General features: G+C 48.3%; 5 protein-coding genes across 16 annotated transcripts; 1 reads left to right on the top strand and 4 right to left on the bottom strand.

Moving 5' to 3' along the window:
* Window positions 1-432: 432 nt before the first annotated feature.
* Window positions 433-41,713, bottom strand: LOC131756077 (protein diaphanous homolog 1). Its single transcript, XM_067031803.1, has 18 exons — window positions 41,476-41,713; window positions 15,717-15,743; window positions 14,355-14,510; window positions 11,632-11,733; window positions 11,163-11,293; window positions 10,882-10,968; window positions 9,976-10,039; window positions 8,644-8,783; window positions 7,318-7,426; window positions 6,752-6,862; window positions 6,314-6,432; window positions 5,523-5,639; window positions 4,779-4,894; window positions 4,185-4,249; window positions 3,320-3,499; window positions 1,722-2,203; window positions 1,400-1,651; window positions 433-521 (listed from the first exon to the last, which is right to left on the bottom strand). Exons 1-17 carry the CDS (start codon window positions 41,590-41,592, stop codon window positions 1,456-1,458), a joined length of 2,319 nt encoding a protein of 772 aa, XP_066887904.1. The 5' UTR covers window positions 41,593-41,713; the 3' UTR covers window positions 433-521; window positions 1,400-1,455.
* Window positions 41,714-43,545: 1,832 nt separating this feature from the next.
* HDAC3 (histone deacetylase 3) lies at window positions 43,546-56,313 on the bottom strand. 4 transcript variants are annotated; one of them, XM_067031809.1, is made up of 15 exons: window positions 55,926-56,313; window positions 55,255-55,337; window positions 53,776-53,918; window positions 51,515-51,596; window positions 51,327-51,383; window positions 51,150-51,205; window positions 50,627-50,760; window positions 50,038-50,118; window positions 49,593-49,666; window positions 49,373-49,437; window positions 48,079-48,168; window positions 47,895-47,953; window positions 47,557-47,636; window positions 47,087-47,244; window positions 43,546-44,193 (listed from the first exon to the last, which is right to left on the bottom strand). In XM_067031809.1, exons 2-15 carry the CDS (start codon window positions 55,321-55,323, stop codon window positions 44,124-44,126), a joined length of 1,218 nt encoding a protein of 405 aa, XP_066887910.1. In that variant the 5' UTR covers window positions 55,324-55,337; window positions 55,926-56,313; the 3' UTR covers window positions 43,546-44,123. The 4 variants fall into 4 exon arrangements, with proteins under 4 accessions (XP_066887910.1, XP_058917157.1, XP_066887912.1 ...); XM_059061174.2 differs by lacking the exon at window positions 55,926-56,313 and adding an exon at window positions 55,445-55,582; XM_067031811.1 differs by lacking the exon at window positions 51,327-51,383.
* RELL2 (RELT like 2) lies at window positions 55,645-59,832 on the top strand. Of its 4 annotated transcripts, XM_067031813.1 has the most exons (8): window positions 55,645-56,495; window positions 56,684-56,818; window positions 56,922-57,161; window positions 57,546-57,611; window positions 57,707-57,773; window positions 58,217-58,402; window positions 58,670-59,045; window positions 59,162-59,832. In XM_067031813.1, exons 3-8 carry the CDS (start codon window positions 56,978-56,980, stop codon window positions 59,192-59,194), a joined length of 912 nt encoding a protein of 303 aa, XP_066887914.1. In that variant the 5' UTR covers window positions 55,645-56,495; window positions 56,684-56,818; window positions 56,922-56,977; the 3' UTR covers window positions 59,195-59,832. The 4 variants fall into 4 exon arrangements, with proteins under 4 accessions (XP_066887914.1, XP_066887913.1, XP_066887915.1 ...); XM_067031812.1 differs by lacking the exon at window positions 56,684-56,818 and having other exon boundaries at window positions 55,669-56,495; XM_067031814.1 differs by lacking the exon at window positions 56,684-56,818 and having other exon boundaries at window positions 55,686-56,510.
* Window positions 58,052-69,491, bottom strand: FCHSD1 (FCH and double SH3 domains 1). Of its 3 annotated transcripts, none has more exons than XM_059061055.2 (20): window positions 69,399-69,491; window positions 69,068-69,165; window positions 68,430-68,475; window positions 68,006-68,073; window positions 67,545-67,680; window positions 67,323-67,459; window positions 67,161-67,224; window positions 66,192-66,320; window positions 65,630-65,752; window positions 65,362-65,457; window positions 64,806-64,931; window positions 64,296-64,400; window positions 63,939-64,100; window positions 63,043-63,171; window positions 62,882-62,965; window positions 62,597-62,714; window positions 62,279-62,499; window positions 61,448-61,535; window positions 60,486-60,541; window positions 58,052-60,347 (listed from the first exon to the last, which is right to left on the bottom strand). In XM_059061055.2, exons 1-20 carry the CDS (start codon window positions 69,417-69,419, stop codon window positions 60,282-60,284), a joined length of 2,073 nt encoding a protein of 690 aa, XP_058917038.1. In that variant the 5' UTR covers window positions 69,420-69,491; the 3' UTR covers window positions 58,052-60,281. The 3 variants fall into 3 exon arrangements, with proteins under 3 accessions (XP_058917038.1, XP_066887909.1, XP_058917037.1); XM_067031808.1 differs by having other exon boundaries at window positions 67,545-67,686; window positions 69,399-69,465; XM_059061054.2 differs by having other exon boundaries at window positions 67,545-67,701; window positions 69,399-69,465.
* Window positions 69,492-71,142: 1,651 nt separating this feature from the next.
* Window positions 71,143-95,874, bottom strand: ARAP3 (ArfGAP with RhoGAP domain, ankyrin repeat and PH domain 3). 4 transcript variants are annotated; one of them, XM_067031807.1, is made up of 33 exons: window positions 95,780-95,874; window positions 93,581-94,092; window positions 93,408-93,469; window positions 93,191-93,302; window positions 89,171-89,371; window positions 88,956-89,025; window positions 88,567-88,687; window positions 88,293-88,477; window positions 88,107-88,213; window positions 87,676-87,875; window positions 87,492-87,577; window positions 87,148-87,330; window positions 86,868-87,003; window positions 86,131-86,247; window positions 85,542-85,689; window positions 85,331-85,433; window positions 83,258-83,477; window positions 82,498-82,561; window positions 82,088-82,251; window positions 79,073-79,285; window positions 78,697-78,802; window positions 77,468-77,615; window positions 77,010-77,078; window positions 76,252-76,326; window positions 76,039-76,153; window positions 74,304-74,432; window positions 74,091-74,224; window positions 73,771-73,853; window positions 73,639-73,674; window positions 73,440-73,503; window positions 73,202-73,339; window positions 72,961-72,999; window positions 71,143-72,186 (listed from the first exon to the last, which is right to left on the bottom strand). In XM_067031807.1, exons 2-33 carry the CDS (start codon window positions 93,871-93,873, stop codon window positions 71,701-71,703), a joined length of 4,407 nt encoding a protein of 1,468 aa, XP_066887908.1. In that variant the 5' UTR covers window positions 93,874-94,092; window positions 95,780-95,874; the 3' UTR covers window positions 71,143-71,700. The 4 variants fall into 4 exon arrangements, with proteins under 4 accessions (XP_066887908.1, XP_066887906.1, XP_058917034.2 ...); XM_067031805.1 differs by having other exon boundaries at window positions 93,581-94,124; window positions 95,780-95,873; XM_059061051.2 differs by lacking the exon at window positions 95,780-95,874 and adding an exon at window positions 94,978-95,043.
* Between the last annotated feature and the right edge of the window lie 43,487 nt (window positions 95,875-139,361).

A 139,361-nucleotide genomic window follows, 5' to 3' on the forward strand; every position in this document is an offset into this window, starting at 1 on the left:
TGTTTAGCCACCTCACCTACTAAAGACTCTGCTCAGCTCTCATCAATTACCTATGTAGGTCTAAAGATGGCACCTTAAACGCAGTGCCAGAATCCATTCAAGAGTATCATCAAAATGATACTCTCAGCCCAGCTTGAGCTCTGTCACATTAATCTCATATCCCCACAAGTTACACTTGTGTAAAATACCTACATGCAAAAAAACTGGGGGGAAAAATACGTACATGCAACAGTTCTCTTTGCCAACTCCAGCATCCCCAGAATACAAAACCAGCTTATTTTCTTCTGAATAGGAACTCCCAGCTCTCTTCAACCCTCACCCAGGGAAGGGAAAGAAATGGGAGACCCCCTTAACAAATGTTCTAAGTCCTACACTGGCCCTTTGCATGAAAGAGGAAAGGACTCACTCTTGGTTTGAGCAGAAAAGGTAAGGGTAAGTTTGGCGAAAAGTTCATTGTTCTCATATCGGTCCTCCTTCACCTTTGTCCAGAAGCAGTCTTGGGAAAGGTCCTCAGCGACAAACTGTGGATACAGGCAGGTGTTAAGAGTTACTAAACTGAGCTCTGTACTTTCCATCCTAGAAAACTGATTAAGATGCAAAAGAAGCAGCTGGCTGGTTATTGTCAACATCATACTAGAATAAGACTAACCTGAGACACAGAGAACAGCTATGCTCTTTGTGGTGGGACCAGGAGACGATGATTCAAGGTTATGTGTTTATTGGTGATTATTCAACAACTAGAATCAGTTATGCTACTTATCCTCCTTCTAACCCCAAATCCTCTACTTTTAGAAGCATTAAGGCTTTATTTCACATCTTCCCTTGCTCTACATTACACTTTTCCCCTTAGGGTGGTGAACTGTACCAAATTTGTTCATTTTATGAACAAATCCCTAAGCTCCTTTATTTTAACTTGGTTTCCAGAAGCAAAAGGCTGATGCAGAATCACAGTGCTCTCAAACACATACTGTGCCATGCAAACATATCCTATGTAACTTATTTACCGGGGTGGGGGGGTGGGGGGAGTGGTAGGGAGTTGTATCCATAAATCCATGACTTTTGGATCAGCAAAATTATCTACCTTGCAGATTGGTGAAATGACTATCAAACTGTGTGGTATACCAGGGCACTCATCCTCAGAGAAAAGGGCAAAAACATTATCTTAAGGATAAGTTTAGGTTTTGTAGCAGAGTATAGGGCTCGAAGAACTCTCCCAAGTGATATCCAGCATATAGAATATGCCTATTATCTGCTGAATAAACATACATATGAGTGGAACTTAAAGACAGACAGATGTGAGCCGTAAGAAAGGGAAGCCCAACCATGCACAAAACACAAAGTAGGAAACTGAAGTGGTCTCTTAAAATCTACTGATGAAGAGATGGACAGAAATCCTTACCTTGGACCAGTTTGGCCTCCGGAGCTGTACCTCTGGCTTGTAAAGTTTCTTTGGGGTTAATCCAAATGGTAGAACTGGGGCTGCAGGAACTCCAAAAGGGAGAGGTGGAGGAATACCAGGGCCTCCAGGAAATGGAGGGGGTGGAGGGATTCCACCAGGAAGAGGGGGAGGGGGAGGTAGCATTCCTGGTCCTCCAGGCAAGGGAGGAGGAGGTGGGGGGATGCCAACACCCCCAGGCATAGGGGGAGGTGGAGGGATGCAGGCACCCCCAGGCAGAGGAGGGGGTGGGGGGATGGAGGCACCCCCAAGTAGAGGAGGGGGTGGGGGGATGGAGGCAACCCCAGGCAGAGGAGGGGGTGGGGGGATGGAGGCACCCCCAGGCAGAGGAGGGGGTGGGGGGATGGAGGCACCCCCAGGCAGAGGAGGGGGTGGGGGGATGGAGGCACCCCCAGGCAGAGGAGGGGGTGGGGGGATGGAGGCACCCCCAGGCAAAGGGGGAGGTGGAGGGATGAAGGCACCCCCAGGCAGAGGAGGGGGTGGGGGGATGTAGGCACCCCCAGGCAGAGGAGGAGGAGGAGGTGGTGGAGGAGGAACGGCCCCACCCCCAGGAAGAGGGAGTGCGGAGGCTATGCTAACCTCTCCTGGTAAAGGGGGTGAGGGGGGACTGACAGGCCCAGAGTCACCAGGTAAAGGAGGGGCAGGGGGAAAAGTAGCACTGCTAGGAGGGGCTGCAGCAGTAACTGCAGTGGAGAGTGAAGCCACTTCTTTCTTGGCATCTTCCAGTTCCTTGGACAGCTTGGCAACCTACAGAAATAACACCAATGGGAGTACTTCTCACTCCACTTCAGGGACCACTGGGGCTGGAAAGGACCTAAGAAATTACTTAATCCAAACTTCTCACTTTACACATGAAGCGAGTGAAAGGAGTCAGACAGTTGAAAGGCTCCACCTAAAGTCACATAGCTATTTAGTGACAGAGACAAAACTAGAATTCAGGTCTTCATGTTCCTAGTTTAGTATGCTTTGCATTAAGAAGGCAACTTCAAAGTTTATGTTAAACTCTCTCTTTGATTAGAAAATGCAAAGATCGGGAATTCCCTGGTGGCGAAGTGGTTAAGAATCTGCCTGCCAACGCAGGGGACACTGGTTCAATCCCTGGTCTGGGAAGATCCCACATGCCGTGGAGCTACCGAGCCTGAGCTCTAGAGCCTGCGAGCCACAACTACTGAGCCTGCGTGCCACAGCTACTGAAGCCCGCGTGCCTAGAGCCCGTGCTCTGCAACAAGAGAAGCCACTGCAATGAGAAGCCTGCACACAGCAACGAAGAGTAGCCCCTGCTCACTGCAACTAGAGAAAGCCCACACGCAGCAACAAAGACCCAACGCAGCCAAAAATAAAATTAATTTTTTAAAAAAGAAAGAAAATGCAAAGATCAAGTAAATCAAATAGTCTAGGTACGCAATTAACATATGTGCTATACAGGTAATTATATAACCACATAGGTGATCGAGTTATCAAGTATCACAGATCATATAAATATCTATAACTGCAGAGAGAGTGTGTGGGCATAAATCTGTCCCGAGATGACTAAAATAAGAGAAAAATAGCAAATATGAGAACAGTTTATTTAGTATTTACTCCTAAATTTATTAGAAGGCTATTATCTTTATTTCTGGGTAGTACTGTGACTCATTTATTCTGTGTTGTTCTATATTTTCCAAATTTTCCATCTTATGTATTACTTACTCCCAAAACAAAACAGCTTATGATTTTAAAAATATGCGCCATCTAACTAGATTACCTATTAGTATCTGAACCCTCCCTGGGAGTAAGATGACAGAGTCCTGCTCCAACACAAGCTCACTCTGACGCTGCTGATGGCAGTTACAGGTCACTCTGCCTTCCCTGTTCAGATATTACCTCTCCTGTGAGCTGAGACACTTCTGCTTCCAGGTTCTGTTTCTCTGTGGCAATTTTTTCCTTTTCAGAATCCAATGCATCCTTTTCTCCCTGAAGATCCTGGAGCTTCTGCTCAAAGTCACTTTCCATCTTTTTCATTTCCACCTGTAGCTCATGTCGGGCTGTTAACTCTGAGTCCAGCTAGAGGAGAAAGGAATCAGGCTCCCAGTAAGCTCTCCATCTCGGCAAAGGCCAGGTGTTATTCCCCATAATTTACTGTTTTGTGCTAATCCTTGATCTGTTGAGCTCACTGACCCAAGGGATGCCTGGAAAAAAGGCCACCATGATTTCGACCTTAAAATCAAGGTTAAAGGAGGGGGAAGCCAGGGATTACTTCCATACTCTATCTATACTTGGAGTTATTTTTTAAAATAGCAACAACTAAGATTTTAAAGACATTTAACCAGGACAGCTAAGGTGCACAATCCCAGTAATCTCAAGGATCAAAAACCTATCAACAATAGGAGTCCTTAATCAAAGAGAAAGAGAGAATTCAGACATATTCCAGTTCCTCTTGTTCTATGGATAAAAGGCCTGGTCGCCAAGCAAACCCAAGTGCTGTCAATGTTATATGAGAGTGTCGCCTGTCTTTTCTCCTGCTCAGGGGCCCAAGAACTGTGCAAACTCACGACTGACTAGCTCCTCATGATCACATCCATACCACTTTCTCCACTGAGTAACCTACAGCAGAAAGGTTTCCCCTAGGAACTGCTACTGTGTGCTGAACACTGAATATATCACAGGTAACTGTTTCACATGTCAGAAAAATCAAAATCCTTAGACAAAGAAAGATATACTCCAATTATTTTTCATCTCTCATACATACCTTTTTTTCCATCTCTGTAGCTTTGGCTTCAGATTTCTCCACCTTTGTTTTATCAATCATTTGATCTAAAAAGAAGGCGAATAGTCAGGAAGTCAAGTTCCCAGTTCTCGTATTCCCCTCTCACTGCCTAAACCCTTCCACATAACCAAAGGGCAGTCTTTGTTCTTTTTGTTTATTTTTCTTATCCTTCTTAATGTTCTGTACTAGACAAAGAAATGGAACTTTCAGTTAAGTTCAGCATATAATTTCTGAGTGCCTGTTATGCAGTAAGGCCACCATGCTGGGTGGCACAGAGAATGCCTATAAGTAATACTTATGAATCTCTAGGACCAGCAGGAGTAGCAAACAATAGCCGAAGTCCCTTCAAAAGGTGGGGTGGTGTATGAGACAGGATAAATTTTTAGAATTGTGTAGAAATAGACTAAAGGCCTGTATATTCCTAGCACAGATATTGGTTATATCACCTAACAAAGGGTGAAAATGGAAATACCGGGGGCTAGAAAAGTATCTTCTCTGAAATTTTCACTGAAAGAAAGATGCAAAATGAAAGACAGAAGCAATGTTTTATGGAACCAGACAGACAAATATGCTTACCAATCAGTCCCTCAATATCAATCTGAAGGTGCCGGCACTTGAAGTCAGGATCAGCCCCATTCTTGTGCAGAACTATCTGAGAAATACATTCTTCAATCAACTTATAGTACTGCGGTCTACCGAAGAAACAAAAGAAGGTTATTAAAAGAAAACCAAAATATAATTTTGGTATTCAGGATCAAGAAAGGTAACTGCTTTGACAGCAGAAGGACCTGAGGATAAATGTTCTGGAAAAGACCTTTTCATAAAATTAACAGAGTATTGCTGCCATGCTAAGAAATCCCCCTCTTCCACATCAGCTACCCCATCTACTTCAGATTGTCAAAACTTCTTGCCATCTGCCTCTGAGTGCAAATCCTTTTCCATCTAAAATTCCAGCTTGATCCTGCCTGTGATGGATAGTACTATTGTTGAATCTCTACTCTACTGCTTGAATCTCATGTTCCAACATGAATCAACTTTAAATTGCTGCCTTCCTTTGTTATCATCTTCACTCCACCCCACCACCCTATTCCAAAAGAAGGAGGCAGTTCACCTTATACACTCTCATCTCTTCCATAGAGATGCCTTTCAGTTGGATTAAAGGGACAACTGGCAACTCCCTTTATGTCTGAAACTAAAAATGAACTCTAATCCATGTCTTTGTCTTTTCCTTTTCTCTCTACAGACAATCTTTGAATTTAAGAAGTTTGCACTCTCCACTTAGGCTCAAATTCAAAACTTCCCACAAGTATACCATCTTACCTGGCCTCATAGTCATTTCGGACTAAGAGTAGGTGCTGCAGGATGGACAGGAAGTGTTGCTCTGCCTTTGAATCCTTCACTGTGTTTAAGAGAATCTGGAAGACTTCACTGAAGTCAGTGGAAAAGGAGAAGAGGCTAAGGAAAGCATATATTTAGAAACTATGTTTGACAGGTAGCTTGCCCAACTCTCGGGAGAAGTAGCAAGATGCCACTTCTATTCTAACAGCTGTTCCTCCTGTAAACCCTGGCCTAAACTTTAAGCTCTATAAACTTTCTTTGGCCAGGGGACCAGTGAGTCAGGGGGTACTATACACAGAGACAGAAAACTCCTAGTACTTGGCTTGAAAATCGAGCAGTAGACAGACACAAAAAGGTAACTAACTGCCTCAAAGTCACTTGTGGCAAGTATCAATAGGTAACCAAATTATTTCCCGTCAGTCTCATGGAAACATACAAGAAAGCAAATTACAACCTCACTCCCTGACTTGTCTATGTTCTCCAAAAACCAGCTCTACATCTTAATAAGCTAAGCTATCATGTTCTAGGAGGTCTATACTAATTTTGATTGGTGCTTCCATGTTGAGCAACCCTCAGATCACCTTTCCCAACTTCTCTGGTCCACACTGAGGTAAATATATCCAATGGCAATCAAAAGGCACCTGCCTAATCTACAAAGAAGACAGGGCTAACGCCCTCGTGTAAGTCATCATCTCCACACCATTCCTTACAGAGATCTACAACTGAATGCAACTGAATGTCTTGTGTCTTCAACCCAATCAGTAAAAGGATATTCCATCTCCATTCGAATGTCATCCAGCCGTCCCTTCAGGTCATAGGAATCTTCTTCTCCTTGTTCATCAAACACATTTAGTTGCACTCTCATATCATCATTTTCAATCTCTCGAAGGTCCTGTCAACAGCAAAAGTAGAGGCCAGGGAACCCAAAAGTGTCCTATGCTGGTTAAAAACCCAAATATTTCAACCTGGTTTTTTGGGTTTTTTTAATTTTTTAAATTTTGGCGTGCTGCATGGCTTGCAGGATCTCAGTTCCCCAACCAGGAATTGAACCTGGCCCACGGCAGTGAAAGTACTGAATCCTAACCACTAGACCACCAGGGCACTCCCTCAACCTGGTTTTTAAACTGAAAACCAAGTCTTCCCAGGGATGATGGGGTTATAAGAGCAGGAAGGAACCAGCCCAGCCTCTCTAATGAAGTGTTGCATCTCACCTGCAACACTTGATGCAGCCCCAAGCGCATCAGTTCGCTTCGGATGTGAACTCGGAAGTCAAGTTCTTCAGCTGGTGTGATGAGAGCGTTGATCAGCTGTAGGCATCCCACCTAAGAAAATTCAGCAGCTGTGTCAATGTTAACTCCTAGAAATCAAGATTCCATTCTCTTTACATGCATTCTGAGGCCCCCAAATATAACCTAGAAGATTCAGTACAAAAACTACAACAATGACTTCCTTATATATAGCAATACAACTTGGTTTAAACACAGGTCTGGAAAGTTCAGAGGTCTAAAGGATTCCAGGGATTCCACGGTATAATTTGTTCTACGCCTTGATTTTTCTAGCTTGTAAATAAATACCATGCCTTTTTTCCATCTCATAATGAGAAAAACAGTTCTGTCTCTGCCTTCTTGGAGAGAAGGGTAATCATTTTCCCTTCAGAAAGAACTTTGAAATATATATCATTGGTAACCACTCCATGTGTTCTCTTAAAAGGTCAAATGAACTTAAGTCTTTCTATCCTGAATTCTACTTTTGGGCTAAGTTTCATAGGTATACATACCTTGAGAGCAATGGAGGTCCCACTTTTTAATCCATCCAGCAGTGGCTGAAAACGTTCCACCTCATCCATTTCAGCTCTTTCTGTCATCGCCTCCAAAACTCTTTCATTCCTGGCAGAGAGTAAGGAAAGGGAGAGAACTGGTTGCGTGCTCTGACACAGACAGGTACACAACAGGTATATTATACAGAGGAACAGATCAGTTAGGAAACAGACATTATCAATGTTCTGGATTTCTCACATTATTCTTCTCATCACCTGGAGCAGAGGCCAGATCAACAGGAAACTAAGGACCATCTCTTCAGAAAAGTGCACTCCCTAAAATCCGTCCCAGACTCCTACCTATATTTACCAAATTAAGACCCCTGTTCCATGTCATATAAATTGGTACAACTTTTGGAGGGGCATTTAACAGTACCAATTTTTTAATGCACATAACATTGGCCTACTTCTAGAAAATCTATCCAACATAAACACATAAACATGAAATAATATATGTACAAAGAATATATGCATAAGAATTGATAATAAAATTTTTAATCATCTGGAGCAGGGGTCAGAATGTGCTAAAAAAAAATTCTACCTAAAAGTCTAGCAATGAAGGAATCATTAAATTATGGGACATACAGAGTATGAAATGCTAAACAGCCACTAAAGATAATAAGATAGATCTAGAAGTACTGCCAGAGAAGAATGTCCAAGAGCTACTGTTAAATAAAAAGAAACAAGTTGAAAAGAATGGTGGTATGATTTAGCTTTTGTTAAACCAAACCCCTCCACAAAAATAAAAATCTATCCTATACATGAGATTGGTTTTATAGGCATAAGCCATCTTTCCTTAATTCTAAGAAACCATCTTTTGGAGTGGCAGGCGTGTTAGAATTTAGTAAATATTTGTCTGTGCTAGAAAATGATCTATGAGACTGTACCACACCATTAACAGTGGTTACCTCTGCAGAATAGGGTTTGCCAAAGGGATGACGTTGTTAAATTGTACTTCATATACTTTTACGTTGTTTGAATTTTAAAAATAATGTTGTGTTACTTCTAAATTTTAAAAAAATGTAAAAGGAAACCCTTGTCCTAGACAATACAGACATTAATGGATCTAGGAGATCCTGCTGTACCTTTGATAACCAGTGGTACATGCAGAACAGCTTCCATCTCTTAACAATCTTTCTTAAATATTAAGATACACAGTGTTCATGTAAGAAATATAGTCTTACCTAGTATTTAAGACTAAGTAGACACCGAAGCAACTTAATATTCCTCTAGACTAAGGAAGACGATTAAAAAAAATAGGGAAGAGAAATAATTCCAGTTACATACATGTCTTCTGGCTGTGGTAGGATACAAAGAGCAGAAAGCAGCTTAGCTGCATCAATCATCATGTTGGGAACAGCAGGATCCATGGCTCTGACCAGCAGCAGAATTCCTTCTTCTGTCTCCAACATGGTCTTGATTCCAAACTGGTAGGACAAAAAGAGAAAAGGGAGGCTTAAAGATGAGAGCAGCTAACCAAGGACAAGTTTATAGGTTCTTATGGATTGAATGGTGCTCCTCCCAAAATTCGTATGTTTAAGTCCTAACCCCCATTACCTCAGAATGTAACCTTATTTGGAAATAGTGTTATTGGCAGGTGTAATTAGATTACCATGAGGTCAGACTAGAGTAGGGTGGGCCCTTAATCCCATATAACGGTTATCTTTATAAAAAGGGGAAATTTGGACACAGACGTGCACACAGGGAGAATGCCATGTGAACACAAAAGCAGAGATTGGGGTGATGCATCTACAAGCCAAGGAATGTCAAAGATTGCCAGCAAGACACCAGAAGCTAGGAGAGAGGCATGGGACATACCCTCTCTCACAGCCTTCAGAAGGAACCAATCCTATCAACACCTTATCTTGGACTTATCGCCTCTAGAGCTGTGAGATAAATGAACTTCTGTTGTTTGAGACACCCAGTTTGTAGTACTTTGTTATAGCAACCCTAGCAAACTAATATAGGGTAGAACACTTTTTCCAATATAGCTAAACAGAAATGAGCATACCAAAATAATTTTCTAGCAGACACAACAGAATTCTATGTCTTCGAAGAATAAAAACTTTGATTCTTATACTTCTTTTCAATGCTCCCCCTAAGCCAGTGGAATAATTATAACAAAATTAAACAGTGAGGAAGACAGATTTGCACTCAGGAACAAAGAACTGTAGGTTCCCTAAGTTTAAATATTAAACAGACAAAAAAAGAAAAAGAAAAAGAGAGAGAGAGAGAGAAAGAGAGAAAGAGGGAAAGAAAAAGAAAGGAAGGAAGAAAAGACTGTACAGTAGGAAAAAACTGGGGAAAAAACAACAACAAATAAGCAGAAAATAAAGTAAACCTTCCAAAAATAATAACTACAGGTCAGGAAATTTAAGAATTAGCAAAAGAAAGTATAAACAGAAGAAGAAAATTAAGCCTATCCTCTGAAACAGACATTACAACTGAGGGAAAAGATCCATAAAAGTATGTGTATGTGGTGATCAAAAAGTTACGATACTAAAAGGGAAAGCTAGAAGCCTTGAACCTCATATTCCTAGGTCCTTTTTTGAGTTTGCCAACAGTAGAGAAAAAACAGTGCTCACGATGGGGGTTGAATGAGAATGGGAAATATCTTACCTTGTTGTTCATAAAAGCTTTCAAGCAGCGGATGATCTCATGTTTGTTACGGCTATCGTAGCTTCTGCATGTAGAAGACATAATCAGTGAAGTCCCTTCATTCTATACCCCTCCTCATTTGACTTTTCAATCTTGTAAACAAGGGTCTTAGGAACACTCCCAGCTAGTAGCTCAGTAAATTCTAGCACATAGTACTCTACCTTAAAACACTGGCAAAAAGAGGTAGCTGAAGAAAGAACCATTGGTTAATCCTCTCATAAACCAAGAATTCAGTATTACATTAAAATCTTCCCTTTAACTCCCTGTAGGCTCCTAAGGGCTAAATTCTATCAGGATAACATCCCACCTATTACTGCTTGCCTCACTGCATCAGGTTTCAAGTCTGTATGTTCAGGAGGTAGAGGTCCTGTGTTTTGTTTTGGAAAGATCCCAGGAAGTAGAGAAATCATTTTGGGTCAGGCTGGCTTCAAGGTAGCCTAACCTAAGACAGTGCAAGGTAACCCCAGAATTATTCCAATCCTGAAGACTATCATAAAGCTAGTCCCAAACTGATCAAGTGTATTATAAGACTTCCAAATGAGATATGACGCAGACCAGATAACAGGAGAGCTTTAGACTAAATCAGACCCTATTTCCAGACTGGATAAGAACATGTGCTGGGAGACTCACAATCTTATGTGGTATATATCTTGTGTTATTCACCATGAAATTTAAGTTCCTCCTTTCCCCACACCTATAATCATCATTCATTCTCTGGTCACCCCTATAATAAACCCCATCCTCAGCTAACAGCATAATATCCTAGTCCATAACTTTCCATTTAACTGCCATTTTCTCCTTTAGAGCAAACTGCCAAGTCCTCTACTACCCTCCACCTAGAAGATGCCAAGACTCGGAAGTCCTCACCCAGCAGTCTCCTCTTTCTCATCATGAAGTCGTTTAAGGATGTCCAACAAGGAAGCCAGGCCCTCAGCACCAAATGTTTGCACCCAACTGTAAGGAAGAGACAAAGACGATGCAATATCAAATCAAATCAATAAATATCCACCAAAATAAAGTTTATCCTGGCAACTCTTTACTCCCAATCCAAAACATTCTCATAATTCCCTGACTCCTTTGATCTCTAATCCCCACCAGTGAGCTCCAATATTGGGCTCTCACTCCTGTTACTACCTCAGAATCCTCACCTGACAGGGTTGTTGTTGAGGGAGACACGAAGGGACTCCAGGCAGCTGAGCAGAGGCATATCCCGCAAGCCTGACCTCAGCTCCTGAATGTACATCATGGCTGACCTAGAGCTCTCCTTTTGACTCATGCCCTGGAAAGGAGCATATAGACACTGGACTCAGTCATAAATTGGACCAGAATTAGTTAATACAGTTTAAACAATATGAGGGCAAACACCCATTATACATACCACCAAACTATGTGAGACTCAGAATTTCCTTCCCATTACCCATACATACTTCATGAAGATCGAATCAGGCAAAAGTACGTAAGAAAAGTAACTCAAATGAGAGTAAAAAATGAGTAGGTTTATATAAAAGAATGAAATAGAACTGATGTGGACATGAAATGTTCTATAAAAGTAGCAAAACAAACGTCCAAGATAAGGGCACAGTCTCCCATGTCGTGGGTACCTGCCCCAGGACTCACAGCCTTGGAGGTGTGCAAGTACTGGGACACCATCTCTCTCTTGATGATAATGTCCTTCTCCCTCAAAGGTTGCTGTTTTTCCTCGTTCAGGTTCATATCCAACTAGAAATGGGAGGAAAAAAGGGGGAAAAATTGCCTTGAATTCCTTACAAGTTATCAGTGTTTAATATTTAGTATACTCAGTAAACAGATGAACACACTAAATGCTTATTGAATAAATAAATTTTCCTGATCCTTAGAGACTTAAGCTATTATAGATGATGGGAATTCCTTAGGGATAAATATGGTTAACATTTTATTATAAATCCCAATAGATATTTTTATACACATATACTAAATTTTTTCCTAACAAAAGTGGACTCTCAATATAGAGGGAAAACTTATTTTGCATTATTGAAAGAAAAGCAAACATAGTATTTTCTGCACTTACGATGGACCTTAATAATCTAATCTCTTCAGACTGAAGCACTGGATGACTGGCATCATGCAAACACCAGCAAAATCTGCACCACTCTAGGGTCTAAACACCCATTACCCCTGGTTAACTAAGTCCCTGTACAAACTCCTTTCCCATGAAGAAAGAAGTGGAAACTGTGACAAATTCCCTGAACAGACATAACCTGGAGTGTGTTATTGGGGGAAAGGCTCTGCTTGACCCTGTTACATATATGACCATGTGTCTGAGCCTCCTATTTCTGTGAGCACAAGTTTAACCCTAACAAGTCCAGAATATTATTTGAAATGGGGGAAATATAGGAGAAAAAAAAGGATATATTCAATTTCTTCCCCATGTGTGTGTTTGTATATGTGTGTGATGTGTGAAGGAATCACCACCACCAAATTGTCACAGTAATAATTTGACTTCTTTCTGACTCAATTCCTGGTGCTTTCTTCTTTTACAGATAAACTGAACAAAGAAGTTGCAAAATACTGGCCCTCAGGTTGAATCAGACCCAAAGATAAAGTATGTTTTGTCTGGCTAGCTCAACATTTTAAATTTGAGAGACTTCATATAAAAATATGAATTTATAGCACCAAGGGATGCAATCAGCAAATTTAAGATTATGGAAAACTCTACAGGTCAAACAGTTTCTTCAACAAATTTTTTATAACAAGAGCAAGGGTTAAAGAGAGGGAGGAAAACCTATAGTTCAAATGAAACATTAAGTAGACTATCACAATGGACCTTACCTGGAATTGTGATTTGAACAAACACGTTTGTTTGTTTGTTTGTTTGTTTTTGCGGTACATGGGCCTCTCACTGTTGTGGCCTCTCCCGTTGCGGAGCACAGGCTCCGGATACGCAGGCTCAGGGGCCATGGCTCACGGGCCCAGCCGCTCTGCAGCATGTGGGATCTTCCCGGACCGGGGCACGAACCTGCATCCCCTGCATCTAATTGGCAGGCGGACTCTCAACCACTGCGCCACCAGGGAAGCCCTTTTTTTGTTTTTGTTTTTTTTTTCCTAAAGACATTTGAATTTGCAATCCAAGGCCAAGACACTGTCTTGATAGATCATACTCTTAGACTCTTAACACACCTGGATTATTATGAGACAAACTGAAAGCTTCAATGAAAAGTAATAATATTAGTACTGGTTGAGTGGTGACTACCACAGGTACCAGGCCTCAGTTTTAAGGGTTTTAAGAGCATGCTTTTAATTAAGTTAGGCCTGCCACTAATCTCTAATTGAATCTGAAATCATAAATCCAAGTTAATATATAGGTCTTATGAAACCTTATAAGCATGTACTCAAAACTTTCCAAGACTTAGCACTAGTGGACATTCACTCAGTGTCCTCCCCACTCAATGGCCCTCACTGAAGACAGCAAAGTCAGTCACATCCATGCACAGCTCATTATTGAACTGACCTCAGCCCCAACCTTTAAAGGTCTTCTAGTGATTGTAACATCAGAATTCTCTTTCCAGATTCACCACTAAGTAGAAGATCTCGGGCAAACGATGCCTTTCCATTCCTCAGCTTCTTCTTTCCCTCCCTCCCTTCCTCCCTTCCTTTTATTTATTTTTGGCCATGTTGGGTCTTCATTGCTGCACGCGGGCTCTCTCTAGTTGTGGCGAGCGGCAGTTACTCTTCATTGTGGTGCGCAGGCTTCTAATTGCGGTGGCTTCTCTTGTTGTGGAGCACGGGCTCTAGGCTCACGGGCTTCAGTAGTTGTGGCACGTGGGCTCAGTAGTTGTGGCTCACGGGCTCTAGAGCGCAGGATCAGAAGTTGTGGCGCACAGGTTTAGTTGCTTGGCAGCATGTGGGATCTTCCCAGACCAGGGATCGAACCCGTGTCCCCTGCATTGGGATTCCCTGCGCCACCAGGGAAGTCACTCAGCTTCTTCTTGGTATAGATTTTGTTGTGAATGTTTTAAAATTTTATCTACTCTGGCTAACCCAAAGGTGGTCATCACACTACCACAAGAGCTGGCCCACTCATTTTATGTCTTTGTGGCTAAAGTGCTGCTGGGCTGAAGGACATTAACAAGGTGGTCAGTGATCAGATATTTACAAGACTAATTCATAGATTCCAATCTTACGGACTGGCGCTTGTACATGTAGTCCCTTCATTAATGGGACTGCTATTAAGAAGTTCTCTGTTAAGCCTGGAATTTTTTGTAATTAAAGGATAGTTAAGGGGGACTGTACACAAAAAAGGGCCCATCGTGCTCATAAAAGCATTTTCAAGAAGACGCAGTGCTTTGGGGTGGGAAACTTACCAGCATCTGTTCAAAGAGTACTAGAACTTGCTCATCTGAAACATCCTGCAATGACTGTGCTGTGGGATCATCCCCATATGATGCAGAAGAATTTCTATGAGCAGAATTCGGCTTTTCTTTCTCCTTCTTAATTCTCATGCTGGTAAATCTCTCCAGCTGAGAAAGAAAAAAAAGTATTAGCAGTGATCCATTTTCATTTACACAACAAAGCACACATCAAATAGCCTCTAGCCTCTCCGGGCCTCTCACTGTTGCACTGTTGTGGCCTCTCCCGTTGCAGAGCACAGGCTCCGGATGCGCAGGCTCAGCGGCCATGGCTCACGGGCCCAGCCGCTCCACAGCATGTGGGATCTTCCTGGACCGGGGCACGAACCCGCGTTCCCTGCATCGGCAGGCGGACTCTCAACCACTGCGCCACCAGGGAAGCCCCACCTCTAACCTCTTATTCGTGCATGGCTCCTCTGGTTTGTGGCCAGTTCAAGACTCTTCTGACATGAAAGAGAAACCAGTCTTCCTTCTGCCTAATTTACTACACGGACTCTGTACTCTCTCTCACCTTCATCCAAAGATAAGAGGAATGAAGTATTAAGAATTGGAAACTCTCTAAAAAGAGAAAACTGTTCTTTAGCTCCCCTGCCATTTCTAAGCCCTCTAGCAGCACAGAACTGAAAGCACCTCATGTGCAGAGTGCTCAGTAAAATGCCTTTTGTTTCCCTCTAGCTATCCAATAATAAATATGGCCAGGCCCTCAGAAGATCTCTCCCTTCAAGAGGTAAGTGTGACCATAGATTTTAATAGATATAAGTCATATACAAGAAACAAGGAAATGCCTTTAAAACCAGGAACCATTCCTTTTTCTTTCTTCTGTACACTCCATAGCACTTGTGTTATGTAAGCAGCAAAAGTTCAGTACATATTCTCCAAAATCCCCTTTGCAAAGAATATAATCTACTTCAGGGGTATATATGTCATCTCTCTGTCAACGAAATGCTTATGAACCACGCCTCAAACCGCAAGGACAAGTGTTCAATTCAAAAAGAGCTGCCGATATCGGCACTACCTGATTGAAAATAACAGTAAATATCTGCAAGCATTCTGGGGCTTCAAATGATAACAGTGGCATCCAGACAGCAAGTCAGCTTGGAGTTTAAAGAACATGCCTAACCTTGGAAGCCAATGAACGTGCCAGGGAAATGCATGCAATGGGTCAAACAGAGCAAAGAGTTAGGAAAAAGCTTTGGGATGATCTGAGAATAGAACCCATATCACGTTTATAAGTTACAGAAAGTCAAAGTTATTGCAACTGGTAAATATCTTAGTGTAGGAAATGAGCCATGCACATGCTGAACAAAATTTCCTTACCTCATCTGCCATGAGCCGCTTCAGAGTCTAGGAACAGGAAAAACGAGGGAGAAGAAAGGGAAGAGAGATCAGTGAAATGCCAGGAAACCTCCCAAATACCAGATGGGTTGGGGAAAAAAAGAGGAGAAAGTAAGTTGAAAGGATCTAGGCTCCTTCCCACATGCTAGATTTCTGCCAGACTATTCCTTAGCACATTCCCTTAGGTAAAGGGCAGGAGTTTTAAGGTCACTAAAATATAATAACCCTTTGGGGAAAAAAAGGTGGAGAACTGAAAAAACTCTAAATGGGATGACTGATAAACCTATGAAATGTGTTCAACTGCATTAGTAAACAAGGAAATGCAAACTAGAACCACAACGAGGTATCATTTCACACTCAAGACTGGCAAAAATTTTCATGTGTGTCTGTCTAGTCACAGAGCAGCGGGAGCTCTCACACACTGTTGGTGTGAATGTAAATTGCTATGGCCACTTTGGAAAACAGTATGGCATGATCTAGTAAAGTTAAAATATGCATATATATTACAACTCAACGTATCAGTTCCTATAAATCTACCCTTCAGAAGCTTGCACATATGTAGCAGGTTGTGTATAAGAAGAATGTTCATAGCAACACTGTAATATCTATCAATAAAACAGAGAACAATCCAAATAGCTATCAAGAATAGAATGGATAAACTCGTATAATGGTAGAGTGGAAAACAATTACACAAAGAAAGTGAATGAACTTATAGCTACTCACAAACATAAAAGTGAATGTATTATTTCTTTACACTGAGATTAAAAACATGCAAGACTAAATTATATTACTTAGGATGTACAATTATAAAGGGAATGATTACCACAAATGGCAAAACAGTGGTTACCTGAAGTGGGTGGAAGAGTAATGACTGCAGAAGGGGACAAGGGCCTTCAGGGGTGCTTGCAATAATATTCTATTTCTTGATATGGATGATGGTTACATGGATGTTCTGTTTATAATTATTCTGTATGTTTTATATTCTCTTCCGTACATGTGCTACACTTTACTGCCAAAAATCTGAACAAGCAGGTATAGGAAAGCAGGAATTCTTCATTCTAATACTTAGTTTTAAACCATATCTATTTTTGCTAATGTCCTTAGAAGAGTATAGTAAATGCCTCTTGATGAACCTTCCTCAACTAATGAAAAACTATTTCTGACACTGCCACAAAGCTACCTTACCAACCTTTTAACAGATGAGAAAAATCTATGTCCTTATGTTCATGTGCCCCATGTCAGAGTTTGGTTAAATCCAGTGTGAACTGTGAATCTTAACTTTGCCCTCCACGGTCCAGAGGAGGTCAACCTTCTACTGATGGAATGCTAATCACTCACCCAAAACCATACGATCCTTGCTCAGTGTCAATGGAATCTAAAGTTACTTTGTGTGTGCTGTTTACACAAAGTAAAGGCAGAAGGGCAGCAAAGGCAGAAGGATGATGAAGCAGAGACAGCAACACCCAAGGAGACTCAGTTCCTTTTGTCACCAACCTAAGTCACCTGACACACAGAGGTGAAACAAGCCACAAAAAGGATGAATGTTTATAGTTAGGTTGCCATTGCCAAGGTTTAACTTATTTGCCCTAGAGCAAGTGCTTCCAAAACCTTGTCCTCCAAACTCATTCCCTCAGAACCAATCAACAACCCAAACAATTCTGGGATGGATATAACGTAGGTAACAGAACATGGGTCTAATGAATCAATCTCAGCTGCAGGTTAAGTTAAAGAACAACAAACCAACAACTTGTTCTTTATGTCTGAAGACTCTTATTTCTCTTCCCTCCATCCCCACTACTGAAGTTCACGTCACTATGATCTCCTGTTTGATTTCCTGTAATAGCCTCCTAACTGATCTCCTTGCCTTCAATCCCATCTGCCCAACACAAAATCCATTCTATATACTATATCCAAGAGTAATTGCTCTAAAATGCCAAGCTGTCCATGTTATTTCCCATTTAAAACCCTGAAGTAGTTCCCTACTGCCCTCAGGTTAAGATCCAAATTCCCTAGCATAGCATATGACACTTCTGGCTTCTCTCCCTTGACTCATCTCTCAACAAACCCTCCATTTCAAACTCTGTCTTCTGGGCATCCTAACTAGTTGCAGGTCCACAAATAGATCTTGCTGTCTCACAACCCCAGACCTTCTCTAGGCTGCTGCTTCCCTCAGACTAGATTGTGCTTTCAAGGCTAGCTCCAACAGGCCCTACAGGATGATACCTCCTCTAATTGGATGGGTACCTCTCCTTGTGTGTATATAGAAATAGGTACTTGCCTGTCTCACAGCACTAGAATTGGATTACAATTGTCTTTTGATTGCCTCCTCTAGCCATTTCCAGACTAAGTTCCTTCACGATAGAGCCTAAGGCTTAGTCATTATATCTCCTACGAACAAATACCATAATCTGGGGCTGCTCTCCTAAAATACCAATCCCTGCAAAAGCCCTCAAATCTATTCCACCCCGTCTCTGCATTAGTGAAGAAACTGAAGCCCAGACAGGTGGAGTAAATCATAAGGTCACATGAATAGGGGCAAGCTGGGTATGGAACTCTGGTCTCCAGATTCCAAACCCCTAAATCTTTGCATTCCCCAGATTCTTGTCTTGTTCCCATTTAATTCTCACTAACTGTTGCCTTTACATACAAAAGTAAACCTCTCTTTTCTTAAGAAGGAAGAAACCAGTCTCCCTTGCTTTCCTTGGTGCATCATTAGAAACAGATTTATTCCTTAAAAGAATTATCCATGCTTTAGTGCTCAACTTGAGTAAGGACAGCAAAAATCATCTATGCATTTCCTCAACTACTCCAACAGAGGGCAGCATCTACCAGCAAAGTGAATCACAGTACTACAGGCAAAATTCTGTTTCAGAACCCAACAGAACACCCAAACAGCAAGCTCAATTCCATTACTGAAATGGAACCTGCTGCTACAGTATACTGAGGGTGTATTAATTTACTTATTTAATACTATGTGTGCTTTCCTTACAGATCTTGAACATACAGTTTACAAACAGCTTTGTTACGTTTTTTTTTTTTAACTGTATCATTAACTGTTTTGTGGATTCTCTGAGATATGCAACAAGAGGTTCCTAGCTCATGAAAAGTAAGAAAGACTAAAAATAGTGGAGACCTTGAAGATAAATGCTACTGGAGCTATATTTATGCCTTATGCCCCAAAGGTTCAAGCTTTTTAACATAGTCTCTAATGATCCCACCTACTTCTTTCTAAATGCTTCTACACTCACCTTTCTCCTTGTTTGCTATCAATTATTTTCTGCGCCCAAACTATAAACCCTTACTTATCTTCACTAAATACTTCATCTTCCTGTCCCTCCTACTGAGTCTTCCACTAAAACTATACTAAAACCTTTAACTACAAATATAGATACTGAAGGAAGCATAAATACGGAATGAAATTTTTTAGCATATCAAAATCTGCTCATGAATACAGATTAATAGGAACTTCCAGATAAAAGACAGTAGACTGAATCAAATTTCCCCGCTTTTTGAAACCCTTCTACATCTACAGAAAAGGAATTTTTAGAAAGAAAAAAATGATAGAGGGAAGGAGCCTACAAGGTTGGGAAGAACAAGAAAAGCCTAACTGCAATCAACTTTTGAAGCTGGGACTAAGACCCAGTAGACCTAAGAAAAGGGAATCCTAAACCTGCCGGAGGAAAAGCTAATGACCAATCCAAATTGTACTTAAGGATCCTCAACAGGCTCAGGAATTAGCAGCACCAGGTACCTATAGAAATGGGCAGTTGAAGGGACGGGGAGGCCCAAAAATAAGATTGGTTTGAAAGCTGTTTAAGAAGCAGTCGGACTGGTAGATCCTCCGTTACCCCCCAACACCCTTCCCCCCATGCCATAGGGAGACTACCCTCCCTTACTCCAGCAGAAGTCTGGAAATTTATTCTTAGAAGAGGGTAAAACACAGATCTCTGGATCAGGGGATGCCAGGCACAGTTGTGGGCAGAGATCCTATACCAAAAAGAAGAGTAAGTTAATCTATGCATACTATAAACTGAATCACCCAGCACCTTCCCCCTTCTAGTTTCTCAGGACCCCAGCACCCCAAAACCCTTACCTTTGAGGCAGAAGGTTAGAAGAGCCTTCTCTGGGGAATTGAAAAACAACATTAAGCTACTGACATAGTCCAAGCAGATGAACCGTGCCATCCAATATGGTAGCTACCAGACACAGATAACTATTAAGCACTTCTAATGTGCCTAGTGCAACTGAAAAAGGAATTTTTCATTTTATTTAATTTTATCCAAATTTAAAATTAAAAGCTAATATTTTATTGTTATTGTTAAACTTAAGTATCTATATGTTTGGAACATGCTAGGTATGTGGATCTACCTTTCACTTGTAAATTTTTTCAAATCTAAATACACATCAAGTATCTTCATGAAAATTTAGCATCCAAATTGAGATGTGCTATAAATGTAAAATAAAAACTGAAGTTCAATAACTTCATATACAAAACAGAAGGTAAAACATCACATTAATAATTGTTGTATCTATTACATGTTAAAATAATGTTTTCGATATACTGGATTTAAAAGTTTATTATTAAAGTTAATTTCACATGTTTCTTTTCACTTTTTTCTTTCTGTCTTTTTCTGTGGCTACTAGAAAATTTAAAATTACATATGTGATTCACATTATATTTCTATTGGACAGGGCTAGCCTACAATAAACTGCACAGCTAACAAACCCTACCCATGCATCCAGAGTTTCCAAGTCCAGAGTTTTTTAGCCCCTCATTTTTAAACATTAACAGACAACCAAGGATTATTAAACACATGAGGAAAAATCCTAATAAGAGAGGGGGAAAAAGCAACTCATTATACAGAGACTATGCAAGAAAAAGAAAGATTAGGAAAAAAAATTAATATCCACAAGGGAGAACATAATGCCATTTTTTAAAATTGTTTTTTTAAAGTTGTGGCCATTCTGCGTGGCATGTGGAATCTTAGTTCCCCTGACCAGGGATCAAGCCCACTCCCCCTGCAGTGGAAGTGCGGAGTCTTAACCACGGGACCTCCAGGCAAGTCCCTATAATGCCATTTTAAAAAGAAACATTCAGAGGAAAAAGAACCCTGAGAAATTGAACACATGAGAACAGAAACTCAAGATAAAACTCAATAGAAGGGCTGGAAGATAAGAATTAATTTGAGGATATCTCCCAAAATTAGAGCAAAAGACAAAGATGGAAAAATAAGAGAGTAAAGATAAGAAAATTAGATCAGTTTGGGAGGTCCAATATCCAAATAACAGGAGAACAGAGGAGGAAGATATCAAAGAAATAATTCAAGAATATTTCCCAGTACTGAATGTAAGTTGGTGCAGCCACTCTGGAAAACAGTACGGAGGTTCCTCAAAAGACTAAAAATAGAGTTGCCATATGATCCAGCAATCCCACTCCTGGGCATATATCCAGAAAAAAACTATAATTTAAAAAGATACATGCAACCCTATGTTCATAGCAGCACTATTCACAATAGCCAAGATATGGAAACAACCTAAATGTCCATCAACAGATGAGTGGATAAAGAAGATGTGGTTCATATATACAATGGAATACTATGCAGCCATAAGAAAGAAAGAAATAATGCCATTTGCAGCAACGTGGATGTACTGAGAGATTATCATACTAAGTGAAGTAATTCAGAAAGAGAAAGACAAATACCATATGATATCACTTATATGTGGCATCTAAAATATGGCACAGGGCTTCCCTGGTGGTGCAGTGGTTAGGAATCCTCCTGCCAATGCAGGGGACACACAGGTTTGATCCCTGGTCCGGGAAGATCCCGCATGCCGTGGAGCAACTAAGCCCGTGCACCACAACTACTGAGCCTGCACTCTAGAGCCCAAGAGCCACAACTACTAAGCCTGAGCGCCTAGGACCGTGCTCTGCAACAAGAGAAGCCACCACAATGAGAAGCCCACACACAGCAACAAAGACATGACACAGCCAAAAATAAATAAATAAAATAATAATTTTTTTAATTAAAAAAATAAATAAATAAAATATGGCACAAATGAACCTATCTTGAAATAGAAACAAATTCACAGACATAGGGAACAGACTTGTGGTTGCCAAGGAGGGGGCTGGGGGAGCGATGGATTGGGAGGCTGGGGTTAGCAGATTCAAACTATTATATATAAAACGGATAAACAACAAGGCCTTACCATATAGCGCAGGGAACTATATTCAATATCCTGTGATAGGGACTTCCCTGGTGGCACAGTGGTTAGGAATCCACCTGCCAATTCAGGGGACACAGGTTCGAGCCCTGGTCTGGGAAGATCCCACTTGCCGTGGAGCAACTAAGCCTATGCACCACAACTACTGAGCCTGCACTCTAGACCCCGCGAGCCACAACTACTGAGCCCACGTGCCACAACTACTGAAGCCCATGCACCTAGAGCCCATGCTCCGCAACAAGAGAAGCCACTGCCATGAGAAGCCTGTGCACTGCAAGGAAGAGTAGTCCCCGCTCACCACAACTAGAGAAAGCCTGAGTGCAGCAACGACGACCCAACACAGCCAAAAAAATCCTGTGATAAACCGTAAAGGAAAAGAATATAAAAAAGAATGTATACATATGTATATCTGAATCACTTTGGGGTATAGCAGAAACTAACAACATTGTAAATCAACCATAGGTCAATTTTTAAAAAGTTTTTCCAGTACTGAAGGATAAGTTCCCATCACAAAAGACAGAAACAGATCACCACACAAAGGCGTATCATGGTGAAATTCCAAAACACTGGGAAAACAAAGAAAATCCTACAGTTTGAAAGAAGGGGGAACTTCCCTGGCGGTCCAGTGGTTAAGACTCTGCAATTTCACTGCTGGGGGAGCAGGTTCAATCCCTGGTCAGGGAACTAAGATCCCGCATGTCATGCAGTGCGGCTGGGGCAAGCGGGGGCGGGGAAGAAGGGAGGAAAACTGGTCATATACAAAGGAATCAGAGAAGCTTTGAATTTTTTAAACTACATACGAAAAGCTAAACAATGAAAAAAGGCCCTTTTAAAATCTGAAAAAAAAAAAAAAAACTTCTAACTTAGAATTCTATACCCAACCAAATTACTCATCAAATGTGACTTCAAAATAGATATTTTCAGACATTGAAGCTTTCAAAAAATTTATCACCGTGCACCTTAGGAAGCAATTGTAGGATACGCTCCACCAAAATGAGGGAGCACACCAAGAAAGTGAAAGACCTGAAATACAGGAAACAGGAGATCTAACACATGAAAGAGGTAAAAGAAATCCCTAGGACAAAGATTCCAGGATCTTTGTAGTGATCCCCTACATTCCTCATGGCTTAACCCACAGATACCCTCAGAAGCAGCCCTTGTAAACACACAGAGAATCTAAAGTCAGACTATGACTCCAACACTTGGGAGCCTCCTCCTCAGGGTGGCAATATCATCATTTAAACATAGTCTAGATTTTTGCTTGTTACTCAATTTTTATAATAATCTTTCAGTTATATGCAAACAATTATAGATAGAAGCACAAAATATTTTTAAAGGGACAGAAAAACATTTATTCTATAGGAATTTTTTATTCAATAGAATTAGATGGGTAAAAAAATTTCTGAAGGTCATTAGCTGGTACAGGAAAAGAGCTTAACAAAACTGTATTTATTAAAATAAGGTTCATTTCCTCTAAAAGATTCTCAGTATTACCAAATCTTACTTAAATTAACACAAATTGCTCAAAGGTACACTGCATCAAAAGTAATAGCATCAGAATAAATATACTTGGCCAGGCACTGCTCTGCATTAAGACCATCAATCAACATAAAAATGAAAAGCTGTCCCTTCGCTCTCCTTCCAGAGTGTAATTCAAAGCTCTGATTCAGTCACCACATCCTAATGTAATATGTGGTAAGATAAATCTTTTGGTTACCATCTACAGGAAATAAGAAACTTCCTAGAGACTTTACAGTTTGGTTTCTCTAAGAAACCAAAATTTAAAGTCAAGATCCCAAGGTATGCCCTATGAGGCCAAGCTAATTAAAATAAATTTATGACCGAATGAGTCTGAAACATACTCTGATCAATTATTATAATAAATGCAAATGAAATCTAAAACTCCTTTTCCATAGCTGGATTTGTTGTTGTGGTGGTAGCTGCATCTATTAGCACTTCAGCTTTTTAAAAGTGGGCTGATCGGACTAGACTTGGCAGTCTTTTTGGTCAGAGGTTCCCTCTGTTTGCCTAGTAACAGAATTGGTCTTATTATAAATTCAAGGATATAAGAAAATTCATCCAAGGCACTGATTCACTTCTACCCAATTCCCTGAATCTTTAACTTTTCCATCTAGTCACAAAAAGGGCACAGAATTCTCAGACAATTAAGGACAGTCTCTTGGAACAGGATACTCATGTAGCCTAACAAAAGGTAATTAGGTAGTGTCCTTAGCAGAAGAGAGGTTAGGAGAGATCTAATAAGAGAATATGATTAACCATTACTCTGATCACAGAGTACTTTACATAGCAAAAAGTGTTTCTAATTCCTACCAATGTGCTTCACAGGAATAGTTAATCATGGACTTTTACCTCATGAACCACGTGGCTAGCATACGGGTAATATAAACCAGTAAGAGCAAGCCCATATTTCAGTACTTTCTAAAGATTTTGTTCAGGCTAACTTATAGGGGACAACTATATCTGAGCTCTTGGCTAAGGGAGAACACCACAGGTGAATGCCACTTGGCCCCTGCTCTGTGATGATTCTAGGAGGCCCAGGTTTTTCTCATAACACCTATAATCACAATGCAATTCACTGCCTCAATATACTCAATTCCCACCTCTCCCTCTTCTGACATCCACACTTGCTCATGGGCTAATTCAGCGTGAGGGAAATATTTAGTGTAGTAGGTAGAATTCCAGGATGCCCCCCAAGATTCCCAGCCTGACGTACATACGCTGTATAATCACCAGGACTGTAAATATTATAGGATATCACTCTTGTGACTAGGTTATATTATTTAGCACAACTGACTTTTAAGAAAGGGAAATTATCCATGTGAGTCTGACCCAATCACACAAGCCCTTTACATATAGGGTAAGAGGTCAGAAACACAAGGATCCAACATACCATTTCTGGCTTGAGCATAAAAGAAGCCAAATGGTAGGGATTACAGGCAACATCTAGGAGCTGAGAGCCAGCAAACAGGGACCTCAGTGCTACAACTGCAAGAGGCTGAATTCTTCCAACTTGAATGCGCTTGGAAGGTTTTCCTCCAGCACCTACAGATGAGAAAAGACCCAGTTGACTCCTTGATTTCAGCCCTGTGATACTCTGAGAACCCAGCCAAACTATCCTTGCTGGACTTCTGACCAACAGAACTGTGAGCTAATAAGTGGGTTTTATTTTAAGCTATTGAGTTTGTCATGTAAAAGTAGGCAACTAATACATTAAGGAAACTGACAAAATTTATCTAGAACTTTAGCTAAAGGAAAAAGATCACGAGTCCTAATTTTTATTTATGGCATGCGAAACAACTACAAGTATGATTCTGAGCAAATCACGCTAATTCTTCATGCTTCAGTTCCCCTATTTATTAAAAAACAAGACAAAACCAGACACACACCTCTTGGGACCACTAAGATCATAAAATGGAGTGAGAGAGCATTCTATAAAAGCAACTGTGCTCTTATTACTACAGAAAAACTTCTCGTAAAATATACACGTGTACTATTGACACGGTACTCCTACAACATGGCATAAGGAAAAAGTTATTCCTCATCTATAAATTGTATACTTAGCCATAGCCAATCATTTCACAAAAAGATCTAAAGCACTCAGCAAAGCCAGGTTCTAAATATTTTATATCAGATCCTTCTTCAGACCGTTATTGTAGCTGTTTCTGTGGACCAGATTTAAGTTGCTTGGGGGCAAGACTCCATGCTTTGTTCATTTGACATGTCCAATATTTAATAAATATTTTAAAAATTATCATCACTTTAGGTTTAAGAACATCATCCCAAGCACAGTATATTCATTTATTCATTATTTATGCAAATTGAACAAGCTAAAGAAAAATTTCAAGTTAAGGTATATGACAGTACAGTACGATTGTTATAGACAGCTCAGACCAAGCCTTCAAGAATAATGTCTTTCCCTATGAATGAGGCCAGGGGACCCTGAGTGGTGCTTCAGCCCACATGACATATTTGTTAGTTGTCCTTGGGGAAAATATCCAATTGTGGGACACATGTCACCTAGGGAGTCTTCCACCACCTGTGAAAAGCAATAAGCCTTCAGTAAAGACATAGGCTACCTATGGGTAAAATGGGAAATAAGTCTCACTGCAGCCAACAAGTTTCCTTTCAAGTCCTAATATACCTACCCAGGAAGGAAGAGGTAAGGTATCTGTCATTCAGAATCAAAAAGAACAAAGAGCAGGGTCTGGCTCTGATTCATTTTTTTAATTCTAGCACAGGACTGACATTCAGTTTCTTAGGATAGTGAGGCAACAGAGGGTCATAACATGGAAGTGAATTCAGTTACCAACAAGCCCTATTCCAGCTTTGCCACAAGATTTGCTACATTTCCACTAAAGGACAGTAAAGGCAGGGTAAGCTTTTTATTGGGGGGGGGGGGTTGTGCTGGGTCTTCGTTGCTGTGCGTGGGGGCTACTCTGTTGCGGTGTGCAGGCTTCTCACTGCGGTGGCTTCTCTTGTTGCGGAGCATGGGCTCTAGGCGTGTGGGCTCAGTAGTTGTGGCTTGTGGGCTCTAGAGTGTGGGCTCAGTAGTTGTGGAGCACAGGCTAAGTTGCCCTGTGGCATGTGGGATCTTGCCGGACCAGGGATCGAACCCGTGTCCCCTGCATTGGCAGGAGGATTCTTAACCACTGAACCACCAGAGAATTCCCAAGCTCTTCTTTTTATCCACCACAGTTTCAGCCTTCCTAATCTTTAGGACTATGTTGTCTCACAGGGCTTGTGTGAAGAATAAATAATAAAATAGATGTAAAGCACTTCCTTTTGCAAAGTGTTTTGTAAAAGGTAAGTAATATATGATGATGGAACCAATGAAAACTCCCTTCAATTCCCACTCCTTATAGAGAAGTCAATTAGAACTAGAGAGAAGGAAATAATGAATACATTCAAACGTAGGAAACTTTCCCTTCCATTTAAAAATAATGGCCCAAGGATGGCATGGAATGAGTCAATACCTCATATACCATTTACAGAGAAACAAACTAGATTCTGACATCACTACTTATTAGTGCCAACAGCCTCAACGGGAGTTGTGTAGAACTGGAGTACCCACTTCAAAAAAGAAAATCAAAGAAAAAAGGTATATCAGAGGAAAGGAAGTCTAAAACAAGAGCACAAAATGACTAGAAATCGAAAAATATGAACTCTAAAGCTAATTTACCATTATAAAGTTAAATGCACTTAAGGGAAAGAAAACTGAAATTATCTAGCAACCCGCAGAAATGAGATGGCACACTCATTTCTCCATGACTGCTAAGGAAAAAGTGCTAATGGAGCAAGTTAGACTCTAGCAGCTCATCCACTTAGTTCCACACTGCCTCAGCAGCCCCACAGCTAAACTCAGTATTGGAGAGTTAAATTTGTGACAACTCATACAAGAGACAACAAAGGAAACACAGTAGAGGAGAGTCCAAGAGCTTTTATTCCTAATTAAAAGATGTCTTTCAATCTACTCCTGCCTTCCAGAATCAGTATCTTTATCCTGATACAACCCAGGGAGTCCAGAAAGATTCCAGGCAGTGGCCCATGTGAAGCACAGGTTAGAAATGCCATATAGGGGACTTCCCTGGTGGTCTAGTGGTTAAGAATCTGCCTTCTAAAGCAGGGGGCGTAGGTTCGATCTCTGGTTGAGGAACTAAGATCCCACATGCCGTGGGGCAACTAAGCCCATATGCCACAACTACAGAGCCCGTGTGCTGCAACTACAGAGCCCACATGCTCTGGAGCCCGTGCGCCACAAATAGAGAGAAGCCCGCCTGCCGCAACGAAAGATCTGCGTGCTGCAACTAAGACCCGACATAGCCAAAAATAAATAAATATATATATTTTAAAGGCCATGTAAAGAACATTATTAGGTAATTGTACTCCATTCCCTGTTTCAATAATTATAAACTTGAAGCAATTTGCTTATAAATTCAAAGCAACAAACTCAATTTCCCTCACGACCGTCTAAAACTGTTTAGAGTCTGCTTTCCAATAAACCACATTTCCCGACTATAATTAAAATGAGGGGAAAAAACTATCTTAATATTTGAATTCAATCCTCTGAGAGACAGGTCTAGTACGTTCGAACAGTTCTCTAATAGTCCAAGAAGGCAAGTCTCTTGGGGAAAAGGAGAAGGCAACTTTTTGCCTCCAGCTTAGCTCATCCTGAAGCCTGGGACTGGCAGAGCCTGCATCCTAGATAGCTGATAGCCTAGAGGAAGAAGGACAGTCCACTCAGGTTTCACTATTCCAGCTCAACAGAACAGGTGGAAACCAGGCTGGGAACATTGCATTCTTCCTCTATGTCCATGCAAACAAACTGCCAGCCCCCTGCACTACAAAGCACTCAATGACCGGGAAAACAAGCTGCCACTAGAGAAAGTGCTCATTCTAGAAGTCCTAGTTTCCTATCAAGTACCTCATGGTGTGGCAGACATGCCCCTCTCCTTTGCTGTCAGGAAGGAGGTGCACACACATTCTGTCATCTGGTGAGAGGGCAGAGTAAGCAAAGCTTCCTCCCTTTCAAACATCCAAAGGTTCTAATAAAACTTTCAAATAAATATATAGAAAACAATAAATAACGTTAACCTACTTTTCCAAAGTTTTGACATACTTCTCAAGCTCCAAATACTGTTACTTGTTCTTTACTTTCTTATTAGGCCTCTCTCTTCACTGCCTTAGCTTAGAGAAGCTAAGAAAAAAGGGGTGTTGTTCATTCATTTGGAAAGAGTCAATGACTCAGGAATGCTGTTTCCCAATCTCCGTAGCAACTGTCTTCTCCTCCCATGTTGTGATGTGAGTAGCAGGACATCTACTCTTTCTCAAGGGTGAGCACATGAATGACACACCCAAAGGCCTGACAGACAGGAAGTTCCTGCAGCTGATATTGCTTCTACATAGAGGCATCAAGGATGAGGCCACCTTGTTTTAAATCCCATTCTCAAACCCTTCATTTCTAAATGATGGTTACACTTCTTCTACCTTCACATCATTCCTGAATATAAGAAGTAATCATGACCTACTGATAACAGCTTAACTGATCCAAAAATTATACTACTACTCAAAAAGCCAGACTTGGGCTTCCCTGGTGGCGCAGTGGTTGAGAGTCCACCTGCTGATGCAGGGGACACGGGGTCGTGCCCCGGTCCGGGAAGATCCCACGTGCCGCGGAGCAGCTGGGCCCGTGAGCCATGGCCGCTGAGCCTGCGCGTCCGGAGCCTGTGCTCCGCAACGGGAGAGGCCAAAACAGTGAGAGGCCCGCGTGCCGCAAAAAAAAAAAAAAAAAAAAAGATTTTATTTTGAGAAAATCTGGGGAAGGGAAGGGGAAGACAGCATGACGTGAAATCTCATTACTCCTCTATAACCAGAAATATAAGCAAGAGTTAAAACAAGAAACTTCCAATACTTCTAGCAACCATACTTGTGTGGAACTATGTTCTAATGCAAACACATTACAGAATTTACAGAATTTCATGCCAAAGTACTTAGGCTCCAAAGAGACTTCCACGTACCATATATTTTTCTCTTTGGTTCTAACTATTGAAAAGTAACTAAAATTTCTGGAAAACCAGTTAGGATATTGTTTTACCCTATTTTTATACACATCTACATTTTCTTAGAAAAATGTGTATTACTTTTTTAATACAAATACATTTCCAGGGAATTACCTGGTAGTCCAGTGGTTAGGATTCCATGCTTTCACTGAGGGCTGGGGTTCTACCCCTGGTCGGGGAACTAAGATCCCACAAGCCGTGCGGTACAGCCAAAGCAAAATAAAACAAAATTTCCATTTCAAACAAAAGTACCAATTTTCAAAGATTAGAAAACTGAAAAATGTTTATGACACATTGTTTTAAAAGCAGAAAATGTGTAGCAACTGTAATTGCAATGTTGTAAAAATATCTGTGCATAGAGATAACTAGAATATTCAAATACTAAGTGAAATAAAAATAAAAAATAAAAATTGGGGGTTCTTAGATTTTGCTATTTTGAAAATGTATGTATGTCTTTTCAAAAAGAGTATAAAAAATTATTTTAAAAGAGTATAAAAATTAGCACAGCATCAAAAAGCAAAATATCATCCAATTCATCCAATCATCGAAATGCCCACCAGCATTTACTCTTTTCCAGTAGTACTTTGCTTAAGGCAACACTCTGGCAGGACACAGTTACAAAATTTAGGGATGACAATGCAATGTGAGAAAGAATAATGAACAGTTAGTGGAGTCTAAAAGCTAGCTTACCTAATTACATGACCTTGAGCAACTTAATACCTCTAGGCCTCAGTGGCCTTCTCATGTTAAGATGAGGAGGCTGAGTCAGATCATTTCTAGGGTCTCTTCAGGGACCCTTAAAGACAGTGCTTAGTTACTACTGCTCTTTTTGAGGGCAGCCCAATGCCTGCTGCTTGCTTGATAGGACATATCCTACAGAGACTTCTCACCACTTCTTCTTGTGGTTTCAATCACAGGAAACAGACGTCACCCATGGGCCTAGAAGTAAGTAACGAACAAGCCCTAGCGGATACAAAGAGCTGCCAACTAAGGCCAACTCCCATCTTTTAAAAATACCAGAATCAAGAAATCACTAGAAACCTCTATGCCTGGGGAGCCTGACACACATCTTTCACAAAAACTAACAAAACTAAAAATGTCTCTTTAGGCCCCATGAAAGCATGATGAAATAATTTTAGAAGAGTCCTTAAAACTACTTTGCTTCTACGGCCAAATGAAGGAAGCAAAGGAACTCCATAGCTATGGACAGAAATATGTGACTTTGAGAAAAAAGTAAGGCAATCCTACTGCCAGCAGCATTTTTTGTGGAGATCCAGACATATCCTGAGGACCTGAAGACTCATCTTGGTCTCCTTTATTTAATATTGTGTGTAAACCTTTCTGTAGCCATGAAAGACTGTGGTACTGATTCAAATAATATAGGAACTTAGCAATTATTCACTTTAAATGTATGTTACCGATCCCTAGAGCAGTGGGTCAAATACTGCTCTCATTTATAATGATAAAAGTTGGCAGCCCTGTACTATGTAAAATAATGCAGATTTTAAATCTGATAGACATGTTCCTTCATTAAATATTGATACAAGACAAAACCTAAGACACTATCTCTAGAGAAAAATAAAAATCTTTTCTCAACAGAGTTCTTCTGGTCTGGTATAGTCATGTCAGTGGTTCTCTTTGCCTCACAGTTACCTTGGTGAGAGGACTAATGTTTTCAAAACTGTCAATCTCCTGCATTAGACCACAGAAATAGAGAACCTTGAAAGTAATCCCAAGAGTCACAAGACTCATAGTAAAACTAAAATACATAACAGGTTATTGCTAATGTGAGTTAAACACCACCACTCTTAGATACCTTACAAGCTAGATGGGAGATAAGACCCACCCTCCTCAAGAGATCTCGATTTCATTCTGTCTCTTTCTCTGTCTCTTTATATATACATATACATATATACATATATATATATATATATATATACACACACTATATATATATATAGTGCATTCACGGAAGACTAAAGAACACTTCAAATAAGCATGCAATCAAAACCAATACTGCACTGTGCTAAATAAAGTATGTTTAGAAGAAAATGACAGGTCCCAGAGATAGGCTCAGATTATTCCCACAATTTTCCACCTGAGCCCACAATTTTTTTTTTTCTTTGGCCGCACCACATGGCATGTGGGATCCCAGTTTCCCGACCAGGGACTGAACCTGCGCCCCTTGCATTGGAAGTGTGAAGTCTTAACCACTGGACTGCCAGGAAAGTCTCTGAGCCCACAATTTGACTATTACAGTGTTGAGATCCAGATGAAGACAGTCACATCTTTTAAAATCTACAATGATCACTGAAAGTCTGAGAAGATGGATTATTACAATGGATAAGGAATGGAAATCAAACAAACTTAACTACCTAAACTCCATCTAGATAGCAGAAGTGATTTGCTGGAACCTTAACACTAATCTATTCATGTTCTTCACCACCACATATTCACAAGGCCAAAAACTGCATCAACATGCATCATGATATGTTACAAAATGCAAATTTTTCCATTCTGCTTTCCGTGGGTTTCTACAGAAAGAGAACCTAAAAGCCCTCCCAGGGATAAAATAATCTCCATGAAGTGGCTTTCTTAAATGATTCATCTCCCACTGATCCTCTTTACTGCTATAACCAGGCCATTTCTTTTTACTACAGCCATACATTCAAACCTCTGAGCCTCTGTTCACATTTTTCCCCACCCCACGAAACCCCTTACCCCTCTCCTCTACCAATCCCTGGATTTACTTCCAGGGCCTATCATGTTCCTTCATGTTCCAGGGCCTTCATCTTCTATGAAGCTAACTAGCATTGCCCACAATTGTATTCTAGATCATTTATGTAGAATTTGGGACATTAGTGTAGACCTTTGAAATCATTCATGCTAACTGTCTCATTTTACAAGGAAAGACCAAGAAGAGAAGAGTGACTTGCCCAGAGTTCACACAGTTAATTAGCAGCAAAGTCAAACTAAGTAGCAATATATGGAAAGAATATTTCAGTAGGAGTAAGAGATGGGGGTTCTAGTCCTAGGTCTAGTTGTAAACTTAGACAGATCACTTCTCTAGGCCCACATTCCTTCATCTATAAAATAAAGGATTTGAATTAAATACCTTTTAGCATCCCTTTCACCTCCAGCATTCTATGATTCTGAAACAGGTTTTCTGACTCTCAGCTCAGTAATCTTTCCACTTAATTCCTTAAATTCTCTGAATTTCTACAGCTTTTGAAGTCTATGCTCATGGCCTTTAAGCTTTTCCTACCTATTCTTCTACAGACACGGCTGAGATTACAATCTCTTAAAAAGCATGGACTGAACCTGATAGGTCAACCACATGGTTCTTGATCTTCAGCCTTTTGGATCTAGGGTAGATTCACACAAACAAGAGAAACTCTATTCTCTACTTTTTGCCACCAATCATACAGAAAATTCTAGTTCCAGGTACCTGGACCTCTGTGGCAATGTCTTAATTATTAACCACAGGCAAATAACTGCCAGGTCTAAAGAATAAACTTCAGCAGTCCCCAGACTCAGGAGAGACCCTAGAGTTAGTAATCATTTGCAATCCTTATTTGTTTCAGGGCCAATTCTAAAATATAGGAAAGATAACCATGGAGCTGGTTTAGCAACAGCTTCCTCCTTCCTATACGTCATCACTACCTGCTGCTCGCAGCAATTTAAACAACTAAAATTCCTGCCAGGTGATGCTGTTAGAGCTGTTCTATTTACAAAGGAGATAAGGTTACATTAAAAAATAATAATAATTTAGACAACTTCTTAATAACGTATGAGCCAGGGGAAAGGGAGATTTTGCATGCAGTATAACAGCTACTTTTACATGCCTAAGAAAGGTTTAATTAAGATTCCTGCAATGGTCTCGAAGTCTAAATTATTAAATGCAAAACGCAGTTAGGCATTTAGCCACTGCACTTTGTTCATCTAGACCCAACACTTCTTTTCCCACTAACTGAAATGAAAAAGAGTCCAGTTTTAATAGACTGCAGTAGTCAAAGGGCTCTAAAGATATACCATCAAAATTTTCTATGAAATTCCTAACAGTGAATACTCTTTGATACAACAAGTGCAAAAACTGGACATTTGTAAACTGTCAATACAATGCAGTGAATAAGAAGATGGCTGTGTGTGGGTGTGTTTAAATCAGCCAGACCTAGGTTTGAATTCCAGTTCTATGACCTCAAGCATGTTGCTGATCTCACTGAGTTTTAGTTTAATTACCTAGAAAGCAGGAATAACAATAGTACCTATTTTATACCTAGAGTCATTCAGTGCAGCACTAGGGCTATAGCAAGTATGCAACAAACAAGTGCTATTATTACTGTTACTGTTATTGTTATTATTACTCCCTGTCCTTCCAGTCTGCAATGAAGTAATCTTCCTATCTATAAAGATGCTGAGCATTCATTAATATCTATAGATAGGAAGACTGGCATTATACAACCTGTAGCACACTGAGTACAGGAAAACAAAAGGTTTCTAACACCACATAAGAGATGAAAATGCTTTTCACTATAGACTCTCAAAGGTCCCCAATCCCAAGAGTATCAGAAATGGTCTGTCTTGTCTACGGGTGAAAATGTATACACCCCAAAGAGAACATGTGGAATATAACTGACATTTCCACAGTGATAAGAGGAGAATTTAAGAGCTAAATCTATAAAACTTTTAGGAGAAAAATCTTAGTGACTGTGATTTTAGCAAAGATTTTTGAAATATGATACAAAAAGCAAAAACAATTAATTGGATGACTTCATCAAAATTAACATTTTTGTTCTTCAAAATATACTGTTAAGAAAATGAAAAGGCAAGTCACAGGAGGAAGAAAACATCTGTAAAACATATATCCAACAAAGGACTTGTATTTAGACTGTAATAAAAAAATTTTAAGTGGGCAAAATTTTTGAACAGACACTTCAAGGAAGATATACAGCAAATAAACACATGAAAAAATGCTCAACATCATTAAGGAAATGCAAATTAAAGCCACACTGAGATACCATTTGCAGACTGAAAAAAAAATGCACAACCTTAAAGTTGAAAATTATGTTTTATTCAGAGGCCTTACTGAGGACTAAAGCACGGGATGGCAGCCTCTCAGATAGCTCTGAGGGACTACTCCAAAGATTTAAGAGAGGAGCCAGGATATACAGGAATTATTGCTGGAAAAAAAAAGCCATGAAGTTGAACATCAAAAGATTACTGCTAATCACAAAAAAACAGACATCTCAAGTTAATGATTTTTAGTGCTTTTCTGTGTATGGGAAGATGTAAGTGTCTGGGCTTACTGAAATCATTCCTTTGATATGCATCTTAACTACCTAAGGCCAGTATCCTGTATTTCTCCATCCTGAATTCCCCTCAGGGTGCATAGTCTGGACAGCTACAGTGACTGATGGCCTGGTGGCTGGCAACCTGTTTTTCTCCTCCCTGAATTCCCCTCAGGGTGCACCATCAGGGACTCCTACAGTGGCTGATGACTTTATGGCCACAATATCCTTTGTTTACTGAAATGGCAAGTGACATTCTTTGTCCACTCACTACACACCCACTAGAATGGCTAAAATTTAAGACTGATCATACCAAGAGCTGACAAGGAACCAGAACCCATATATTACTTGCGAGAATGTAAAATGGTATAACCACTTTGGAAGCAGTTTGGCAACTTCTTTCCAAATGCCCATCAACAAATAAATAAATAAATTATGGTAAGCCCATACAATGTAATATTACTCAGCAATAAAAAAGAATGACCTATTAATATAGCTAACATACATTATGCTGAAAGAAGGCAAAAGAAAGGGTTCATATTGTGTATAAGTCCATTTATATAAACTTCTAGAAAATACAAACTAATCTACAGTCATAGAGAGCAAATCAGTTGTTAGTTACCTGGGGATTGGGGCACAAGGAGGAATGAGAAGGAGAGAATACAATGGGGCAGGAAAAAACCGTTGAGGGTGATGGATATATTCGTTATCTTGCCTGTGGCAATGGGTTCACAAATTGTGCACTAAAAATTTGCAGTTTATTCTATGTTAATTATACACCAATAAAGCTGTTTAAAGAAAAAAGATGTCCAAAGGATCTGTGGCAAAACAAACAGGTGAAGACCCCTGAATAAAGTATGAGCTACTCTAGGCGGGGGAAAAAAAAAAAGCGCAAGTGTAGGTTATCTTTTTACTTGATCCTCAAGTTCTAACATTAAAAAAAAAAAAAAAGGCAGCTATATCTGAGATATAAGCCCACTACCTTGGTTTTCTGTGACCTTTAGGATCAAACATGGTTTATAAAGCAACCTCTGTTGGATCCTTGAAGTATGATAAGTCTTCAAAGAAAATGCAAATCCTATTGCTTTCAAACAGTACTATTCCTAAAACAGGGAATTAGTCACAGAATCAGAAATCCAGAAAAATAATCTAGGACACCATAAACGCTACGTATCTGCTACCTAACAGAATGACAAAGTAGCTACTGCCTAAAGACCACTTATAACCACAATCAAGGATGGAATTTCCCATCTTCCATATAACAATGCTTCCACATAGGAATGCTGTGTTTCTCTTAATTCAGTTCTTTATGATTTTTCTCTTTTGTATCCCCTTATCTGTTTCATCCCCCTTCTTGGAGGGAAGAAATTTAAGCAAATATTTAAAGGACAAATTGACTCTCCCTAATTGTCACAGAGCCAAGCAACAGAGTCAATTTCTTCAATCTTTTCCCTTTCAGTCTCATAGCTTCTAGCATATCTGTTCCTTTTATATAATCCCTTTCCTCCAAGATCCTCAAATTTACTAAAGGAAATGTAGAATCCAAAATTTTATGCTTTTGCCTCCTCTATTTATTTATCCAATTTCCAACTTACAACTGTTAAGAAGGGATTGCTGCACTGAGTGGGTGTTTGGGCTTGATGACATTGAAAGTCCCTTCCAACTCTAAAATTTTAAGACTACCATTCACAGCAAGCTTTACTAATGAATGGAAGTAAGAATCTCAAAGTTGAAAGAACAATGATTCACCCAGAGCTACCCGGTAATCAGTGGTAGAATTCCTTAAATTTCCCTCAATTTCCCTTTTCCTTCAGTAATTCTCTTACTTTCTTAAAAAAGGTTCTTTGATTAGAAAAACTGTTTATTAAAAAAAAAGACAGAAAATAAGGTAAGATATGTTCATAGTGATTAAAATATTCTTTACTTTTCAATTTTATGTTCAAGGTTTTAAGAAATTTTAGTATAAGCATCTTTTACTGCTCCTGATTCCCCAAAGGCCTGGCTATCCAAGGGACTAGAACCAGTCCTTATAGCAGCAGGGCAGTAGTAAAAACAAAGAGGGAAGGAATGATAAGACAGCTAGGCACAGGGAGAGGGTTGGCATTGTCTCATCTAACCCAAACTAGGGGCAAACACCCCATGCTGCTTCGCTGGTTAGCAAGAGGTGAATTCTTTCCTACTGCTTTCAGACAAAAGTGATTGGGAATAGAAGGCTCAACATAATAAAGAAAAACACTTAAGATCTGTTTCAATATGGGGATGCTTTTTGTAGTCATGATTTCAGCTGAGACATAAAATGAGAGAAAACACCACCTGCATATACAAACTCTTTGTTTCCCTATAATACCTAATATTTCTTGTTAATAAACATGATTTTAAGCTGTTCTTCTAAATCATATGTGGTATAACCTTATCTTTTAAGCCTCTATTACATTTCACTGAAAATATAACACTCTCCAAGAATAACGTGGCAATCCATTTATAAAATACACTGAACACCCCAGGGGATAACAAAAGCTGATTTTATCACACAGGAAATAAAATTAGTCTATTCTGACCCATAGGCCCATCAACAAAGTTAAATCACTTCTCACTTATTACTATTTTCGTAGCTTTTTAAATAAACAATTTACAGGTCATAAAAATTTCATCTGTTTTTATAAAAATATCCCAACATTTAACAACTCTCTCAAGGCAGAGATTTTTATTCTGAGGCATTCCCTCAGTTTCACCTCCTCTGAGGGAGGATTTCCTTTGAGACAAGTAAATGTAACATCATCCAGTGGATCCCTGTACTGTCTCTTTAAAGACCAGGCAGGCAGAGGGCAAATTTTTAAGGTATCATTCTGTCATCTCAAACTCTCAATAACATTCCTAAGCCTCCCCTCCCTCTTTCCAAACTAAGTAATCCCTGTGTTTATCAACTTCAAAAAACACAAATGACTTGTATAAAGTTCTCTGCATACTCCCTGGTTTTCAGCAACCTTTTGGATCAAAATTAAAGAAGCAGGTATCTGCATGAACAACTCCACTTCTTTCATAATCTCTACCTTTCCTAATATTTGTTTAAAAGTCTGCCTGGCATCCTTCATCTTTGCTCTCATTTTGGATGTACAGGGGTCTACTAAATATACTTTCACTCTCACTTTGCTTTTATTTATTTATTTTTAAAATAATTTTTTTTATTTTTTATTTTTGGCTGTTTGTTGCTGTGCACGGGCTTTCTCTAGTTGAAGCCAAGCGGGGGCTACTCTTCATTGTGGCGTGAGGGCTTCTCATTGCGGTGGCTTCACAGGCTCTAGGCGCGTGGGCTCAGTAGTTGTGGCCCACAGGCTCTAGAGTGCAGGCTCAGTAGCTGTGGCACACAAGCTTAGTTGCTCCATGGCATGTGGGATCTTACTGGACCAGGGCTCAAACCCGTGTCCCCTGCATTGTCAGGCAGATTCTTAACCATTGCGCCACCAGGGAAGTCCCTCACTTTGTTTTTAGAAGGGCATGAAACTGCAACACAGCAATAATTTTACATAGGCATCCAAAACTAAACAAGATTTTAAAAATTACATATCTTCTATTATTTCTAATCCCACACTAAAATTCATGTTTTACAAAGTTAGGCTCCTAGTTGAATCAAGATGGGATACTCTTTCTTAAAATGGATCAGTTCTCAATTGTATGAGAAGACATGGAGTCTGTAAAATGCAGGAATACTCTGCAGCTTCCTAACATCCTGATTATACTTACTCCCCTTAAACATATTTCAGAAATCAGTCTCTCTGACACCCACATTCATTACTGCTGAAAAGGCAGAAAACACTGTTCATTTAGCATTTTTATTTCCCTTCATCTTAAGGGCTTCCAAAAGGAACTGGTATAATGCTGGACAAGGGAGAAGTTCATGGTCCAGGAGAAGACAGACTCAAGAATAACCAAGGGGAATGGAACACCAGATAGCCTGGCTTCACCACACACATTAGCATCTCGAACAACCACATGTTTTAAAAAGATGAGTCCTACCACTGTTTAAACTTAAGACTCCTTGTGTCCTTTCCACACAAGATGCCTCTAAGGGTAAAGAGCAGATCTTAGGCAATTTCTGAGCTCTGTGTTCTCATCAGTTGATCTGTAATTAGAACCTGCATCAGCTTGGAAAGGTATGTAGCAGCTAAAGGGATTAGTAACCCCTCAGATGCAAACAAATACCTTCAGGCACACTAGGTCCAAACCAGTGCAGTTTTATAAAATGCATTTTTAATGGAGCTCCCCAGGACACACACTGTAGAAAAGGTGGAGGAGAAACAGCTTTGGGTTCACTTTTAGCCTGTAGTTCAAGAAAACTATGCCATGTGTAACAAAAGCAAACCAGCAATATCGCCCACTCTACCCACCCCCATATACATACACAGACACAAAGAGAAGTGGATTGCAATGCTCCTCCTAGGCTCTCATTTCCACAGAGTTCTCATATAAAGAGCAATGAGAAAGACAGAATATCCTGAAGCCTTGAGGTATGGTATAATTGGCAATAAAGGGGTTAAGCAGCTCTACTTTCCTGGAAACTTTCCAATTCCCTAGCCAGGAATGCAATTCTCCTCACTACCTGTGTGTGCTACATATTTTTTTAAAATTCTGCAGATTAAGAGTTAAGACCAACACCTCAGAAAGAAAAAGAGAACTTGGTTCAGCTGCACCCTCTCTAAAGCAAATACCAACAACTCTGAGCCAAATCCACTCAGCATACACAAGACTCCACGGACATTCCAAAAAACAGGTGAAAAGAAGGTGAATTTCCTCAGGTATCTCACCTTTCAGCCCCACACACTTAGTAGAATTTACAAATCTGTGAAACACATAAGTGTTAGATAAAACAAAAGCACGTGTAAAATTCCATTTAGAACCTGAAAAACATTTACAAGTTACAACAGAGATCACTGTAAATCAGCAAAAACAGCTGGAATTTGGGTGAGGAAGGGTAACCATGGAAACAAAAGCAAAACAAAATGATACAGAAATACAAGAAATATGGGCCTTAAAACTTAAGGCTTAGAAGGAAAGCTCCCTAACTAGAAGTTCATGCTTATCCTAAAGAAACATAGGGGAATGTTGCTTTGGTCACCATAGGGGGAAAGCTGTCACTACTATTAAACCTACATTTCTGGGGGAAAAAAGACGTTCACCAGATAAAAACACAGGCAGTGACTGACAGCCTACAGTCACAGGAAAGGACATCAGAAGCACCTGTCCTGCTAGAAATAGGTAGGAAGAGATGAGTCACTATTTTAATTCTGTTTAATACTCTCCACATTTCAACCCTCTAGGTCCCAAAGCAACATTACCCTCCTTTTTCATCACTTTCTCAGTTTTCTACCCAGACTTGTGGAGTTGGGTCAGAATGCTAACGGGTAGGGATAAGAGAAAAGAGAAAGAAAAAGTTAAAGGTTAGAAACCTTTTGGTTAGTAGAAAGAGATACTGGGGTGGCAGAGTAATTACCTGGGAGAGAAGACTACGTTACAGTTACAACTAGCAAATGGTTATTAAGATCCAAAACTCTCTCTCTTGGACAGCGCCCCCTATCTTTCAAAGCTTCTACAGTAAAAAGCAAACAACTCCCTGGAGAGAGGAGTAAAAAAGATGCTGTGTGTGCAAAGGTAATGAGATACCACAGTGTTACACGAATATCAATATTCTTTCAGATTGGAATTGGCACCTGATGAAAGTCAGACTCCTGTACAAGTTGGAAAAAGGTTGTCAGTAGCCTTGGGGCACAGGATGTGGCACAAGAGCTGAAGAGATAGTTATCATGGGAAACGTACAAAAGGCAATTCCCTTAGGAACTCATAAACTTCTTGGCCTTTTACTCTAACTTCCTCATGGGGGAGGGTGATCACCGTCCTAAGAAGGGCATATTCATGAGAGAAGTTCGAACCCCTTGATAAGTGATAAGCAACAGGGCAAAGAGACAGGTTCTCTGGTTAAGGAAACACTGGGAAGCCAACTCCCGTCATGCCCAATGACCACAGTAACTGGGCAGGTACCCATTCCTGCAGTCGCAAGGACAAACGTCCAAGGGAGGAGGGAAGGCAGGGCCCAAGTCAGGTAACATTCCTGAGGGGAAAGATTATCAGGTGACACTGGGCTGAGGGCCCAGAGAGGAGACTGGGCTGGAGGAAAGTTAGCAGGTGAAAGAGATCAATCTTGGGGAAGGAAGTGACCTTTGGAGAAGCAAATAGGAGGATACCAAAAACTGGGGGAAGGGTAATAAGAGAAAATGGACCCCGAAAAGCACACAGGATCGAGATAGAGAAGGCGTGTTCGGGTAACGGAGAAAAAAGAAAGGAAGTGGGGCTGAGAGGGAACAGATGGGGCCGAGACCGGCCAGGGCTACGGGGGCTAAGAGCAGAGCGTGCGGGCTGGGGGATGAGGAAGCCCCGAGGTTGCCGGGGCAAGAGCCGGGTGGGACTCCGGGGCTCCGGGAGGTCCCGGAGCAGTCGGAGGTCGGGCTTCGGAGCCCAAGACCGAGCAAAACGAGTAAGGGAGGCGCGGGGTCGGCTCCCTAGAGACGGGCGTGCACCCCTGGGGCCGGCTGCGGGGGTCTTCGGGGTCCGGAGGGCGGTTACGGGGCCAGGCTGAGGGAACCGGGTGGGAGGGACACTCACAAATTTCTTGGATTTGCCGCCGTCGCCGCCCGCCGAAGGCAGCTCGTCCGGGCTCCGGCCCTTTTTCTTGTCCCGGGTCCCGCGGCCGGGCCCCGGGCCCCCGCCGGGCGGCTCCATGTCCAGGTTCGCGCTGCTACTGACCCCGCGCCTACGCCGCTCCCGCCCGGCAGCTCCAAGCCCGCCGCCGCCGCCGCCCAGCAGCTCCTCAGCCAGCCGCCGCGCCCCGCCTCATTAGCATGCCGGGCTGCGCGCGCCTCATGAATATACAACCGCGACGCCTCGCTCCCGCCCGCCTGCCCCACTTCCGCCCGGACACGCAGCCCCTACCAACGGGCGAAGGGAGGGGGGTGGAGGAAAACCGCGGAAGCGCACTACCTGCCTGGCGGGCCTAACCATTCAGACCCACGTTGGGGGGTTGATGGTGAGTGGGCGGTGCAACTCTCCCGGGCAGCGCCCCCTGGCGGTTGGAGCGGCGCAGGCCTCCCTGCTCCCACGCAGTGCCCACGTGGCTGTAAAGCCTGGACCCTCTCACACTCCAGACCAGGATATTATTATCTGAACCAAAAATCGCATAAGAGAGACTGTTATCTTGGCAGAAAATTTAGTGCCGGGCTTTCCAGGATAATATAGTTTTTATGTGTGCAATACCCACGGAGCACATGAAAGAATAAAGTGATAGCTACCATTTATTGAAAGCTATGTACCAAGAACAGAGCTTGGTCCAGGGCCAGCGCTAGACTGAAGTCGACTAGCTCTGGAGTTAGATTACCTAGTTCTAAATCCCAGGTCTACTACTTTCCATGTTTCTAATCTGGAAAAACTAGTTATTGCTACAGTGTGCCTGAAGCTTACTAATAGTTAACCATTTACCATACACTTGTTCTATGCCAGACTCTATGCAAAAACACTCTACACATATTCTCTCAGTGAATCCTCACAATGCCATGTGATAGATTCCACTAGTCTCACCATTTTAAAGATAGGAAATTTGGACATCGACAATTGAAGTGACTTGCCCAAGGACACATAATGAAGTGACAAAAAACTTAAAACCAGGTTGGTCTGACAGCCAAGCCCTATGTTTAACCAGGATTCCCTACTGACATAAACCAAACCTGAGTGAAAAGAGCAGGCATTCTCCAAAAGTGTGTTCTTTGCTCTACTAGCTTGATTTCTCCCTCAGTAATTTCATCTATTCTCAAGAATAGCTACATCTGTCCCTTGTGTGAAACGCCTGTGGTACCCAGTAAGCCCTCAAAGTCTGGACTTAATTATCTTTCCCACAACTGGCAAAAGATTTCAACTGCATGTTCCTGGAGGGCAGTCAGTGACTCACTCACTAGGGAGCCCAGCACTCAGTCTAGGGTCTGTTATATTACAAAGACTCTGCCAAGCTGGCTGGCTCCTACATCTGACCTTCATCTCCTACCTTCCACTTTCTAATTGCCTGATGGACAGTTGCACAGAGTTGTCCAGCCCACACTTTGAAATCAATTTGTCCAAAACAGTTCAAAAGCTACTTACGTTCTATGCTAGTGTTGAGAAATGGCAGGATTAGAGCATAGAAGGAGTGATCCAGGTATTACTCTTCTTTCTTGTACCACTGTCTACATCTACTATAGCATTTATCTTACTCCCTACTGGACTACAAACTCCTCCAGGGAAGAGTCCATGTTTGTGGCTACTACAATATCTAGCATCATTCTTCACATAGACAATGTAGATAAGGAGCAACTGCTTATGTCAGTCACCGTTTTATCTCAGTGTATCCTCACCAACTAGCATCACCAATCCCAACACCCAGTTTCAAAAACCTGAAGTCATCTTCCACTCCCTCTCTTAAGCTAGTAATCTGCTCAGGTTTGTCTAACTCTTAACTAAAATGCTCTCTTAACTCCCTATATATGAGTAAGAGAATCCAAGTAGAATACATATATACAGGTCCTAATAAGGTGAGTGCTGAATGAATGTTAACTACGATTTTTATTGCATACATCATCACCCCATTTCCTCTCTCTTCATACACAGGCAGCTAGCAAGAATTAAGAATATTCCCAGAAAGGCAAAAGGTACAAAAAATACCAACTTGGTTTATTGAATAAAAAGGGTGGTAAAATGGACATAAAGCCAGAAGTTAGAACAGGACATTTTCACATCCTCCCCCATCTCAAAACTGCACTTCCCATCATCTGGGTCAAGGTGTTAGGGAGACAGAGCCCCCTAAAATCCCTTACTATTCACCTGCACTGGAAACAAGGCCTGCATTAGGAGAACCCAGGAGGAAGTCAAAGGCAACCTTACTCCTGTCTACCCCCTCACCCCTAAAGTCTCTGGGTTAGGGGGAAGTAGGGAAGGAATAAGTGAGCCAGAAGGGCTGGGACTGGCCTCTAGGGCTCACCGCCCAAGATGTCCTAGAGATGGCTATCCTTGTCCCCATCCAATCCCTAATAGGTACCATTCTCAGACCTTGGGAGGGAGAAGAGAGGGGATATTGGTTCCAGAACAAGACGTGGTCTCCAAACCCTTCCCCAGCGTTGGTAAAAGCCCTGAGAGTAACCTGACCAGGGTTGGAAGAGCCACACCTTTTCCCTCCTACCCAACCAAGAGGTAAAAAGGAATATCTAGGGACATAGCAAGCCCAGCCACTCTTAAATCTCCACGTCGCTTTCCTTGTCATTGTCATGGTCTCCATCATAGAATTCATTGGATGCCTCTGGCCTACAAAGCAAGGAAAGAGAGAAAGAGAGGTCAGGCTCCCACTCTCCAAGTTCCAATCTTCTCCCACATAGGCACCCTCTCTGGAGCCACTTATCAGGCCCCTATTGTCAGGGAACCACTCCTCTCCTTCTGCTGGTAGAGACTGACTGCTATTCATTCATGCATTCATATAGTCAATAAACATTTACTGACAGACTAATCTGTGCCAGACACTGTCATAAGCCTTAGCAATAGAGAATCAATCAGACAAAATTTCTGCCTATCCTCAAAAAACTCACCAAATAAATGAGACTGACAATAACTAACAAAGTAAAAACGTAAATATGGTCATTTCAGATGGTGGAAAGCACTATGCATAAAATGAAATAAAGGGATGTGACTGAGTGTGATGGGAGGAAACAGGTAAAATTTCAGATAGGATTATCAGGAAAGGCTGTTCTAACAAGGTAAGACCTGAAGTCTGAGAAGAAGCTGGACAGGCAAAGATATCAGGAAGACCATTCCAAGCTGCAAGAAAACCAAGTACAGAAGTTATGAGGTGGACAGAGACTGATGTATTCCAGTGAGAAAAGGAGGTCAAGGTGGCTAGGGGAAGTGTGCACAGAGGAGGGTCATTAGAGATGAGACCAGGGACATAGGTAAGGGCCTTTTAAAGCATGCAGGGCCTTTTAAAGCCACCGTCAGAAATTTGGATTTTCTTCTAAGTGCAATGGAAAGGAGCATTTTTAGCAGAGGAGTGACATACTATAAACCTGTAGTGAGCAAAGGGATGTGAAAGCAACACAAGGTCCAATAAATACTCAATACTGCTCTCTTTCTTTTTGGAAAAAAAGAAAACTATTCTCTGGGAGAACATGTATAACTGAATTATCCTGCCCACAGCTGATAACTGAGAAAGAAGGAAGAAAGTCATCAAAGAGAAGCTGAGGAACAAAGTCAGGAAAGGCTCCCTCTGCCTGGAAGGCAATGTCTCAGTTACCTCTAAGTGCAAAAGGGTTAAAGGTGAGGAGTCAGAGACTCGAGTTTGAATCTCAGCCCTGATGTTTAACTAGCTGTGGGACTTTCACAAAGTTATTTAGCCTCTCTGAGCCTTAGATTCCTCTTCTGGTAATTTAAGAATAGTGCCTCTTAGGGTTGTTGGATGGCAAGAGACTAATGACAGGATGACATTGTATCATGTATGTTTTAACATAAAGCACTCAGTAACAGTCTGCTGCTTAGCAAGCCCACAAAAAGTGGTAAAACTTATTACTACTCTGCAAATGATATGCAAGCTGGAGCTATAGGCATCAAAGAAAAGGAGCTCAGTGGGTGGTCTGATGGTAGGGCTTAGGACAGGAAGAGGCCTGAGGCTTCTGTTGGCTGTTGAAAGCAGGCTGTATAATGCAGAGACTAGGCCCAGATACCAGCCTGGAACTACAGATGAAAATGAAACAAACTTTGCCAAAAGGAAGAACTTAAAAACAGATTTTTAAGAAAATCAATTTCCAAAAGTCAAGCCCCAGAGACCTGGAGAAGTTGAGAAGGAGATGAGGGGTCAAAAAGGATCGCTGAGGCCAGATGTTCAGATACTTCCTCAACCAAGAGAAAAAATAAGGGGTTACTCACAGAGGAGAAGGGTTGGAGTGGTCCCAAGGGTCTAAGCAGTAGAGCCCAGGTCCAGAGGAGAGATCTGGAAGCCTGAACTCTAAGAAAGAGAGAAGATTCTGGAAGGGACTGAGAAGCCCATAAGACTCTGCAGCAGAGCCAGCTCAAACATCTAACAGTGCGTGGGAGCAGGACCAGGTGTCCTACAAGCGTCCAGCAGTGGTTATCCCCCAGTCACGTAAGGAAATCTGTTCTCTATTAAGTGCATCTGTTTCTGCACTTCTGGGTTCTTCTATCTTTTCCCTTCATTTTTCAGAAAAGCCTGGTTTGGGGTTTTTAAAAAAGTCTATTCTAGTCTCTTTTTTTCCCCTAATTCAGTGCATCTGTAAATATTTTAATATGTATCTCAGAAAGGTAAAGACATAAAAACACACACACATACACAATACAACTGAGAAAATTAACAGAGGAAAGAAATCTAAGGGCCTTTCAAGAGCAGTACATGGGCAGTGACCTGTCCAGCTTAGAATCTGGAAGGAGTGAGTAAAATGCTGGCAAGAATATAAACTGTTACAGACTTTATGGAAGGCAATCTGGCAACAAATAAAAAAAAATTTTAGTGCACACAGCCTTTGACCTAGCAGCAACAATTCCAGGAATCTCACCCACTCAAACAAGCATGCAAAGATGTATATGTACGGGGATTCACTTCCATACTCTTTGTAATATGGATAAAATGGGAAATAATGTAAATGCCCGTCAATGGCACTTGGTTAAATTATGCTACATCCACACAATGGAATATTATACAGCTAATAAAATAATGAAGCAGATTTTTTTATATATTGGCATGGAAAGATACACTGTTATGTTAAAAAAAAAAGGTGGAAATTGTAGAACATGTATAGAGTAATCCAACTTGTATTAAAAAAAAAAGACTGCACAACTCTGAAAATGAGTGTATGTGTGCCCTTGTGTTTATATATGAATGTTGAAGAGTACAGTTGTAATCTACAGAAAAAAATCCGAAAAGATAGAAATCAAACTATTAACATTGGTTACTTTGTGAAACGGGTCTGGGATCGTGTAAAAGCAAACTGAACATATTTTGGTGCTATTTAAAACTTTTACAACAAACATATGTTACTTATGTCATTAGAAGCAGGGCAGAAAAGTGTGGGATTGCCACATACCAAAGGAGGTAAGCCAAAGACAATTAGGCTAATGCCCTCTAATGTACTTTTTCCCTCTTAACCTCCCCAAAAAGCTTGTGGGAATCCCTTGCTCTCAAGTCCCTGCCCCAGACCTGCTGTAGTTCTCCTCAGGACCCCTCTCCTCTGCGTCAGCCTCATCAGTCCTGTCATAGGTTAGGAGGTCTGCCGGCACATCGTGAATCTGGACGCTAGGTGCATGGTTCAGCATCTTCAGGTTTTCAAAGATTGTCTGGCGGATCTGGTCCAGATACTGGTTGGGGATGAGGAATAGACAGTGAGCAGCTCCCAGTGATTCTCAGGGCATCTATGCTTCTAACTGCCTTTTGCCCCTACTGTCCTACTTTCAATCCCACCTTGCATCTTAGTTTGAATCTCCCAGCTGTTAACTGTCCCTCCTCCCAACCCTGACTGCTTCTACTTTAACCTGGGCTGCCTCCTAGCTGATAACAGTGACAGTGATGGCTGAGAACTTTCTTTTCTTCCGTGGTTTCTCTGATTTCCCACATCTTGGACCTCTCCTGGGCTCCCCCGCCCTGGTGCTCAGCTTCTCCGAGCTGCTGACCTGGCGTGAGTTCTGATTCTCGATGCGGGTGCTGACATCTGGATGGAGCGTGAAGTCCGGGGCAAAGTACTCAAAGTATTCTTAGGGGAAAAGGAGATTAGGAGGAGACGTTATGGCTCAGATAGAGGCAGGCAGGTCCCAAGACTTGCCACTCTCTTTCCTTTCCATCCAAAACCCCTACATAATAGCTGCCCAACCTTTTCCCTGACCTGGGTCCAGGGGTTTAGTCCGCAGAGCTCTGAGAAAGTCACACTTTCCACCTGCTTTCAAACCAGGCCATTTTGGGGTCTTATGAAAATGGCCTTCCTGTTCTGGGGGCATCACAGGGTGGTCCTTACCACTGTAGGGAAGCTCCTCACTAATGGCCTCTTCTACTAGCAGTGATGTCTCATACGTCCTGAAACAAACCAGCAGAGGGGGGCAGGCTGAGCAAGTGGGCTAAAGGGCCCACCTGGCCATCTCTCAGGGAGCCCCTAGCTCACACTGGACAAGGGGGAGGAGGGAAAATGGGGCCGTGCTCACCAGCAGCGGGCAACATTCCGGACAGTATAGCCACCACCACCTAGCACCAGCAGAGGGATATTGAAGCTCTTGACATATTCAACGCACTCCCTGTTAAAAGGAACCAGAGGAACGGGTGGCAGAAGTTACCAAAAGCCAAAGTATACGCTTCTAGATACTGCCTGGAAAGGTGCACAAGAAAACTAGAAAATGTTCTCTATCTTGATCTAGGCAGTGAAGATCACTGAGTTATATCCCTGAGATTTGTGCACTTTATTATCCACATGTTGTGTCTCAATAAAAACTTTAAAATAGGGTGCACTCCTACCTCTGTCCTGCTCAGCACCCACCCTGGCACCTGACCTGTTAATCAACTGTTCTCACCAAGGCACCAGCAAGTGCTGTCAGTTTAGCCACCAAATTATAACTCAAATCATCTGCTCCTCTCCATCAACCACCTCCTCCAACTTAGCATCCTGCCTACACAACCCCAATAGCTTCCTAACTGGTCTTCCCACTTCACTCCTGTGTATGCCCCTGCCACCCCAAACCTTTCTCCATTCAGCACTCAGAGCAGTCACTTTAAAATATGAGCCAGATCTTATCACTTCCCTGTTTAAAACCTGTCTAAAGTTTCCCATCACATCTGAAATATAATCCAGACTCCTTACCAGGGTCTAAACGCTCTTCACAACCCCACCACTGCCGACTTCTCAGACCTCACCTCAAACCACCTGCAGCCTGCTCTCCCTGTCCCTACCCTTGCTGGTTTTATTTCATCTCCTCCACTATACCAGCTCTGCCCTGTCTCAGAGCCTCTGCATGGGTTCTCCTCACTGCTTGGGATAGACCTCCCTCTGCTCCTTTTATGGCTCGCTCCTTTTAGCCTCCAGATCTCAGCTCAGAATTTTGGGAAATTCTTTCCAAATCGTGCTATCTAAAGTAGGTTCTCCATTGTTATCCTGGGTCTTAGCTTTCTATCTTTTTCCTTCATAGAATTTGTAACTATCTACCTGTCTTGTTTGCTTACTTATTTTTTGTCTGTTTCCTAGGCTAAACTGTAAACTCCATGGGAGTTTTCCCATCTCCTAGTACAATGCCTGGAACATAATAGGTGCTTAATAAAAACCTACTGTGAATGAATGACCAACTGGGGAACACTGTTTAAGGTGATATTTCTGGTTCAAAGTACAACATGTAGCTATTTTTGAGTCCCAAAAGGAGGTGAGGCCCATTCCCCAACTACTCCCATTCCATGTATTGAGGCCCAAGGCCACGTGACAACCTGGAGGAGTGGAAGGAGGGCAGGTCTCACCCATGTCCTCGAATGCTGAGGTTGAAGCAGCCCAATCGATCACAGCCCAGAGAGTCAGCTCCACACTGAAAAAAGCAAAACCCAAGGTGGCTACAATGAGGTAACTACTCAGAATGTCACAGATGTCCTTCACTTCCCTTCCCCCACCAGCCTAGGGACTCTCCTCTTTCCTGCTCTCTTCCCTCAAGCCCAGTGCCTGAGGAGGCACTGACAGTATTACCTGGAGCACAATGCACGTGGGTTGGTAGAAGTCCACTACCTGGTTGATAACCGGCTGGAAAAGGTGCTTGTAACCTGGGAGAGGGCCAAAGATGGGCACCTGGCACCCCAAGGGGATGGGGAGACAGGGAACAAAAGGAAAAAGGGGATTCAGAGAGTGTGGAGCCCAGGAATGGGGCAACCCAAAGGGGGCAACCATTGGTTCTGAACTTCTAGGTGGGGTCTGATGAACTTCTGGAGTGACTGATGGAAGCTAATGACCCTCTTTCCCAGGAAAATGCACATACAATATGTTGCGTACAATTTCCGGGGGGTTCATGGTCCCTCTGAAGGCCATTCATCCTTAAGGACACCAGGCTCAACAGTAGACACCACCAGGCAGAAGAGGTTAACTCAAGGAGACAGAGAAGGAGCCTAGTGAGTGGGGAGAAGACTTCAGTACATACTCTGGTCATCAATGCCATCCCGCAGGGGCACATTGAGGCAGTAGTAGCGGCCACTCTCTGCTCCAACTTCATACATGTCACCTGTAGGGAAGTGGGGGGTGGGAGTGGCAGCAGTACCCGGGAGATATCCACAACCCAGCCGCTTCAACCCCATCTGTACTCCGAGGGCCTCTCACTCCATCTATGTGCGTCCACCACTCACTCCCTCGAACCACTAAGTCCCTTGCAGCTTGCATTCATTCAACAGATACTTTTGGAGGGCCTACCATGAGCCAAGCTGGGAGCTAGGCACTGAGGATACAGCAGTAAAGAGAACTAACGAAATGACTGAAATCCCACCAAGCTTATATTCTTGGGAGGTAGGCACAATAAGGTGGGAGGCAGTAAACAAAACAAAACACCACAATAAATTCAAACAGCAGTGAGTATCCTGAAAAATACAAGCAGAGTGATGTGGCAGAGTAACGGGGTGATCAGGAACGGTTTCTCCAAGGAGGGGGCCATCTGAGCTGAGACCTGAGGCTGAGGAGGAGAAAGTCATGGTAAGAGCTGAAGAGTATGAAGGGGACAGACATTCCTACTCCCATACCTGTGCCAGGGAAGAAGTAGTTTCCATATTTGTGGAAGGACACTGTCATGACGCGGTCAGTGAGGTAGAAGGCTTCCTGAACCCCATCACCGTGGTGGATATCAATATCAATGTAGAGCACCCGAGGGTGGTACCTGGGGTGAGGGCAAAGCCAGGGTCTGAGGCAGAGGTGAACCCCAGGAGGAAAACCCCCCAACCCACTCCTCCCAAACACAAGGTCTGGAATTATTTAGAGTCTACTTTGGCCCAAGTCACCTGAAACCTAATACCACCAGTTCCCTAAGGGCAACCCTGGGGCTCCAGCCTGGAGGCAGGGACAGGAGAGGGATGTGCAGAGAAGGCTGAAATGTGAGCAGGCAGCAGGGAATCTGCAGCAGAGCACAGGAAGAGGCAGCCTGAGAAAAGCATCAAGAACTTGGGAAAAGCTAGTGTGGGGTGGAGGTCAGGGTCAGGGCCAGGGCAGTCTCAGACCTCCTCAGCCAAGAGCCTCTTAAGTTCCCCCATCTCTTCCCAGGCTACTTACTTGAGCAGCTCCAGGATGCCAATCACAATGTCATTGACGTAGCAGAAGCCAGAAGCCTATGGTAAGAGAGTGGTCTTACAAAGAGAGGAACAACTCCTCCACCCAGCTGCCCCCTAGTGTCATCCTGACCTCCTACCCTACAGTAGCTGTTGTCTCCCCCATCTCCTCCTCACTCACCTCAAACTTCTTGGCATGGTGCAGACCACCAGCCCAGTTAATGGCAATATCACAGATCTGAAAGACAAACACCCAACTCACAGGGCTTCTCCTGCCCACCGCCAAAGCTGGGAGCTCAGGATCAGGGTTAAGTCCATGGATTCAGGGACCCACAGGAAGGGGGAAATAGAACTCGGGGCTATGGTCACCTTGTTGTTCAGCTGGGTTGCTCCTTGCAGAGATGCGCCTGTGTAACGGGAGCAGAACTCAAAGAGCCCGGGAAACACTGGGCTGCAGGAAGAAGAGCAAGTTGGAGCCCTTTTACCCTTGTCCACTCCCTTCCTACACCTCTCTCCCTACCCCAAAGCCCTCTGATCTCCATGCTTCAATAACCCCCCTGCCCCTCCTACATACCTGAGTTATCTGCAATTTCATTTGACAAATATTTTAGACCAAACCATGTACCGAGCCTTGTGCGAGGCACTGGATGGGAAGTAGAGAAGCCCAGTGGTAGTACTCCCTAGCTGCACAAAGAGCATTTACAGGCCCCAGCTGTGGCCTGAGGGCTGACTCTGCATTCCCAGACCTATAAAGTGAACTCAGAAATAGCAGTAGCAGTAACACAAAAAACAAGAAACCTCCCAAGACAGCATGTAACTGAAAAACCCAATGGGCAGGGCAGTGTGTGCAGGACAGACCACTGCGACTGGTGTGGTCAAGAAAGGCTTCATGGCATGAAGCTTCATGGTGGTGTGAAGGCTGAGAAGGCCTTGGAGAGGCTGAATGGGGAACAAAGGGTATTCCAGGAAGACACCCTGTGCAGCAGGGGTGTGGGGATAAGGTTGGGAAGGTGCTCAGTGTCAGCCTGAGGAGTTGGCCTCTATCCTCCAGCCCAGGCTGCTTCTATTGGTAGGATCTTTCAGGGAAACGGATTAGTGTAGTGTTTAAAAACCTGGGCTCTGGATCTGAATCCCGCCACCTCCACTGATCAGTTATGTGACTCAGGAGGCTAAGTTACCAAAATCTCCTCAAATTTCAGTTTATGTACTTACGCCTACCATCAGGAAAAGGACTATTACATCTCACGGGTGGTGTGAGACTTAGGTGGATATACCAGTAATCCTTGGCATAGCAGAGTAAGTACTCAATAAACTGTAGCTGTTGTAGGAAACTATAGGATCAACAGCCGCGTTTCTTCAAAAAATAAATTCAAAGGAGAGAAGGAAACATTCTAGGTTAAGTCTTAAGAGATGTAGCAACCAAATATAATATGTGGACCTTGTTTAAATCCTAATTAAAGTAATTCAACTGCAAAAAGGAAAAAATCTGAGACGATTGGAGAAATTTAAGTACTGATTGCATATTTGGTGATATGAAGGAATTACTGTTAATTTTTCAGGTGTGATGATATTGTTCACTTTTTTAAAAGAGTATCATTTGGAGATATATAGTAAAGTATTTATGGATAAAAGGGTGTGACATCTGGAATTTGCTTTAAAATAATCTAACATGGGAGGATATAGTCAAAGAAAGATTAGCCATTTGCTTTAAGTGTTGTAGCTCAATGATAGATATATGCGGGTTCACTGCACTTTCAGAAATGTTTGAAATTTTCCCTAACAAAAAGTTTAAAAATGAATTCAGCAGATGGCAGCTGTTGTGATCACTATATTTTTGTGGATGTAGACTAGAATGGAAGCAAGGATCATGGCTTATCTTTGTTGTCCACCTTCTTCCCACAGGGCCTAACTCTGAGTCTACTTCGTATGATATGAGTTCAACGTAAATGTGGTAGTGTCTAATCACTCTCTTGCTTTTTAAAACCCTTTGATGACTTCCCCCTACTCAAGAGGTTAAAAACCCCAATTCATAATAGGGCTGTTTACTTTTCAAAGGCCCTACCTATCTCTGTAGCCTCGATTCAGATCACTCTCTGATTCTGTGGGTGGCCTTTTTTCTGTTCCTCAAATAAGCCACACTCTGTCCTACCACAGACCCTTAGCACATGTTGTCCCTACTGCCCAAGACATTCCTCCCCTCACCCTCCATCCTCCCAACTACCTTTCCTCTAATTACCTCCTACTTTCTTTAGATCTCAGCTCAATCTTTATTATTTCCTCTAGGAAGCCTCCACTGACCAGCCCCCACCCAGGCTAGAGAATTCTCCCATGTATACACTCTCATAGTCTGTCATGTACCTCTCCTTCAGAGGCCTTAGCACAAGTGCAATATTAAAATTGTTTTGTTGTTGTTGATCATTGCATCCCTAGCATTTAGCACAGGGCCTGGCCTAGAGCCAATGACCAATAAATATTTGTTGAATAAACAAGTGAGTAAATGATGATTCATTGACAAGTATCCCCCCTCCATCATATCTTCCCACTGCTGCCACAAGACCTCACTCAAGTACTCTCATTGAAATGCCTGGCAACAAGGTGTCTGGCATCAAAGGTCCCAGTCCTCCCCTCACCAGTCATCGCCCACGTTGAAGGCGTTAAGGCTCTTGGTGAAGCCTTGCATATTGGTGGGGCTGACTCTCTGCAGGAAGTCGATGTAGTCCTCAGAGTGGAAGCGGCACATGTCATGCTGGGAGGCCTGGTATGGCTTGAAGACCTCGGATGGAAACACAAGGTGAACCCAGGCAGGGTCAGTCCCAGTCACTGGGCTGAAACTGCCCACACTGAGCCCAGACTTGGGGACTGTCCAAAACCACACACAGCAGTCCCCTCGCCCCCCAATCCTTGTTATTCTATGAGACAAATGTCAGTGAAGAGAGACTCTGATTAGCTTGGTGGTTTATTATGATCAAGCCCCCTAACGACCACTGGGCTTGCCTTTTCCATCCCACCTCCAGCCCAGCCTTTCCTACCTTCTCAGACCTTAACCCCCTTCCACCTGCCCTGTTCCTTGGATCTCCTATTCCTGATTCTCTTCATACTCATCTCCCCTGGGCTCTGATTCTGTCCTCTCTCTCCTCTGAGTTCTGAATTTTGGAATCAAATAATATGGGACACAAGACAACCTTCTAATTAAAACCCAAGATGCCCAGGTGATTTATTATTTAATTATTATTATTAAAGCCAGAGATTTATTATATTTTGAGGGGTTCACACACTTCTTTAGAAATCGGACAAGAGCAAAAAGTTTTTCTCTCCCCAGAAAATGCTCAAAGGCACATACTGGCAAACAATTTCAAGAGAGTCAGGGATTCATGCACTAACATCACCTCAATCTTTTCTACAACCAATTCACTTGTCTGTGCCTCAGCACAAGCAGTGGACACTCATTCATACTGTTGACTAATTCCCCTTGCAATGCATCAGGGCCGAACAATATTTTATAATCACATATCACTGCTATAAATTCCAGGCCAGGGACAGACAGCATGTGTATATCCAGGAGATGGAGAAATAGGTAGTAATTAAGTATAACTGTGTGTGGAGGGGGTGGTATTCTAGGTTGAAAAGGGAATACCCAGGACATCTCCTTCTGTCCTACACACACATACACAGAGGGCTGCAAAGTCCTCCCTGGAGCTCTAGCTTGGAGGTGGAGAGAGGTGGCAGAGAAGGGATGGGAATGAGGGTAAACCTCACATCCAGATACAGTGATCCAGCCGCCTTCCCTTCTCTGAGGCCACAGAACTGCCCTAAGATGATGGGGAGGGAAAAACTTTGTGTCTTCAAACCAGCCCCACTCCACCCTAACCCTAGGCCAAGAGTTGGTCCACTTGAGGTCAAAAGGTGGCCGACCTAAGGTGAAAAAGTATCTCTCATTAAGTCAGTGGATGCACCCACCAACACTGCATATGGGGGTGCTCCTGGTTCCTTCTACCACCCCCCCACACTCTAGGGGTGGGTCGCTCTTGGTGCATTCAGTGCAGCCTACCCATCCCTAGGGCCGCAGCTCCTCCCCACCCTCAATCCCCAGCAGAAGCCGCGAGACTCACGATCATCTTCTTATAGAGACCGTAGTGCAGGACCAGACTATGGGTCAATGCCAAGCGATGGGGCTTCATAGGGTGACCAGCCCCTGGGGGTGAGAGAAGAGAGTTCGTCAGTACGCATCCCTGGAGTTGTAGCCCCGACCTCGAAACCTCCGCGTCCCGAAATCCCTCGCCTACAACCTTGTTCCCTCACCGTAGTGGAAGTTGCCCACGTCGGGGTCGTAGAAATAGGCCACAGTCTTGGCCATGGTGCCGGCGGGAGAAGGCCCCGCGCCTCCGCCGCCAGCCTGGCCGCCTGCCCCACCCCGGTCTTGCGTGCTGCGTAAGCACGCAGCCTGCCTCTGCGGAACCGGGAGACTCAAGCCGGCCTCCCTTACACCACGCCCAGGCCACGCCCCCTGCGGAGTTCCGCCCTCGCCTTGCTACGCCCTTCTAGGTTCTGGGGCGTGAGCGTCTGGCCTTGGCCGGAGGACGGTAGCTTCGGTCCTAGGATGAGAGGGCCATTTCCTTCCGGGCGGGGGTCAAATTCTCGGGAAGCTGAGCCATCCCGTCCGACTACCTGTCCCAAACGGGGCGCAGGCCATGGCACCTCTCTAGGAAGCTCCGGAGAACCGGCCACGCTGTCCCTTTCGGGTGCAGAAAGCCGGCTCCCCCCGGCCCACTGGGAAGATTACCTGCTACACATCCGGCCGGGGCATCTGAGGGCAGGAGCCAAGCCAGCCGTGTCCGATAGACCAGTAGAGAGCACTCTCGCCTGACTGCCTGTCCTTCTCACCGGACCCAGGACTCGGCACCGCACACTCCCCCGACGCGGGGTCGGGGAAGGGGGGGAGCGGCGCAGTCACGCGCGCATCACACTTGCGCTCACAAGCGCGCAAGGCTCTCGCTCTCCGCCCGGCACACCTGCGCTCCGCCCCCTGGTCCCGGGCCGGCGACGGTCGAAGGCTTTTGGGAACCCAGGGTGGCGGCGGCGGCGTCCCCGTTCTCCTTCCCTTCCCAGGGCTGGAGTTGTCCGGAGCCTCTCTCCGGTCCCAACCAGCCCGCATCCCTCTCCATCCTTCCCTCCCCCCGCCTGCCGCGGCACGGGTATCTGCGGCCGCAGCCCGGAGCCCTTGAGGCGGCGAAGGGGGGAGGGGAAGAAAGCAAGGGATGAGCGCCGGGAGGGCGTCGGGGGCCCTGAGCCGGACTAGGACGCCCCTGGAACCGGAACCCGAGCCGGAGCCGGAGCCAGAGCTAAACCACCGGTACCGGTGGGCCAGGTGGTCAGAATGGGAGGAACAGAAAGGCGGGAGGGGGTGTGTGCGCGAGCATACAGGAAGGGGAGGGGGCTGTGGAGGCCTGGCTCAGGCCGGCGCAGAGGAGGTGTGGACGCTGACTCAGGCACGATCCTTGTGCAGGCCTCCTAAGAATTCCGTCCCATCTCGCTCTGCAGTGTCCTTGGGAGGGACGGAAGCTCAGGACAAGCTGTAAAGGGGAACGTTCTGGGCGTCGGGGAAGCGGACCAGGGTCGTGGAAGACAGCTTGCGCAGCTGCCGTCTGGCACCCCTGGCCCGGACCAGCACCCCTGGCACGGACAGCTCCCTGGTTGGGTACGGGGTGGGGCCAGACCTCAGAGGCTTTCCTGTCTCGGATCCTGAAGAAGGCATTCCTATCCCTCCCGCCATCTCTAGCTGCAGCCCCCTAACCCCAGGAGGCGCCCTGGCCCGCGCTCGCCCCCCAGAGCCTCATGTCGGAACCACAGCCTGACCTGGAGCCGCCCCAACATGGGCTGTACATGCTCTTCCTGCTTGTGCTGGTCTTCTTCCTCATGGGCCTGGTAGGCTTCATGATCTGCCACGTGCTCAAGAAGAAAGGCTACCGCTGCCGCACCTCGAGGGGCTCGGAGCCTGACGACACCCAGCTCCAGCCCCGTGAGTGAACAGCCTAGAACCTGGCTCAGTCACCTTTCTCCCAGACCCTTCTCCCCACACCTCTTCCTGGCCAACAGACGCAGGCCAAATCCCGACCAAGCTTTCAGGAGGTCTAGTAATGCTTTCTTGACTCTGCAAGAGCAAGTGGGTTGCCACCACCCCAAAAGCAGGGCTAGAGTAGGCAGCATGGGTGGGAAGGGCCCACTGATGAGTCTTGGACTCCCATTGATTTCCCCATCTTTTCTGCCCTGGCCCTTGAAATGCTAATGTACAGCATGATGGCAATTTGCTAAAGGAGTAGGTCTTGAGCAAGAAGCCACCAGGTAATGTACCCCCAAAGCTGACTCATTTACTGCTTCCTTACCAACCTCTTTCATCCTTCAGCTGAGGACGATGACATGAATGAGGACACAGTAGAGAGGATTGTTCGATGCATCATCCAAAATGAAGGTGGGTGTATGCTGGCCCCTTGTTCCCCACCTCCTCAACTTTCTCTTGCCCTGGCCTTTGCCTCCACTGACCCCCTCTTTTCCTTCTCCCCTCAGCCAATGCTGAGGCCTTGAAGGAGATGCTGGGGGACAGTGAAGGAGAAGGGACAATGCAACTGTCCAGGTGAGCTGAGAACAAGGGCCAGCACGATTTAGCTTGCCTTGGAGAGTACCCTCTCCTCCTGCACATTCCTCTCCCAGTCTTCTTGCATGTTTGGGTTGACAGGGGGAGAGTAAGGCTGGTTAACACACAGGAAGAAGGACATTTTGTAGAACTCCTGAGTCCTTCAAACCACATCTCTCCTGTGGATATCATCAAGCCTAACCTTCACCCCTTATGCCACTCCTCTGCATTAAGCATTGCCCGCTTTTTAGCCCCGGGAGGGAGAACACATGGTCACTAATATCTTCATATTGAGTTTATTAGACAAAGACAAGAAACAAATGGTGGGGCCTGGAGGAAGTAGGGCATCTGGGGTTTAAGGAGCACGCTGAAAGAACAGGAGCAAGTGGAACAGGAAGAAAACTGGGAAAGTCACCCCTGGTCCCTTCCTCCCTGCTGTCCAGTGTGGATGCCACCTCCAGCTTGCAGGACGGAGCCCCCTCCCATCATCACACAGTGCACCTGGGCTCCGCAGCCCCTTGCATCCACTGCAGCCGCAACAAGAGACCCCCACTTGTCCGTCAGGGACGCTCCAAGGAAGGAAAGAGTCGCCCCCGGCCTGGGGAAACCACTGTGTTCTCTGTGGGCAGGTGGGTACAGAGTGCCCCAGGGAAAGGGAAGTTGAGGTGGGGACCCCAACGGTCAGGCACCTGCCTCCAAAGGTAAGCCCTGGCTCTTTCTTTGTGGACTGTGAGCCACAGCAGAAGCCAGGCTGCACAAGGTGCCCCACAATCTGGTCTCCCCTGCCCTAGGCCAGAGGGAAGTGCCTATCAAACCCAGGATGTCCCTGATCGGAGGGAAGGGCCAAGCAGCCTCTGAGTGGTGGTCCTAAGCCCCAGTGTTCCCTCCCCTCCTAGGTTCCGGGTGACACACATTGAGAAGCGCTCTGGGCTGCATGAGCATCGTGATGGCTCCCCCACGGACAGGAGCTGGGGATCTGGTGGGGGGCAGGACCCAGGGGGTGGCCAGGGGTCTGGCGGAGGGCAGCCCAGGACAGAGATGCCTGCCATTGAGAGCCTTCCCCCTGAGAGGCCACAGCCCCAGGCCCTTGCCAGCCCCCCAGTGCAGAATGGAGGACTCAGGGACAGCAGCCTAGTCCCTCGTGCACTTGAGAGGAGCCCTGGAGCCTCTGCAGAGTCGATGCTGGGGGCTGGAGGGAGGGGCCCAAGCCCAGGGCTGGCCAGTCAAGAGGCAAATGGACAGCCAAGCACACCGGACACCTCAGATCACCAGGTATGAAGACATGTGGTGGGCTGCAGTGGGCTCAGCTCTTATTGCCCCTACTCTAGGGGGCACTGATATGACCCACCTCCTGTTCTCCCACTGTTGACCCCTCCTCTCTCTCTCAGGTGTCCCCACCACAGGGGGCAGGGGGTGTGTGAGGTGAGTCTGCCTGGGCCCCAAGTCAAATAATCTCATCCTCCCACCCCCTACTTTAAACTACCTAAGCCCATTGGTTCCCTAAACCCCCAAGCTAAACTGCAGGCTTAGCCTTCGGTACATATTCCTTGGTTTGGTGGTGGGGAGTGGGCTTGTGCTCCAGGGGATAGGGAAGGTCCTGCAGCCCCTGGGGAAAAGCGGGGACACAGCTTGAATAGGAGGCAACACTGTTACCCTTCCTCTCCTTCATTGCCCTGATGGACTACCAGCTGGCAGGGCCAAGGGGTGGTTGGGCATGAAGCCCCTCCTCTCCACTGGACAGCACTGCCCCCCAGCTGAGGGACCAGCCCTACTTCCACCTGGAACTGCACGGTCTCAGGCTGGGGGACCTTGGGAGAAGTCCCACCCCCGGTCCTCAGTCTCTTCCCCTTCCCCTGCCTGCCAACAGGCCGCCTGACCTGCCTTCCCCATCACCTCACTCCATATGCTAGAGAGTGTGGCTGGGAGCAGGCCCCTGCCCTTGGTGGGCCCTTAAAGCAATAGCACCTTAGACCCCCTGCCCTCTTGGCACAAGAGGCCCAGGCCCTGGCTTGGGCTTTGTGCCCTTTATTCACTGTCAATAAATCCGCTCAGACAATTACAGCTGCTTCGCATACTGGCTCCAGCTCCTTCTGACAGGCCTGCCCCCATCCCAGCCCCCAACCCCAGTGGCTCTGGCATCTGGAGTGGGGTGATTCACAGAACCAAGGTGGAGACACAAATAAGCCAGAGCCACTTGAGACTTTGGAGGATGAATTCCAGTCCCAGAGATTTCAGGGTATTTTACCACCCTAGAGATGGGGTGGTAGCAGAAGACAAAGGAGTAGCTTCAGCCCTTAGAGATGGCTGGAGGATGATGGCAAAAAAGGAGTGGGTTCCAGCCCCAGAAATAGGGAGAGAAGAAGTTTCTACCCATGAAGGTGAGAACGGAAATCAGGGAGATTCCAGCTTTTGGCTGTGTCGCTCTGGATCACAGTGGGGAGGGGTGGTCTCTGATAGCACGGAGATAGGGGCAGCAGCATCACTGGGGGAAGGTGATTCCCCCTGGCTTCAGGTGAGAGGATCTGGGTGGCCAGGATCCGGGGCTTTAGCTGGCGGGGGAGGCGGTGGACGCATCTGTAGGGAACACACAGTCAGTGCACCAGAGGCCTCCCTTAGGGATATCCCTGTCCATTCCCTCTGTCCTGCAGATAAAACAGGACAAGTTGGAGTGACCCCTCTCCAAACACTCTCCTCTAAGGGCGGGGCCCTTACCGGCCTGAGTCGAGGTGCCATCATGTCCAGGGGTCCAGGGCAGTCCAGGTCTTGGTCTGGAAATAAGAACCACAAGTCAGTCTTATGACTTTGTTTTGTTTGGTTCTGTATCTCCAGCACTTAGGACAGTGGCACTCTGTAAATATTTGTTGAATTAACTAATAGTCACTAACCTGGGTCATAATATCCATCAATCCATCCAACCTCAACACTTATTGAGCACCTACTGTATAATCGGGCCTGCTAAAGGTACCGGGGGCAGGAGGGCTCCACACCGCCCCCACCCCTAATGGCTGCCAGGAACTGCATAATGAAACACCAACAGACACAATGAATGACTGAGTACTAAATCATTCAAAGTGAACGAGGGATGCTGGAGAAGTGGGGTGCAGAAAACGCTCACAGGGGTTCCAAGGTTGCAGTTGCAGGGGTGCATTGAAGAAAGTGAAAGTACCTTTTAGAAAAGATGGATGAGGTAACAACAAGAACAAGAAAAAAAAAAAGAAAAGATGGATGAGGAAAATGATGATGCAAACCAGGTGTTTGTAGGATTCAAGAACACTAAGAGCAGAGGATGTGTATTGGGAAAACACTGTGGGAGAAACTGGCTAATTCTTAAAATAATGAGAAAACAGCTACTAAGTGCATGCTTGCTATGTGCCCAGCACAACACTGGGCACTCTATAGACATCCCTTTAACTCTCACAACTCAGTGAGGAAGGGACCTTCCTCCTCACTCTGTAAAGGCCCAGACATGTTAAATCACACTAGGAAGTCATAGAGCAGAGTTTGAACAGTGGGCCCAGCTCCAAAGCCCAAGCTCTTCTACCATCATGCTTCAGAGAGCCTGATGGAGGAGGTTCCTGAGGGCAGGCAGAGGGGCTGAGTGTAACCCAGGAATTCTAGACTTCCTCCTTCTTCCTGTCTATTACCCTCCCAGGACCCCCAGCTCCTCTACTCACCACCGGGCAGGACAGGTGCAGGTGACCCATCCAAGGCAGAGGTGGGTGCAGGAGGGGAGAAGCTGGGAGGGGAAGGGGATGGCAGCATCTGGAGATGAGGGGGCAAAGAGTTATTCCTGGCATGTGGGAAGGTTTCACCAGCTCTTCCTCCCATCCCATCTTCAGTTCCTGTCCCGTCACTCCCCAGTCCAGAGAGTGACCAAATGCTTGTATCTGGGTGGGGCTTGTAGGCGATACACATTTCAACAGCCAATATATATTGACACTTAATATGTCCCAGACATTTTGCTAGCACTTCACATGTACTAATTCATTCAGTCCTCACCACCACCCCCATGAGGTAAGGATTTGATGATTCCTACGTCAGAGGTGAGACTCAGGTTAATCCATCTATCCAAAATCACAGAGCTAATTAGTGACAAAGTCCTGGCTAGAACTCCTGACTCCTATGCTCTTCTTGCTAGAACAACAGGTACCATATATCAAAGCACCTATGGGCCATTGTGCTAAGCGCTTTACTTCCATTATCTCTAATCAGGATAGTTAGCCTCCTGAAAGAGGCATTATTGTCCCCCTTTTACATGCATGTGAAGAAACAAGCTCAGAGAGATCTAATTACTGCCTAAAGTAACAGAAAAGATCCAGCTCTAAAGAAGGACAACCAAACTCTAATGAAGACTGCCTTGGTTTCCCTTTTCTCTGTGCCAAAGGAGATGGGGAGTCCCAAGCCACTATAGGGGGGGAGGGGGCATTAAGACAAATATGGGACCTCCCTGGCATGGGAGGGTCAAACCATTGGTGCCTGGGGACCCAGGGAAAAGGAAGCCTCACCTGTTCAGGGTCTGAGAGTTCAGATGGCCCTGGGGGGCCAAGTAGCTCCTCCACCAGCAGGGAGGGGAAGACCCCAACATGGCCCCCAAATTCTCCCCTCCAGAAGCCGTCATCCACTCCATCCTGGGCCCGGGGCAGCAGGCGGATAAGTGCCCCCTCGGGAAAGCTCAGTTCCTCTGCGCTCTGTCCCGTGTAGCTGTACAGGGCGCAGGCCAGGAACGCTGCGGAAGCCCAGGAGAGACAGTGAGGGGAAGAGGCGGGCAGCAGTGCCCCCAGACCAGGGCCACAACTACTCAGTAACTCTTCTCCCTTTCTTACCTGTGGGCTCTGCCCCTGAAGGATTGTCGCTGTCATGGCTGCTCTCAGAGAAGGAGAGGTCCGGAAAGTTGAGATACTGCTCAGGGACAAAGCCGACCTCACCGTGCTGGTTCCGAGCCTGCTCACCCAGCAACGTGAACAGAAAGCAGGCTTGCCTCAGCAGTCCACGGCCCTGGCCCTCCTCCACTCAGGCTTCCAGCTTTGCCTGGCTGGGTCTTTCCAGGCCACAGTGAAGCCCCTCCCACTGCCCCCTTGCCAAGGTCAGAGCCCCGGGTCCATACCCACCTTGACCCATTCGTCGGCATCTCCCTCCTCTATGACCTCCAGCCACTCGCCCTCTGTGATGGTCAGCTCGTCCTCATGTCCTGCCTGGGCCCCACAAAGAAGGATTCAGGACTGGCTGTTCCCCATCCCTGCCTGTCTGAGCTCCCCACCTCCATTCACACCTGATAGCCAAACACCACATGGACAGGGCAGGGGAGGGGCCTGGTGGCCAGGGCTGGAGGAGCAGGCTCCTCAAAGAGCTCCCCAGTCTCCTCACATTCCTCAAAGTCAGACAGCTCAGCATCCTCAGCCTGGGGGGACAGAGAACAGACATCATTGTGAGGCCAGTCTCAAGCACCCACTATATCTCTCACTCCTCCATTCTACCTTTTTTTCTTTAACATCTTTATTGGAGTATAATTGCTTTACAATGTTGTGTTAGTTTCTGCTGTATGACAAAGTGAATCAGCTACATGTATACATATATCCCCATATCCCCTAGCTCTTGTGCCTCCCTCCTACCCCATCCTCTCCTTAACACTGTGGATCCTCCTCCAAGGTAGTACCCCCCATCCGTTCACCCTGGGTCACACGCAGAACCACCACAGAGCAAGATAACACTAACAATAATCACAGAGTTACAGTATTGAGCGCTGATATGTGCCAAACACCGTGCTAAGTATCTTATGTACATTGTCTTGTTTAAACTTCTTAATAACCCAGTGTTATTTTGCGAAACTATTAACCTCATTTTACTTAATGGGAAACTGAGGCTCAGAAAGGCTAAGTCACTTTCCAAGATCACACAGCCAGTAAGTGGAGTGGCTGGTACTCAAACTGCTTATAGTCTGCTCTCAGGACCTTTCATAACCACCATCTATACTCCATAATAAAAGTTCATTGAGAGCTCTCTATGTTACAAACTGTGCCAAGAGTCATACTTAAGTGATTTCATTTAAGCCTCACAACAATGCTTTGAGTTAGTTACTAGTGTGATTCCCACTTTATAAGCTCTGCTTTCCACTGGAGCTCTTTAGCCTCCTGCGTGTGTTATGGGTAGGGAGTGGAGGGAGCTCACCGTGGGAGAGAGGTCCCTCTGCGACAGCCGGGCCTCGCTGAGCCGTCGTTCCTGCTCCACCTCATCCTGGGCCTGGGTCATGGCTGGCTTCAGCCAGCGCTGCACATCCAGGCCAGCCCCCTGCAGCAGGGCCAGCCGGGCAGCCCCCTTCACCTGGCTCACCTGACACAGGGAAGAGGGGGTCAGTCAAGGCTATGGCTGGGCCTGCCCTTGGGAGGTGAGTGGAGCCTCCTCCCCAGATGTGTCCACCCTCTACCTCCTGCCTCCAGTATCCCCACCATCAGATAAAGGAGTGAAGGAGGGTGTTGCCGGAGGAGGTGCGATCTCAGTGGCTCTAACCCCTGGGCTGTGCCTCACCTGTGCCCGCCGGATGCTCTCTCTCACTTCCTGCAGCCGCTGTTCTATGCTTGGAGCCTCCCGCTCTGAAGCCTGCTGCCGCCTCTGCTCCAGCCGCTGCAGCACCTGGTTGGGGATGCAGAGGACAGGAGCGGGTGGAGATACTATGGGGCACAACTTACTAATAACCCGGTAGTTTCCCAGTTGTTTCACATGCATTATGTCATCTCATCTTCCCTGTGATGTGGGTGCTATTATTAGCCCCACTTTAATGATGAGGAAACTGAGGTCCAGAGAGCTTAAGTCACTCCCTCACTCAGGGTTACATAACTAGGAAGCAACAGAGCAAGATTTGAGCCCAGGTGAGTCTAGTCCCAAAGGTTATGCTCTTAAATTACTGTGCCACACTGTCGGCTTAACTACCCCTCCCTCCTCTCCTGCCTGCAGCCCCATGACATCCCCAGTGACGCCGGGATCCCCATCTCTCAGCTCTTCTTGCCCACCCCCTGACACCTGCACTCCCCACCTCACCCGCTGCCCATGGTTCTGGATCTTGTAGTCTCGGGCAGCTCGGCTCGTCCAGCGTTGAACTTCTTTCTCCAGGCCACTCTCCCCGGCCCCACCTCCTGCGACCCGCTCCAGCTCCAGGACACACACCTGAATGAATGGGGAGCTGTGAGAATGACCTGATGCTGCTCCTTCTTCATTCCTCCTCCCTCCAGTTCCCTCCTTTTTTTTCTTCCTTGTCTCCTGACCTCCAGGGTCAGGGACAAATAGGTGGGAGCACACACCTATGACTGTGGACACAGGTGTGCATTCACGTGGACACACAGAGAGTCCCAGAAGTGGGATCCAGGTTGAGGGACAGAGGTAGAATGAAGAAGATAGTGCAGTGAAGGGACAGAAGGGTAGGAGGAAGTGTGTTACTTTGTGTCCTGGTGGGAGGGAGGTGAACTGGGGTTCTGAAACCCTCTCTCCATGGTTTAATAGTCTCTAAGTTAAAACCGGGACAAGGAAAATGGGGAAGAGGCCTACACCACAGTCCCCTTTCCAAGTGGCCTGACTCCACCTAGCAGAGAGGTCTCACCTGATCAGTCCCTGCTGGCTGAAACTGCTGAGGTGGGGTGGGGGAAAATACTCCGGGCTCCTGAAGAAAAAGCTCCAGATCCTGCTCCCAGCTTACCTGGTAGTTGGAAAAAATCAAAGTAGGCCACTCACTGGCTCCCTCACCAAGCCTGTCCCCAGCCCTTCTTGGTAGAGAGAGGACAAGGTGAGAAGGAAAGGGGAAGACATGCAGTGGTGGAGGGGGCGCTGTACTGGGAGAGAAGGGTAAAGAGGGTCTCTGGGGAGCTTACCTGGGAGGTCGCCTGCCCTCCACGGTGGGCATGCTCCAGAGCCATCTCTGCAGCTTCCAGCTCAGTGCGGCTCAGTGAAGTCAGCGGGTCCCTCAGGTGTTCCAACAGCTCGCTGACCAGGGCCTGAAGAGAACCCCAAGATGCTGACACCACCCTTCCCACAAGCAGCCTCTCTGTCCAGGTTTGAATGGGTGATGGGGATGAGGTATGGGAAATTGAGAAGTAATAAGACATTATTATTGCTTCTAATAATAGGCCCTCATGTGTACACAGCACTTAACAGTTTAAAAAGCATTTTCACATTCATTCTCTCCCTTGAGCCCCATTAGTCTTATGGAGTAGGCAGAGCAGGGGTTAGTCCTGATGAAGAAACTGGGGTTCAGAGGAGTAAGTGTTCTGCACAATGTCATGCAGCCAACTAGAAGCGGAAGCAGAACCCAGGTATGTATCTACTGCCCACTCTGAGCAGACTAGGTCCCCAGCCCCACCCAGCCTGATGGTGGTGGGAAGCAGGGAGACGCCCTCCCTGCTGGGAGGCAGCGGTATCTAGGCTAAGACTGGCCTTGAGCACGGCCGGCAGTTCTTCCTGGTAGTAGTGATCAAGGTGGGCATTGGTGGCCACCAAGTTGAGCAGGTACTCATTGCGGGCCGCTCTCAGCTGCTGGGAGTACTGGGCCGACTGGACAGACAGCTAGGAGAGGAACATAGGTGTCAACTGGGAGACCTGGACCCTTGGGGTCCTTCCATGGCCAACCCAGATCCAGAATGGCTTCTCACATTACTGAGATAACTGGCAAACCATACTAAAAATTTTACATACAATTCCTGCTCAAAATCCTCTAGTGACAACTGCATACATTTAGGATAGAATCCCAACTGCTCCTTACCGTGGTCTACCAGGTCCAACATGAGCTGGCCCCAGCACCCTCTCTGAGTCTTTCCACAGTGCTCGTCCCCTTGCTCACAGTGCTCCAGCCACACTGGCCTTCTCTCAGTTCCTTGAGCCTACAAAGTTATTCCCACCTCAGGGCCTTTGCACTCACCATTGCCTCTCCCTGGAATGTTCTTCCCCTACATCTCTGCATGGCTAGCTCCTCCCTGACACTCAGGCCACCTGTTCAGAGAGGCTTTCCCTCTAAATTACACTCCCCTGTGATGCTTTATCATATCACCTTCTTTTCATTTATAGTGAGTCTTTGTTTATTTACTATCTGTCTCCCCTAACCAGGCTGTGGATGCAGGAGCTCTGCTGGTAGTGCTCCCCACCATATCTCCAGTGTTTCAAACAATGCCAAGTACATAGAAGTCCTCAATAACTGCATATTAAAGGAATGAAAAACAAAGGTACTATTTCCATTTTATAGATGAAGAAAATGAGGCTCAGAGAGATCAAGTTTACCAAGGTCATGCACCAAGGAAGCAGGGTAGCCTGGGTTCATCCCAGTCTCTCTGACTTATGCCCCCAGGTTCCAAACCACTAGACTAATCTGCCCACCTCTCCCTGCCCCACTCATGCCCACATCCTCTGAACCTTGGTGCTGAGTTTCTGGAGACTGGTCCGAGTGTGGAAGAGGCCATGGTCACTTCGGTTAAGCCTGTGCAGGCAAGGGAGAGGAGCGGAGGTCAGGCCCAGCCATGGCACCTTGGCTCCATCCCCCGATGCCACAGGCTTCCTAACTCCCCACGACCCCACCTGGCCTGGACATCAGCCGCCTTCTCCTGTGCCAAGGCCCACACCCGTTCACGCTGCCCATACAGCTTTCGACTTCGGCTCAGCTCCCGGACAGACTGCAGCACCTCAGCCTGTGCCCTCTGGAGGTTCTCTGCTCCCTAGGGGCATGGACACACAAGTCCTGATCCAGATCACCTCCATCCCCGAATCAGCCCTTCCTTCACCCCATCCACTGAGCCATACCTTCCTAAGCACCTGCTCCTTAGCGCTCCGCCCTGTGCCTCCTGCCAGGTCACGGTATCGGTCAGATGCCTGGAGCCGGGCTTGGCCCCCAGCCATGGTGGCATCCAGCAGGCAGCGCCAGGCACCAAACACCATCCTGCCTCTCCCCAGAGAAAGTCTGCATTGAGGAGGGGAGCACTCCAAAGCTTCACGAGTTGCCCCCCCACACAACACTATGGGAGACAGACTGCTTTCCCATCCCCCTCGTCTGGGAGCCCATCAATTGATCAGCCCATTAGCTCGGCCACAAGGATCACTTATGCCCTCCGCCCCCATCCAGTGTCCTTGCTGGGTCAGCTGCTCTCCCGCTGCTGTGTCAGCGCTACCTGCCGCTCACGTGCCCTCCTCATAGGTTCCTGGGGTTGAGCTCCTCATCCCTTCTTGGCTCCCTGGCCTCCCTGCCACCCCACCATGGGACCCACCTGCTGTCCATCTCCCCACTCCGGTGTCCTTCTCTCTTCAGAAATGGCCCAGCCAGTTTCTGGAGTGCCTGGTGGGAAAGTCATCACAAGACCCAGTTCCCTTTCAAAGACCCTCCCCATTTGGGAGAACATATGATCAGAGTATAATGATGCCACCCACTTTGCTAAGTGCTTTACATGCATTAACTTATTCCGTCCTTATTATTATTCCCATTTTACAGAGAAAGAAATTGAGGCCAAGAAAGGTTAAGTAACTTGTCCAAGGTCACACAGCTAAAAAGTACCACAGCAGGGATTGGACACAAATTTGCCTGGTTCTAGGCATTTGCTCTTGACCAGAACAGGAGTATGTGTGGAGGCACATTGCTGGTAGTGTAAAGGAGGCTAGAACAAAAGGGAAGGTCCAGAGAAAGAAGTCCCATACCTGCCCATACTCCCGTTCAATGGCTGCCCTCTGCTTGCTGTAGGATCTGTGGAGATTAGGGGGATGGGGTGGTGTTACTGTTTGGTACTTTTCTCCCACCCTCGACCCTCTCCTTAGCCTGGGCAGGAGGGAGAGGGGAGCCAGGCCTGGAGTGTGACTATCCCAGGAGGGCCTGAGACTGGAGAGAGAGTCCTTGAGATCACCTCGGGCAGCTGCAGCAAAGGACAACTTCACCTCAGTGCTCAGAGCCTCAGCAGGATCCTCCCCACCCCTGGAGAACCATCAATGAGCTTGGAGGTGAGGACTGATGGGGGTCAGCTCAGTACAGTGTGTGCCAGCCTTCCAACAGGTCTGGAAGAGGGAGGGGGGATTCTGCCCTAAGCTCGATTGTGGGTGTGGAGGGGCCGGTGTGGAGTGAAGGGGTTTGAGGGAGGGTCCCTGTGTGTTTATGTGTGTTGGGGTGCGCGGAAGGATAATTCGTATCCGGCATCTGGAGAGGGAGGCCTAGGATAACGGCCTTGAATGGGCAGGTTGGAGAGCTCTTCACCCCCCGCCCACCCCGACAGCTGTAGTATGTTGGAGAAGAGGCGGAGCGTGTGACAGAGAAAGTCGGGGTACGTGGAGGGGGTCAGGGCTACCTGATATCCTCCAGTAGGTCCGCCTCTCTCTGCTGCCGGGTCTGAAGGATGCTCAGCTGCTCCAGGAAGCGAAGCTTCACCTCCTGGGATGGCTTCACCTGTGTGGGTAAGAAGAGGATGAAGACCCCTGGCGCAGGGACCTGAAAAACACTCCGCGCAGGGAGCGGTGAGGGGGCGGGGCCAGGGAGGAGCTGGGCTGTTTCCCCGGTTACTTCTGGGTTGGCCCTTGAACCCCTTCCTACTCTTCGTCCGCCACCGCAGGTCTGGTGCCCCTTTGGGCCGCATCACTCCCCCAGCCCGCCAGGAGTCCCCGTCCCCAGGCCAAGCTCACTTTTCGGGGCGGCGGCTGCATCTCCGCTCCGTCCCAGGCAGCAACTCGACTCCGGAACTCGAGGAAGCCCCGCCCACAGCTAAGCCCCGCCCAGGATCTGCCCCAGCTCCGCCCTCGCCCCACGCCTGATCAGTCTCTTCGCTGGGCCGCGAAGCGCCAAGAGCGGCAGGAACTAAACCTCTGTTATTGCTGAGAATACCCCGGAAAGGGTCCGCGCCGCCCTGTGGACGCCGCGTCCGCTGGGCGGTAGGGGGAACCCCAGGTTTCTGTGTCAAGACGCCTGGGTTCTATTTCTGGTGGAGCGCTGCTGATTTAGCTCGTAATTATTGCTAATCATTCATTTACATATGCAGATCTCCAATCCCGATGCGACGGGAGAAGGATAGTGAGGAACTCAATCTGTAACCAGGGAAACTGAATCACTGGATGCCTGAGCGCAGATGCGTGTGCTGAGAGAAACAGGGCTGATCTCAGACCTTTTCCCAATTCCCACTGAACTGGAAAAGCCAGCGTGAGTGAGGGTGAGAAAGACGCCTGGAGCCAGGAAGGAACCAGTACCAGAGGAAAAGACAGGGCCAACGAAAACGAAACCAGCGAGTGGGCGTGAGCTGGGAGATGAGTGGGGACTTGCAACCCAGAAAGCCCCTATCGCCTTCAGGGCCTGCCCTTAAGATTCTACACCCCAGGACATACCCCCTATCCCCGCTCTGGCACTGCTTTCTGAGGATCTGCACACACACTTTCCTCATCCTCCTCATCCATCCATGGCCCAACACCTCCTCACCACACCCCCAGCTTGGAAAAGGCAGATATCTGTGGCCCAAATTCCAGATTCACATTTCCAACAGCTCACCTGACATCACCGCTTTATCTAAATAGGTACTGCAAACTTTCAAATGGCTCCTTCTACCTGATCCTTCTACAGTCACCTCCCCCAGGTAACATACTAAATGGAACCATTCTCCATCCAGTTAGGAGAGTCAAAAAGCCAGAGTCTATGTACCCTTCCTCCTACCCCCACCTTCCATCCATCAGCAAGTCCTATAGGTTCTATCTCCCATTGATCAACTTCCCTCAATTTCCAGAACCACCAACCTGGTCCAAGCCCCCATTATCAGTCTCCTGGTCTGATATCTGGCCTCCTTGCTTCCAGTCTTCCCCCTACAACCCATTGTTCAGAAAACAACCAGAGTGATCAATCTTTTTTTTTTTAAAGGAAGCAAAATCTCATCCCTCTCTTCCCTAAGACTCCTCAATTGCTTCAGAATAAAATCATGGCCTACAAGGCTGTTCATCATTGGGTCCCTGCCAGTCTTTCCCCCTTCAGCCCATACTCTTCTCCAGGTCCCCACTCACTGTGCTCCAGCCACTCCAGCATCCTTGCTCTTCCCTCAACATGCCATCTCCCTTTCCGTTGCAGAGCCTTCATGCCTACTGCCTTCCCTTTCCTTCTGGAGTGCTCCTTCTCCCAGCACTCCACATGCCTGGCTTCTTACCTTTACATTTCAGCTCTTCACAGAGGCTTTCCCCTTCCACCCAGCCCAAATGTCACCTCCACAAGCACATCACTTTGGTTTAGTTTCTTCACAGCCCTGACTTTGTTTCTGTGCGCATTTTCTGTTCCCCTTAAAGCAAGGATCGCCATCTCTTTTGTTCACACTATATCCTCAATAGCTGGCACCAATTAGGTGTTCAATATACATCTGTTGAATAACTGAATGAATGAATGAAGTAAAAAATGGCAGTTTTTGTTCCAAGGTTTATTAACAATGACCCATCCTTTTTGGCTCCTCTTTGCCCCAGTTCCCAGCCCTAATCAACCTCCCCACTCTGGGGCTTCACTGTAGTCTCTGAATGTTGAAGGTGGGGTAGGATAAACTTGGAGATCATTCAAATCTGTGCCTTCCAAATCTTTTTTTTTGTTAATTCATAAAACCATTCTTTTCAAACCCCAAATCTCTCATAGAACCCCTACATATCAAATACATAAAGTGGAAGTTGCCCTTCTCGAGGGAAACTATGTGGGGCTTACACCTCTGAGAAACAGTTTGAGATTCACCATTCTCCTTATTTCAGTTACTTCACGGTACAGGTAAGTCAGCGGAGGCCCAGAGAGGCACCACGACCTGCCTTTCTCTGAGCAGGACGCAGCCTCGGGAGCTCTCGGCCCCGTTCTCCTTCCACAGCACCATACTGGATTCTAGAGTCTTATCAACCAGGGCAAAGGATGCTCCCAGCAGTGTCTGCCATGGGGAGAGCTTGGGTCTTTGGTTACCTACCCCTCAGACTGCTGGTCCCAGGGTCATGTAAGGGGCTGGCTGGGGGATGGACTGGAAGTACAGGGAGCTTGGGTGGGGAAGCCAGGTGTCTGTGTCGGAAGGCCATTGGGGCTCGGGGGCTGGGGGCTGGAGGGCTGAGAAGGGCTGCCCAGGCCTACGGTGGTCTCTCCCTTCCTCAGGATGAGGCTGCTGAGCTCCTGGAGCAGCTGCTCCTCCAGGGACCCATGTGACTGGGGGCTGCTCTTTGAAGGGGGCCCCGGAGGGGGCTCAGGTGGTCTCTCCTCCCAGCCCAGGGGGCCTGCTTTGGACAGAGGAGATTGATCAAAGGACCTCTGGCTGGCCAGTGGGGTCTCTGGCTTGGCTGTCCACTCCGGTGTGATGGAGAAGGAGGTGGAGGTGTCTTCGGTCAGCTCGGGGAAGGCCCCCACTTCCTCATACACCGGCTCCTCATACACAGGCTCCTCCAGTTCCTCTTGCTCCTCCACAGACCCCTGGGATGACTTCATCGGCTGGATGGGGATGGGGTAACCAGAGGCAGGCACAGAGTTAGCGTTACCAGATTATCTGTTACCAGATTATTAATTGCTAACATTTATTGAGCTCTTCCTCTTTACCAGATGCTGCAAAATACTTTGCATGTATGATGTCAAAAACAACCCTGTATGATGGTTACACTGCAGGTGAGTGAGCTGAGGTACAAAGGGGTTAAAAAAGTTGCCCAAGGGCTTCCCTGGTGGCGCAGTGGTTGAGAATCCGCCTGCCGATGCAAGGGTCACGGGTTCGTGCCCTGGTCCGGGAAGATCCCACATGCCGCGGAGCAACTAAGCCCGTGAGCCATGGCCGCTAGGCCTGCGCGTCCGGAGCCTGTGCTCCGCAACGGGAGAGGCCACAGCAGTGAGAGGCCCGCATACCGCAAAAAAAAAAAAAAAAAAAAAAAAAAAAAAAAAAAAAGTTGCCCAAGATCACACAGTTAAGTAAAAGGTGGTGCTGGGGCTTGAACCCAGGTCTGTCTGACTCCAAAATGCATTCACTTAACCACTTCCTTTCTATTTCTCAGGTCCTGTGACCACTTCCCCCTTTCCTCACTGCATCCTACCATCCCTTGTTTTCCTCATTCCTTTTGGTCCCAATACACACTCTCTCTCTCACACACACACACACACGCACATACACACACTCAATGATGGTCTGCATCAGGACAAATACAGAGAGCACACCGGCTCAGGCAGCACAGAGGAACACAGGGTTGACAGGCACACAGCTGGAGCAGGCACAGTACTCACAAAGAACATGGACAGGGTCCTCCGGTTGTGAAGTCGCCGCTGGGCACAGGTGGGGTGGGGAGGCAGGGAGGGAGAGACACAGAGACACAGTGAGGCCTGGCAACAGGAGGCAGGGGTAGAGACTGGGGCACAGAGAAGGCAGAGGGGGCACCAGGCTGGGAGGCACGCCACTCCTTCCTGCAGTGTGGCAAGGGCGTGAGCAGGGACCCGGAAGGGTTGGGGCAGGCTAGGGGGACCTCACCAGGGTCTGATTGGCAGAGAGGAGGGTGGCCCCACTGTCATCCCCACGGATGGGCAGCAAAGGCATGGTGCCAAACTTCTGACGGGCGAGGTCAGAGGAGGAACGGCGTCGTAAGACCACTGGCTGCTGGTCATCGTGCTGGAGAGAGGGTGAGGGGGTGGCACTAGTGGGCATGGGAGGTGCTGAGGGTTAGTGCTGAGCCCACAGACCTACCCTTCAGCTCTCTCCTTCCCCTCACCTGGGCTTTGAGGATGCTGGTGGCCCAGTCCCACATCTCATCCTCGTCCGTGCAGGACAGGTAGCTGGGGGTGATCAGAGGGGAATCAGCAGGAGGGGAAGGGGGCACAACTAGAAGGATGGAAGACAGAAAACGCGAGGAGGTAGAGGACAGGGAGCCTGACTGCGCCACAGGAGAAGCCAGGCTGGGAGGTACTCACAGGTGCATCTTCTCCAGGATCAACGTGAAGCCCCACCTGAGAGGCAAAGGAGAACAGTGATGGGTGATCAGTAAGGCCAGAAGGGTGGCAGCAGGAAGGCTCTAGAAGTGTGGACTGGGGAAAAAAACTCACGGGGTGGGAGGCTTGAACTTCTTGCGGATTCCCAGGTAGACCTTGGCACCTTCTAAAGGCCACTCCCGTTCTGGTTTAGAGCTCTGACAACATGAAGGCAGTCAGTGAGGTTGGGAGGTGAGAGAGAAGGATCGTGGTTAAGGAGGTCAAGAAGTCATGGAAGCACTGGGGTTGTGTGAAGTCAAAGGGTCACAGAAGTCAAAGGGCCAGGGAAGTAATGAGATTGATGAGAACATGGGCTGTGGAGTGACAGGGTCAGTGCAGTCAGGGCTCCTCCCACACGGCCACCCAGCATCCTTCCCTGCTCGCCCAGGGCCCACCTTCTTCTCCTTGAGAAGCAGCAGGCAGCGGCCACGCAGCAGAAAGAATCTCTCCTGGAAGCGGTTTCCCAGCAAGCGGGGCGGTTCTTCCCGACACCGCAACAGGCCCACCCGTGGGCTCTCACGCCGGATACCTGGGCACAGATGGGCAGGGCTAGGTGGAGGGTCTCTGAAAGAGGCCTGGGAGGTGCTGGGCTGAAGCAGGAGGCTCACCTGTGAAGAGGCAGCCAGCATGGGCCAGGGAGACTTTTCTCAAGAGCAGGGAGGCCGAGCAGGGCTCTGGGAGCTGGCACCATTGTAGGGCCTGCTCTAGGACCCTTTCCTTGGGGTGCAGTGGCCGCTCTAAGGGGCAAGATGAGGGTAGGTATCAACCAGATATCGATCCACAGCTTGGAGCCCCCACCTCTTCGCCCACCAGTCACTCATTCATTTATTCGTCCATTCCACCATCCAGCCACAGACATTATTTAGCACTGACTGTGCCAGGTGCTGGGCTGCCCTGGGGATACAGTGGGGAGCATGAAACACACGGCCTGCCTTCACAAAGCCCACAGCCTGGCGAGGGAGCAGAGAATAACAGATAAGTAAATGAGGTAATTAAAGACAAACCATTATTCTGAAAGAAGCAATAAGAAGCTGAGAGAGAGTAACAGGGCAGCTACTGAGATAGGGTGACCAGGCAAAGCCTTTCAGAGGAGGCATTTGAAGGTGAGACTCAGAGGGCCTAAGGATTGGGAAGAACAAGCCACGCTGAGATCGGGGGAAGAAGACTTCAGGCATGACAAAATGCAACACCAAAGGGCCTGAGTTAGGAAAGATGTGCTTGAGGAACTAAACAGTCAGTGTGGCTCAATCAAAGAGAATACGTTATGTGAGATGAGGTCTGAGAAATAAGCAAGGGCCAGACATTCAGGGTCTTGTGGGCTACAGTAAGGGGTTTGAATTTTATTTTAAGTTCAATGGGAAGCCATTGGAAGGGTTTAACCATGCAAACAGCATGATGATTTATGCTTGAAATGCTCATTGACTGCTGCGCGGAAAATGGATTGCTGGGGGGCGGGAAGGGAACATTGGCCAGCTATGCTCTTTCCCGGGCGGTACATTTTAGTGGTGAATGCTGGGGAGCAGAAAGGTCATGGTGACTTCAACTAGGTTGGTGGTAACGATGGAGATGGAGAGGTGATAGATTCGAAAAGACTAAAGAGGACTAGTTGGCCACTGGGTATGAAGATGAAGGAAAGGAAGGAGTCCCAGAGGACTCCAAAGTGTCTGGCCTTGATAACTGGGTGAATGCTGGTGCACTGACTGAGTTAGGGAAACTAGGAAATGGCTTGGGCATTTTGTTAGGGGAGGGGACTTGGAATTGAGTTTGGTCTTAGACTTTTTTTGTCGGTTTTTTTTTTTGGCTGTGCCATGTGGCTTATGGGATCTCAGTTCCCCAACCAAGGATCGAACTCGCAGCCCCTCCAGTGGAGGCGTGGAGCCTTAACCATTGGACTGCCAGGGAAGTCCTGGTCTTAGACGTTTTAAATGTGAGATGCTATAAGATGTACAAGTGGATGTATCAAGTAGCCAGCTAGATATGTGAGTCCGGAGCTCAGAGGAGAGGTCTGGGTCACACATAAACATTTGGGGGCCAGCTTATTAATGGCATTTAGAGCCATGGGAATGGATGAGCTCATCCAAGGTAAAAATGTAGACAGAGAAAAGGAAGAGGGTTGAAGACTGAGCCCTGGGTCCCTCTAGCATTTGGAGTCTGGGCAAAGGAGAAAGAGAAGCCTCCTTTGAGGTGGAAGGGAAACCAAGGTTTTGTGGGGCCCACGAAAGCCAAGAGAGCAGAGAGAACTGAGGAAGAGCAAGTGGGCAACTGCACATCTGGTGACACAGAAGTCTTGGTGACTTTCACTCCACGCCACACGTGCACACGCACATGCACGGTCATACTCACCAAGCTCCCCATGCTCTCGAATCTCAAACGTCACCCACAAGTCCATCCCGGCTGCCGTCCCCCGAATCTCCAGTACCTGGTTAGTCAGCTCCTCGGCAGTCAGTGTCGGGGACACCTGGGGTCAGGGCAAGAGCACAGGACCCGTGCCGGTCAGGCCATTGCTCCTGTCCCCCACCATCCTCTCATCTCCCCTCCTGTCCCCTCAGGACTGACCTTCAGGGTGACACAGTTGTCTGGGAGCTGCTGCTCTATAAAAACCTCCATGATGAGGTCTCCAGCCTGGGACAGCTGAGGGGAGGGGTAAAGAAATCAGGAGGACCCAGACGGTGCAAAGAATCAAGGTCAAAGGACTCCTCAGGTTGCCTCATGAGTGCTTCCCCGCCCCACAGAAGCCTCCTCCCAACCCTCACTCCAAACATCGCTCAGGTCCTTCAAAGAGAAAAAACTCCAAGCATGGCGGAACTATGTACAGAGCTTCCCAAGGTAGTGCAGTTGTGCTTGGGAAGACAGGTTTGGAGTCAGACTGTCTGGGTTCCAACTCTGCCACTTGCTACAGTACAGCCTTGAGTAAGTGACCCTCCAAACCTCAGTTTCTTTAAAAAAATGGGACTACCTACCTCCTGGAGTTGGGTGATGCTAAAGTGAGATTACAGGTGCTTGGAATATAATTAGTCCTCAGCTGTTTGCTACTGTATTTGTTATTATTCTCACCTATTTGTCTAACTTAGCTAACCCTTCCTTGGATCTCTTACACATGAAACTGAAGTGCTCCTGCCACCCTTTTGTAAAGAATCCTCATGGTGGAATAAATGGAGCAAATCCTAAACCAAAACCCTTCCCCAAAGCACTCCTCTCCTTGGGTTTCCTGTGTCCCAAAGAGCTGAGGGCCAGTGTCCAGAAGCAGAAGGTCACCTTCCTGTCCTGATGTCCCCTCCTGGCCCACTCGGGAGTCTAGGGTCAGGACAAGTTACCTGCACATCCTTCCAAGTGGTGATAAGACTGACCTCCAAGTCAATCTGAGCTACGTGGTCCGGGTCGATCTGTGGAAGAGCCAAAAGGGTGTGTGTGCGTGCGCGTGTGTGCGTGCGCGAGTGTGTGCGTGCGTGTGCGTGCGTACAAGTGCGTGTGTGCACGCGCGCGTGCTGTGCGCGTGCACGCATTGGGGAGGGTGAGCTGCTGGGAAAGGAGGGAAGCAGGGAGAGATGTGCAAGACCGGAGCACCTGAAGGAGAGGGTTAGAGGCCAGAAGAGCTAAGAACCAACGGGGCAAGGATGTTAGGGGCATGGTTATAGGAGATTGGGGCCCAGGGCTCTGGGTGGTGGTTCCTGATGCGGAAGGCCTTCAGAGGGCTAGGCTGGGCCTTTGTTAGGGTGAGCAGGATCCAGAGTCCAGGAAGAGGGGCTGTAGGTCAGGGGTTGGGAAAGCTTACATCAAACACAGAGATGTAGCCGTCGATGAGTTCCTGCAGCACCCGCACCTCGTGCTCCCCCCGCCCATCCGTCTGGAACACGCTGGGTGCAAATAGCAGGGCCAGGTTCCGCGTGCACATCTGGTTTAGAGCCGCACACTTTTGCACCCTGCAGAGGGGTGTGTCATGAGGAATGCAGTGAGCTTCTGCTCACTCGTTCATCGACCCCTGCCTTCATTCAGCAAACGGTTATTGAGTCTCTACTGTATGCCAAGCCCTGAGCTAAGCACTTGGGATATGGCAGTGAGTTAAACAAAACCCTGGCTCTAAGAGCTCCCGGTCTAGGGGATAGACAGACTTATAAATAGGGGTCAGCAAACTTTTTATGTAAGGGGATAGAGAGTAAATATTTTAGGCTTTCAGGCTGCACAGTCTGCCGTGTAGGGTGAAAGGAACCATTGAAAATATATAAATGAATGGGCATGACTTTATATTTTATGTACAAAACTTTATTTACATAAACAAGTAATGGGCTGGATCTGGCCCATAGGCCATAGTTGTCCAGTCCCTGTGATATAGTGTAATCAGTGCAACAGAGCTGAGGCTCACCCTGGAATCATTTAAAATTCTGTCTCCCCAATAGACTAGTAAAGGTAGATGTGCATCTTATTCTTCTTTGTGTCTTCAACATCTAATCTTTGCCCGGCATAGATAATAAATAAAACAAAATAATACTGATTGCTCACCATTTCTGAATGCTTACTACATACATGCCAGGTGCTGTAGTAAGAAGTTTACAAGGATCATCTCATTTAAATCTCGTATAACCTATGAGGTGGATACTATTCCTTATACCACCTTCCTGTTACAAATGAGGAAACCGAGGCTCAGAGACAGCAAATAACTTCTCTAAAGCCACACGCTAGGGAATTCCCTGGCGGTCCAGTGGTTAGGACTCTGAGCTTTCACCGTCAAGGGCCCGGGTTCAGTCCCTGGTTAGGGAACTAAAATCCCGCAGGCCGCGCAGCGTGGCCAAAATAAATTAAAAAATAAAGTCATGCGCTAGAATAGTGGAGCCAGATTAAGGCCTAGGTCTGTCTGACTACAAAGTCCATGCTGTGAGCCTTTATGTTGTGATACCTTCACTTAACAATTATCTGTGGGATGAATATGTCAATGTAAGCCAGGGGGGTGGACAGAGGTGATGAAGGGTCAGAGAGGAAGCCTGCAGGGGGTCTGGCTGTACTGACCGATAGAGATGCCCAATGAGGGTGGCCAGCGTGCGGCGGTTGACCCGTGGCAGGCAGCCAATCACTTCTTTGTATTTCTCCAGGCGCTGGTTCTTCTGGGGCAGCTCTGGGGATGGGATGGGGAAGGGTTGGAGAGGGTCAGGGAAGGAACAGTAGAGGGATTTTTAGAGAAACAAACCCAGGATGGATGTGTTTCTGCCCCCTTCCCACCTTGCCTTGAGCTGAGTCCCTGGGTGATCTTCCAGTGGGGGAGTACTGGGGAGAGGGGCCACCCAATCCCACAAGGGAGGCTCAGGGATTCTGGTGGGGTGGGTGGAGTTCCTGGTTGCGTCTTGGTTGTCGGTGAGGAGTTCTTAGGGATCTTGGAGGCACCTACCGGCAGCCTCCCTCCAGCGAGGCAGCAACCGAGCAGAGGTCACAGGGTCATCAAGCTCCCGAAAGAAGCGTTTGAGCGTGTCGGTGACATCCTCCACAAAGTGCTCCCCTGGTCGGAGCTTCACTGACCGGGCATCCCGCCGAAACTCAGCCAGGAGCCGCAGGCTGCGGGCTCGCGCACCCCCTTTCCGGTATACACCCTCCAACCGGAGCCCTGAGAACAGCCATCATCTCAGCTCACCGCTGCCCAAAGACCCGCCACCACCCACCCAGCATCCTGTCCATCACCCCTCATGGTATATGGCTATTGGAGGTAGGAGGGTCAGAGAGGAAGAAATCGGCCTCTGTGGTCTTGCTTCTCAGGTCCCGGGCCAGCCCTCATCATCAGAAGGTCCTTGCCTAACCACACTATCACACAGCAACCCCCTTCACTCTCTCTTTCTCTCTCCCCTCACCACTTTGATCTTTAAATAGCACTCTCTGAAATCACATTACACTCAGGCCTCGTTATTCACAGGTTCTATACTTATGAATTCATCGACTTGCTAAAGTTTATTTGGAACCCCCAAATCAATACTTGTGGCACTTTGCAGTCAGTTGTGAACATGCCCAAGTGGAGAAAATTTTGAGTTGCCTGATGGACATGTTTCTAGCTAAGGCCTCATACGGTAAACAAGTGTCATTTCGTGGTATAGTTAAAGTCACATTTTTTGCATCTTGTGCTTCTTTTTTGGTGGGGGGGGGGATTTCACTGTTTAAACTAGCCCCAAGTGTAGTGCTGAAGTGCTGTCTAGTGTTCCTAAGCACAAGAAGGCTGTGATATGCCTTGTTGAGAAAATACATGTGTCAGATAAACTTTGTTCAGGCATGAGTTGCTGAGTATTGCTGTCTGTGAGGTCAAAATTAACAAATCAACAATTTATATTAAATAAAGTATCTTTAAAGCAGACTTACAGATACAGAGAACAAACTAGTGGTTACCGGTGAAGAGAAGGAATGGGGGAGGGGCAGTATAGGGGTAGGGGACTAAGAGGTTCCAACTATTTGGTATAAAATAAGCTATAAGAACTTGAGGATATGGGGAGGGGGAAGGGTAAGCTGTGACGATGTGAGAGAGTGGCAGGGACAAATACACACTACCAAATGTAAATTAGATAGCTAGTGGGAAGCTGCCGCATAGCACAGGGAGTTCACCTCTGTGCTTTGTGACCACCTAGAGGGGTGGGATAGGGAGGGTGGGAGGGAGGGTGACACAAGAGGGAAGAGTTATGGGAACATATGTATATGTATAACTGATTCACTTTGTTGTAAAGGAGAAACTAACACACTATTGTAAACAGTTATACTCAAATAAAGATGTTAAAAAAAAAATTGATGACTAAGAAGAACCTGCTGTATAAAAAAATAAATAAAATTAAATTTAAAAATTAAAAAAATAAAATAAAATAAGCTATAAGAATATATTGTACAACACAGGGAAGACAGCAAATATTTTAGAATAACTATAAATGGACTATAAACTTCAAAAATTGTGAATCACTGTATTGTACCCTTGTAATTTACCTAATATTATACTTCAATAAAAAATATTTTTAAAGATGAAAGCTTGGAACTATACTCAATATCTTATAATAACTATAATGGAAAAGAATATATATAAATATATATATATATATATATATATATATATATATATATATAAAACTGAATCACTTTGCCATATACTTGAAACTAACACATTCAATAGTATGAATTAACTATACTTCACTTTAAAAAAAAAAGAGGAAAAAAAAAGATGGAAGCTTAAAAAAATGTGTCTTTAAACAAAAACACACATAAAACAAAGTTACATATTGATCAATTAATGAAAATATGACCAGAGTTTCCCAGGAACCTAACCCTGTATTTCCACTGGGGCAACGGTTCAGCATCCATTGATCCAGTCCTCTCAGTGACTTTATAGAATATAACTACCGTGAATCACGAGAACTGACTGTATTTGTTTTCTTAATTATTACCCATCTCTCCCACCAGTCTCTGAGCTTCATAGAACCTTCCTCGTTCACTGCCATATCCCCCGTGTCTGGCACAGGGGAGCAGCTCAATAAACATTTGTTGAATGAAGAGTGGCCGTGCAGGAACTGTGGAGGAGCAGGGAAGAACACCCACACTTGCCCCAGGGCGTTTTCACTGGGCCTCTGACTTCAATCCTCTTATGAACACGAGGGAGGCTGGGAAGGGGATAAGGGTCTAGTGAGTGGGGGAAGTCAGTGCACGAGGCTGCTGCCAAGGCGTGGAGAATGTCTTTAGCCACTGACTACCCATTGTCCATGTAGTAAGCACGACTACTTGTCGGTGCATGGATGTGCCTTTTTCCCCTTGACTGTCCTGCTTAGTTTTCTGTGAATTTTCCTTCTCAAGAGCCCAGCCTTCTAAAGAGGGTTTGCAGGGAAAAAAGATTCAACTTAGTCCTTACTTGGGAAAGAAAATAAAACGGAGCTCAAAAACTCACAAAGAATTCTGGGAACCCCTTGCATAGCTGATCCTTTATGGCTGGAAAACCTCCCACACAGAATAATTCTGCTCAGAGCCCCAAGGATTTTGCTGCACAGTGTGGCTCTTGCCTTGTAGCTGCCCCGCTCTTTGTTCTCCATGGCTCTGCATCTTCAGTCACAACTCAGTGCCACCGTCATTCCGTGCCCACACCCCAGTAACAGCTGCCTTGGAACACTTCACTACCTGCCAGGTCCTGCGCTAAATGCTTTACATGTGTTATCTCACTATCACAACTATTTTGGAAGATGAGACTGTTAGTAGCCCCATTTTAAAGATGAGGGAACTGAGGCTCACAAAAGCAAAGCAGCTTGCCAAGGGTCATACAGTCGTTGCTGTCAGGCTGCAGTCTCTGGAGGCAAAGCTTTTGAAGGCAAATCACACACACATGGGGCAAATACCCGCCCCCCGGCTGTGCCCATGTTCCCCATCCCCCACTCGGTGTCAGCCAGTACCCACTCACCATGCTGAGTGACAAAACTGATGCAGGCATCCACAATGATGGGGATGTCACCCCGGCTCATCTGCTGCTCCTGCAGCCCTGTGCCTCCCCCACCAGCTGCCCCGGCAATGGCCGCGTTCCACGCTGAGAAGTCTAGCCGGCCTTCTGCCTGCAGATACAGTGTCCTGAGACCCAAGAGACTCGAGTCAGAGCCAGCTCCAGAGGAGTCCTCAGACTAAGAGGCCCAGGAGCACAAGGACCAGACCTCCCAGAGACACCAGCAGGGGGCAACAACACCCAATCCAGCCAGGGCCCCTGAACTAGGGAAGTGACTTTGAGGAAGTGGGCAGTGGTCCAGCAGGCCAGGGTGGAGGGTGTGAGCTGTGCTCTAGAAAGGGAGGCCCAGAGTCAAGGGTAGCGGCAAGACTTACCTTCCTGTCTCCACCAGAACCAAATGCTCTTTCTTGTCTGGGGTGTCAGTGGCTGAGACCACACCTGGGAGGAGAATCATTGGACATTATCATCATCGTCGTCTTCATCATAGTGACTAATATTTATTAAGTATTTAAGGTACGGAGGTTCCATGCTAGGAGCCTTACAAACAATACTGCAATAAATCCTGTGAGTTACATATTGTTATCCCCATTTTACAAGTGACACATAAGCTCAGAAAGGTTAAGTAACTTGCCTCAGATTACCTGCTATAAAATAGAACTCAAGTTTGTCTCCAAAACCTCAAAGCACTATCCTACACTGGTCCTCTTTTAGGAGGAAATGAGAATTCCCAGTCCCTTTTTCTAGTTCCCAACAAGCAAGCAACTCCAAATAATGATAATAACGATAACATTTATAACAAATAACATTTATTGAACACCTACAAGATGCCTCCTGAAAGACTGTGATAAGTGTTTTACATGCATTGCTTTATTTGAAACTCATTACAACCCTAATATTGTGCCTGTTGTGAAAATGAGGCAACTAAAGCACAGAGAGGTTAAGTAACTTGTCCAAGGTCACACAGCCAGGAAGTGATGGAGGTGGGGGTCTAAATCTGGGCAATTTGACTCCAGAACTTGTGCCTGAATCCACTATTCCTGCTGTCTCCCATAGGGACCCCCAAATAGATGAAGGTCCACTACCCACCCTAACCCCCCATAGCCACCCTTCATCCCTGCCCCCAGCCCTGCTCACTGATCTCCTGTAGCCGGCGCAGATGAACCATGTCCTCGGAGGCTGGGGGGCCAGGGCCCGATGCTGGGCACAAGAAGAGGTGATCTCCACGAAGAAGTCCGAACCCAGACAGCCAGAGGCCAGGGGCCAGGGCAGTATGGGAAGGGGACCGCAGCCACAGGCGGCCCAGCCGCAGCAGCCCAGGGCCCAGCAGCTGGTGACAGCTCAGTGGCGAGAACCACTGTGAGGCAGGAGGAGGACAAGGGGAGAGAGGAAAATGGGGAAAGAGACAAGGGGTGGGGGAGAGAAGTAAGAGTGAGAGGGATAGGGAAAGGCAGAGAAAGACATGGAGAGAAAGGCAAGGAAACAGAGGAATGAAAGGGATGGGGAGAGAGTGAAGGAAAGACCGGTGAAGGAGACAGGAGATGGATGGAGAAAAACAAGAAAGAAATGCAATTCAATTTGACTTGCTCCAGCCAACCCAGAGAAGACCCCTGCGTGGCAGGCAGCCTTATGCCCTTCATTGGGATGTAGGGGAAGACAGAATGGGTAGCTACATGCTGTAACCGAAGAGTCACGAGGTCCCGGGAAGTCCCACCCCCTTGGGCCAGGCAGAGGCTTCATGGAGAAAGGCCTATTCGAGGTGAACCTCAAAGCAGTGCTTCTCAAGCTACTTGCGGTGAAGGAACAGGGAGTTTTAAAAAAATTTTCCAATCTGTCACTAACCAACACTTTCATTAAAAAGCAACAAAACGAATTACTAGAAAAATGAAATGAGAAGAGAAAGACATACAAAATAAGCCCCCAGTTTTTAAATTAGATTGCACACATAAAATCTCTCTGTCAAATTGCTATGAAAGACTCTAAATGCTGACTCAAGCCCTGTACTTAAGCTGTCATGGGCCATAACAGAGTCGCTGGGCCAGGATGGGTTAACAGACCACACTTGGAGCAGCACTGCCTTAAAGGATGGGCTAGATTTTTGGAAAGTAGATAATACGAAGAGACTTGGACCTGGCTGGGAGGGCCATGACAGAGCCCTTAGAGGATATGGAGATAACTTGTTGGTGTGAGGAGTTACAGGCAAACCAGGAGAGTGGGGTCAGAAGCCAAAGCAGGGGAGCATTTCCCACAGAGGAGTATGAGATGCAGAGACTACCTGGTGAGGCCAGAAGGAGGCCCTTGGACTTTACCAAGGGCAAGTCACCAGCCACCTGCAGGGTAGCAGCTCAGAAGAGTATGGCAGAGGGGGGCAGCCACAAGGGGTTAAGGAGGAACTGTAGGCTGCCAGAGCACACAACTTTCTACGGAGTTGTCAGGAGGGCGCCAGGATGATGAGTTGAAGGTGAAGCAGGGCTGGGGGAAAAGCTGTTTAAGGATGGGAGCAATTGTCAACATCACTGCCATTACTACTTCAACACCCACAGGTGGAGAGCTTGCTGCGTGCCGGGCAGTGTAGGCCTCGCGTGTCACTTAATCCTCAACACTAGGGGGTGGGGTCTTTTACACCACTCTACTCATATGGAAGAGCTCACATGTGAGAGTTGGAGGACTCAAATCCCAGGATATCTGACTCTCGCTCCTGAACTTTTAATGCCACAGAGGGGGTGCAGGGTGGAGAGAGAGTGGCTTGCCTGGGAATGGAGAAGGTGGAACAGATGGAGGCAGCTTTGCCTGTGGACTTGGAGATCTGAGGGTTGGGAGAAGGGAGCGGGAGTCAGAGGCAGCCTCTCTGTGGGAAGAGGCCCAGCACAGTGAGGTTTGGCCCATGAGCTTTGGAGACAGAGGCCTGATTTTCGTCCTGTGCTCTGCTGCCTCCTAGCTCTGTGACCTTGACCACGTGACTTCATAACCTCTGAGTTCTTTAGGTGTGAAGTATTAATAATCCTTACCTCTGAGGGTTGTTGTGAAATTTAACTGAGACATTGAGTGGGCAGCGTTTAACACAGGGCCTGGTACAGAATAAGTTCTCAGTCAACCTTAGCTGTTAGTGGAAGGGGTAGGAGTGGCTGTAGGAATAAGAGAGGACAGGATGGGGACAGGTGGGGACAGGGAAACCATGAGCTGTCAGGGAGGGGGTCTCGGCTATCTCACCTTGCCCACGGCGCTGGTCCAGGCCTCCAGACTGTCAGCTCCATCTGTGCCAAAATGCTGGATCCTACCCCCAGTGAGAACGAGCTCAAAGGAAAAGGGGAACCTGGAGAGAAGATGAGGTCCGGGAGGAGAATGGGGGTGAGTGAGGGGGGCTGGCAGGCTCAGGCTCAGGAAGGGAAAAGGGGTGTTCAGGGAACATGGCGGGTGTTACCTGTCGAGGTCACCTGGGTCAGTGGGTGGGGGGTTCACACCCAGACATACGACATCCTGGGGCTGGATGAGGTTGAGGGGTTCAGGGCTGCTTTCTGACACAAACATTTCCAGAGCTGCACCCAGCACGCACCACAGTCGGGGGGGAGCTAAGAAGGAAACTGAGGGTCAGCAGGCGGCTGACCTCTGTCCCCACTGTCAGAATTCCCATTTACCAGATATTTATTCTATGCCAAGCCCTCTGCCTGTGTATGATCTCACGTTATCTCCACAGCTCTATGAGGTGGGTTTTATATTCAATCCTGTTTCACAGAAGGAGAAACTGAGGCTCAGAATTTGAGTAGCTTGCCCAAGTCACATGGGTAGAAAGTAGCAGAGTTGGGATTTGACCTCCACAGTCTGACTTTAAAGCACAGCCTCTCAACCATCACCCAATGCTGCCACCTGCCATGGTCCCTCTCTGACTCCCGGCACCCAGCCCACTCCAAGGCGTGTCCCAGCCCCGTCCTCTCTTCCCTATCCCTCTATGGAACACCTGTGCCCATCCTAGTTTCTGCCCACCTCCTCGCATCCCTTAGCTCCCTTCTTACCATCTCGGCCCCTGCGAGGGGGTGGTGGTCCAGCTTTGTTGCTAATGGGACCACAGTACAGGAAGCTGCTGTAAGTGGCAGGCACCACCACCTCATTGTACACACCAGGGGAGGGGTCTGCAAGGGGAAGGAGAAGTGGTCAGGTCAAGCCAGTGTAATGGGACAGCCTGACCTCCTTGGGAAGGGATTGAATCAAGCAAGACAGTGGGACCCAACTCCACTGGCAGCATGGCCAAGTAGAGCCCAGTGGGGACGTCTCACCACCTAGATTAGAAAAGAGGGTGGCAGGGAGTGATGAGGCTTCTAAGCCAGGCCTTGCCCACTGTCTGTCCCCACCAGCCAGTCAGCAAGTCAGCTCTGGGTGGAGGCCTCAGAGTATGGGCCATCCTGTAAGTGTCTTGGCCCCTTTGGCATGACTACTGGAGACCAGCCTCTATAACATGACCATCTCTATGATTAGACTACCCCTGGGGAGGTGAGACCCGGCTTACTGGTTGATCCCATCAGGGGTAGGCCAGCACTAACACCTCAAACCTCCAGATCCACTCCAGACACTGGTCATTTCATAACATCAAGAAATAGGACCTGAAGGACCTGGAGGGCTGGGAAACTGCCCAGGCTGGACCATTGTGATGGGCTGGGTGAGAGGTAATTGCCCCGCCCCCCAGAAGAACCAAGGCTCAGGTTGGGGCTGAGAGTTCTTGCAGGGAGAGACAGGAGGCATTTGTGAGGATTACCTGCAGGCAGGAGACCAGGGAAGCTGCCATCGAGGCCTGGGGGGGACCAGGGCTCCTCTCCCTCAAAAGCCTCGACACAGAGGAGCTGGGTCATGTTCTTTAGCAGGTTGGGTCCTGCCACAGCTGCACATAGTGCCTACAGGGAGAAACCCCAAGATGCAACCTGAGAGCCTTGGGCTCAGTCCTCCTGTCACCTAAAACAGCCCACACTGCAAGTTTAGGCATTTCAACTCAGAGACTGCTTTCCCCCCTCCCCATCAGCCCCAGCCCTCCCTTCTACCTGGAGAAGCTGGCTATGATCTGGATACTGAGGGTGGGGTTTCCGGAAGAGACCTAGCCGGTACTTCTGGGAGATGAACTCTCCTCGAGGGCCAGGGGCGGTATCTGGATGCAGCCCTTCACCTGGGGGTAGTGCTCCTGCCCAGAAGCGGTTGGCACGATCATTTCCCAGGACAATGAACAACTGTAGGATGACAAGGGGCAGAGGCAAGTGACAGGAACTCAAAGAGTCCCCAGACATTCCAATCCTGCCCCAAGCAGGACCCAAGGCCTTTTCTGCATGCTCTCCTTCCATCCGCACCCCAGGCCTCCCACACAAACTTTCTTCCTCTTCAGACTCCTCACCTGCACTATCTCATTACTCCAGACACTTGTGTCCAGCTTCAGGCTCTGCACCTTGGAGATCCCAGAACCCAGGGCCCGGTGCTGACCTGTTAGGGTGTGAAGGGCATATGGCAGGGGCGCCCTGAGCCCTCCTGCCCCCAACTCCCTCCTTCTCCCCATTTCAGCTACAGGCTCCAGCCCTCACCTGCGCACTGCTTGCAGATGACCACCCCCAGGTTGACAGCGGCCCAGTCCGGGCGGGAGGCCTCACAGTCCGCACAGTGCCGGTTTGCCCGATTGGACCAGATCTTCTCAGCCACCTCGTAGTCAGACAGGGTCTCGGTTACTGCTTCCTGCAGAGCGGCCGCCCAGCTCTGCCGAGCCCCCCCAGACTCGGCTGTAAAGCTGAGGGGTGGACAGCCAGTCCGTGGGCATGGACACACACCCCGACCTGTTCCATCCCCCTGGCCACATGTGGGCCAGCCCAGACCCTCCTGACATCCTTGACCCTGTTCACTGGCCTCCTGTCAGTGCACGCCCACTGAAACCTACTGAGGAGGTCCCGGGTCCTCTGCACCCCTGTGCCTCCATCAATGTCTCTCCCCGAGCCTTGCCTCCTGCCAGTCTGGGCCCCACCTGAAGCAGCGATGCGGTGTGAGCAGGTCGAAGCTGCGACTCTTGGTCTCCCGGACACTGCAGCCTTGCAGTTCAATGAAGCAGATCCCGATACCCAGAGAGAAGGCCTGGCAGGGTCGGGGGCAGGCACAGTGAGGCCAGAATGGGCTAGGTCAGGCCCCTCGGCCCCAGGCCGGCCCTCCTCACCTGCTCACTCTTGTACAGGGCCAGCTCTCCGGGGCTCAACGCAGCAAACACCTTGGCCTTGTGGCCACGCAGCTCCAGCATGCCCGTGCGAAGGGGTCGGGGTGGCTGTGGGGGCCGGGGGTGGCCCAGGAGGCGCTGTTCCTTCAAGCAGGATTGCACCGTGGAGCACCACGTGTCCCGCTGAGCTGGCGGGGGACAGGGAAGCGGGTCAGCCGGCTGTGTGCTCACCCGGCCTCCCCAGCCCTGCCCTGGCCCGGGAGGCCCTGGCCCTCACCCTCGCTCTCTGTGCGGAAAACGAACACCCTCTGGCCGGTGACGACCTGGAACTTGTTGTCCTTGCTACTGCGGGTCATCTCGATGGCTGTCAGGGGGATCACACCCTTGGGGAAGGGGTCCTGCAGGGACAGACCATTGGCCCATGGGGACAGGAACTCAGCCATGTGCGCTGACCCTGGTGGGGCCAGTGCCAACTTTTAATGAGATCAGCACTCATCCCGCCAGCAGTGGGGTACAGCCGCTAACCTAGCTCCTTTAGATGCTGACACCAGTCATGCGGTACCTGCCTCCCCACCAGGGGGATAGACCTTCCAATCCTGAGCCTCCCTCAGCCCTCCCTCTCCCTCTCCCTTTCCCCAGGCCCCATGTAGCATCTCCCGGACCTACCTTATCACTGCCAAAGTACATCAGACTCCTCCCATTGAACTGCACAAAGCGCTTCTGGAAGACGTAGTTTCTGGGGAAGGCAGGGGCCGAGATCAGTAAGTTGTGGAAGCTGCATCCCGGGGCGTCCTAGGAGCTGGGAGAACTTGGGACCTGACCTCCACCACCACCACGCAGCCTCCCACGCACCCCTCCCTTTCCCTTCCCAGCAGCCCCACCCCTGAGGGGAGAGCTTGTCTAGCCAGCCGCTGAGCAGGGGCGTGGGGCGGTCTGCCGTGGAGGAGAAGCTGGCATAGGGTGAAATGAGGTCATCGTTGGTCTCCGTGTCCAGGGAGGGCAGTGAGAGGGTGGAATCCCCCCGCAGCTCAAGGCTGGCATAGCCAGCGTCCTCTCGTGCCTCCAGATCCTGCCTGCTGAGCCTTGTGGGGGCCAAGACAGAGAGGGACACACATTAGACCCAGTTCCCTGGATAGCCCCACCCTCAGCGCCTAGTGGAATGCCTGGCAGGTACTGGATCTGCTTTTCAAACAGGGGAACAGGGAGGTTGAGAACCCAAAACACTAGCATGGAGCTTCTTCCCCAAGCATACTTGGACTTTGCATTTGAAAAATTTCAGTACTTCGCCTCTGCCGTTAGGATTACTTGGCGGAAAATTTGGGGAAGGGCTGAGTAGATGGCTTTCTGCCACAGTTGCCCATATCTCATCAATAAGCCTGACTGGTTATCGCTCCAGAAAGTTCTTGCCTTTCTCTCCCGGGACCAAGCTCCCATCAGTTCTCACCGAGGTGAAGGGAATCGCCTAACTGGTCACCTGTTTCCACTCGCACCCTCCCACCAGTTCTCCCACTGACACCAGAGTGCTCTTTCAAGAATGTAAATGAGAGCATTTCACTCACCAGCATGAACCTCTACAATGACTTCCCATTTGCACTTAGGATACCTTACCAGGGGCTGCAAGACTTTGTACAGTGAGACCGTGGCAACTCCCCTGACCTCACCCTGTATCGCCCTCACCTCGCTTACTACAGTCCAGCCACATTCTCTTCCCCAGTCCGGAGACTTTGCACATGGTGTTCCTTCTGCCTAGAGCACACTTCCCTGGGCTGCTGCTTCTCATCCTTCATGTGTTCCTTCTCAGAAAGTCCTCCATTATTCTCTATCACTTTCCAGTGGTTCCTTACCTCAGCTGCACAGAATCACTTGAGACACTTAAAAATACCTGTATATGAGCCCTACACCAGACACTTAAATTTGAGTCTCTGGGAATGAGGCCCAGGCATCTGTTGTTTTAAAAGTTCCCCAGGGCTTCCCTGGTGGCGCAGTGGTTGAGAGTCCGCCTGCCGATGCAGGGGACACGGGTTCGTGCCCCGGTCCGGGAAGATCCTACATGCCGCGGAGAGGCTGGGCCCATGACCCATGGCCACTGAGCCTGTGCGTCCGGAGCCTGTGCTCCGCAACGGGAGAGGCCACAACAGTGAGAGGCCCGCGTACCGCAAAAAAAAAAAAAGTTCCCCAGGATATAGTGCAGCTGAGGTTGAGAACCTCTACCCCATTTGTTTCCTACTTCACTGAGAAACTGAAGCAATCAGACGAGAACCCCCGCAGACTCCCAGTGCCTCATCTGTCCCATTCCACAAACACACTGCCTTCCTCCTGGTACTGTAATAAATAGCCCTGTCTAAAGCTGGTCCGTCCTCTGAGCACTTGATCCCAGTCTCCTCACCTACACAAGGACACTGCTCCAGACTTTCTCCCTTTTCTCTCCCCTACATCAGCTAGTTTTCCCTCTCTACCAGCTCATCCCTATTCACCTATGAACATACGTAGCATTCTATGCTATAAAAACCCCCTTCTTGACTCCACTTCTACTCTCAATAACCACTCCAACTCTCTGCTCTTCTTTGCAGAAAAACTCCTCAAAAATGTTGTCTTCACATTTCCAACTCCTCTCCTTCCATTCTCTCTTGAGCCCACTCTGATCAAGCTTTCACCCTCAGCACTTGTCAAGGTCCTGGGTGACCTCCATGTTGCCAGTTCCAGAGGTCAATTCTCAGTCCTCAACTTACCCAACCTCTCAGCAGCATTTGACATAGCTGACCTCTCCCTCCTCCTTGTACATTTTCTTCACTTAGCTCCTGTGGCATCAACTTCTCCTGATTTTCCCTCTGCTTCACTAACCATTTCTTTTCAGCCTCTTTCGCTGATTGTTCTTCTTCTCCCAAACCTCTTTTTTTTAAAATAAATTTATTTATTATTTTTATTTATTTATTTTTGGCTGTGTTGGGTCTTTGTTGCTGCGCGCGGGCTTTCTCTAGTTGTGGCGAGCCGGGTCTACTCTTTGTTGCAGTGCGCGGGCTTCTCATTGCAGTGGCTTCTCTCGTTGTGGAGCACAGGCTCTAGGCGCGTGGGCTTCAGTAGTTGCAGCACGTGGGCTCAGTAGTTGTGGCACACGTACTTAGTTGCTCCGCGGCATGTGGGATCTTCCCGGACCAGGGATCGAACCCTTGTCCGCTGCACTGGCAGGCGGATTCTCAACCACTGCGCCACCAGGGAAGCCCTCCCAAACCTCTTGATACTGGAGTGTGCTTGGTTCTCTGCTCTATAAACACTCACTCACAGCTACACATACCCATCTAAATGCTGACAACTCACAAATCTGGATCTGCAGCTCAGACCTCTTCCCCGAACTCCAGACTTGTATATCCAGTGGCCTATTTGCCACCTCTTCTTGGGTGTATAGTACACACCTCAAATTCAACACATCTAAAACTGAACTCCTAATCTGCCCCCCACCTACCTCTGCTTTATACCCAGTCTTCCCCATCTCCGACCATGGCAACTCCAGGGACTTTCAGTTGCTCAGAACAGTGCTGTGGAACTAAATCTTTGAAATGTGGTTGTTAGTTACAGCACAGCTCACACCAGACTAGCCACACTTCATATGTTCAGCAGCCATACTTGGTTATTGGCCACCACAACGGACAGTGCAGGCTCGGACCAAAACCCCTGAAGTCATTCTTTTTTTTTTTTTTGCGGTACACGAGCCTCTCACTGTTGTGGCCTCTCCCGTTGCGGAGCGGCCATGGCTCACGGGCCCAGCCGCACTGCGGCATGTGGGATCTTCCCGGACCGGGGAACGAACCCGTGTCCCCTGCATCGGCAGGCGGACTCTCAACCACTGCGCCACCAGGGAAGCCCTGAAGTCATTCTTGACTGCTCTTTTCTCTCACACCTCAATTTACCAGGACGGTTCGCCTTCAAATTACAACCTAAACCAACCACTTCTCACCATCTCCATTCCCATCACACTAGCCTGAGATGTCTCACCTAGATCATTGCAAGAACCTCCTAACTAGTCTCTCTGCTTCTGCTTTTGCCCCCTACAGACCATTCCCAACACAGCAACCAGAGGGATTCTTAAAATGTAAGTCAAAACCCTTCCGATGGCTGCCTTCCCATTTCACTTAGAGTAAAAGCAAGTCCCTACAAGGTCCTACCCATCTGGCTCCTTTTACCTCTCTGACAGCAGCGTCTTCCCCAACTCTTCCCACCCTGCCCCACTCTGCCCCAGGCCGGCCGACCCTGTCTGTCATCGCTCCTGGATCCCCCTGGGCAACTGGCCTCCTTAAAGCCTCTATTCTGGCCCCTATTCCCGCCTGCAACTCTTTTCTCCTAGAAGAGGGCTAACTCTGTCCCCTCCTTCAAGTTTTGGCTCGAATGTCATCCTCTTAATAATGGCAACTCTTAATGAAAAACTGCAGTCCACTCCCCCTGCCTCACTCCATCCCAGCCCTCTTACCCAGTTCGATTTTTTCCTCGGCACTTATCACCTTTTAACGTATGGTGTAGCTCATTTATTATATCTGTTGTTAATTAACTATCTCCCCACAAGAGCAGGAATTTCTGATCTATCCCAAGTATCTACAACGATATCCGGCATTCAGTAGGTGCTCAATAAAGAGAGTTAAATGAAGGAATGAAAGGCACTTCTCCCTATTTTAAATCATATATCCATTTCTTTGTCTACCTGTTTTATTTCCTGTCTGTCCCTACTGAGTCACAAGCTCCCTAATGGGGGACTGGGTCTGTCATATTCATCCTGTAGCTCAAGAACCCGGCTGGCACACAGTAGACACTCCATGCACATTTGACAAATAATGGGAAACACGGCCACCACCAGCTCAATCGTTCCTCAAGCTGCCCCTCTTCCTGACATCATCATGCCATGGACCACTCACCTGTGTTCAGCCCTCTCCTGACAGATAACTCTGCCTTCTCTTCTGTCGGGGACCCCTGGGACCCCCACAGGCTGGACACCATAGTACAGGCAACCAGGGTCCATGATGTGCACTGGCCGGAGGAAAAATGGGGGAGACAGGGAAGAGGTCAGGTGAGAGTGTCTGAGGTCCTGAAGGGCACTGCCCCTCTTCCCCAAACCCATGATAACCCACCTACCTGTGCCCGTTGCAGGCCTGAGGGCAGGAGTGGGGGCAGTTGTCTGGGAGCTGTCTGGGGTCCTTGGGGGAAAGGTCTAGCGTCATTAAAGGAAAGAGAAGGAAGGACAAGCCCTCATGCCCTGTTCCTCCCTGCCCCCAGCACGGGATCCCCAGGGAGCCAACTCCACTCACATGTCCTGAGCTGTGTGTGCCCCGCCTCTTAAGTCCAAGCCGAAGTAGATGGCATTGGGCATCATCTCCACAGTATTCAAGGCTGAAGGCTGCTCAGAGGAGGACCTCTGAGGGACAGGAGGGGACCTCGGGCTGGGCTCTGGGCTCTTGGATGCTTCTGGTCTCCAAAGAGCTGGACTCAACCCAGGCCTCTGGGTGGTGGTGGAGCCACTGAGCCCACCAAATACCGTCCTGGGTTTAGGCACAGGCTTGGGGGGCTGCGCTTGGGGGGCTGGGCTGGGCGATGGCTCCATGGCACTTTCCAGTTGGGGATCCAGGGAGACCTCTGCCGTGCCCGCCTGCAGCAGGCGCAGAATGCGCTTCCGATGCCCTGTGGCGTTGATGCCCAATTGCCTCAGCTCCTCGTGGCCCAGGCCCCGGGCTGCACCCGCTGTAGCCAGGCCATGCCGCCGGAACACGTCTGCATACTGCTCCAGGTGCACCGTGGCCAGCCACACAGCGATGTCCAGGTCCTGAGGGGCAGCCATGGGGGCTCAGGCCATTGCTGGGGGGAGGGGCAGGGTGAAGGGAGGGCTCAGGCTGAGATTCCCCCTCCCTGTCCCAAAGTCTGAGGCCGGGACAGGGGTACCAGACTCCAGTCTTCCTCCAAAGAATAATGACCAGAGGCCTGTAATCTGGGGGCAGATCTATCCCAGAACATGCTTTCTCATTGCAGGTGAACCCCTTCATTTGCAGATGAGGAAACGGAGGCCTAGGGACTGGAAGAGGCTTGCCCAGTGCTCACAGCAAGTTGGCTTACCGATGGCAGTGTTGGTCCCTTAGCTCCTGCCCACCCTGTGTCTGGGTCAAAGCTCTGCCTCTGCATTACTGCACGTTCAACTAAGTAAGTCTGGGACAAGAGGCCAGAACCCTGCTCCTGCAGGGTGAAGGGGGGACAGTGGGGAGGAAGGCCCATGATGTGCCCCAATCCTGCTGTGGCATAGAGTGGGGATAGGGCAGCTGTGGCACAAGAGGAGAGGGGAGATGCAGATCCCACTCCCACTGGTTTCCAGAGCTGGTTTCCAGAGGTACAGGCTCGGGCCATCCTAATCCTGGACGTTCCCAGTTCCCCCTCCCCTTCCACCTATTGTCTCTACTCAGACTTCCTTCCTGTCCCTCTGGCTCTGGCTGCCCCCACATCCTGCCTCCAAGGGAGGCTGCCCAGAGAACTCTAAGCAGTACCAACATCTGAGCAGAGGCCACTTGGGGAGTGAGGATGGGGCAGAGAACTGAGTCAGAGAGATGAGGGACCAGGGGTACACCAGGGTCTTCACTCTGCAGCATCTTCTCACGTACGTGTGTGCAAACAGGAGCACCCACCCTGCAGGAACTCACAATGTGAAATGACAGCCCCCTACCTCTGCTTTCTCCAAGTCTTCCTTCTCTGAGCCTTCCTTTGCCCTGCTCATGCCTTTGGACTCAGGTCTCTGAGGCTCTGTCCCATTCCACCAGCCTGACCCTGACCCTGCTCTACTACCTAGACCTACCTTGGATTCTGTCTCCCCGAGTTTTATCTCTACTCTGTCCCTATCCCTACCCCACTCCATCTCCATCTCGACCTCTAAATCCATCTGGTCCCTCTCCTTGTTTTGCTCTCTGTCCTTAAGCCTCTCCCTGCCTCCGTCTCCAATTTTAACTAGGTCTTCAGTTTCATCTGTGTCTCTGGCCACATGAAACCGGCTCTAGGTTTCTGTCTCTGCCTCTGCCCTGACGGCTCTCTCCCAGTTTCTCTCCTGCGGGGTCCCGGCCAGGACTCCCTCTCGCCCCAGCATTAGCTCTGGCCTCTCTCTGCCTCTCTGTGGCCGAGCCCCCTCCCCAAGCTAGGGCCGGGGTGCTGCGCCTCCCACCCTGACTCAGAGTCCAGTTTCCCGGTGACTCAGGCCCGACTCGAGGGCATGGGACTGGGAACTAGGAGGTGCGCGGGGCACAAGTGCGGGGGGGGGCGGGCCAGGCCACGCGGAGCAGCTCCGGCTACGACGAGGGAGGGGGCAAGGAGGGAGGGGGCAGAGGCCGGCAACCGGAGGGAGGGGCGGTCGCGGCGGGGAGGGGGAGAGGGGAGGGCCCCCGGCGCGGAGCTCGCCGGGGATCCCACGAACGCTCTCGAGGAGGTGATGGGGAGGAGTCTGGGAGGCAGGGTCCCGGGGGCGCGGGGGTCCTCACCTCACTAAGCGGCTGCAGTCGGCTCTCAGGTGCCCGACGCGCTGCCGGAGGCTCCGGGTCCTGCCGCGCCGGCCCCGCCTCCCCTCAGCCCTCCCCCGACGGGGCCCAGCCCCGCCCCGCTCGTCGGTTCCCTCGGCGGGGCCCCGGCCACTCCTTGTGCAAGCGGCGGCCTCCAAAAGGTTTGGGCTCCTTACCCAACCGCTGTGCTTATCTCGCAGCCTGGCTAGCTCAGCCCCTTTAGAGGCCAAGAAGGGGGGGGGGGGGGGACCGGAACAGGGTTGGAGGCCGAGACAGCCTTAGAGAGCAGGACAAAAAGGCAGAGACCAGACGGAGATGGGGACAGGGGTAGAACCAGAGAGAGAAGGAGAGTGCTGCGGGGGACAGCTTTGCATGCCGTCCGCTGTTCCCACCCCGTCCGGCCGAAAGGGGAGGGAAAAGAATAGGGCCTTAAGTCTCCAGGGCATCTCTCCCACGCCCCGCAGGGTGGCTGGACTCTGGTACCCAGTTAATGGGGGAACGGAAGCTGATATCCACAAGTCACGGATATCCACAGCCTTCCAAGCTGGCGAACCTTCAGGAGCCCAGCCGTAGGACCTGGGGGAAAGAGGCAGAGGACCAGCGGAGGAGTCCCGACTGCTTCTCCCTCTCCAAGGGCCTGGTCTAGGTTTCTTCCCAAAGATGAAGGTCAGGTTTCGGGGCTGCCTTTTTGAAGATAAGGCTGGTGCCCTGTAAGCACGGTGACCTGGCGAGCAGCCTTTGCATCCTGGGGCGAAGCCCCTTCTCCCCACCCTCCCACTGCAGTTTTTGTGTGTGTGTGGTAAGGGGGGGCGGGAGAGGGGTCCCTGAGGAGAAACGGCTCCTCTCCCCTCTCGGGATCTTGCCTGGAGCCCTAACCTTAGAGCCTGCCCCCCAGAGCCTGAGGCGCTTCCCTCTCCGAGTGGGGCTGGCCTTTAGCTGTGTGTGGCGTTGGGGGGCGGGGTAGGGGCGCCCGCTGGCCAGGCTGTGCTTTCCGGTTTGTATGAGAGGAAGTTGGCTGTGAGTCAGCAGACACAGGAACTGCTGGTAGCTAGGGGAAGACCCCTGCCTGAGGGGAAGGTGAAGGGAATGTGGGGAAGTGGTCCCCGCCTCTCCCAGCTGCCCCAGCTTGGAAGGGGACTGCCATTTTCAGCCTCCTGGAGCCCTTCTAGCTGAGAAAGAGAATGATAATAATTAAAACTTCAAATGGCCACAATAATGGCTACCAGTTATTGAAAGCTGACTATGTCCCAGGCCCTGTGCAAACATTGCTTTGCAAAGTTTGATTCATTCTCACGGCAACCCTTAAGATAGGGAATTTTATCACCTCCATTTTACAGATAAGGAGACAGTTTCCTAGATGTCTTTGTTCTGGATGGTTAACTGGGGGGTGCGTGGCAGGAGAATGGTCCTCATAGACCTCCAACTATAAGGAGTGAAAATTGACCAAGGCCCCAGCTGCTTCTCTCTGAAATGCATCAGCTCCTACTCTAAGGCCAGCTTCCCACTGGGCCACTCCCAGCCAATGACCAAGCTCAGCAGAGATCCTAAGGCAGGCCTAGCCCTGGGAGACAGGGGGCTCCTCTCACAGCTGACATTGACTGGAGAATTCCCCCATGGGCTTGCTGAACTTTCCTTCTTCTGCATAAGTGGTCTAGGATATTTCCTCTCACCCTTCCTTCCTTCCCTCTCTCTTTCATAGCTCTCCCAGCTCCTGGCTCCCTTGCTTTGCTTTAATCAGATCCTTGCACATTTCATCCTGCCTTGGGGCTTCTTCTTGGAGGACTCAGAGTAACCCAGCAAGAGAGGAGAGTTGGGTAAATTAGTAGAGGGCACTGGGAGCTTGCAGGGATGGGCGCCAGGGGGTCCTGGTCAGGGCCCAGATGCAGGAGTTCTGAATCCTTTTTTGTGTCAGGTTCCTCTTTGTTAATCAGGTAAAGTATATGGTCCCGATCTCAGAATAATGTTTTTAAAATGCATAAAATGAAATGTGTAGGATTACAAAGGAAACCAATTATGTTGCAATACTGTTAGAAAATTATTTTAAGTGATATAGTAATATATGTACTTCTTTATTAATGCTTTAAATAAGATCTAGCAGTAGGTTGATGCCTCACATCATTGTGAAGCAGTGATGAGCATGCATGATATTTCAAACTATCTGCAATACTGTAATAATATGATACAAATATACATATGTGATTTCTATTGGTGACAAAGCCATAGTTGTGGCTAATATGACTGGTTTGTTGCTGCTGTCACAATTGAAGGACATGCTACATTTCAGCTAGAGATTAGTGAAAATAATGTAATTTTTTTCCCATCCAAGTTCAGTGACTCCAAGATAAGGACGCCAGAGTCAGAGGGTCAGGACAGAGCCACAGAGAAGGTGACCCAGCTCCTTCCCTCCGACCCTACTTCCCCTCTCTGACTCAACCCTTTGGGGCTGGTGGAGCAACTGGTCCTTGGCTGACATCTTCCTTCCCTCTTTCTCCCTGGCTCTTTTTCCCAGTTTCTCTAATCTCTGTCTCTGTCTCTATGTGCCTCTGTCTGTGTCTCTCTCTGTGTCCCCATAATCACTGAGGGAATTATGTCACTGAGGGAACAGGGCAGACTCAGGGGATTCCTGTAGCCTGGGCACAGTGGGGCAGGGAGAACTCTTTAATTCTAGGGTCACTGGGAGCTGGAAGAGGGAATGTCCCTGAGCTTCGGGCTCTGGGGGGAGATGCAGGTCTTTCCTTCCCCACTCCCTCTTCCATTCTCAGCCTTCTTAGGGGCAGAAACAGGCCAAGACAGAGATGAGTGAGAACAAAGGCAGGGAATGGGGTATTCCAGACTCCAGAAGACAAGGGCTGAAGCCCCTGTGATCCTGGACTTGGGTCCAAGGGATCTTTCCCTGAGCTCTACTCTGTGGAGCTGCAGTCCAGGAATCCAGAGGTCGAGGCTGTCCTCTGCCCTCCTCCAGGCCTCCAGGAGAGCACTGAGCAACTGACCAGGTCTGGGTAGAGGGAACAGGGGCTCTGGAGTAAGCCTACAGCAGATGTCAGCCCTGGCCCCTAATGGATGGGCTGCAGGGAGGTCAGTGGCCTCAAGGAAGGGGAGCATGGAGTTCTGGGGTTGATCTTTTCTCTGAATACTTAAGAAAGGGGTGGAGTACCAAGTCAGCTCTTCCCTTGTTGGGGTGTATGCCTCCCAAGATGATTTGGACCAGGGGAGGGCTGTTGGTCTCAGAAACTGGGGGTAGAGAGCGGTCACAGCATGTCCTGAAAGAGCTGAAGGCATCCTAGGAGAAGAGAGCAGGGGAGATGGTAGTGTGCAGGGCAAACCAGCTCAAAGGAATGAGAGGGAGACTGACTGGGTCGGTGGCTCATGTCCCTTGAAGGGGCTCTTTCCTTGCGGGGCTGTCTTGGATCCCTGTTCCTTAACCAGACCTCCTTCATTCTCACTGCCCAGGGAGTCCACCTACAGCAAGATCAGCAATGCCAGGCTGAGCCAGGGAACTCACTTTACTCCATGGACAGCCACGGCTGGTAATCTGAGCTACTGCCTTTTCCTTTTGGGGTTATCGTCTGTGGCTCCTACAGTGGTACCGCGTGTGCAAAAGGTACCCCTTAGAAGGGTCCCTCTTCAAACCTTAACCCTGGACCCCTACCAGTTCACCCTGGCAAGAGAGACTGCATTACTGACCATAATCATCTGCTCTTCCTGCTCTGGTCTAATCCAGACATAAGCTGCAGGGCTCACGTGACCCAGAGTATGCATGGTGCCACGGTTTAACAATAAGGTACAGTCCAGAAACCAAAAACAATGGACAGGTTCTCCGATGTTTCATCTCTCAAAAGACCTTATAACCTACAGCAACATTTCTGTGTGCTTCACAAACCTCAGTTGTCTGGGTCTTCTCACTCCTTGATACTCCATCTCCCCAAAGACCTTCCCATAGCCAGCCCTGCCTTTCTGTCTTTGTTGTGCGGTTTGATTCAGCCTCTCTGGCATTTTACAGGGAGAGAGGAGTAAGAATGAAATGTGACATTAGTAAATCTTAACCTGAACACCTGGGCAAAGGGGCACTAGTGAGCAGAGGCATGGAAGGGAATTTTCCAATACCCCTTTGCATGGCTCTGTGCTCCTCCCCTTCCCCACCTGCACCATAGACTGACTGCTACAGCCCCTGTCACTTAGAATACCATTTTGCTCACTGGAAGGGGATGGTATGATGTAGTAATTCAGAGCAAATCTCTAAAGTCAAACCCTGACCCCCACCTCTACCAGCACTGGAACCTGAGCAAGTTACTTAAATCTTGGTGCCTCAGTTTCCTTTTCTGCAAAGTGGAGATAATAATAGTGCCTACTCACAGGGTTGTTGTAAAGATTAATCCATGGAGATATACGGATAATACGGGCAAAAGGGCCTGAAACACAGCAAGTGCTCATAAACATTTCCCGTTCTTTGTTACTATTTACACCAGTCACTTCCATGGTGACTTTAGACTACAACCAGCTTGCCTGTTACCCCATCGCCCTGGTACATCCTGTGATCTTGTTTTAATCAATCATCCCATGGCATCCTATTGTTAAATTAGACCACGTTGCACTTGTCTTATTTCTACCGTCCCCCAAGGTCCCTGGTTGTCATCTTGTCCATTCCACCAATTCTGTTATTCCTCATCTAATTTCCTGTCACCCCTGTGCCTCCTGATCACCTCCATTGTCTCCAGTGGCCTCCAGGTCTCACTCCCCTTCTGTGTGGTAGAGGGCACAACCATCACCTACATTTGGGCCAGCTGGGGTGGGGGTGGGCTCTGAGGGGCACGTTTCTTGCAGGAAGGAATACTCCCATTCGATCATTTCATTTATTTCTCATATTTCTCCCCATGTTTAGACATCTCTCATATTTTTACTGAGTGTCTCTTATGGACCAACCGCTGCTCAAGGGTTTAGAGAGTGTTGGGGTCCGTGGTTGGCCACCCCAAAATGTGCCTCAATGACATATTGATTGTTTTGAATTAAAGTGTCTTAAGAAACAGCCAAAGCAAGAGGGACACCGTGACTTTCTGTCTCCCTGAAAGCAGGAAATCAATCTCTCAGGTGACAGATGCACTCCCTGCATCTGAGGTAGAAGGATGCCCTTATCACCAAAGATAGGAAGTCAGGCCAAGAAGCCTATATAAACAAATCTTGTTACTTCTTTAAGGTACTGCCCCAAGCCCAAACTCTGTTTAAATTTTTCACTAATTGGGCACCCAAAACCCATGTTTCTTTGTCCTGTCAATTTCTCACACATTTATTGTTTCTTTGTCTAAAAACTCTAAAAGCTGCCTGCTTTGGCCACTTCTTAGGTCCCACTTCTATGAGACCTCCATGCACGTGAATTAAAATTTGTTTCTTTTTCTCTGTTAATCTGTTAATCTCTCTGTGTCAATTTTATTATTAGTCTAGCCACAAGAGCTTAAGAGGGGTAGAGGGGGAAAGTCCCCCCTTCCCAACAAGGTACAACCATGAGCAGAAACAGACTGTGGAGAGTATGGTCTACTAGGGGAGTGAGACATTTATCAAAGTACCCCAAATAAATGTATAGTTACACACCACAATGAGGTTCTGAAGGGAAGCACTATACGAACATGAAACAGAGGAAGCCAACCTGGCCTGGGGGTCTGGGAAAGCTTTTCCTGGAAGCCATGCTTAAGCTGAGATCAGAAAGATGGTTAGGAGTTAATTGTGGGTGGGAAGGAGGGTCTTCCAGGCAAAGGTCCCAAGGGGGACGAAAGCCTGATGAGGAATAGTGACTGATCAAAGAGGCTGGGAGTTTGAGGCCACCCAAGATTAAGGGACCTCAGGGACCAGGCCATGAAGACCCTTGTTGTTCTTGGGTGGGATTTGGTCTCCATTCCAAGAAGAGTTCAAACAGGTGATAGGTTCATCCTTGCATTTTTTTTAAAAAATTATTTATTTATTTTTGGCTCTGTTGGGTCTTCATTTCTGTGCGTGGGCTTTCTCTAGTTGCGGTGACGGGGGGTCACTCTTCATCGCAGTGCGCGGGCCTCTCACTGTCGCGGCCTCTCTTGTTGCGGAGCACAGGCTCCAGACGCGCAGGCTCAGTAGTTGTGGCTCACGGGCTTAGTTGCTCCGTGGCATGTGGGATCTTCCCAGACCAGAACTCCAACCCGTGTCCCCTGCATTGGCAGGCAGATTCTCAACCACTGCGCCACCAGGGAAGCCCCCATCCTTGCATTTTTAGGAAGATGCCCGCACAGAAGACCGGTTAGGGTCCGCACAGCTCTCCCCGCCCCCAGTTTCTCTGGCCTGAAGACTGTGCCATCTCCCCCACCCATACACTCCCCTCCATGCAGCCCCTCCCCAGTGCCCTTTGCACATTTTTGTGAGGATGAGGTCATCGTGGGGGAGGGGAGGGAGTGCCAGACCTCTAAGCCTCCTTTATCTTGGAGGGCTGGGGCAGCCCTGGGAGCGGGGAGGGGAGGAACAAACACAGAACACCTCCCTTCCCCCCATCCCCACCCCTGAAACTAGAGCCCTGTCCCTTCCACCCCAGGCTGTTGATGTGATCTATATCTATAAGGAGATATTTTAATGCAATTTCACTGCAAGACATTTTTTGAAGAGCATCAAGTCCTGCAGCTACCACTAGACTCCCTTTGGGACCTTGGGCAGGTCACCCCCTCCACAGGTCTCAGTTTCCCAGTGTGTAAAGTTAGTGGGCAGGGATCTAATGTTCAGCATGATGACTACAGTTAACCATACTGTACTGCATACTTGAAATTTGCTAAGGGAGGGACTTCCCTGGCCCAGTGGGTAAGACTCTGTGCTCCCAATGCAGGGGGCCAAGGTTCAATCCCTGGTCGGGGAACTAGACCCTGTATGCATGCATGCTGCAACTAAAAGTCTGCATGCCACCACTAAGTCCGCATGCCGCAGTGAAGATCCTATGTGCTGCAACTAAGACCTGGCGCAGCCTAAATAAATTTTAAAATATATATATGAAATTTACTAAGGGAGTAGATCTTGAATGCTCTCACCACACAAAAAAATAGTAACTATGTGAGGTGGTGAATGTGTTAACTAACTTCATTGTGATAATCATTTCACAATATATATATGTACATTGCATTGCACATATGCTTGAAATTCATACAGTTTTATTTGTCAATCGTACCTCAATAAAGGTGGGAAAAAAATTTTTACGTGAATGGGCAGTGCTGTCCAGTAGAATTTTCTGCAATGATGGACATGTTCTATATCTGTGCTTTCCAGCATGGTGGCCACTAGCCACATGTGGCCGTTGAGACATTGAGTGGCTGCTGAGCTGGAGAAGCTGAATGAGTTTATTTTGTTTTATTTTATTGTAATTAATTTAAACTTAAATAGCCACATGTAGCTAGTGGCCACCATACTGGACAGCACATGCAAATCTTAAACTTTTAGGGAGTTCCCTGGTGGCCTAGTGATTAGGAAAGCCACTAACCACTGGCTTTCCCAACCAGGAAAGCATATTCACTGTCGTGGCCCAGGTGCAATCCCTGGTCAGGGAACTAAGATCCTGCAAGCTGCATGGCGGGACAAAACTTTTATGAGAATTCCAATGACAGTTATGGACCCCTTCTCACGCACTCTATCATAGATGGTCCCCTCCAGTCCCACTTATGTGGCCCAAGCAGGCAGGCTCCCCTGCCTGGGGCTCAGGTCCCTGGTCTACCTGCCCCTCTTTCTGCCTTAAAAATGCAGAAAAGTGGGGTCTGGCCTGGAGGTAGAAGAATGACTAGGAAGACCCTAGGAACTAGCAGAACACAGTCCTTTTCTTAAAAAAAAAAAAAATAGAAGCACAGTTGATGAAGAATATTATATAAGTTACAGGTGTACAACATAGTGATTCGTAATTTTTAAAGGTTATACTCCATTTATAGTTATTATAAAACATTGGCTATATTCCAAGCAGAACAGTTTTAAGCCAGGACTTCTGCCCCCAGCCTGGAGTACTTCCCATACATCTAAAGAAAGGCAGGATGGGGGCAGGGGTGACATTAAGGACATTTGGACTCAGTGTCTGCTTGAATTTCCTCCTGCCCGGCCTCCCTGAAAACAGTTGTGTGGGGGGCACACAACTCCACTGTAGTGTGAAGCTGTGTTCTAGAGATGGGGTCTTGCTGGAAGCCTGCAGTGTTTATGAACTGGGGGATTTGGAGTAGCCAAAGGAGGCGGGGAGACCTCGGCCAGGAGGGGCATCACTCAGCCCCTGTCCAGACCCTCTTGGCCTCCTTGCATTAGAAAACGGAGCGGTCACTGTTTGCTGCTCCAGACCTTCTGCCTGATGCTGCCTCCTCCTGCCCCCAGCACCACTCACTCACTCCTGCCCTTTTCACTGTCCAGATCATCTGCGAATCAGACACTCCCCAACCCAGGAATATGGAGGTCTGAGGGGACTCAGAGGAACTTGCCTTTGGCCCTGAGAGGATGGGCATGTCCACCCGATGTGGGGAGGAAATACTGTCCTCCCTCCTCACCTCCAGGCTCCAGCCACTCCCTCCCCAAAGCTCCCTGCATAGACCCATTTCCAGGAGACAACTTTCACTGGGACTTAACTGTCTACCCTCTGCTCTGCGCTTCCTTCTTCATCTCTCAGATGTCCACTCTCTCTGTCCCCCCATCTGGAAAGTCCTTGGTTGGTTCCTGCCCCCCCTGAGGTCTCCATTTCTTTGGCTTCGGCAGCAGGGCTGGGTTGGTCAGACGGGCTCCGGCAGTGGCCGCGAAGTGGGACACACGGGGGAGACGGCTCTCAGACACCCCTTGTCTTAGGTCCTCTAGAAGCAGAGCTTGTGGCTAGGATTCAGGTGAAAACCAGGGGGCCGAGGGTGAGGCAAAGGGAGGTGAGGGCGGGGAAGCTGCAAGGCCAGTTGGGGCAATGATGCCCTGCTGTCCCGGCTGTGCTTCAAACTGGCCACAGAGAGGCGCTGCAGGGCTCAGTCCGTGTGCTCGCAGCGTGGGGTAGGGGGCTTCTGCTTAAGGCTGTGAGGAGGATCACACCTTGGAGGGGCCCACAGCTCCCACCCACAACCTAGCCCGGGGCGTCAAGTGCACCCCAAACTTCTGAGTTCTGTCATCCAGCCCCTGGTGGCACTCGGAAACCAGATCCCACATTGCACACTGCGGTCTTTCGTTTAGGCCTGAGAGCGGAGGGGCAGCGTCAGGAGCGAGCAGGTAGCTAAGGCATCTGAGAAGGAAGGCTTGTGTCTCCGCACGGCCCACCGCTCGAGCCACTGAGATCCCCTAGAGCCCTCCCGTTATACCTGACTTCCATACCACACCACGGGGCCTCCGTTTTCTTCCGTGAGAACAAAGTTGTCACCACTTTTTCCTCAAAGGGAGGCACAGTCCACTGTCAACAAATCCCCTTTAAGATAGCGCCTGGGGCTTCCCTGGTGGCGCAGTGGTTGAGAGTCCGCCCGCCGGTGCAGGGGACACGGGTTCGTGCCCCGGTCCGGGAAGATCCCACATGCCGCGGAGCGGCTGGGCCCGTGAGCCATGTCCGCTGAGCCTGCGCGTCCGGAGCCTGTGCTCCGCAATGGGAGGGGCCACAACAGTGAGAGGCCCGCGTACCGGGAAAAAAAAAAAAAAAAAAAAGATAGTGCCTGATGGTATCTCAAAGAAGATACAGGCGGGCTTCCCTGGTGGCGCAGTGGTTGAGAATCCGCCTGCCGATGCAGGAGACACGGGTTCGTGCCCTGGTTCGGGAAGATCCCACATGCCGCGGAGCAACTGAGCCCGTGAGCCATGGCCGCTGAGCCTGTGCGTCTGGAGCCTGTGCTCCGCAACGGGAGAGGCCACAACAGTGAGAGGCCCGCATACCGCAAAAAAAAAAAAAAAAAAAAAAAAGAAGATACAGGCAAGAGGGTTAATAAAGCAAGCCGAGGACCCACCGCTGTAGCTGGTCCTGAGTCCATAACTGATGATGTTATCTCCCTCCCCGCCTCCCCTCAACTAGCCCTTTGCAGATCTGGGCTACTAACCTGATGAGATCATACAGCCTTTCATCCTGGAAAGGTCTGCTTCTTTGATTGTCTGCCCTTTTGGGATTGGCATTGTTGAGGTTGTCCATTGTCAATTAGCACTGGATAGGAGGTTCTAGGAGATGCCCCATGAATCTCCTGACTGGTCCAGATCTACCCTGCCCTGCCTTCATTGTATCTACATGCTACAGCCCTGGTTCCTCCTGGAAACCAGGATCAATGACCTTGTTGTTGTTGTTTTTAAATATTTTTTAATTTTGGGGCCACGCCACACGGCATGTGGGATCTTAGCTCCCCGACCAGGGATCGAACCCGTGCCCCCTGCTCTGGAAGAGTGGAGTCTTAACCACTGGACCACCAGGGAAGTCCCAATGACCTTGAATAGTACAGTGATGCCCTTTTTGGCTATTGGTCCCCTGGTATGAGGAGCTTAAGGTGGCCAGGTGGCAGTCACAGCTTTCAGTTTAGTGGAAACATTACTGAGTTCCCTGGTATAAGTTCTCCCTCTCTGGGAGCTAGGACTTCTAACTGGCACAGCCTAAAGTTTGGGGGACAGGAAGCAAAAGTTGTGCAAATCTGAGTGAGATGGGCCACTTCCACTGCCACATTGATTCTGGGACCTGTAATTTCTAGGTATAAGGAACACAGTGCTGTTGAAAACAAATACCCTGTCAAAGAGGTCAGGGCCCAAACCCACAGGTGTACCCCTGCCGGCATCTTCTGAGCATTCAACAGGCCACTCCACTGTTCTGCCAGGCTGACTGCTTGTGGGTGATGAGGTACAAGGGAGTAAGAGCGATAAATCTGCTGATCACTGTCCCACGATTACCTCATACCATATACAAAAATTAACTCAAAACAATCAAAGACCTAAATGTGAGAGCTGAAAGTGTAAAAGTCTTAGATGACCCCTTTTTTGTACCTTCTTTGCCGAGGCTCTGTGGACAAGGAAGACAAGCCCGAATCCTGAGCCTTCTCACTGGTTCCAGGAAGGATGAGTCACTGTTCCCTCCAGGGTGAAAGGAAGGGGTTCAATGCAATCCACCTGCCACTATGGGCTTGGCTGGTCTCCTGAGGAAGAGTCATCACGCGCTCAGGGTAGGTCTCGCGGTAGGTGGGTTGAGCCCGCAGGGTGGTAGACCAGCTCAGCCTTGGTGAGGGGAGCCCAGGCTGTTGGGCCCACACATCATCCCCATCCCTGGCACCATGACCGCTCTGTTCAACGGCTGTGGTGCAGGCATTTGGGGTGGACAGGAAGAGATTCACCCACCTGATGAGTCACTCTATTTGCCTGGTTCATAGCCTCCTGGCAGTGGACGCCCTGTGGGGTGTTTGCCTGAGACCGGAAGTTTGCACACTTTGTGCCCACTCCCAGAAGTCTGTCCATCTACCTTTCCCTAGTCCTCTTTGCCACTGATACTGGTCTTGTTCATTCCAGGCTCCTGACCAACTAGCCAAGACATTCACTACTTCCCAGGAGTCAAGGAATATCCACACCTCAGTCCATCTCTTCTTTTGGACCAAGAGTACCACTCAAAGCTTTGCACGCTGGGTGGGACTTCCCCTCACTGATGCCCTTTAGGGTCATCCTGAGAGGGCCGTAATGTGGCCACAGTTGACTTCCAACTCTCACCAACATATCACACTGACCCTCTGTGAAACAGGCCCGAGTCCCACCCTTGTCTATCAGTTGGGGCACAGGGAATCTGAGAAGCCACACAGTTTGTGACCCAATATCCCCCTCCATCCTATCTGCCTGTGACTTCCTCTCTATTCCTAACTCATTGGGAAGTGACCCTTCACCTCTCTGGGTTCCAGTTTCGCTTCACACTCTTGCCAGACCAGGCCAGATGGGACCTGGGGTGCTACTTCCTTCTGGGCTTTGGGGGTATGGCTGCCTCCCAAGGCTTAGCATCCTCGCAGCAGTAACGCTATGATGATAACACCAACAATAGCTCCTTTGGTGCCAGGCAATGTGCTAATAAGCAAGGCCAGGACTAGGGGGAAAAGAATGTGAGGCCTAGGACACAAATTTTAAAGAGGTCTCTGTGTCCTGCAAGTCCCAAGTCCTTAAATTTTGCATCCCGGTCAGCTCACTTGCCTTTCCCTAATCCTGATCCTTCTAATAAGCTCTTAACATATATTCACTCCTTTCAGTCCAACAAATAACTATTATCACCCCCCTTTGACGGATGAGGAAACTGATTCAGAGGTTAAGTTAATTTGCCAAAGTCACAATGTTAGTAACTGGCACAGCCATGTTTTTCTGACTTTAAGGCCTAGCCTCTTCATCACTTAGCTATACTAGCCTATCTTAGCCTGACCTGAGCCCCTTAGGAAGCTCCCTGCTGGTGATCCTCCGGAAAGTCGCAACTCCCTGGCCCATTCAGACGGCGGGCTGCAGGACCGTGGTCCACGATGTGCTTCCTCCGAAGGGTCAAAGCAGATACCCATTTTCTTCAGGCAGGCAGAGGAAAGTGCTGCGCCAGAGGAGGCAGGAAGGAGCGTTCCCGCATATGTCCACTAGATGGCGCCCAACACCGAGCCACTGAGCTCCAGCGGCTGAGTGGGCGGCCGTCCAGCAGGGACACGCCGCGCAAGGCCCTCCCCTGTCCTCCTGCCAGTCTTCCCAGGACCCGGGGCTGGGGGCTCCCGACTCAGCCTCGGCCTTCCTGTCGAGTCCTACCCCCTGACTCAGGTCCCACACCCCACTCCGCTCTCTCTGATTTCTGAATCCACCCCCCCCCTTCCTCCCACCTCCACCCCGTTCTTCCCCGCTGCCCTCAGGAGATGGACTCAGGACACAGGGGGAAGAATCTTCCTGCTTTCCCCTAGAAACGGTCTCTTAGCAGTGCCCAGCGCCTCCCAGTGCCTCCACAGAACTGCCTCTTCCCTCCTTCCCTTCCCGAATTCCCCAGGCCTTCCCTGTCACTCCTACCCTCTTAGCTTCTGCCAGTCTTCCGAGGCAGGGACCATTAAGGCCGATTCCACGGATTTCGTGATGCAAATACATGCAAATATATGCAAATAGGCATGTAAAGGAGGCTTACCACTATGGTTCTAAGTGGCTGTCACAGCTTCTCTAACACCTGTTCTGAAAGACAGCTGCCCTGCCCCCTCCTGCTCAGGCATCTAGGTGCTATTTGCCCCCTTCTCCTCCAAGACTCTGGCTTCTGGCCCCCTTTCCTTCGGGGACCCTGGCTGCTTTCTGCATACAAAAGACCCTTGGGGTCTTCTCTCCAAACCCCCTAGAGGGGGCAAGGAGGAAAGCACATCTTATTGGGCACAGGCTTTGGCATCTGAAGATTACACCATTTCCTGGCTGTGTGGCCTTGGAAAAGTAGTGTAACTTCCCTGAGCCTAGGTTGCATCATAAGTAGAATGGGAATAATGAGAGTATCTATCTCATAAGGCTGGTGTAAGGATTTCACACGATGCTACATGTAAAGTTCTTAGCACAGTGCCTTTGAACAGAGGAAGTACATCTGCTACTAACATTATGATTATCACTGACCCTGCTGGTCGCCATATTCTGCAGGCTCGAGCTTGGAAATAGGTCTGCAGAGGGACACAGGTGAACATGTGGGCTCATCCCTGTGTGTGCACATGCACACACGTGCACGCACAGCTGACAGCCTCATGCACTGGCGGGGTGCATGCTCGGGTACGCACACATTCAGAAACACACACAGGAAGAGGCTGTGGGAGGTGGAATCTGAGTCATCGAGACCAGAGCTGTGGGTGGTGCTTTTGTCCTGATTTCCGGGGCTCCACGCTCTATTTCGAACAAGGAAATGTATGGGGGATGGCACAGCCAAGCCTGCAACTGAAGGGCCAGTTGTGTGGACCCCTCTCTTGCATCAGCCCCCTCCCCGGACCTCCTGTCATCCTGGTTCTGACTCAGTACTGCATCATCTGGGCTTTCCTTCCCCTGACCTTGCCCTCAGCACCACTAAGTCCCTACAGGTGGGGCAAGGCAGGCCCACTGGGGCTGTGATGTCACAGCATAGGCCCTGGATGACATCATTGAGCAGGTGGTACCTGCCCCCTGGAGCACACTTGGTAGGCATAGTGGGGAAGGAGATCTGAAGGAGGTGACATATGGTGGTAGTTAAGAGCATTTAATTGGGAAGGAGGTAGACCCAAGTTCAAGTGAGTTCTGGCTCTGTATGACCTTTTATAGTTTCCCTAATCTCTTTGGGTCTCAGTTTCTTTACCAGTAGAAGGAGGTCGGTCATACCTAACTCAGAGGGTTTGGGGGACTTTTCGGGGGAATAATGCTCATAAACATGTCCTTCATTCAGTGCTGCCTGGACTGAATGTTCATATGTGGCCATCATTTTGGATGATGCTTATTGAAAGTGAGAGCAGATCCTCTGGGCAGCTCCACCCCCAGCAGTTTAATCTCATTCCCTAGAGCTGCCCCTCTTCCCACACCATTCAGGCCAGGAGGGGAGAAGGTGGGCAGTGCCATCTGATACATGGGGTCTCAGAGGGCTACCTCCTAGGTCCGTGTGGGCTGGGTATCAACAGGCACCTGTGTGTGTCTCAGGAGATGGGTTCGATCAGCTTTTCTTCTCTGACTGGGAGATGATTGGTCAAGATGGGAAGGAGTCTTGAAAGTCCTTTCCTTGAAATGTCTGCTATTTACTGTGTACCTACTGTGTGCTAGGCACCATGCCTGGTGTTGCTCCACGTGAGCTCTTTTCACCCTTATAACAGCCCTGTGAAAGGGGTATCAGCATCCCCAGTGTCAAAGACAAGAAGAAAATGGGCGACTTCCCCAGGGATACACAGTGGGTAAACAGAGAAACTGGGATTCAGACCGTCTCCCATTCCAGGCTCTCTACCTTACTACATACATCAGTGGTTTTGACTGATTTCTGTGGACTCCAGGGACACGACATTAGGCAGGGGAAGGATCCCTATATCTCAGGTCAATCTCCCTTTATTTTTTTTGGCCATGCTGCAAGGCTTGTGGGATCTTAGTTCCCCAACCAAGATCGAACCCGGGCCCTCGGCAGTGAAAATGTTGAGTCCTAACCACTGGACCACCGGGGAATTCCCTCAGGTCAGTCTCTTGAGAGCCTTGAGGGTGACAGTGGAGCTGCTGTGAGTTAGTTAATCTATCGGAAGTGCCCCCAGGTGTCGTGCACTTGGCTCCCAGCCAGTGGTTACATGACATCAGAGAAGGCACACAGGTGCATGGGACACAGGTGCATGGAGATGGGGGTGGGGTGGGAGCAGCCTAGACACCTGCTGCAGGCTCAGTCCTGTGCCAGTGGGTGGGTGGCTAGGGAGCAGGAAGCAGTAGATGGACAGGGTCGGGGTGGGGGCAGGGATGCTTAGTCGGCTCTGAAGGCCAAGGTGAGTCTGGAATCTGCCAGGAAGAGGAAAATTATGAAGGAGAGGAAAGGACAGGTGGGGAGGTGAGCTGCAGTGGGGGGACACTAAGGCAGCCCCAGGAAAGGACGGTGGGTGTGGGGAGATTGACAGAGGATGGTTAGGTGTGCAGGCTCTGGTGTCGATGACACAGGCTCTTAGCCAGACTCCAATGGCAAGAACTGACCTTTAGTTTTCTCAGCTGCAAACCAGGGTACAAATAGTGCCTACTCCGAGAACGTCTAATCCTGCACCGCTAGAACCTGAACTTCATTTTGGCCCAGCGGCCAAGGAACCATCACAGGTACCTTAATCACTGTTGGGCCCAGGAACGGCAGCTTCTGAAGACTCCCGGGAGTGGCTTCCCCCCACAGTCTAACCACGCACTCCATGTTTTTCTCCAAGCAATGGTCACCTTTTCCTCTGGCCCCAGGTCTTCAGGTCTGCATAGTAGGGGCTCCAAGAACATTCACTGAAAAGATGAAATGAACAATACATGTCAAGTGGCTGGTACATTGTTCAATAATTACACCGTGGCTCATTTAATGTCTGCAAATATTTTGGGAGCATCCACCCTGTGCTTAGCAAATAAGACCCAGTCCCTACCCTCATGATCTCACAGATCAGTGGGTGAAGAGTTCAAGGTGGCAATGAGTGTTACCAGGGTGACTTCAGGGGCATTCCCAAACCAAGGCCCAGAGGCAAATGTGGCCAACGCTTGGAGGAAAAAAATGTGTGTGGTTAGGCTGGGCTGGGGAGCCAGCCCCCGGAGCCTTCTGAAGCAGGCCCTTCCCGGCCCCAACAGTGATTAAGGTCCTTGTGGCTGGTTACTCAGCAGCCAGGCCGGAAGAGAAAGCCCGTAATTAACAAGCTGGCACTCACACAACCACATGTCAGCATGCCCAAGCGCTAGGATAGCTGTCTGTCAGTCGTATCTGCTGGTGGAATTTTTTAGACAGCTAGGCTCAAGCCGGGAAATGAATATAAGTTACATTTCTATGCATCGTTGTTCGTGGTGGTAAAAAAAATTAATCAGTGACATAGCTGTGACACATACTCATTTAAGAGTCTACAGAGAAATGTTCATTTGTCAGAGGCAGCAAAGAAGAGATTATGTGTCAGCCGGGGAGGGGTGAAATATTTATACAATGGCTAGTAAACACAGGTGTGTAAAGGGGGTCAATTGATTGTGTCAGTGGTCACGTGACAAATGCATCAGTGAGCAGCCATGGGCACTACCCCTGTGCCTGGGGACTCCATTCTGATGACAAATACACAACATGTTACCGTTAATGCTCCCCACCAACCACCCACTCGGCCCTCTTTGCCAGCTGGGCAAACACAGATTGCTAGGAAGCAGAACTCCCATGGAAGCTGCCTACCCCGGACTTCATTAAGTTGAACTCCAAGTTGGTAAATTACACCCCAAATGCCAAAACAGCTGCAAAAAACCATTTCTTTGTGTGTGTGCTGTTTTTTAAAGCTTCGTGTTTCTGAATTTCAGAAGGCCTGGAAAATGATTGGCCTTGCTCCCTACCTCCACCAAGATGTAGACCAGCACTCCCGATGCAGACCTCACCCTGCCCCAGGCTCTGCACTCCGTGTGCTGGTTAGAGGTCCTTGTCCAGCCAGCCCTGCGGCTGATTTGACCTCCTTCCCTGTTCTCACTGCTGAGGCCAAGGCCCAATTTGTTCCCCAGTTGCTGTCAGAGGTTCCTGTTGCCCCTCTCCATGGGCAGTCTACCTGGAGCTCCAAGATTGGTCATCAAGCTTCCCAGAAGGAGAAGCACATCATATTGGCAATGACCACATCACATCAGCAATTACCACTGCTAGTTTTTGAGCCCTGATCACGTGGGAGGCCCCATGTCAAGCACTGTACAGGCGTTATTTCTTTGAATCTTAACACAAACCTTGAGGTAGGTCTAATTATTGGTTCAGTTGTATAGGGAAGGAAACCAAAACCTAGACAAGTAGCTTGTCTAAGGCTCATAGGTGCACAGATGGAAGCAGGACTCCAGCCAGGCAGGACTCTGGAGCACAGGTTTCTTGGTCCTCGTTGGCCTGTCTGACCGTGTTGGAGCTATGAGTTCTCGCGGTTAACACCTGAAAATCTTAATCTCCGTGCTTAAACAATGCAGATTCTATAAGATTAATTCATAACTCTACAAAATGATAAACTTCTGGAGGCAGGGGCCATGTCCCAGACTCTGCTCGCAGCATTCACTCCAGAAAAGTGTGGCTGATTCTAACTCTCACCCTAACTGGGGCAGGTAGATTCACTCCCAGTCCTCAAAGTGTCCCCCACCATCCCAGCTCAGAAACACGTGGCTTGTCACCCCTCCGGGGACTGAGAGAGGACCCTTCCCCTCCCCTGCACCCACTCCCAGCCTCAAGCCTGTTACCAGTTGCTATGATGCCCCTACTATTCCTGTGACAACATCCAACATCATCATTTGATTTGGGATGGGATGACGCGGTGAGAAAACAGTTGCAGATGAAATTTCACACATATCTGTGAATGTGGAGATTACAAATAAGCACACATTGCAACTTGTTTTTACTTTTTAAAATGAGATTCCTCCCCTACAACGTGGTACTCCACTTTGGATTTCTCACTGTAAAACTGCTAATAATGGTAATACTAATGAGAGCGATAATAACATAGGTTGCATTTATTAAGTGTTTATTATATGCTAAGTGTTTCGTGTATTATTTTGTATAATCCTCACAACAATCCCATTTTATAGAGGAGAAAACTGAGAACCAGAGAAATGACACAATTTGCCCCAGGACACCTGGGTAGTAGGAGCTGGGGTTGGAACCTGCAGTGTACCATCTGCAGAACCCCTGGACTCTCACCCATTTAAAGTCGGACTTCACTCCTACTGCACAGTGAGGGATCCACCCAGCTCAGACCCCCTCTTCAGCCATATTGAACAGCTCTAGCTCCACAGCTGGCTTTGCTCTCTTTTGCCTCTGGGCCTCTGCACATGGTGTTCCCATTGTCTAGAATGCCCTTCCTTCTGTTTGCTCTCAAATGGGTACCTCCCTGGGGACCACTGGTGGGAAGCTTTGGCTTTCACATCTTACCCCATCCACAAACCACCCCCCACCCCTGGCCTCCAAAGTCTCCCCCAAGCTCAGCCAAGAGTGCCCTGGAAGGCCCCTCCCACATTCCCACAGCCTGCAAGGCTGGCTCCAAGGGTCCTGGACAAGAAAGGACTGGGAACACAGTGTCCCCAGTGCCAGCCCCACCATCTACATAGCCTCCACAGCATCCTTAACACAGCCCTGACAGGATGATGACCCTGCCACATGCCCCTCTCCAGCACTGCATGAGCTTTACCTCTCTTCTCTTCTCCAGCCAAACTGCCTCACTTATGGCATCTCTGAACAGGTGCTGCTCTCTCTTACCTCTGGCTCTTTCTGCTTGGAACATTCTTCCTTCTTTCTCTGCTGCCTGCCCCTAAATCATATTTCAGGATTCATCTTGGGTGCCCCTTCCTCCAGGAAGCCTTCCCAGGTTTCCCCGGCCTGGGTTAGCTCCTACAGAGCAGGAGATTGGCCCACTGTCCACTGCGATATTCACAATGCCAGGCACAGAGGAGGGCCTCAGTGAATGTTTGTCAAATGAACGTGTGAGTGAATGAGGACGTGGGAGTGCAGACAGCCATGGAAAAGGGAGCTCTCTAATAGTCCCAGACTTCAAGGAAGAGGTTCTGAAGGTTTGGGGTCTGAGAAGGAGCCTCAGTTAAGCCAGAAAGAGCCTAAGGATAGGGATTAAAGTCAGAATGGTCAAACTGACGAGCATTATGTCCTGGATCTGAAGAGCCTGTGTGACTTTAAGCTATTACTTAACTTCTCTAAGTTTTGGCCACCTCATCTATAACATGGGCAGAAGAGCTGAGAGGGTTTGTGCTGTAGAGGCTACTCCAGGATCCCGGGCAAGGGGATAATTATGAGCCACGGACTATTAGGAACCTGTGTCCTGGGCCCGACCCTGGCCCCCCACAAGCTGTGTGACCTCGGACAAGACTCTTCCCTCTCTGAGTCTTGATTTTCTCTTCTACAAAATAAGGACATTAATTTTCTTCCCAGTAACTACCCAATAGGATTATTGTGGGAGATCATATGAGATAATATATGTGAAAAGGCTTTGAAATTCGTGCAGGGCTGTATAAATGCAGGGATTATGTTTATCTACAGGCAGTTTGTAGGGGCTTAATTATTAGTCTGCATTCATAGGCACTAAAGCTTTGGCACATTTCCCTTGGTAGCTCCGTAATGGAAAGGGCCCCGTGGAGAAACTGAGGCTGGTTGTCAGCATGTGTCCAGAGGCCCTTGGCAGTGGAGGTTGGGGTGGGGAGGCGGCACTGAGATGGGTCAGTGGTCCCACCCAGCTTTGGGCCTCCACCTACCTTGCAGAAGTGGGAGTCTGCACAAAGGGAGCAGAGGTTCCTTGGCTCCAGGTGTGAAGTGCTTCAGATGCTGCCAGGGGCGGCTCTTCTGGGTTTGCTCCTGGCAGCTCCTCAGGCTGGAGGAGCTGGAGACAAGCAGCAGCCGATGACTCGGCATTTGCTAGGCGGGGCTGGCTGGTGAGGGAAGAGAGGCGCCCAGCCTCACTGTGTCTGCAGGCTTAGAGCCATGATCTCTGGAGTGGGGAAGGGAGGTGGGCCCAGGGTGCCCAGGGCCAGGCCTGCCCCAGGATTTCAGAGCTGACCCTACTCTTCGTCAGGGAGGGGCCACCAAAGCTGAGAGGGCCCAGCCAGAGGGGTGTACCCAGGAGACAGGGCGTGGCCTAGAAGTGAATGGGTATGGAAGAAGGAGACAGAAGGAAGAGGGGCTGGAGAATAAAGACCTGGTCCCGAGATACCAGAAGTCATTCCTCTGAAGATGCGGAAGGAGGGTGAGTGGGAGGGACTAAAACAGGAAGCAGGAAGTCCTGGTACCATCCATCCATTTATTTGCTCATTCAAAATATTTCCTGAGCACCTACTACATTCTGGGCAACTGAATACAGAAAAGTAAATGGGAAGGAGCTGTCCCTGCCCTTGTGGAGTTTAGTCCACTTCCCAGGGAAGGTACAGGTGGTTTCTGAGGGGAAACAAGGCTCTATCCAGCCTCCACAGCAGGAGGGCTCTTCCTGAGAATTGAGGTTTGAGCTGAGGCCGGAAGGAGTCATCTGGGATGGGGGTAGATTCAATTCAATTCAACCAATAGTTACTGATCATCCACTTTGGATAAACCAATAGACCAAGTCTCTGTTATTGGGGGTTAGAGTTTGAAGGGAAAAGTGTCCCAGGAAGAAGGAACTGCATGTTTGGGGGAAGAGATGAGAGAGGCCAAGTATACCATAGGAGCCTCAAGGAGCTCGGCGTGCTAGGGGTAGGAGAGGTGAGTGGCAAGGTGGAAACAGAAGACATACCCAGACCACGGAGGGCTTCGGGGTCTTATCCCAGGGCAATGAATGAGATGCTCAACTTTGCGTGCTTGAAAGTCCACTCTCAAGTACCCACTGGCACCAGGGCAGACACAAAGTCGCGTGTGGGAGCTTCCGTTCCACAGTGCCTGCTATTAGGCCTAGTGCGAAGGCGGGGTGCGGCGTGGGGATGGGGTTATCCAGGCTGCATGTCTAATAAACAGCTGTCAGCATGTGTCTGTCACTGACCCAATGAGGAAGCGACTGACTACGGAGTGTCTGCCTCACACCTCCTCACACCTTTACTAGCCTCGGTGAGCTGGCCGCAGATCAACAATAGTCTTCACGTGTGCCTGGTGCCTCTGTCCACTTAAGTTTCACAAAAGATCTGTCCAGGAAGCAGAGCCAGCACTCCTACTCCCATTTTACAGATAATGATATCAATAACCACAGCTGACACGACCGTGTGTTTACTGTGTGAATACCGTGTGCATACACCACCTCATTAAATATCATCAGAATATTTTCCTCACCTCCATTTTACAGAAAAAATAATTGCCCAAGGGCACATGGCTTGTAAATAGCAGAGGTGGGACCGGAACCCAGTTCTCCTGATCTCCTGTCCCTTCCTAGGCCGTCCCAGCCTCTCCTGCTCCCTTTCATCTCTCCCCTTGGAGCTGCCAAGTCACCTGGTACTACAGGAACAGCCCCATCTCCTGACCTCAAATGGTGAACTTTGCCCCTTCCTCCCCACACCTCTACACCCTGGCTGCACCCCATCTTGCAGGACAGTGCCCCTGAACTCCTGAGCATCTGCTTCCTGAATGCTTCAGGGCCCTGCCCACAGCAAGCACTGGTGCTCCCCTAGATCTTTCGGGAGTGGAGACTCCTCCAGCCTCCATCTCAGAGCCTCACTTGGTCAGAACAGCCAGGGGAGGCAGGAGCGATGTGCAGAGAACTCAGTAATAATCCCGGCGCAGGAAGCCAGGCTCCTGTGTAAAGACAGATTAAAAACTCATCGGGTTGAGATGAGAAGATAATTCAGCCTGCTGGCCACAGTGGGAAAGCCTGGGAGGCAGGTGCTGGTGGTGGCACGTGGGAGGGGGTGCCAGGGAGGGGAGCAGCTCCTGGCCTTGGGAATCTGCACACCCCTGCACCTTAGTTTCACCCCCACAGCCACCTTCCTTTGCTGCCTGACTAGAAGCCAAGGCTGACAAATCCCTGTCCCCCATGGAGCAGTGAGGCGGAGGCTGGCTCGGGGAAGCCAAGAACAGTTGCTGCCTAGCTCCACACTCTGGTTTATTTCCTCAGCAGCACTGAAATTATCTTGCTCATTTATTTGTTTACTTGTGTACTGTCTGTCTCCTCACCTAGACCATAAGCCCCACGAGGCCAGGGACCCGTCGGTCTTGTGTACTGCAGTATCTCTAGCCCCCAGCACACAGGAGGGACTTCTTAATGACTGTGAAATGAATGAGTGCACGGGTTGGAATCCTGCCTGCTGCCACCCAGGTCTAGCGATATAACCTCGCTGGGTCACCATTCTCCTAGCTGAAAAATGGGCATGGTAGGATCCTCCAAAGATCTCAGCCCAGCGCCTGGCTCCTAGGGAGCTCTCCATGAAGGATTTTGTTAAACTGATAAAGAGAAGAAAATGGAAACCGTGTCTGACGCGAGAAGCGCCATCAGGGGGCGCTCGTGTGCAAGGCGCTCGGGTGCTGCGCACTCCGAAGGATCTGGGATGAGCGCATCCAAGGCCTCCCCCACTCCCCCGCCCCCACCTTCGGGGAGTTACCTCCTCCCCTCTCCGTCCAGTTCACACGCCCACCCCCACTCCAGAGCGGGTCTCGACTCCCGGGACCGTCTCCGCAGCCCTGTGCCCCTTCTCCCATGCCCGGCCCAGCCTCCTTACGCCCACGCAGCCCCACATGCTGGGAAGAGCCTCCCACGCCCCATCTGTCGAGCCACTTCCTTGCCCCATTCCGGGCTCCGCCGCCGTCTCCTGCGGGAAGCCGGTCGTGATTGAGGGGAGGAGAGCCGAGGTGTCCGGACAACTGCCTTTCATCCCCCACTCCCCCAACCACCGGGCTTTGGGGAAATGCCACTGCTCTGTGCAGACGATCCCCGGGGCCAAGGTCTGAGCCTCGGGTCAGGATGTGCGAACAGATGCAAGTGAGAACTCTGTGTGCGTCTGAGACCGGTGGGCAAACCTGTCGAGGTGGGGAGTGGGAGCACCAGGAAGGACCCCCTTGTGTCAGACCCGCTGGTGGGGGAACGGACTGCTCCGCAGGTGCAGTATCCCACAGGAGCCATATCCCAGGGTCGTAGCTTCGGGGCAGACAGCTAAGGGACCGCGACGGGCACGCAGCCAGGGAGGGAGCCACGGTCACCAGGGCTAGACCCAGGGCCTCGGGAGCACCATGCGGAGGCTCACAGCCTGCTTTTCTCTCCTGAAGGACTGGTTTCATTACGCAGATTATTTCTCTGTGCGCGTGCGCGTTTGGGCATTGTTAGTTTTTTTTAAAATGTACCTTGCTTGTCTAATGAATGTTTGATTGCACCCACATCCGGATGCTGTTTTAATGAAAGGTGAAGGCTCTGAGAGGGAAATAAATAAAGGATCGTTCCCCATCCCTTGGGCACCCCCCTCCTCCACAACAACAAGCTGTCCATCCACAGCTGTTTTCTGAAGCTCATGCCTTCGCGGAAGAATTCTGTTCCTGTTTGAATGTTCCCACGTAAATGGTGCTGCTCTCCGGAGGAAATCACAGCCTTCGGTCGGTCACTCTCAGGACTTTTATTAAGGGTGTGAAGGGGGGAGATGAATGAGGAGAGGGAAGCGCTGGAGGAGAGGAGGGAGGCCTTCCTCTGTGGCCTGAAAGCTGGGCTGCGGATCTGTTCACTGGCTGAGCCGATTGTCCACTCTGTGCCAGGTCTTGGGCTGAGAGCCGTGGACCCGCAGAAAGCAGGCACAGGTTACTGCCAATGTCATCAGTTCAGTTCATCAGCTATTAGTTTAGCATCCAAGTACTTCTGACCCTGGGGGAGTTTACTTAACCTCCGAGAGCCACAGTTACCTCACTTGTAAAATGGAGATAATAAGCATGTTTATCTCATAGATGTGTTGGGAGGATTAAGTGAAATAGTGCATGTAACTGCTTAGTACTGTGCCTGGTCCAAAGTAAGCAGTCAGTAAATGTCAGCTATTATTATTATCTACTACGTGGGTAGCAGTGTAGGGGCTGTGAGAAGGCAAAGTGGAGGAGCACAGACCTAGAGTTTATTAGAGGGGGGATACAAAGTGCATCCTTCTTAGAGGTAGAATGTCTGAGTCTGAGCTCTGTCTCCTTCATCCATCACAGATAATTACAGATGCCAGGCCCTCGTTCCTGCTCTGTGGATACTGGCCTCTGTGCACACAGAGATCGTCTAGTAGGTAGATAAACAGACTCTTAGGTAGGCAGCATGGCAGACTGTCACACAGCAAGCACAGGCAGCCGTGGTTGCTCAGAGCAGGGGTGCCTCACCCTAACTGGTCCCAGAGGAAGGCAATTTAGCCAGACAAAAGTGGCGGGGGAGGGTTAGGGGTGTGTGAGTGGTGGGAGGGAGAATGTTCTCGACACGTGGAGCTGCCTGTTGGGAGTCACAGAGTTTAGGGACATGAGCTCATGGCTGGTTGTGGAACTGAAATTTCAGTCTCTCGTTAAAGAAGGAGCATTGGAATCGGATGCCTGGATTCAAATCCTGAGTCTGCTGTTTACTAGCTGTGTGACCTTGGTCATGCTATTTAACCTCTCTGGGCCTCAGTTTCCTCTTCTGTAACGGGGGGCTTCGGATCATGAGGACCTTATAATCCTTGTTAAGGGGTTTGGACAAACCAAAGAGCAATGGGGAAGTAGTGGAGTGACAAGATCAAATCTGCAGTCTTCCTTGGTGTCAGTCCTGCGTCCTCTCTTTCACACTCCATATCCAATTCATTAGAGGATATTGTCAGCTCTACCTTTGTAAATCGTATGACTCCTGACCACTTCTTACCACTTCCACAGCCACCTCCCTGGTCCAGGCCATCATTATCTCTCCCTCGTTGCCGCAGTGGCCTCCTAACTGGTCTCCCTGCTTCTACTCTTGTCCCCCTGTCGTCTGTTCTCTATCGAGCATCTAGCAGGATCCTGTTAAAATGTTCAACGAATCGTGTCGATCCTCTGCTCAAACCGTCCAATGGCTCCACATCTCACTCAGAGTCAAAGCCAAAATCTTGAAGATGGCCTACAAACCCTGCAAGCTGTGGCCTCCTGCCAAATCCCTCCCTCTTCTCTTACCCCCCCGTAGCCTTGCTGGTCGCTGTGCACTTCCTCAAACATGAATTTGCTGAGCACAATCCCACCTGAGGATTTTGCACTTGCTGTTCCATCTGCTTGGAACAGCCCCAGGTGTTAATGAGGCTCACTCCCTCACTTCTTCCAGAAGTCTGTTCCAGAAGTCTGCTTCCCTCCCTATCTTGTATAATCCCAAGCCTCTCTCCTGCCCAAGCACTTCCTTGTTTCCCTCTGCTTTTTTTCTTTCCATGAAGGTTAACACTCTCTAGACGCTATATATTTACTCAATTATTTCTTATTGGTCCCCCACCTCTCCATTGGAATATAAGCTCTGTGAGAACAAGGGCTTTGTTTAGTTCATCACTGAACCTCCAACATCTAGAACAGTGGCATGGCCCAGAGTAAGCTCTCAAAACTATTGAATGAGTAAATGAATGAATACATAAGTGAGTATGCAGCAGAGAAAGACCACTCCGATGCAGTGTACAGAAGGATGGGGTGGGGTGGGACAATAATGGAGGTGAGGAGGGAGACCTTCGTAATCCCCTAGGAAAGGGTATGGCCAGCTCACATGGCCAAGACGGCAGAGCTGGAGAGTGGTCGGGGAGAGACTTAGGTGACTGGGGCAGGGCTTGGGAACTGTCTGGCTGTGAGAGAAAGGATGAGGTGAAGCATGGTGATGTCACCCCCATTTCTGGCTCGGGCATCTTGGTGGACAGTGGTGCCAGTGACTGAGCTAGTGAAAGGGGAGTGGGTTGGGGTGAGGAGTTTTTGATGTGAGCCTATCTGAGCCTCGGTTGCCTGACTTGCAGAGTGGGGAAGATTCTACATCCCCACTTTCTCCTTTCTGGAGTGATTGTGGAGACAGAGATAAAAGCAATTGAAGCCTTTTGTATGAGTGCCCAGTGGGTTCCCAGATGTGTGGGAGCATTATTATTGTTAAAGTCAATTTGGAGAGATCTAACAGGCAAGTGAGATGGGAACGTGAGGCAGAACCTAATCAAATGCCAACCTAGGTGGAAGCAAATGCCAGCAAGCACGATTCAGTCGATAGGTGCAGTGGGTGGTCAGGAAGCGGAGAGAATATTGTGGCCTGAGCTGTCGGTGGCTGTTTGCAGGAGGACTCGGCTGGATCCTGGAGTAAGGAGAGGGGGTGCCGGAGAAGAGATTGGGGTTCGGTCAGAGGCCCATGAGCAGAGAAGCTGCAGGGTAGCGTGGTCATCTGGGGGTACGCAGGGACCCCTGGGCATAGGATGACCACCACTGGACTTCCTCCTCCCCACCTCCACCTCCAAATAAGAGAATAGAGGCAGTCCTCAGGCGAAGGAAGGAGAAAGCAAACCCTGGGGTAATCGGGCAGAGACACGGAGTGCGGCCATTAGGGATCTGCCTCTGCCGTGCCGTCCGACCAGTTTTGCTCACTCACGCACATCTGGGGAGCCATGGACAGTGGGAAGCACAGAATTTCCTTCTCCAATTTATCGAGTACCTATTAAGTGCTGAGGGGTCAGCTGTGACCTTGTATATTTGGTCCCTGCCCTCTGAGCATTCAGGATGTAGTAGGGGACGAGCGTTCAGTAGGCACATGCCAGAACCCCATGACGTGGGCACAGTCATCCTCCTTATTTTGCAGATGAAAGGTTCACAGATGTTAAGGCCACCCAATGGATAAGCGGTTGGACCAGAACTTGAATCTGGGCAGTTTGGTTCCAGAGCCCTGGTTTGTTACCACTGGCCACACAGCGCGTGGTCAGAGGGTCTATGATCAGAGGCTTACAGGTGGTGGGGGACAGGCATACAACTCTGTCACCAGATCCCTGTGACCTTGGGCTCCTGGAGGGGTTACCAGAGAGAACTTAAGGAACTGGGAGGGGGGCAGGAGCCCTTGAGAACAAATGGAGGATTTTGGAGAGAGGCCCACTTGGTGGACACAGCTCCATTCTTTCTTTCATTCGTTTGGTCTACAAATATTTATTTCATGCCTATTATGTTTCAGGTGCTGTGTGAGATAGCAGTAGGTAGGAGATTCATTGATTATTTCACTGAACAACCTACTACGTGCCAGACACTGTGCTAAGCTGTGGAGGCACAATAGGAACAAAAAGACCAAAACCCCTGCCCCCCTAGAGCTTATATTTTAGTAGCGAGACAGAAAATAAACTAGATAAATAATTTTTTAAAATATGTGTAGTATGATAGATAGTGATAAATGGTAAAGAGAAAAGAAATTAATGGCTATGTGAGGTTGACATTTTAGACAAGGTGGCCAGGGAGGACCTCAGTGACACGAGGTGAGAAAGGCAGGCTGGGGTCGGGGCATGCACGCAAGGTCTGTTGGCCCTCGTAAAAAAAAATGATTTTTTAATTGAAAATACTATGGGAGGTCAGTGGAATTTTTCTATTTCTGTTTCTTATTTTGCTTTAGTGTGCAAGATTTTATTAAGGTGTTCCTTTGGGATCAGCACCTGTGGAAGGAGGATGGCCAGGGTAGAGAGAGAGGTGGAGCTGGGATCCAGGCCAAGGACAGCCTTGGCCAACCTGATGGGGAGCTCTACAGCTGGCATGGCCCTTCGGAGCTGAGCCGATGCTTGTCCTTCATGTCCTACATCAGTCAGTGCTAGGATTCGGAGACCCCAGGAAGGGGCGTGGCCTTGAACCGTGTTCTCTGCAGCTGACGCAGTCCCTGGAGGGACTGAGAGCTGGCAGCTGTCTGCCCACAGCACTCCAGCACCTGGGGCAACCTCCCTGAAGGGAGGTGGGAGGTCTGGTTGGCCATTCATGTTGTTCATCCCATATAACCAGGCCTTTCTCTTTTGCCCATCCTAGTGTTTATTCAGTAGAGGGTTTTATCCATCAATGATGTCATCTGATTCATATATACTGTTTTTAAAAAGAATCACTGGTTTTCATGTATGGGGAATAGATGGGGGGAGGGCACAGGGTGAGGTGGGGAGACAGGTTTGGAGGCTGAGGCAGCTGGGAGCGCCAACAGGTCCCCTGTGAAACAGGGCAAGGAGAGGCTCCACGTGGCCCAGCTGGGCTCTGGGCCTGTGCTCCTCAGCCCCCAACAGAATGTCTGAAAAGTCACCTGGCAACCTGAGTGCTGTCCCAAGGTCATCCTGCATCTTGAGCCACAAGATGGTGGTGGGGTGAAGTCCGCAGGCGGCCAAGTGAGCTGTGGCTAGGTTTGAATTTCTTGAGTTCAGAACACAAGCTCTGTGGATACCTGTTTCCCAGCTTCTGCATCCCCCACCCCCTCGACTTCTTTCTTTTATTTTTTCCTCTTTTTGCTAGATGAGTTTCCTTTAAAGAAAATTCTTACTTTCTCTTAGCTGACTGACAAGAGTAGTGTCTGTGCTGATGCAGGCAGCTGGCAGGCTCTCATTCCCCAGCCCCCAGCCCCTGGGCCCAGTGTGAGGGTGTCAGGAGCCTGTCCCATCCAAGAGGAAGAGCCAATGGGCAAACAGTGGAGGGAAAGGTAGGGGCAGCTGAGCCTCCTGTCTGGAGTGGAAGAGGATTGAGGCAGCGGGGCTAGATTTCTTTGGGCAGAGCCTTTGGGAGGATGATAGGGTTGATCTGCTTTCGGTTTCGGCTCGGTTGTGGGTGCCTGGTCCCCAGCCTTGAAGATGGCCTGGGTGACTGGTAGACCCAGAAAGCTATTTCTTACCATCTCCCAATGGAGGAGCAAGCTGCTCGCCCAACCCCGCCCCACCCTCTGCGGTCCCAGGGAAAGTCAAACTGCGTCAGGGTGGGACAGACCCCTCCAAAGTGATGGTCCCAGCTGCAGGATGACCCATTCTCAAACCAGTTTGTGAGTGGTGAGTATTTGTTCCCACTTCCAGGAATGCTCCGCCCCCCGCCCCCGAGCTCATACACAGCTGGCTTGTTCACCTTCATCATTTATCAGTTCACATCTCGGGCCCTCTCTGGCCATCCTGTCTCAGAGAGTCCTCCCATGCCCTCCCTATGCCCTCACTTGTTTTGTTTTGTTTCCCTAAACAGCATATATCACCATCTGAAAGTATATCTTTTACTAGTTTATTAATAATTCCCTGTATGCTTCCTTGGACTGAATTATAAACTCCATGAGGCAGGGACTCTAACCTGTCTTGTTCATCCCTGTCTGCCTGGCACATAGTAAACACTTAATAAACACTTAATAAATTATTTATTTCATTTAGTAAAATGAATTAAGTGAATTCATTCTCCTATCCCTCACCCCCAAAAAGGACAAGGAGAAAATCATATACATGTAAACATACATATGACCGTGGAGGAACAGTCCCTCTAAAGAGGCTGGGTACCACCCCAAGATGCCAGGCCCATGAGCCCAGAGTGTGTGTGTGTGTGTCACATGTGTGTATATGAATGTTGTGTGTGTGTTGTGTGTGTCGGTGAGGAGAAAGAAAAACCACCAGGTGCAAGCTGAAGCTCCTGCTGCATCAAATGCAGGGATTCCAGAGCCCTGGTCAAAGGCCAGCTTCTTTGGGGAGCAGGAAAGAGGGGAGGGATTCAGAAAGTGCCCCTGGAGGTATGTGGCCCTTGGAAGGCCTCAGGCTGCCAGCTAGGGGTGCCCAACCAAGTGTGATGGCATCATCCCTACAATTTCCAGACCATCTGAACCCTGGCTGCCCCTCCTACTAGAGAGGTGTCATTGTGAAGAGGGAGAATTTGCTCTATCAAGTGTGACCTGGGCTTGGTGATGATGACCAGAGATGGTAGCATCAGCTAGAATAACATGTCACACAGTGGGCTGCGTTCAGGAATGCTGGATTGGGTAACTGGCAAACTGAAAGGCTGCTTCATACTATAATGGTTAAAGAAAAAGGGAATTATCTCATGCCTTTCTTTTCATCTATCAAGGTGTCAGCGTATGCTAATTACCTGGCAGAGACTTCAACGGGAAGAGGAAGAACAACTATTATATTTCTGAGGAAAGATTTATCTTGTGTTATTGGCGCCAGGTGGAGGAGGAGGTAGGGGTGGAAGGGGGTCAGAGAGGCCAAGTGTTCCATGTCTCCAATGGAATTGAAATGCCTTTGAACTGAGGCTTCTCTCCTAAGATTAGAAATAATAAGCCTTGTTGGAAGAGGCTTTGCTCTGAGCCCATGGCCAGGGGAGGGGCAGGATAGGCAGGGGACTCCAGTGTCCTAGGAGATGGTGGGAGGGCTCAGGCCAGGTGCAGCTAACTGCAGAGGGCACGCGAGACTCCTCTATTCACTCACGGACTGACTATTCATTGACTGATTACGTTAACAGGGAGTAGAGGATGGAGGGTAAGAAACGCGGGCTTAGGGCCCGGCAGCCCTGAGCTTTGAATCCTGGCTCCACCACCTCCTAACTGTGGTTGATGACACATCGCCCCATCTTTCAGAGCCTCCGTTTCCTCATCTGAGGGGAAGATAATACCCACTTTATATGGTGACTGTTACAACTAAACGGGGTCATGTAAGTGAAATGCTCAGGGCAGCTCAATTATAGCAACTGTGGAGATGACGATTCAACAAATACCTTCGGAGTACCTACTGTGGTTCAAGGCACTGCGAAAATAAGGGTGAATCAGACAGGGCTCTGCCCTCAAGGAGCTTATCACAAAAAGGAGCACCTGTACCTCCTTTGGTCCCGGAAAGGGGGAAAAGTAGGGAAAAAGGCAGGGCCCTCAAGCCTTACATAAGGCTATGATTGCACCCATTATAATACTAACAACAGTTAGCTTGAATGGAATGCTTGACATGTATAAACTCAAAGGGAGATTTGGTGGGTAGTTGGTGGAGGCCAAAGGATGGGTCCAGGAGCCGAAAGAGACAGGGGAGGGGCTGCCTGCAGGAAGAGCTGGTCAGGGCCTGAGCTCTGGAGACAAACACTGGGGGCCTGCTCCCTGCGAGGGGGCCTGTCCTCAAGGGCTGGGGGGCCCTGGGGCCAGAGGAGCTGACTTCTCATCTGTTGATCTCCTGCCTATGTTGAATCCAGCCATCCCCAAGATCCTCCTTTCAGAAGTAGCGGGCTGTGGAGGAAGTGAGCTGGAGAGAGGCAGCCTGGTGTCATTGCAAGTGTGCAGGCTGTGGTGGCCAAGAGATCTGGGTTCAAATGCTGCCTTGGACTCTAATCAACTGGGTGAACTTGGGCCAGTTTCTTAGCTTTACTGTGCCTCAGTTAAATAAAGATAATAAACCTGAACTGTGGAGTTGTTGGGCAGAGTAATAAGGCATTTAAAGCACCCGGCACACAGTAGGTATTCCCCAATAGCAGAGGTGATTACTAAAATTGGCCATTCTTTTTTTTTGGCTTTGTTGAGCCTTCGTTGTTGCACACGGGCTTTCTCTAGTTGCAGCAAGTGGGAGTTACTCTTCGTTGTGGTATGTGGGCTTCTCATTGTGGTGGCTCCTCTTATTGTGGAGCAGGGGCTCTAGGCATGCGGACTTCAGTAGTTGTGGCGCACGGGCTTAGTTGCTCTGCGGCATGTGGGATCTTCCCCGACCAGGGCTCGAACCCATGTCCCCTGCATTGGCAGGTGGATTCTTAACCACTGAGCCACCAGGGAAGCCCTAAAATTGGCCATTCTTGCCAGCTATGTCTGATTCCGTGCAAGCCTCAACCCCTGCGGCCTGGAGAGGCGTTTAGTGCTATGGGGTTGGCAGAGAAAGGAATGGTGGTGCCACCAGGCAGGGTGTGTGGCAGGCAGAGACTTTGAGCAGGTAATGGCTGTCAGGGACCAGCAAATCACAGGTGTCTCAGGAACAACAGGAGTTACACTCAGACACCAAAGAACAAACACGCAGCACAAGACGTTTTGCCAAAGCAAAGCTGTTTTGATCGTTCCCGGATGTGACATGTATTGCATGAGGAAAGAGAGCCTCTTGCACTGAGGCTGCCTAATTGACAGCCTGCAGCTCCACGCAGAGTGGCACTGGGTAGGGTGGGGGATGGAGCCGAGCAGACCCCCACCCCAGGCAAGCCTTTAATGCCTAGGCACTCTCAGCTGGACTGTCAGTAAGGGGCGGGAGGCTCAGTATTCCCAACACCTCCCCATCCAGCCCCTACCTCTACCTCTCCAGCCTGGTCCTCACTCCTGGAAGCTAGGTATGTGCCAGTCTAATTGAAGGTCTAAACTTTGCCAAATGCACCGGGCTTTCTGTGGCCTCCAGGCCTTTCTTTGCATATGCTGTTGTGTCCGCCTTGGATTCCTCTGCTGCCCGGCCCTCCCGTCCACCTGGCCAGTATTGGCAAGTGCCTACTTAATAACAAGAATAATAGCAGCTGACATTTACTCTCTGTGCTGAGTGCTTCAATGTTATCTTATTTCATCCTCACAACAACCTAAGAGGTAAAAATAATCATAGTTGACATGTGGTAGGTGCTAACCATTTGCTGGGCACTCTTCTAAGTGCTTTGTATGTTTTAACTCCCTTGATCCTCACAACCGCATGAGATAAGTTACCGTTATTACCCCTATTTTATACATGAGGAAACCGAGGCACAGAGTGTTCCAGTGACTTGCCCAAGGTCAGCCCCTAGAAGTAGCAGAGCCCAGGTTCCAGGTCAGGCGTTCATTATCACGACACATCCTTTAGGACTCAGCCAAGGTTCAACCTCTTCCCAGAGGTCTTCTCTTTCCTTAATTGTGTCAGGAGCTTTCTGTGGGCTTTCATGCTCTCTGTACACAAAACACCCTCCTCCTCCCCACCCCTAGGAGCACCTACTGCCCTGTGAAGTTTGCTTGCCCATCCCCCGCTGGACTGGAAACTCCTGACAACAGGGAGTGTCTACCTGGTTCACCACTGTGTCCTCCAAGCCTAGCACAGTGCCTGGCACGCAGCAGGGGCTCCATATACATGTGTGGACTGTCTGCCTGCATCCTGCTCAGGCTTCCCCCTTTCAACCACAAGGACTGTAAAACTCCACAATATGCATTAACCGGGGTCCAAGAAATTCAATCGCATAAAACCTCAGTTCTCATTTATTTTTTTACATTTTATTTATTTATTTTTGGCTGTGTTGGGTCTTCGTTGCTACATGTGGGCTTTCTCTAGTTGCAGTGAGCGGGGGCTACTCTTGGTTGTGGTGCACCGCCTTCTCATTGCGGTGGCTTCTCTTGCTGCGGGGCACGGGCTCTAGGCGGGCAGGCTTCGGCGGTAGTTGTGGAGCACGGGCTTAGTTGCTCTGTGGCATGTGGGATCTTCCCAGACCAGGGCTTGAACCTGCGTTCCCTGCATTGGCAGGTGGATTCTTAACCACTGTGCCACCAGGGAAGCCCCTGGGTTCTCATTTTGTAGGGTTGGTGAGAAACAATATTTTTTTTCCATCCATCAGAACTGACACAAAAAGTAATGATGATGACTTATGCTGAACACAATTGACCCTATACTGAGCTGAGGGAGTTCCAAATAATCACAGGGCAGTCACTTCCTGACACCCTCATTCACTTTGGAGCACAGTGACTGGGCGTAGGACAGGAACCTTACACCAGCCCTCCATCATGTTATCTCTGAATTTCATTTCTCATGCGGAGCCTCAGAAAACGTCTCACCACACCCATTCTGTGCCCAACCTCAGCCACAAGCTCTGATGGTTGAGAAGCTGACAGAGGAGCTGGGGGGAGCCAGAGGGGCAAAGAGAGGGTGAGGGCCTCTGGCTTCATTCCACACATACTTTCAGCCCTGAAACCATCACAAACCAGTGCGCCAGCAAACTTACACAGGTGTTTACTTTCTCACTGCCTGAGAGTAACTATTTGTTGGCTAATACCTATTGTGATGATGCAGAAATAGCAAGTTCGGCCCTACTTTGGGAGGGGCTGCCAAAGAAATGGAGGAGCTGAACAGCTCAGGGAAGAGTGGGATTCCTGGGGGCCTGCAGGCCTGGGCAGGTTCAGGCAGGCTCCTTGGAGGAGGTGGCATTTGGTCCGCCCTCTGCCCTCTTCTGGCCTTTCTCCTGTGGTGATAGGGAGCTCAGAAATGTCATGGGCCTCAGCCTGGATTTAGCCTTTGAGCCAGTGACAGTTTGCGAAGAGTTTATGGCGACCTCCAGGAGATGGGAAGCAAGTCCCCATCACCACATCACCGTCACCCCAGACCCCATCCCCAAAGGTATGCAGCCTGCCCAGCCTGAGCAGGACGTGTGGGAGCCTTCCTTTCCTCCCCAGTAAAATGTAGATAATGATAATACCTTCCTCCCAGGCCTGTGGTGAAGATCACATGAGAGAATGCAGGGGAAAGCATATTATACGCTATAAAAGACTCTGACAAATGCTCATTATTTCTTCCTATTCTTCTCCTGGAATTTATCAAACACTTTATGAGCCCTGGAGGTATTTTTTGCCTCCATGCTACTGGCTGTCTCTGGCCCGCAATTCACCTCTCCTCTCCTGCTGTACTTTAGGGGAGGCAGGGTATCACAGTGGTTCAGGAGGGAGGGGGGCAGGCTGGTCCGGTTTGAATCCTGGCCCCAGCTCTTCCTCAAGGCATGACCCAGGGCAAGTCACACAACCCCTCTGAGCCCTTCAGCTTTCTCCTGTGCAAAATGCGTATAAACGTGGCATTTAACTCATAAGGTTGACGTGAAGACTAAATGAGATAATCTGTGCCACGTTCTTAGGAGGGTGTTTAAGAGACGTCTGCTGTGTTGTGGTGGATTTTCTTTCTGGTAGGTGGGACTATACCTTGGCTCTTTGAGCGGTAGGACCCATGGAAAGAGACCCCAGGAACAGTTTGCACAGGCTTCCTTCTCTCCACACTCAGGAAGAGGGTAGATGAAGAAGCAGATCACGTGTTCATTCAGCCAGCAAGCCGTGTCTGAGTGCCTACTCCGTGCCAGGCACTCCTAGAGTGACAGGGGACTAAGTTACAGTCCCCGTCATTGGGGAGCTCACATTGCAGTGAGGAAGATATTTATTCATTCACTCGTTCAATCATTTACTCAGTTGGTCAGTTGTCACCCATTTGTCCCCATGCAGGTTGTGTGCTGAGCTCTGGGGTGTGTGGCTGGGGGCCCTGGATGTCTTCCTACCTCCTGTCACTTGGCCTCAGTCTCCCCATCTGGTCGTCCAGAGGTCGCTCAAGCTGGTCCCCAAGTCCCTGGCACACACCAGCATTCCAGATTTCTGAGCCAGGATGGACAAATGCTGAGTGACACCCCCATCCCTGCTCCCAGCCCACGCACTCACTCCGGGCTCAGGCATCGACCGGCTCAGAGCTCATTAGCGACCGCGCAGCCGTTGCCGCATGTCACAGGCTCTTAAAGTCTCCATTACCAAGGGCCCTTGCTCCTCTGTATTTTTAGTCCGCATCTGGAGGAGACGGCTGGCATCTCCTATGATTATACATGTCAGGTTCAGTGGTTTCGACAACTCCTCAGGCCTCTGGGCGCCTGGAGGTGGGGGTCCCCCAGATCTGCTCCCAGAAAAGAAGCTGGTGGGAGATGCGAGGGCGGGATGGGGCCAGGGGTTCTCCCCTCCCCAGAATCCCACAGCTCCCGGGTACAACAAGAGAAGAGGGGCCCCCAGACATCTAGGTTGCTCTGGGACCTAGGGGGACAAATAGCTCTTTGGATGACACTGGAGTGAGGGTGGTGATGCCAGCTTAGGAACAAACCCCAGGTCAGTTGCCCGTCCTCAAGGACCAGCCAGCGGCTCCGGCTGCAGACAGGTAGAGCAGCGCACACAGAAGGCAGCCAGCAGCCAGCTCCCCCGTGGTTAGTAGAGGTTTCTGTCTGCCTTACAGGACAGAGCGATCCCAGCAGCCAACCCAGCCTGGGGAGCCTGGGTTCCTCTGTCATCAGACATGGATGGCATTTCGCAGAAAGAAGCATCTGAGATTAGTGTCCCCTGGTGCGGTCACCAGGAAAGTAGAAGCAGGCCACAGCTTGCCTGGGTGGAGTGGGAGGTGCAGTATGGAAGGGAGTGGGGAGGAATCGCACGGTGGGGCGTGGGGGGTGGTCCCCAGACCTGAGATGGGAATGGTGTGCCCAGGTCAGGAGCACCGTAGCCTGGACTTTCAGGGAGAATAAAAGCCTCCTTCAAGGACACAGTTTAAATCCTCCCTCCCCCAACAGCCATCTACCCTAAGACTTGCTAATAAAATAAGATAATAATAATAATGAACAGTTATTACTCTGTGCCAGACAGTGTACTGAGTACTTTCCTTGAATTTCCTGATTAACTTCTGATAATCTACTGATGCTTCGCACTAAGGCAGGAACTATTATGATTATTCCCATCTTATAGATGAGGAAGCCGAAGGTCAGAGAGGGTAACTCACCCAAGTTCACATGGCTGGTAGGTGCTAAACACAGAATTTCAATCCAGTGTCCCGCCTCACCCTCCACTGTATATGTAGCCTCCAGACGCTGAGGAAAGGAATGAAGTAAGTGACATTTCACTGACAATGTGGTGGGGAGAACACTGATGGGAAGGTTCTGGTTCTGCTGCCAGATTGTGATTCTGACAAATCGTCATTTGCCTCCAGGACTCAATGAGGGACTGCATGGAGGTTGGGAGAGATCAACACCACATTATGCATCTGTTCTGAGCTCCCGTCTGATTCTGACAAGATGATTAATAACAACAACAATAATAGTCTTAGCAAACACTCGTGGGACATTTACTCTGGGCTGGGCATATTACATGTGCCATTTCATTTAATTCTCACATTTCTCCTGTGAGGTATGATCCTTAAACAGGTGAGAGAACAAAGCTCAGAAAGGGTGAGTAACCTGCCAAAAGCCACACAGCTTGTAGGAAGTGGGTTGGAATTTGCAGTGTGGTCTGCTCTTAAGCACTCCCCTGTCCTGCCCTCTGTGGGGAGAGTCCGGCAGTGCCTAAATGTTTTGAGAAGGAGGGGCTCCAGGCACCCTTTGTCAGAGCTGGGGGGAGGTGTTCAGGCACGGCCTACATTATCCTCAGAAAACGCTCAGTATTTACTGTTATCAAGGTGAGAGCCACAGCCTCCTTTCTTTCAGGCTCAGGGAACCCACATCTCTCCATCCCGTTCCATTCCACCATCCACTTCTCTCCAGGTGCACTGAGAGGTTCACAAACACAGAAAACCTCCTGACTGAGGAGAAGGAGAGAAGCCGCAACACCCCTGCGGTGCCCAGAAGGGGCCTGGAGCAGCAGAGGAGAGACACCAGGCACAGGGACCTGGAGTGCCAGGCTTTGCCACATCTATGACTTTACCGTTCCAGGGCAGGGCTGCCATCCACAGTTGTGCAGTACCCAACCCTTTGGGTTGCTGTCCATTCTGTGGGCATGTGTACCTGACACCTTCCTGGGTGCTGGGAATGCCTGACCTGGCCCCTAACCTCACAGAAGATGCCGTCCCATAGGGGTGACAGTCAGATGAAGTAGGAATTATCTCACAGTGTGGCCAGTGAGGTGATGGGGAGGAGCAGGGGCTGCAAGAGTTTACAGGAGAGGCTCCAAGGCTCCATCTGGTAAGTCAAAGAAGGCTTCCTGGAGGAAGTGACTTCCAAACCAAGACCTGAGTGACAAATAGGAATGGCCTACTAGAAGGGGAAAGAGTGTTCCAGGCACAAGGGAGAGTACTAATGACTAATTGTAACACAAGGTGATACTGGCTATAATTCTAATATGAACAAAGCATTGGGAGCCTTGATTCATTCGGTCACTCGGTCACTCATTAAAATAAGCATTCATTGAGGAGGTGGAGAATAGTTATGCCTGGGAATTAGAAAAGGTGACCCTTGAACTGAGCCTTGAAGGATGAGTAAGAGTTTTCTGAGGGGAGAAGAGGGAGGCAGGCATGCAAAGAGAGACAACCACATGGGCGAAGGCATCCAGTTGTTGATTGTGTGGAATGTTGCCTCAGGAATTGGGGATTTAGGATACCTTCCCCAGCTACCCAGGGCAGCTCTTCATCTCTCAAACCTAACCTTGTTATTTATTCATTTTTAACATGACCTCATCAGAGGTTCAGATAGGCAAGTTGGATAGATGAATGCACCAGTGCAGGAATAAATGGATGGGTGGAAGAATTAATGAGAGCATGAAGGAAGGGATTTAAGAAAGAATGAATAATAGCAGACGTGTATACAGTGCTTTCCATGCACCAGGCATTGCTCTAAGTGCTTTATATTTATTAAATCATTAAATCCTCACACAACCCTAGGAGGTGGATATTGTCATTATCTGCACTTTACAAATGAGAAAAGTAAGGCGCACGAGGTTAAGTAATGTACCTGAGGCTACACTCCTAGGAAGCGGAGCAGGGGAGCCAGGGTTTGAACTGAAGCAGTCTGGCTCCAGAGGGTGCGGCAAACAGGGTCCCAGGAGCAAACGCTGGGAATTAGGCAGTTCCTCCTTCATCCAGATATCTCCTTTCTCACTCCATGTGGGTTTCCTGGATAAGCCTCCTCCAGAATGTGCGGTTTCCATGGGGCGGACCCAGGTCCATGTGGCCAGAGTCGGTGAGGGCGCTGCCCGGCTGTCTGTGGCAGGAAGCGCCTGCTGACCTTGCACGAGGCAGCTGACGGGCTGCTCCTCCCCGGGGAAGGCTGCCCGGGAAGCAGGGCCTCTGGCCTCCTCAGTGGACAGCACCCCAGCTCCCGGAGCGCCTCTGTGATCACTGAGCAGGACGCTTAGTTTGCCTTTCAGGTTCATTGTATTAGCATTTTGGAAGAGTCCGCTTCCTGTGAAGTACATTAAGGATTCACTCTGGCTGGGCTCTCACCCAGGCAGGCTCGTCGTGAAGGGCCTCAGATTTCCTAGGAATCCTCTGAGACATTTTGACATCCTGACTGTCGCTGCCAACGTGGGCTGAGAAGGAATTAATTGACATGGATGAAACCCTCAATTTCCAAGGGCTGTGTAATAAAATAAAGGTTATTGTATTATTACAGATTCCACCACTAATGAAGAAGGGCTAAAGACGGCAATCACAATTGGGTATGCTTAGCGGACCTAACTTGATTTCCACAGGCAACCATCCCGAACTTTAGGAAATAATAATTTTAATAGTTATTATTTATGGAGAACTTATGATACATTGAGCACTTTACTAAATGATCTATATATATTTGTATTCCCACAACAATCCTAAGAGGGAAGTGCTATTTCCATTTCACAAATGAAGAAACTGAGGCATGGAGAGGTGTAGTGAACATGGTTTATAAGTTGTAGAGTAACAGTAGGCAACCTTTTGGGTAAAACACATTCTATTTTCTTGGGGGTGAGGGGGAATTAGAATACTTAGGCAGGTAGGGTTAAGATATTGGCCAAGTATAAGGCATTCTTGGTGGCAGAGTATTAGCGGTATTGTGCACACTTTCCAGACTCTGAGAGAACACCACTGCCTTTTCTCTCCGACCACAGCAGCCACCCCAATCCACCTACCAATTACCCACCCATGCAAAAGGGATCCATCCAGCCAGGCATCCAACCATCAATCCACTCGTCCAGTTATCCATCATCCATCCATCCACCTATGTACCTAGCCATCCATTTAGTCATACATTCATGCATTCACTTATTTATTTAAATCAGGGTGTCTCTGATTGCCCTTCCCAAGCTCCTGTAATGGAGGAGGTGTTCTCTTCCTGCTGTGATTCAGGTAGAAGGAAGGGAGAAGAAGCAGGACAAAGAGCCAGAGCTCCAAAATTTGTAAGATCTCTTCAACTTTCTCTTCCCTGGTCTCCCTGTATGTAAAATGGGGTGCAGGCTATTGTGAATTTAAAGCAAGCAAGTATATGACATGCTTTGAAAATAGAAGGCACTGCATGAATTTGTCCATCATCATTATCGTTGCTAGTACGGCACATACGCTAACATGAAACATCCTCAAGTTCGAGAAGTCAGCATCGGTAAAATGATCCATTTCTGATTTTGTCTTACAGAAATTCTGTAAGATTTGCAAATATGAAACTACTTAATCATGCAGTTACTCAGTTTTATAATAATCAGATCTGTTCCATGTCCTCTTGGGGCTACAGGTGGAACTGGGGAGAGGAATTGGAAAAGGACTTGGTAATGAGGGGTACTTGCTCATGAAGCATAGGCCTGTCATTCCTGACTTGACAGAACTCTCCAAATTTACTAGACATCAGGATGATTCTCCAAGGCATACTCCCTGTCGGTTCCAAGTAGAGGAGAGGGAATACTGTAAGGAAATATGTGCTTGGGAACCCATGGAAAGATGAACAATCAAGCTTCAAGATCAGCAGGAACTGCAGGAAATATAGGCCTTAAAGACATGTGCATGAGTCAGCTTACATTAGGCTATGCTGCAGTGACAAACAATCCCCAAATCTCAGAGGCTTATGACAAATTTTTTTCTCCTTTATATTACACGTCTGCTGTGGGTCAGCTGCAGCTCTGCTACATGTTTTCTTCACTCTGGAGCCCAGGTGGACAGAGGAGCACACTGGGGCTTAAAGCTTCCCTTCACATTTTATTGGCCAAAGTAAATCACATGGCCAAGGCTGACATCAATGGGAAGTCTATTCCTCCTTCAGAAAGGGCACCCAAGGGAGGGGCAGCAAATATTGTCAACAATAAAACAACTTTCCCTACATTGTAACTGAACTAGAAGGTAATTTGAACCTCAGAGTGGCTTGGCAGGAGGGACGTTTACAGAAGGAGATGAAAGCTTATCTTCCCTCTGTGTGTCCACCTCTTCCCCTCTCACCATCCTTTACTCTCTGCCCCTTTTCTTTGTCTTGTGAGGGTCCTGTTTCCTCATGCCTTTGGCTTTCTTGTCATGGTCTCTTTGACCTCTTTCTTCCTTACGACCATTTATCTTCTAATGTTGCCATGGATTAGCCGGAGCTCTTTGGGTTCTGGTGCCAGAAACCCAAATCAAACTAGTTTAATCAAAAACAAAAACAAGAGGAAAGAAAACAGAAAAAAAGGAAAGGAGTTTATTGGGTCACATAACTGAAAAATCAGAGGTAGAGCTGGCTTTCAGCATGGCTGGATCTGTGGGCATCAGTGACCTTCTTGCCATCAGTCATCTCTTCTTTCCTCTGTGTTAACTCCATCCTTGAACAGACTCTCCCATCATGGTGACAGGCTGCTATGGCAGGGCCTCTGGTTGTCTCACAGTTGTCATTCTCTTCTTCTTCCAACTTGGTAGAAGTTTTTAGCTGGCCGTAAGCCTTCCTTTGCAACTCGGTGTGGTTTGGGGCTAAATTCTGGCTAATGGGTTGTAAGCAACAGTGACATGTGCAACTTTCGGGCTGTGCCCTTAAAAGGAAAGGTCACAGCTTCCCCTTCCTTTTCTCCTGCCTCTGGCTGCCATGTGGTCATGGAGGTGATGAGAGTAAACCCCAGAGGGGCAGAGCAGAAGACAGAAGAAGTCCAGCAGAAGTCCTGGGTTCCTGAGGACTTCCATGGAGCAGAGCTACTGCATTCACTTGGGCTTCTACATGAAAAAGAAACAAACTTTTGTCTTGTTTAAGCGATGGCTATATGGGTCTCTTTGTTACCGTAGTCAGACCAATACCTTAATTTATTCATTTTCCCCTCTTGAACCCACCATTGTGGTCAGGGGATAAAATCTGCTGACTGCTCAGACTTGGGATTGGGGCTCTATCCCTGAATCTAGGGGTGGGACCAGCTTACCTAAACTCTAGGGACTGAAAGAGGTAGAGCAGTTGCTCCCCCAAAGAATGTGGAGGTGTTATTATTAGAGAAATGTGAAATGAGTGCTGGGCAGATAAAAACAGTACCTGTCCATCATGTCCTTATGCTTGCCTATTTACTTCTCCTTGAAGAGAAACTCTGACTAACCCATCTCACTTTTTTCCACCCACCAGACCCCAGATGGGGTTCCTCACCTGTGTATCATCTGCCAAATTTCTGATAATGATAAATCAGCTGTAGCAACAGAGATAGGTCTTTTATGGCTGCCCCTTTGGTAGTCTTGGTGGGCAGGACAACAGCAAGATTCACGTGTCTTCAGAACCCTCTGTCCACCTGCTGTAGTGGGTGGGGCTTATGAGAAAGCATGGGGGGAACTCACAAAGCAGAGTGAGTTTTCCAGGCCTGGGAAATGGACCAGGGAAAAGGTTGGGACTGGCTATGGTCTCTGTATCTATCCTCTCTGGCCCAGCATCCGAAAGTCCATCTCTGCAAAATGGCACAAGGGCCCTACTTTGGGTCATCTTCACTGCGTCAAAGGCAAGGCAAGTTCTTTAAATTTACTCAGATGGTCAATGGGGATGGACCAGAGTGTTTAAGTCCAAATGCCAATAAATGTTGATAAATAATGCTATTAAAAATGTATTGTTGGGCTTCCCTGGTGGCGCAGTGGTTGAGAGTCCGCCTGCCGATGCAGGGGACACGGGTTCGTGCCCCAGTTCGGGAAGATCCCACATGCTGTGGAGCGGCTGGGCCTGTGAGCCATGGCCACTGAGCCTGCGCGTCCGGAGCCTGTGCTCCGCAACGGGAGAGGCCACAACAGTGAGAGGCCCGTGTACCGCAAAAAAAAAAAAAAAGTATTGTTGCTCTGATACTTTGTTATACCACCTTTCCTCTTAATTTTCCCCCATGTAACACTTACTTTAAAAGGCCCCAGCCAAAAGCCAAACACCAAGAAAACTGCACCTAGTCTCCCGGAACATCTTCATTTGTGAAATACTCAAAGACTCAGCACTCGGGGAAAAGCCATGGAGCTATTTCACTGTTTTGTAAACTTTGCAAAATCTGTAGTTGCTGTGGTGGAGGCCTAACTGTATGTTGAATTTGAAATTTTGAAGCTTCAATTGTTTAAAAATATTGTAATTGCTTCTCAAACAGGAAAATTGCATTTAGATTTCCCTCTGTGTTTAACCTCAGACTGGCAAAAGATAGTCTTCAAATTTCCCCAGCAAATGAAAGTCACTTTAGGATTGAGATTGCATATGGATAGTTCCTACCATGAGAAAAAAAAATCTTCAGGAACAAATACAGTCATACATTCTGTGCTGGGCCCATAACGTGGAGAAATAGATGACAATTTTGTTCTATAATCCATAGCATGAAGGATCTGAGACAAAGACAAGGAAGACATTCTTTAATATAAAGTTCAGTCACATCTAAACTGTTACTAAGGCAAATTACAGTGTCCTACATTCGATTTTCTTACAGCCAGCCTCCTGCACAACTGTATGATCCCTTCACTTCACTTTTTTTTTTTTTTTTTTTTTTTTTTTTGCAGTACGCGGGCCTCTCACTGTTGCAGCCTCTCCCGTTGCGGAGCACAGGCTCCGGACGCGCATGCTCAGCAGCCATGGCTCACGGGCCCAGCCACTCCGCGGCATGTGGGATCTTCCCCGACCGGGGAACGAACCCTTGTCCCCTCCATTGGCAGGCAGACTCTCAACCACTGCGCCACCAGGGAAGCCCCCATCCCTTCACTTTTCACGTCAAAATTCTTCCGTTGGAGAGCTCTAGTGCTCTCCAACCACCTCCTCTCATCAGTCAGCCTTATAACTCAT

Source organism: Kogia breviceps, chromosome 4 (assembly GCF_026419965.1).
Source record: "Kogia breviceps isolate mKogBre1 chromosome 4, mKogBre1 haplotype 1, whole genome shotgun sequence".
NCBI lineage: Eukaryota > Metazoa > Chordata > Mammalia > Artiodactyla > Physeteridae > Kogia > Kogia breviceps.

What these genes read in the sequence shown, in the direction of transcription:
- LOC131756077 (XM_067031803.1), bottom strand. Translation starts at nt 41,592, where the DNA reads ATGGAGCCGCCCGGCGGGGGCCCGGGGCCCGGCCGCGGGACCCGGGAC. An exon ending in TACTCTTTGAACAGATGCTG is followed by an intron (nt 11,734 to 14,354) that starts GTAAGTTTCCCA and finishes TCCCATTTCTAG; the next exon opens with TTGGATATGAACCTGAACGA. An exon ending in GGGGTTGCCTCCATCCCCCC is followed by an intron (nt 1,652 to 1,721) that starts ACCCCCTCCTCT and finishes GCCTGCATCCCT; the next exon opens with CCACCTCCCCCTATGCCTGG.
- HDAC3 (XM_059061174.2), bottom strand. Translation starts at nt 55,499, where the DNA reads ATGGCCAAGACTGTGGCCTATTTCTACGACCCCGACGTGGGCAACTTC. An exon ending in GTCTCTATAAGAAGATGATC is followed by an intron (nt 53,919 to 55,254) that starts GTGAGTCTCGCG and finishes TTTCCATCCGAG; the next exon opens with GTCTTCAAGCCATACCAGGC. An exon ending in CCACGTGCATTGTGCTCCAG is followed by an intron (nt 49,438 to 49,592) that starts GTAATACTGTCA and finishes TGCTTTTTTCAG; the next exon opens with TGTGGAGCTGACTCTCTGGG.
- RELL2 (XM_067031813.1), top strand. Translation starts at nt 56,978, where the DNA reads ATGTCGGAACCACAGCCTGACCTGGAGCCGCCCCAACATGGGCTGTAC. An exon ending in ATGCATCATCCAAAATGAAG is followed by an intron (nt 57,612 to 57,706) that starts GTGGGTGTATGC and finishes TTCTCCCCTCAG; the next exon opens with CCAATGCTGAGGCCTTGAAG. An exon ending in GGGACAATGCAACTGTCCAG is followed by an intron (nt 57,774 to 58,216) that starts GTGAGCTGAGAA and finishes CCTGCTGTCCAG; the next exon opens with TGTGGATGCCACCTCCAGCT.
- FCHSD1 (XM_059061054.2), bottom strand. Translation starts at nt 69,419, where the DNA reads ATGCAGCCGCCGCCCCGAAAA. An exon ending in AGAGGGACCTCTCTCCCACG is followed by an intron (nt 63,172 to 63,938) that starts GTGAGCTCCCTC and finishes CTGTCCCCCCAG; the next exon opens with GCTGAGGATGCTGAGCTGTC. An exon ending in TGGCACCTCGACTCAGGCCG is followed by an intron (nt 60,348 to 60,485) that starts GTAAGGGCCCCG and finishes TGTTCCCTACAG; the next exon opens with ATGCGTCCACCGCCTCCCCC.
- ARAP3 (XM_059061051.2), bottom strand. Translation starts at nt 95,028, where the DNA reads ATGAGCAGGGCAAAGGAAGGCTCAGAGAAGGAAGACTTGGAGAAAGCA. An exon ending in CAGGCCTGCAACGGGCACAG is followed by an intron (nt 93,303 to 93,407) that starts GTAGGTGGGTTA and finishes TCCTCCGGCCAG; the next exon opens with TGCACATCATGGACCCTGGT. An exon ending in TGTACTTTGGCAGTGATAAG is followed by an intron (nt 88,688 to 88,955) that starts GTAGGTCCGGGA and finishes CTGTCCCTGCAG; the next exon opens with GACCCCTTCCCCAAGGGTGT.